Source organism: Girardinichthys multiradiatus, chromosome 2 (assembly GCF_021462225.1).
Source record: "Girardinichthys multiradiatus isolate DD_20200921_A chromosome 2, DD_fGirMul_XY1, whole genome shotgun sequence".
Classification (NCBI taxonomy): Eukaryota; Metazoa; Chordata; class Actinopteri; order Cyprinodontiformes; family Goodeidae; genus Girardinichthys; species Girardinichthys multiradiatus.
The window spans coordinates 1,718,248-1,862,426 of record NC_061795.1 but is presented as its reverse complement, the minus strand read 5'-3'; the positions used below and the strand labels follow the sequence as shown (position 1 = coordinate 1,862,426).

General features: G+C 40.1%; 2 protein-coding genes and 1 long non-coding RNA gene across 8 annotated transcripts; 2 read left to right on the top strand and 1 right to left on the bottom strand.

Moving 5' to 3' along the window:
* Positions 1-23,253: 23,253 nt before the first annotated feature.
* LOC124878970 (calcitonin gene-related peptide-like) lies at positions 23,254-28,554 on the top strand. 3 transcript variants are annotated; one of them, XM_047383215.1, is made up of 5 exons: positions 23,254-23,410; positions 24,277-24,368; positions 25,423-25,557; positions 27,420-27,606; positions 27,693-28,554. In XM_047383215.1, the coding sequence occupies exons 2-4, from the start codon at positions 24,283-24,285 to the stop codon at positions 27,577-27,579; spliced, it is 381 nt and encodes a 126-aa protein (XP_047239171.1). In that variant the 5' UTR covers positions 23,254-23,410; positions 24,277-24,282; the 3' UTR covers positions 27,580-27,606; positions 27,693-28,554. The 3 variants fall into 3 exon arrangements, with proteins under 3 accessions (XP_047239171.1, XP_047239165.1, XP_047239156.1); XM_047383209.1 differs by having other exon boundaries at positions 27,417-27,606; XM_047383200.1 differs by lacking the exons at positions 27,420-27,606; positions 27,693-28,554 and adding an exon at positions 26,553-27,137.
* An 11,273-nt stretch (positions 28,555-39,827) lies between these two features.
* On the top strand, positions 39,828-139,874 carry LOC124860839 (protein inscuteable homolog). 4 transcript variants are annotated; one of them, XM_047354437.1, is made up of 13 exons: positions 39,830-40,358; positions 79,353-79,444; positions 102,412-102,778; positions 105,274-105,326; positions 109,396-109,519; positions 110,358-110,471; positions 115,600-115,725; positions 124,372-124,543; positions 124,718-124,896; positions 125,024-125,090; positions 126,831-126,986; positions 132,785-132,861; positions 138,827-139,874. In XM_047354437.1, the coding sequence occupies exons 2-13, from the start codon at positions 79,371-79,373 to the stop codon at positions 138,953-138,955; spliced, it is 1,638 nt and encodes a 545-aa protein (XP_047210393.1). In that variant the 5' UTR covers positions 39,830-40,358; positions 79,353-79,370; the 3' UTR covers positions 138,956-139,874. The 4 variants fall into 4 exon arrangements, with proteins under 4 accessions (XP_047210407.1, XP_047210393.1, XP_047210402.1 ...); XM_047354442.1 differs by lacking the exon at positions 39,830-40,358 and adding an exon at positions 69,595-69,856; XM_047354446.1 differs by lacking the exon at positions 79,353-79,444.
* Positions 108,526-109,386, bottom strand: LOC124860862. Its single transcript, XR_007036471.1, has 2 exons — positions 108,662-109,386; positions 108,526-108,587 (listed from the first exon to the last, which is right to left on the bottom strand). It is a non-coding gene; the product is annotated as an uncharacterized LOC124860862 (long non-coding RNA).
* Positions 139,875-144,179: the final 4,305 nt, after the last annotated feature.

Below are 144,179 nucleotides of genomic sequence, written 5' to 3'. Positions count from 1 at the left end.
AGACAATGGATGGATATATAACAATTTTACAAAAACAGATGAAACCCCCGAAAAATGTTTGTAGAAGAAAAATGGACTTGGAATTGCTGAATAGCAATACAAAACTATGGCAAATAACACATAAAAAAATGACAGTTGGATGAAACTAGGACAGCTGTCTCATGTGAAATTATTGTGCACAAAGAATCCTTCACATGGATTGAAGGATGAATCTTCTTCCCACTTTGCAAACCGGTCAGGTTTTTTTTTTTTTGGCTCATGATGGTGCATACACTTCAAAGCCCATGTTCTGCATCTTTTGATGAAATTTGGCATATTGTAATTCAAAAAGACATTTTACTTGGTATTTATCTGTTTTTGATTTGAATATTTTTTTAATTTAATGATCACATTATTCCATAATACAATTAATTTTTTTCTAGTCACCAATTTTGATTTTCATTACCAACCGTAGCTGTACTCTCCATCCTTACAACAATCTTGGGATTTGGCGTCTATTTTAAGCCACCTGCTCCCATCCGCAGTAATCTCAAAACTCCTAATCCCAAAGCAGGGTTCGAGTTGTTGTCTCTGTAATAATTTGGTAAGTATAAAGAAGTAAGTGTGAAGAAAGGATAAAATTAGCACTGTCACTGAGAATTGCCTAGTAGGTAAACATTTAACACTTTTGTCAACAGGTTATGCTGTGCTTTGTCTTCAGTTTTCTCAAAGGCTAAAAATGATTCAGCACATGCCTCGGCTGTTTGTGCATCCAACCCTTGCATTTTATTAGAAAACAGTGGAAGGAATAAATGTTTTAAAGTATTGCCAAGATTGTGTTTACTATTGTCCCCTTGGCAAGCCTTCTGCATAGCACAAATCCAATTCTACCATATTTCTCTTGGTCAGGTCACTTCATTCATTCATGTGTAATGATGACAAAGTGCTACGAAAAGCACTTTTCAGAAGAACAAACTCTCCATAGTGTTTCTTTGGAAGTCCACAACATTTTTAAGTGTCTAAGTATTGATTGCTAAAAGGTCTGTTTTTCTTATTTGCTCCTTTGTCTTGAGTGAATGTGGAGTAAATACAAGCAAGGGTTCACATAAAGAGTCCATCACAGCCACAGGGCTAACATTCCTCCCACGCTAAAGGCTCCTGATTGATGTTGTTCAACAGTTTAATGTAATCCACCTAATTTCTGCTGATGAACAAAAGCAAACGCCTTGAAGCGCACCTCATCCTCCACAGCCGTCACACCCTTGACATTTTACATCCTTCCTAAATGAATGAACTGTCCCCAGAGGTTAGCGTGACTTCCCCTCAGCCACTTGCACTCACACTTTACCAAACAGAACATGACCGTGACTGTCAGCACCTGCTTAAATATCCCCCACTTTCACCTGTTCTGGCTAATTCAGATGAACACTCCGCTCCAGGTGTTTAAATACTCGCCCTGCTCTTCCTGAGTCAAAACCACAAAGTGACACCGGTTCCACCATTTGACTTGAACTTGCATTTAATCAGGTGGCGAGCTCCCTTTGTGGTGGTAAGCCACTGATTAGATTTGGAGATTGAGAGCCATTACAGGAGGCTGGAGTTAGTTAATGACTTAAGTGCTGTTTCATCTTCCTTTCTCCTCAGGAAGGAATTTATCTGGATGGGCCCGGCCTTAACTGACTGGGAAGTGCCCAACAGTGAGCAATGCCAGATAGATAGTATCAGTCTACAATGACCATTTCAGCAGTCTCAGTCTTACCATTGTGGTTCCTGAACATGGAAAGTATGAATACTCTGGCTATCTTTAAAGCTTGTTGCATGGAACCGTTTCTTTACATATTTTTCACTAATATCTTAATGCCCTAATGTCTGATGTCAGACTTTAGATTTTACGTTAAATTTATTCGAACGGCTGCAGGTGAATTCAAAAACAAACTGGGAAAATTATTGTTTTTAATTTTATGCAGAATCTTTGCAATAGGGAAGAATAAAAAAGACTACCTTTTGTGCTCTGCATTATTTTCATTTTAAGCGGACAAGATCAAACATAGGAGCAGGGTAACAACTAAATAAAGTTATATGGTAGTAATTATTTTGCCAGTGTTTAATAACTTCTGCCATCAGTTAAGCCTATAGATTAAAATAAATCATATCAATCCTAACAATTTACAGGACATATTGTATACAAAACAATGTTGTGTCTATAAATATGTAAATATTTGTAGACACAACAACCAAGTATTCTAAGAGGCCTAAACAGCTCCTTAATATATAAGAATAGCAAGCCCAAATATTGCACCATACAACATTCATCACTAACATGAAACTGAAGATGTTTCTACCAAACACACTCCGTACACTATTTACTGTTGTTGTACTGTACTGTTACTGTGATTAAAGGAAAATTAGCAAAATAGTGGAGACATCCTGATCAGGAATTTTAGATTATCCCTAGACAACTCATTTAAGAATAGACATTTGCTGATGTCGAGTCTTAGTCTGATACTTTGTTAAGATCAATGCCATGTACAAGTTAAACCCCAAATTATTCACATCGCTGACATATTTAGGTTTAATGTACTTGTTTAATTGTACCAATATGTTTTTTTTTTTCTCTGACTGGAAGTAATATTAACATTTTAGAGTGGCCTTGCCAAAGTCCAGATTTAATTATGGCCAAGAATGTGTGGCAGGAGCTAAAGATTAGGGTAATGGCAGGTAGGCCTTCCCGCCTCAACAACTTGGAGAGCATGAACAAAGTCATTTAAAGTCATCATAATACCAGTGGAAAAAATAACAAGCCGGTTATAGGAAACATTTTATTGCTGCCAATAAAAAAGTTTCCATTAATTATTGAGAAGGGTATAGATTTTTTTATTGATAATCATAGCTTCTTTTACTGTCTCTGGGAGATGCCTGCCTCATTTCCTATCGTAAAACACAAACTTTCTGGTTGGGTGAAAAAAAAAATCATTGTGAAATCCAATAGGACCACATTTTATAAAATCAGAATAATATTTTATCTGGTTCGCACGTGATTGTATCCCACTTAACTTACCCACCAATGATGTTATGGACACTGCATTTTTTTCAACCCCTTTTTCCTGACCAGTACAGTAGCTTGTTCCAACCAGAGTTTCTTCCGGTCAGCCTGCTCACAAATTAGGAAACTCAGAAAAGACAGCTATATATGTCTTGACACCTTGTCACCTAAGGAGTAGGATGTTCCAGGGCAGCTTTGCTCAACAAAAAGTATATCTGGAAATGATACCCTTATTGCTTGATTAACTTAATTAAAAACCGGTTAGATCTGGCATCAAAGTAAACAGGTGGTATTAGTATGCATAACCTTCAGCCTGGAGGCGACTGTGGCTCAGTGGGAAGAGCAGTCGTCTTGCAATCAGAAGGTTGTGGATTCCAGCTTCCTCCTGCCATATGTCGATGTGCCCCTGGGCAAGGCACTTAACCTCAAGTTGCCTTGCCACGGATCTGTGTATGAATACGTGAGCGGTAGTGAGTGCGTCTGGGTGAATGTGGCTCTTGTGTAAAGCGCTTTGAGTGGTCTGTATGACTGGAAAGGCACTATATAAGTTCAGCCCATTTACCATTTTGGGTTATTTGTACAAGTGTGTGACTATGAATGTGTGTTTGTAGAGTAGGTGTATGTGTGGGAGGGGGGACAGCTAGCCTCGGCTCCCAGAAGTTGCAGCCTTGTTCTGTTTAAAGGCTTTGATACATCTGAAAAAAACTCTGCATGGCTGAAGTCCATCAACACACTTCAGCACAACATGCCCAGCATTTGTTAAGTACGACACAGTATTAGGGCCAGGCTAAGAACTTTTTAATTTTTTTTTAAATTACGAGAATAAATTAGTAATATTAGGAGAATAAAGTCGGAATTTTACAAAAAAGGAAATTGTAATTTTTATGAGAACTCCTCCAAAATGTGTAATCTTTTATGCGTTAAAATGAGGAATGTTGAGCATCTGGTGAAGTTATACTTTAGTATTGGTTTCACAAATAAGGACATCTTATTTGCACATCAGCATCAAATTATCACCAGTATCAGGAAAGAACCACACAGAATATTACCTCTTTATTCTCGTCATAATACGACTTTATTCTCATAATATTAACCTACAACTTTGTTCTCCTAATGTTATGACTTTATTCTCGTAATTTAAAAACAAAATCTCTTAGCCTACCCCTTAATACTTTGTCGGGGTTAAGAGCACCAACTGACACGTGTTATTTCACAAGATGCACAGCAGCACTCCAGACATTCCCCTTAAGAACCTCTTTATTCTGCATCAAAAGACAAGTCAAGACATTTTTAAGTAAGATTCTGTGAGGTTATAATTAGTAATAGTTCCCTTACGAGTAGTGGAAATATTATCACAGTGAGTTTAGAAAAAAGAGAAGAGCGGTGGAAGCTGCTAAGAAGAACTCAAATTGAAAATTTTATAAATCTTTTCTTTGCTGAAAATCTGTGGTGAAATAACATTGCCTGAGACTGACAGTCATAACAATCCGCCCAGTAATCTGATCATGGGTCCTTTGGATAATTCACAAATAACTGCAACAGACCATGTTGAAAATGCCTTCTGCGATACTGGTGAACTAGTGCTGCAAAATCCAAATGTTAACTCCAATGTTAACTCCAATTTAGAGGGCCAACCAGAGGGGGGGACGATCACTGTGGAGCTAGGGTGATGTCTTGAGGTGCCATGGGGTTTCTCGTTACAAGTGACCATGTGTGGGAGTTTATGGATTTAAGCATCCATAAAGCTTCTGGTAAAATGTTGTGTTGGTGTATTATCAACATAGGTCCTGGTGTAGTTGCTGTCAGACTGTTTCTTATTTTACCAATTATGCTGTCGTATTGCAAAACGCTTGATATAAGGGTCTAAACGTGAGGAAATTAATGTTTTACGGAGCATCAAGTCCTGTCCTGTCTTGGAAGTATGTGTGTTGCTTTTGAGGAGCCTGTTTTGTACAGTGTGGGTATATTGGGATGAGGGGTGTAGAATATTTTTTTTTCCTCCATCCGTATGGGGTATATTACTTTTGCTGTAATGTTACAGTGTGATTTTTATTTAAATTTTTATATGGAGTAACTAACCATTTAAGACTTAAAGTTTATTGGTCTATAAATTGTAATCACACAGAACTTTGTGCCGCCGTCAGTGTAAGAATGTACTGTGGTGAGCTGAGTAAAACATCAGTGCCACATGTGTAGCGTTAGATTAAGTAATGTTATTATTGGGTTTTTGCTGTGAAATTTCCAATCTTGTGGAGCAGTTTCTGTAAATAACTTATTAGATACCTTTAAGCAGAGGTTTCCATTAGGCAGTTTTTAACATGGTAAATGGAGGTAAGAGGTGGTGAGACCCCACCTGCAAGCCACAGAGCATGTAAAGCATTTCCAGTCAAAGTATTTCTCCAAAATATGTGTGCAAAAAGTAAAAAAAAATATGGTACTGTGATTGAATGCCATTTTATAGATTTTTACACTGCCTTAGTTTCTGTTAGGTAATTACTCTGACAGGAAACACTTTACATATTTTATTTCTGTTCCTAACTCTATTTTCCGTGTAAATAATTGGCTTGTGTGTAAATGACAACTCACTGCAAATGTTGCACCGGTTTAAAGTTCATAAATAGTGTTTTCATAAACAACTCGGACTTATTTGAGATTTGTGTTTAGAAGGCAAAGGACCATTTCTGGTACTTGTCTTTTGGATTAGCCATTAGCTTCAGCCTCCAGGTCCAAATAACTCTGGTGTGTCTTTTACCCTGTTTGTCACTTTAAGTATTGAACTTGGGATTATAAATTGGCCTTTGCTTTCTAAGTATCCTAGATGTGTGCATTACTCTCCTTTAAATCACTTGCTTTACAAGATTATTGAAAGTGAAACAGCAACTAGATCCAATTGGCAATATAGTGCTAACTTCAACCGAAAGGTTATGTGTAGGTGGAGAGAGTACTAAGATTTCCTGTCAGCTGACAGCCATGCCTTAAACAAGCACATCTGACTGTGGTTAGCTAATAACAGTATATTGAGCTCACTGTTATTCACCTTGATGTTCCATTACAAGAACATGACATCAATATTTTTTTGTCTGGGCAATTAAAAATGATCAGATAATGTTTCTGTGGTTTATGTTGTTTTGTAAAGACTACAGTCGAACATATTCAGGTTACAGATTTTCATCCTGTGGGCTGGGTCCAATTAAAATGTTTATAAAAACACTGAGGTAGTATCGCACATGACAAATGCGTGCAAACCAGAGCTTGCATGCCTGTCTAAGTCTCAAACTACACGCAAAGGGTGATCGGGTCCTAAAATAGAATTAGAAAGCAAATAGTGTCTCTGAACAGTTTGTATACATTTCAGTGATGCATTATACATGCAATAAAAGGCAAAATATGCCCAGACGTATCTGTAATAATAGAATTTTTTGCTACAGCAAATAGGTTTAGAATTTCCCCTCATGTAGAGTGAAATAAATACATATGCTGAAGGCAGGTGGTAATTTTGACTATGGAGACTAAAAAAAACAAAACTGCTCCACTTCTTTCTTTACAGAAAACATGGACAGCGTCTGGTAATTTGGCTAATCAATACATTGGTGTAGAATTTAATTTATCCAGTACATGACAATCCTAAGTGCTTAAGTAGAAGGCAACTGACTTTGTCTTTATTCCTTGAAGATGTTGATAAGATGACCTCTTATCCAAAAGGCTTCTTCAGTTCTGAACACGGTTGGAAATAACAGGCTTATAAGTTGTAGTCAGAACAAATACACAATAGGGCTATTGATATCACATGGGGCAATTAGGACACATCAGTAACTGGCCCTACCCTGTATTAAGCTCAATGTTTGGCTTGTTGTTGCTTGATAACCAAACATCCCGTTCTTCTCCAAATAATAGTTCACTGGTCTTTATCTTTTATAACAGTGTTTAAGTTTAGTTAGAATAGTTACAGCCCATTGATGTTTTTGATTTGTGTTGGCGCATTTTTTTGTGAGCAGCTGTGACAGACTAATGATGTTTCTCTTGCAAGAACTAATGTTTCCATTCATTAAATTAACATAGAAAGTTTATTTTCTTTTTTTTGAAGTTTTTACTGGTTTTATAAATGAACATGAATCCTTTGTTTAATTAATCCAGACGATAAGAAGAGATTTAATAGATGGCTGCTATCCATCTGCTCCAGCCAGGATACGTTGCTGAGATCCATGTCCATGTACTGTTCAAAACTAACAAAAAATGACCGGCATTTATTATATTCATTCTAGACTACTACTGAACACGGATAGATGTGTTAGGTTGATATCCAAGCTAAATTTGACTGCAAAGAATACAGTACAAATTACAGTTTCAAAAATTGGTGTATTACTTAATAAATCATGCTTTATTTATGTTTGTGTTCTTTTAGAAAAATATTTCAGTGAGTCAAATCTAAAATGAATTCAGATTTAAAGGCAGACTAAGACAGGTGGATAACTTTAATCTATGGCTTTGATTTGTCAGGAGAGACAGGTGAGAGTGTGAGTACAGAGGTAAGAAGTATGCTCAAATCTTGTTTTGGATGTTTTTGTGCAGTGTGAACAATCAACATTCATTTAAACTAATTCATGCCATTTCAGTGAGTCACCACGGTTGTGCCCTGAGTCCCTGTTGCTTCAGATGATGTCACTCCCCATGGATTCACACACACAACCACATACATACACACACACATGTCACATTCAAGTCACCTACGTTTTAAATAAACACTTCCATTTTAATTCAATTTTGGTCTTCATTGTAACTGATGTGCAAGGGGGTAATGAGTGGTGGACCTCAGTATTTTATTAAAGTCTGGCTACGGCCCTGAGCGTATGTGTTAGAAAGATCAAATCTGAGGCCACCTCCCCTGTTTAGTGTAGTCTTTTTTAACATAGATGGCTTTCACTGTCTCTTAAGTTATCTTTCTTCCCTGTCTAAAATATGCACATTGATGTTTTCAACAAGTGTCTCTTGTCCATGAGATGTAAATAAACTTCTGATTCTTGACCCAATAACTTTCCTCTTCTTTGGTTTGTGTAGCTGCTGTTCAGTTTCTCCAATGTAGAGGTCTGAACATTCCTTGCTGCACTGGACTGCAAGTACCACAAAGCTGAGTGAATGAAAAGAATAGGATGGAAATGATCACAAGTTAGTCTTTTTTATTCAGACTAGAAAAGTATATATTTGTCGATATTAAGGGCCTGATCTACTATAGCAGGAATGTCCAAAGTGCCGCCCTGGGGCCATTTGCGACCCTTGATTTTGTGCGGCCCAATGACTGCAAGTCCAGACTTTTTATTATTAATTAAGGTAAAATATGCTTTTAATTCATTAATTGTGTGTTTTCAAAGAAAGAGTGACACAAATTCTGTTTTTCTGCTGAGAAAACGCTACATTTCTTTTTTTCAATTGAGCCCAAAAGAATTTGCAGACTGAATGCCTTTATTTTACTAAGGTAAACATACAAAAAAGCTTTTGATCTACAATGATTTATTCATACCTTTACAACAAATAAATCAGACTGCTTTATTTGTTTAACTAATACATTGCATGCTTAGTTTATTGTTGAGCAGGTAAAGAAACTCACAATGTTTATATTGTAATTTTAGTTTTTTTTTTATATTTTTTGGCCCATGATTACTGTTGACTTGATAATTTTGGCCCACGTGACAAAAAGTTTGGAGACCACTGTACTAAATGCGTGTATAAAAACACGTGCAAACTTGATAGCGTGGGCAAAGGTGATCTAGTATCCGGGTCCACCGAGGATTGCGTCAAATTAGCAAATCCATTCAGCATGTTTGCCTTCATGAATATGCAGAATATTTGCTGATTATCAGAACCTGCAAAATACTGGGAGGAGGATATGCATATGTCATTATTTAGCACCTGCAATGTGATTTATTAAACATGAAATGTAGTGCGGTCGCTGTTTTTGCATCTATATTTTCCCTGTTTGAAACACAGGTGCAAACTGGCACAGCATTATGAACAAAGGTCTGCGGTCATTGTGGCAAGAAGGAGGCATAAGTATAATCACAGACTACAGAGAGAGAAAAACTTCTGTGTGCATGTCGACATGTTTGGATTGTCAAAAATAAAAATAGTAAAGACATATCATCTATCCAGCAATGCCATTTTTGAGCATTTGGAGCCATTCACAAATTGAAGCCATGCCATATATCCTATGGAAATACTCATTGCAACACTGCATGTTCTTGCGTTTTCATCTTTCCAATGATCGTGATCAGGGAACTAAACGTTCAGCCAAATCAGATTGAAGAAAAACAACAGTAGAACTCAGGGGTATGTTTAATAGTGAAAATAAGATAATTAGCACATTCACAATGTGAAGGGAACTCAGGGACTGAACAGCTGTGTAGCCATAAGAAAACCACCGATCAGTAAGGCTAACTGGAAAATAAGGCTACAGTTTGCTGGAGGGCATAAAGATTAGACTCTGGAGGACTGGAAGAAGGTCATGTGGTCTGATGAATCCAGATTCACCCCGTTCCAGAATGATGGGCACATGAGGGTTAGAAGAGAGGCAGGTGAAGTGAAGCACCCATCATGCCTAGTGCCTACTGTACCAACCTGTGGGGGCAGTGCTATGATCTGGGGTTGCTGCAGTTGGTCTGGTCTAGTTTCATATACTGAATGAGCAAGTTATTCCATCAATGGATTTTTTTCTTCTCTAATGGCACGGGCATATTCCAAGATGACAATGTCAGGATTATTTGGGCTCAAATGTAAAAGAGTGGTTCAGGGAGCATGAGACATCATTCTCACACATGGATTGGCCACCACAGAGTCCAGATCTTAACCCCATTGAGAATCTTTGGGATGTACTGGAGAAGCCTAGTGGTCAGACCCTCCCATAGTCAATACAAAATCTTTGGGTAAAATTAATGCAACACTGGATGGAACTAAATCATGCAGAAGCTAATCTAAACCACAAACAAAACCACAGTGAATGTGTGATCTAATCAAAGCTAAAGGGTACAACAAAATATTAGTGTGTGAACTTTTTTTTTGGTGGGAACTTTTTTAGGCCAGGGAGTGTATGTACAAAACATGTGCAGAAATTGAGCAAACTGCATTGCTTTGTAAATTTCCCACAAAGGGTGCCAAGAGAGTATTCATAGGGATTCATAGAGATTTAAAAGGTATTTTGCATGTACAATTATCCCAAAGTAGCAAATCTACTTCCGAATGACAAAAAAATTAATAATCAAGGTCTCTCCACATAACAGTCAACGTTCAGACATCAACCTGGTTGAATTGTACTGCTAAGAAATCTGGTCATAGCATAAAATGCCTGCAATTCTCACCCATGTTAAGCAAGCTTGTATGATTGGATATGATTTCAGTCTCAGGCAATGTAACACAACAATGGAAGGGACCGATAAAGCCGCACACAAAACAACATTTAGTTATCGCTGCTAAAGGTTGTGCTCTAAGCTTGAATCATGTGGTGCGCTTAATTTTGTCCAACCGTACTTACAGTCCTGAAAATATTCTAAACAAATTTGAGCTCTCAATCTCTGTTACACCTACATTTCCCACTGAACTACCAAACTGATCCCTGGATTTAGTATGGCATGGCGTGTGACTTGCCTGTAAATAGTACATGTACATCAGTGTGTGCATTTCACAAACACACCTTCACTTTTACAATCTATCATTCATTTAAAGGGCCTCACCATTAGGTTTCAGTTTTCTTCCTTCAGTAATATCAATAGCATCATTCTTTGGTGTTACTGCAATTTCTGCAAGATTTCCATTTTTGTTACATTTCCACATGAAATCATTGATTAGTCCAACATAGGTGAGCCATGAACACTACATTTTGCAGGTTTGTCCACATCCAATAACACCACAGCAACTGGGGGGAGTTGTGCCCACAATAATGGCTGGGTGTGTTGATCCCAGCTGGGGGAGGTCCTGGTTTAAAGGTTACTTTATCGACTCAATGCTTAGAAGTTTTTCAGGAACTGAGAAGAAACTTTGCTGGAGTCGGGGTGGCTTGCGTATGTAGCTCCCAAGAGGGAAATGTGACGCCGATGAACCAAAAGAAACACCCACGCTAAAGGAGCGAGCACATATACGGAGGCAGGCACTGCAACAACACTCATCCACTCACAGGTGTACAATATTTGTCTAAGATACACAAATAGTGAGTGCTCCTATATGACATAGAATGAGCTCTCAATCTCTGTTACACCTACATTACATCAAATGCTGTAAACAAAGAATGCTTTCAGATATATAAATTATGCTTGTTTATTTGTATCAATTCACAAAATGCTGAGTGAGCGAACCCAAACATACAGCTAAAGTCATTAAGAACTATCTTCAGTGTAAAGAAGAACAAGACTTACTGGAAGTGATGGTCTGGCCCCACAGAGCCCTCATCTCAACATCATGGAGTGAGTCTGGGATGACATGAAGAGACAGAAGGATGTGAGAAAGCCTCCATCCATAGAAGATCTGTGGTTAGTTCTCCAAGATGTTTGGAACAACCTACCAGCCGAGTTCCTTCAAAAAATGTGTGCAAGTGGACCTAGAAGAAATGATGCTGTTTTGAAGGCAAAGGGTGGACACACAAAATATTGATTTGATTTAGATTTCTCTTTTGTTCATTCACTGCATTTTGTTGATTGATGAAATTAAATTATTAATACTTCAATTTTTGAAAGCATTCTTTGTTTACAGCCTTTTTTCACACCTGCCTAAAACTTTTGCACAGTTCACAGTGTAGCAAAAACATTAAAGGGCTTAGGAGTGTTAATACGATAGGTTGCAGGTTAATTCTGACCCCAAAAACATTTTCTAGAGTTTTGTAACTAAATAACTTCCAGCAATGATTTTGCACTATAATATTATGGTGCTCTAGTTATGTATACATCTGAGGTGATGGATGTTAAATGCATTACTGTCATTATGATCACCATTTAGTGAGATGTTGTCATAATTAGCCTGTAAATGCTTGACTTTGCCCTTTCACTACTAAAGGGTAAAGTTAATTAGAAGCTAAGTAAGTTTCACTGATCCATGGCTGAGCATTTTAAACCTAAAGATATTTAGAAGATGCAACCTGTACCAGAATGAGAAGGAAGAAGAATTATTTTTCTTTTGTTGAAGATACTTAGAAACTCTGCAGATAAATTAGACATCATACTGTATAATGAAAAATTAGGATTAGCTTAGAATGTCAACACCCTGTGGTTTGCTTTAATCTTCATCTGTTGTCCATTGAATTTTGTTGTTAATATTGGAATAAATGGTCCTAAAGTACTGGCGTTAACCTAGCAAGAGTATCAGAAATTCAGTGTTATATATATCACTGAAACATGGCTGTAGGAGCATATCTACAACTCCTGTCATGATGTAGGGTTGTTTGGTTTTTGGTTTTCGGATCTGGTTATGCTTCAGCTTCATGTTTTTCTAGTTTGTATATTAGAGTCTCTGTTTTTGCAGCAGCCACGTTTTGTTCTGTCTGTCAATTAAGTTTATTCGGCTCACCTGTCCAAGTTAATCTGTCCCCTTGCTCCACCTGGTTTTCACTCGATATATTCACACCTGCTCTGTTTGTCTTGGCGGAAACATCTTTCACTCTCATGTCTTGTTTTTTTTTATCATGCCATGCCTGTCTTGCCTGCCCGTTTGTTTTGTTCCTACCTCTGCTGAATGTGAGTTTTTGTTATTGAACCTTTTTTTTTCATTTACCATCACGCTGCCTGCTCGTCTGCATTCTGAGGTCCAATATCAAGTTAACCGTGACAGAACCTTGACAACTCCAACATCTTTCTGCATACTTTTCAGGTGATATCACCATACAAATATTTGACTAGAACAAAAATAAAGATAGTGGATTAGTGTTGGAAAAATCCATAAAAGTTATCATTGTTTAGTTTAAACAAGGTTTATGTTTTAAGTTCCTGTTTATGTTTTAATTACAAGTGTAATTAAAAAGGGAAGAGCTATAGATGACTAAAACTGTACAGGTGTGTTTATAAAACTGGGTAAGACAAACTAAGATTATAAGACATAATATGCTCTTCATTTTTGTGTTCATCAGTTTTATTAAGCCTTCTAAACTGATGAGGAGTGAGTTTTTTTTTAGAACTAATGAAACCTAAAGTAAACTCAGCATTATTAAAATAACAGCAACTAACAGAAATAGTGACCTCACTCTTTAATATAATGAGGACTTACTGCATTAAAAAAAAAAATTAGAATAGATGCATCTAAATAAAGCTAAATTAGAATAGATTATTCAGAGCTGTTATAATCTTGCTGATGAATAAAAAATGTGTTATTGGAACCAGATGATTAAAAAGAGAGCAATGTTATCATGGCCAAAGAGAAACATTTGCAGGAAAGATCAAATAAAATATTATTTAACCTTGTCTATCATTACACCATACAGGGTTTATTAACATCTTGGACAGCACATATTATGTATGGAAATAAATAAAAATAAAGGTATAATTGGTAGCACAATGGAAAAATGCAGAGTTATTACTGAAATTACTGGAAGCTGTGCTGTTACCAGCTAAATTAGTTGAGGATAAATGTGAAGGGATTACTAGATGCCCTGAAGGAAATCTTATATTACTTAAATCAATGTTTCAATGAATTGTGAGCCATGTGCAGAGCCATGTCTCAACAGGAGGGTAGTAGTTTACTACATATGGATTTAATAATTAATATTTACTACAAAAAGATTTGTGCATCTTGTTTGACATGTCTGAAACATTACCCCCAAGGAAGTTTTTCCTTGCAAAGGACCAGATGCTAGGATTTATAGTGATAATGGAAAATACATTTTTGTTAACAAAGTCATACAAGAACTTGCTAAATGTTTCAAGATTGACCTGAAAATATAATGTAGCTATCACCCCCAAAGTGCGGGGTTGGTAGAAAGAACAAATGGGACAGTTAAAAGGAAGCTTAGGAAGACAATGGAAGAAACAGAAAGAAATTAGGTTGAATGTTTAGATATAGTAAAACTTAAAATGAGGATAACCCCATCAGCTCAGGGTGGATTAAGACCTTTTGAAATAATACATGGCAGACCTTATTATATTCATGATCTCCAAAAAGACCTAAAAGGTCCACAAAAAGAGGCAACGTTAGCAGATTACATGATGAAGGCATTACAGTTTGAAAACATATAAAATGTTAATAATCTGCCAAATGATGTTTCTACAGGTCCCTGATGACGTGAAAGAAGGTGACTGGGTGCTGATTATCAGAATCAGAATCAGAATCAGCTTTATTGCCAAGTTCGTACATACAAACAAGCAATTTTACTCCGGTACACTTTGCTCTTTGGTTTTGGATTAATGGATTAAGACCATTAAGAAGAAAGCATGGTCTGATCCAAAGTGAGAGGGTCCATTCCAAGTGTTATTGACAACTCCTACCACTGTGAAAATCCAAGAGGGGGCTACTTATACAAAGTACACTGTAACAGGTGAGCCTGTCAGTCTTTCCACTCAAGCTGGAAATGATAAAGTCTGACTACAAAGAGGTTGTCGCCATCTAGTGGAGGCTTCGTCTCAAGGTCACTGAAGAAACCAACGATCTCTCCTAGCCTTTAGGGGTGAGAGAAAGACTGACAGGTAAATCTAGAGGGAACATGTTGTTGAAACATTTAGTTTTGCTTTTCATGTGTGTCCTGATTGTGTTAATAATATGCCAGATATTTCCACAATCTCGTAATCTCCAGAAATGAAAGAGGTGGATACATGAAGATTTCCATGGAATGTTTATACAAGATATAAATTACTTGTTTGAGACTAACAGCTGGTACCAATATTAAGTCCAGAAACATTTCTGGCTGTTATGTATGTCCTGAACTTCCTATCTCTTCCAGCCAGCCCAGGTCGACAGCTAGACCAGTACCAGCGCCAAGAGATGAGTGCATCAGAAATGGTGTTTCTGGTACCAGTACCAGTTTCCGCGTGGTAATGGGTAATGTAACATTTTACAACTGTGATGTTACAAAGTTTAAACAGTTAAATGTTACAACCACTGTGTCCAATTATGTGGAGCTTCTTGCAGGTTCCTATTTTTCTCATTGTGTTTTGGGCACCGGTTCCATCCCAGTAGGGACTATTCCAATGCACATGTGTGACACGACTTACTATTATCCTTCCCACCAAGCTGGACCAGGGGGGAAAATCCATGCTCTAAAAGGCACTTATGCAATAGATAGATTTCACTGGATGTGTGGAACTGCCATTTATTTGCAGTTACCTCCAAGTTGGAGTGATATTGATGCACCTGTTTATGTCACTGATCACACTTATGTCATTTCAGTTCAACCTTTCCTAAAGCGGGAACTCATCCGTGTGAAGCCACATGACGGTGTGTGGGGATCAGATGTTCCTGACGAATTTAAGCATAGATCAACAATAAATAAGATTTTGCTTAGTTTAGGAAAAAACATGCTTAGATTAGAAACTATAGATTATCGACTGGGACTGTTTGTTAATGCAACCACAAAAGCTTTTACAGGACTATCCACAGAAGTCACAGTTCTTCGAACCGTGGTGTTGCAGAATAGGATGGTGTTGGACCTGCTAACGGCTTCATTTGTGGGAGTTTGCGCTCTCCTAAACGAGACCTGCTGCACCTACATCCCTGATGTAACCAACGGCGACGATGGACACACAGTGAGCGATGCTATATTCAATTCAATTCAATTCAGTTTTATTTGTATAGCGCCAATTCACAACACATGTCGTCTCAAGGTTCTTCACAACAGTCAAGTTCATACATTCCAATTAATCGTAACCATTGAACAGTTCAGTCAGATTCAGTTATTTATTCAAATTGGATAAAAAGTTTTTCTATCTAAGGAAACCCAGCAGATTGCATCCAGTCAGTGACTTGCAGCATTCACTCCTCCTGGATGAGCATGTAGAGACAGTGGACAGTCACTGGTGTTGACTTTGCAGCAATCCCTCATACTGAGCATGCATGTAGCGACAGTGGAGAGGAAAAACTCCCTTTTAACAGGAAGAAACCTCCAGCAGAACCAGAACCAGGCCCAGTGTGAGCGGCCATCTGCCACGACCAACTGGAGGTTTGAGAGAACATATGCCAATTAAATGAAATTAAAAGCGGTATGCAGCAGGATGTCCATCCCAGCGGGGGAAGCTTTTTTTGTGGCTTACTTCTGGACCGTGGTGGCAACTGCTTTTGAAAATCATGACCCCTGTCATCGCTGTGTTATTGTTGTTTGCCTTTTTTACTCTGCGTGTTATTCCCTGTATCAGAGCATAATATTAAGGATGGTTGGAGGAATTGTTGATACAATGTTGTCCCAGGATTACCAACTTCTTGACAAGGACCAGAACTATGATGACACTTCGGAGGAGAAGTCACTAGACTTAACAATAGTTTAATGTTTAATGAGGTGTATGCATAAAGCTTTTGCAAGTGTATACATGAATGTGTTATTAAACTAATCAATAATAAACAGGAGGGAATTGTTGGAAAAATTCATAAAAGTTATCATTGTTTAGTTTTAAACAAGGTTTATGTTTTACGTTCTACACTAAGATGATTCCTGTGATTGTTTTTTAGTGTGTAAAAGGGAGTGGAGAGTTAAGGAATGCTGTCTGGAGTGGATCACTCTATGGACATGATATGCTCATACCATATATAGGAATGACAGCTTTTTATGTTTTAATCTCTGTAAGAATTGGCTGAACCAATTCCCGCTTTTTGCTTGTTGGAATGTGAGTTGTAAATAAAAGGCTGGTGCAAGGACTTACTCTTTGTGAGATAGAAGTTGCTGTTCTGCAGAGGACTGTCTCTCCCTAGCAAGTAAAACTTACTTGGTTCACATTGTGTCTTATTTTACACTTGTCTGTGTTTATCAGCTTTTTAACTCTAACAATTAGCAATGTTTGTAAACCACAGTGCAATCCCAGACATACTGTGAAATGTCATTTCTGCAGCCCAAATATTAAACTTTTATCACTAAGTTTTTCTCCCTATTACCTATTCTTAGCAGTATACATTTCAACATCAGCTGGTGTCAACTCAGCTCCGTCCCCACTAGAACAAAGAGCTGCCTTCCTAAACACAAACACTGAATCACCAGTGACCTGAAGGAGCAGCTTAACAAGAAAAAAAAGAGCATTTAGGAAAAAAGAGCATACAAAAGTGACTAATTGTCAAGATAAGGAACACAAAGGAGGCTTGGAAGAAAACGCTTTGAGAGTAAGCAACAGTAGAACAATATAGGAAATGTGTGGTTAGGGATGAGAAAAATCACAGGCTAAGGGCAAAAGAAGATGTCTGGAAAAAGCCAATAAACTGCATCTTTTCTTCAATAGGTTCATAATAGAGCGTGCTCAGGATTCTCCTCTTCTGCCCCCACCCAAACAAAATTCTATTTTGGGGTCTGTTCTGGAGCCTCTATAGATTCTACTGTGCAAAGAAAAGTGTTTCATAAAATTAAGAAAATCCCTTGGGACACCTAAGTGTCCTATGCAACTCAGGTCCTTGATGGCTGATGTCCTAAAACTTTTAGATGTGTGCTTGGTTCAACACATCTGCATCAAAAGGCTGAATTACCTCCTCAAAATGCAGTCAGGTTCTGCACAGGCCTGGTAATTAGCCGTACATTTGATTCAGGACGCAGAGACACATCTAAAAGTTGCAGGAGACCAGCCCACAAGGATTGAATTTGCCAACCTCTGACTCAGAAGCTTCTTCTTAGGTAGGCTTGGGCTTGTTGTTTGCTGTCAGGGTTCAGAGGCCGGGTGAAGGAGTGGGCCTTCTGGTTGGGGTCTGGGCTGGTGTTGGGGGTCGGGTCTTGGGGGTTGTTTGGAGTTGGAACTGGCATTTCGGCTCTCTCGGGATCGCAAGGATTTCTTTGGATTTCGGGCCCTGGGTTCGGGACCCAGTCCGTCGGCTGGGGGTGGGGGCGCCGGGGCACCGGGCTCCGACGGGGGGGGGTCTTGGCCGGGCAGTGTGCAGCGTTGATTGGGATGTGGCTTCGCTTTAGTGGAGGGGCTGGCCTGCTTGGTGCAGCGGGGTGCCCGGTCTTTGGCGTGCGGTGGTGGCCTTCCACCGATGCTTCCTTCATTGGCTCTGGCGCCTGGCCGGGCACAGGCTGGGTACTGGTGGGTGGGGCGGTGGAGCATGTCTTGTGCCTGCACTGGGTGGCTGGCGGGTTGTGCTTGGCCTGGAGCGGTGGCCTGCCAGGCCCAGTTACCCGACTGGAGCATGTTTCCCTCTCATGAACTGGCGGGCAGGGGCTGCTGGTGTTGGCCAGGCTTGGCGGTGTGCTGCTCCGCTGGCTGTCGTGTCCGAGGGGAATCAGGGCAGCATGCTGGAGGGTGACATGGAGGGGTTGCAGCATGTGGGGTGGGGGGGTTGTATCCTCTTTTTGGATGTGGGGTCAGCAGCATTTGAATTGGCTGAGCGGTGATGGTGGTGCTGAGTTAATGTTTCTCCCTGGGCTATCGTTGCGGTGTGGTGATATGGTGTGTTTGTGTGGTTGCGGGGGGCGTGGTTTGGGCCACCGGCCCCAGGAGCATGCCACTGCCGGGGACCTCTTGCCGGGTGGGTTTGTCCCATCTTAGTGTGGGGTAAGGGGTTCCATTGGTGCTCGGTGGTGTCTGCTCAGTTGCAGCTGCGGGTGGAGACTGGGGTGGCATGTGTTCGATATCTGTGTCCTGGTTGGGGGTGGCCCTGTCGGGAGATTCATGTTGGGATTCATGGGGTTGAGGGGCTCATGCGGTTAAGATTGGAATTCATTGGGGGGTTGGGACTGTTTCATCCTGGGCCGGCTCTGCTTGGCGGGCTTGTTTGGACCAGGTAGACCCGTCTTTTGTACATGGCCCCCTCTCCGGATGGGGATGGAGGTTGTTGGGAACTGGGGTTGGAGCGGGGCGTCGGGTCCGGGCCGGGGTCACTTGGGTTTGGGTGATGCCAGCACAACTCGACGCTGGTACCCCTGGGCTCTGTCGGGCCTCTGCTTGGGGAGTGATGTGTCCCGGGTCTTAGATCACTGGGTCCATGGCTACATCTGCTCCAGCTTAGACGGCTGCCGGCGGGGCCTGTGGGCTCGTTGCCGGAGCTCCCAGAGGCTTCTGCACTATGGCTGCTGAGTGGTTCCCTGGAACTTTCCCCTGCTTTTCTCTGGGGGGGTTGCGGTAGTCCTGGCGGTGGTTCTCCTGGGGTTCCCGTGCTCTGGGGGGACCTTTGGATGTCCGTGGCTCAGATCTCCTCCATGTCTGTCTCAGGTTCACGGGGGCAGGTCTGTGGGTTCTCACACTTGCTATTGCATATTTTTATGGAGAAACCTTGTATACACAAGCGAGCTTGCACTCTAACCCACAGGTGTTTAGGTTCAGGTGTTAACAAATATAGAAATTTTCTATATTGAGCCGCAGTTACCACTAAATACATCTTGCATTCATTAGTACTGTGCACTTTTTAGTAACAATGCTGTTATTATATGTCTCTGCAGGTGTAGAAGCAAGCAGGGTGTTATCTTGTATTCTCTTCATCCTTTTTTCTCTCCTCCATTATTTTCTCCTTCTCTCCCTTTTTCCATTGCAATTGAAATAATCTCAAGCCCATTTCTCCAGAAAGATTTGGCTTTTTTCCAAAATACCCCTTTTATAATCTTTCTTCGAAGATTATTTCAATAACTAAAGGCAGCTAATTAGACACCGATGTGAAATTGTCATCCAGAAGGTTGGTTTTATTCAGCAGATCATTCTTTAAAACATTATTTTATTAAAATAATATTTTATCTGATCTTTCATTGTGAATGGTTGTCTAAATGTTTGCTGATTATTGTCTAAGTTGGTTCCAAGACTAACTTCACTTCACTTCCAGATTCTTCAAGATAATCCTTGGTTCTCAAACATAAACATTGCATGGTAATGTTGCATCACTCTTTTGGTCGTGGTTTCCAATCATCTTTAATCAACTTGTTTATATTGTACATAGTCCATTAGTCTTCATTATTCTTTCATTCTGTTTGGTAGATTAGTTGGATTGTTTTAGCAAAGTAAAGAGTTTGTTGATTGAAATATGTTTGACTTTAAGTTGAATTATTTTTGTTAATAAATTCTTGTATTTTAAGAAATTGTGTGAATTTATTCCATATATGTGCAGAGTTTATGCTGTTCAATAATGTCAGAGCTTGGCTCACACCTTTCTATTTTGTCCTAATACCATCGCCTTACTGGGCTGGTATTCACAGGACAACCCTTAACAGACCCAAATATTATTTGATAAAATATTAATATATTAATATTAAATATTAATATGAAATATTAAACAATATTCTCAGATTCATATTTACAACAAATGCAACAGGCAGACACAAAATAGCACATAATTATGAAGTGGAAGAAAAATGATAGATTCTTTGAATTTATTTTCAAACTAATACCTGAAAAGTGTGTTATGCATTAGCATTCAGCACCCTTTACTCGAATACCCCTACATAAAATCAAATTCAACACACTGTAAACTGAAAAGTAATCAAATTAGTAAAAAGTCCATCTCTGTAAAACTTTATTTTATCATAATTTCTGCTGTCCTGTGAAGGCCTCAAAGTTTTTATAAAGAATAATCAGTAAATAAACAGCATCATGAATACCAAAAAAACCACCATTGCCATAGTAAAACATGGTGGTGGCAGAATTATGCTTTGAGGCTGTATTTCTTCAGCAAAGACAAAAAAGCTGGTCAGAGCTGATGGAACAATTGACTGAGCTAAATACAGGGCATTTTTGGACTAAAACATGTTAGAGGCTGCAAAAGACTTGGTTGGGGCTCAGCAACACCAACCCTAAACATTTAGTCAGAGCCAAAATAAAATTATTTTTACTTATCATTTATGTTTACTTACTTACCTTATTTCATTTGATCTTATTTTATTTTATTTCAGACACAATATACGGTCCATACAAAAACAGAAAACAACAAGAAAACAGAAAATTAAAAAGCTTTTCTTATAAGGCTCAAACACTAATGAGTCTATGAAGTGGAAAGGTGTTGCTCTGAGCTCAGTTCAGGGTTAGTGATGATGCAGTTTGCAGATTCAGACTACACTTGCACCTGTACACGAGGTTATGCAGTACTGCAGGGTAGGTAGGCACACCTGTGTCTACAAACGTGTGTCTCGCACAGGTGGGCCGTATAAATTGGAGTGCAGTAGGTTTTGAAGAGATCAAGCTTAATGGTTTTTGAAGAACATCTCAAACCTGCGGAACAGCGTATTAACTTGACCATGGAGCATACAACATTGTTAATATCTCTATCATCTGACAGGTCTGCAGTTACATAGTGCCCCAAATATTTACATACATCACTGACCTTCAACCTGTTGCTAGAGAAATTTGGGAGCATCAGCTTGGAGTTCTCTCTGCTTTGTACAATAATTATGGTGTGTAGGTCAAAGTATATTCTCTTAGAATGCCCCAGTTAAAGCCCAGATCCAAATCAATAATTTGCTACTTTGTGTTGGTCTATATACATTGTACACAGAAAATCTACATAAAATCCCCATAAAATATATTGACACAACGTTCAAATGCTCAAGGGGTATGAACACCTTTGGCTTGCTGTGATGGCATGAGATAGAAATGGATGTGAGATTAGAGCAGTGTGAGAGTGAAGGAAAGAGAAGACTTTTAGTAAGGTGGTGTCTACCTTGTCTTCATGAAGAAATTTTCCTCAGTGATAGTTCAGTATGTTACTATATGGTAGGGCTTATCTACTCCCATTCATTACACATTAAAAGTGTTCCATGATCCAAAGCTCTTCACTGAGAATATGCATAAAGATTTTAACAGCAGAAACTAAGTCTCAAATACAAAAACCTCATAAAAACGTCTTAGTTGTGTTCTTTGTTGTGAGAAAGTGCCTGCTGGAAGTTGTGTAGCAGCTCCAGATATGTACATTGCAAAGCGAATCCAAAGATGTGGCTTAAGGCCCGGCAGCTGCCTATTCAGCAGTGATTTAGCGGCTGACAAGGCTGAACCATGTGGCTCAATAGCACTAAAAGGCTCATCCTGTATAATGGGGTTCCTCTATGACGCAGACATAGAGGCAACCCCTCCCTTTCGTTTACTCTGACATATAGGCTTACACACACACACACACACACACACACCCATATACCTGCACCTGCTGGATGCCTAACCAATTTGTCCACCATGCAGTGGCATTAAGTAGACATAGAAAGATACACACATTTTCAATAGATGCCTGCTCATAAGAGATGGTTAAGAAATGAACACACACGTACACATGCCGCCCTACCCACTAATGAAAAGGCAGGGCATTGAGACAATTGTGCAGGGCAAACACTTGTGTAATTGCTTTTGAGAAAGGGCTCTTGTCGCAGGCTGTCATCGATTGGTCGTTTGCTCACTGTGTGGGAGGAGGCCTGAGCAGCTTTGGTCATTACTGGACTGACTGTGGTATCACTTTATTACCTTAATGTGGTTTGAGGTTTTACTCTGGAGAGATGGGACATTGCCACACTTTACTTTCACTTTACTGAAAATAAAGTACATGCAGGGCCTGCTGAGAGAGAGCAAAAATGTCAGAAAGTGACGGTATTTATACTTTAAAGAAACATTACATACTTTTTCTATTGCCCCAAATAATATAGGTTCCTGGCTAATTACGTGAAATCATTGCAGAGGTTATGTACAATGAAGTTGGAGCCATCCAGGCAGCATTATGAATGAAGTGCAGGAGTCCATAAGTGCGTCACTGTGTAGTACACATCCCTACCCAGCAGATGGCCCCACCTGCAAGTGCTTATACAGGAGGGAAGTGGTGACTTATGGGTGGGGGTGCCTTATTGATTTAGGAGTTTGAGATATAGCTGGAAACGTACATTTTGGGAAACTTTCTCAAATATTTAACGCTGGCGGTGCATCTGCAAAGACACAAGTTCGCTCTGCCTCTTATTTAATTAATGACATCAATGCAAACTGGGAATCGCAAATGGTCCAAACGACTGGTGAATTTTGTGAATGAAGCACTTAGTGACTGAGGAATGACGTCAGCACAAAGCCATTTCTCTCATCAGCGAGCCAAGTCTGAGCGAGGGAGCGTCCCATTGGCTTGCTGTAGCATTAGGGCCACATGATTGGCTGCCGGCAAATAATTAAACACCTACACAGTCAATGCACAAATCCGAGTGGTAGGATATATAGGCTGGTGGTTGGTGCTTCATGCAACAGAGTCAAGAGTTGTTCTGCAAGTTAAGTTGAGAGAAAGTCAACTTCTTGTGTTTTGCACAGAGATCCAGAGAGATATTTATATATTTATTTTATTTTTACTGCCGGGTGATTACCATTGAAGGTAAGTGCTGACTTCCATTATTGTTTTCAGTAGTGGGTTTCTAATTGTATTTTGACTCTTGGTTATGGGAGCTGATTAGAAGGGACACAGCTGTTGGACTGGGTTGATGTGAGTAAAATGTGGCTGGTTACCAGAACCAGAACATGTTGGGAAGGTACTATCTTTTGATTGGGCACCAAAGACTCAGTGAAGTAGGAAAATTAGGAAGGAAAGGTGGAAATAATTGGGAAGGAGAGCTCCTGAAAAAGCAAAAATCATTGAGGCAGAGTACATCATGAGAAAGAGGAAAATGGGCAGAAGCAACCAGCTTAGAAAGTGTGTGTGTGTTTCAGACAGATTGTGTGTGTGTTTGTTAGAGACTGCTGGAAGCTCATTACACTAATGCACTGGTCCCTTAGGGAGCTGGCAAGCTTGGAGTACCCCCCCCACCTCTCTTTTCACCCCTCCCCTTCCAGCAAGTGCTACCTATATTGCAGTCTAGGACCCTTGCCTACCTTCTTTCTCTCAAACGCACACACACACACACACACACACACAAACACACACACACTTTTATGTACACACAGTTACCTGCTGGCATGTCATGATCCAGTCCCTGCTGCGTGTGACATGAGAGAACTACATGTCCTGTGCTCGCTGCTGGATATTTTGGAACAGTGGTTTCGGTGAGCGAGTAGAGGGGGTTGTCATGTGTGCGAGGATAAGGAGACAGAGACATGGGTAGAACTAAGCTAAGTTTTCATGTAGGAACTCAAGGAGTCTCCGCGATCAGCTAGTGCATTTCCTGCACATGTTGCCTTGTAGATACATCAGTTCACAAGAAGCTGACAGAAGGTGGGGTGGGGGTCTCTTCCTTCCTGTTGCAGGGGACCATGGTTATGTTGAAGATCTCTGCTTTCCTCATTGCCTACGCCCTGGTCATCTGCCAGATGTACTGCTCACAAGCCGCCCCTGCCAGGTGAGACACAGCTTTCACATTCTACATTATATTCTGGTAGTTGTCATGAATTTGTAAGCAACTCTAAATTTCTGGATTTACATTTTTTAAAGGAATGCTTGGATGACAAACAACTGGTATTATATTTAAAACTATTTTAAGGATAAAAAGATGCAGTCTTGAAGTTTTTTTCAGGTCATGTTGTCATTTTTAGCTGCAGTGACATTAACGCAAATAGCAAAAGTCACTATAAGTAAATAGAAATAGTGAAAATGTTATGTTTTTTTATTAAATATATTGCACACTGTAAATTCAACTAAGAATCCATTCTGACATCTGACAAATTATATACTTGCAACAAACCTTAATTTTATATTTTTTCTCCTTCATGTAAATGGATTGAACATTTCTTTGTTGTAACTAAACACACTGTACACTATATTATAATTAATAAAAATGAACAAAATGTACAAACCACATTCCTATGAGTAACCTTATACAAAAAAAGATAAATCTAATGCTTCGTTTAGAATTTAAAAGATATGAAATTAGAAAAAGAAATAGGACAAATTTGAATTTAATGTATGATGAAGTTCTTGTTATTGCACATCAGTTCTATTGTTTATATAGTAATAATAAAAACCAAAAAAGGGGTTGTAATTCACTTCAGAGGGAGATAAATGAGACCTATATATCCATATGAAGCTCCATTCCAGCCACTCTCCCAAGCACTCCTATGAAACTATCGATTTTGTAATAAATCTAATGCTTGTTGGAAATCAGCCCCTTTCTCAAACGGAGCACTTTGCGCAGATTGTTTCTCCCCCATGTTGGCCGCTGGCCCTCCAACTCAGACGTCATTACTCTCGGAGGTGGTGACGTCTCCGCCTCCCCTTCCCATCCATCCTGCAGTCTTACCAGCACCCCCAGATTCCACTCCAACACCCCCAAAACATCCTGGCACCCCTGTAGGTGATAACATCTGCATGGGATTTACATTGACACTTACCACTTGTCTCTTTGTTGTCCCCTAAACCCCTCTGACCCCCTCCTCCGGATCACTTTCTCCTCACAGACCAGGTTTAGAGTCAATGTCAGACCGAGTCACGCTCACGGACTACGAGGCGCGAAGGTTATTGAACGCCATAGTCAAGGAGTTTGTACAGATGACAGCAGAGGAGCTGGAACAGCAGGCGACTGAGGGAAACAGGTACATCTGGCTCTTATTTATTAAGCTAAGCTTTAATATTTCCTTATAGCAGAAACAACCCCTGAGCAACTCAATTTCTAACAGAGTGATGTAGAACCTCCTCGATTAATTAATAATCAAGTTTATTTTATTTATTTATTTGACTGTCCTATTCTGACAGCTTAGGCAAAAGATATGGTGGGTCTGGTTACTATGTTCTAGAAAGGGGAAGAGGAGAACATTCCAAGTTTTGCATAATTGACCTAATTGAATTAAAGGTGCGATAAACAGCATGTTGTTCAGGCAACAAAATGAACATGTCTTGAACCTGCTTGCTTTTAATAGAAGTATAAAATTGAGAGAGCGTTTTTAGGGCTTTCATCCAAGATCAGCCCATGTTTCACACTCTGGTTTCATTTTAACACCACTGCTGATGCATCATCAGTCAGACCTAGAGAGGTATGTACTTCTGACAAAACCATAGGGAAAAAAAAGATTTTTCCACAAAGAAATGCTAAAGTTAATAAACACAAATCTGTATTCTCTGTCATGACCCTCTTCCTGCATGAAATAAGCCTGGTTTTGACTTTGTGTGAAGGGACTAACACTGCCTGCTGGGCATGTGAAAAGCGTATATTTGCTTATTCAACCAAAAAAAGTGAGCATGATGTCAGTAATGGGAAGTTGCATGACTGTGGGAAGCGAATGGTTTGTTTTGTGGGTGTAAGAGATGTGGGAATGAGGGAGGTGGGGTTGGAGCATGACAGGATGGATGACGAGTTCTTTGAATGTTTAAAAAGGGAGCTGGTGGCATGATCTTGTATGAGGTTTAAGATGTTTTTAGTCCACTTTTATTTAGCTGTGATGGCATGAGATGGAAATGCATGTGAGATTAGAGCAGTGTGTAAGCAAAGGAAAGAGAAGACCAAATGATGAAGAATGTGTTAGCTGCATGTGTTCCCTCATCTATGAGTCCTTTTCTCTGCATGTCTTTTTGTGTGTCCCCTCCCCAACAGCATGGACAGGCCCCTAACCAAGCGCTGTTCCAACCTCAGCACTTGTGTGCTTGGCAAACTGTCTCAGGAGCTGCACAAGTTGCAGACATTTCCCCGCACGAACGTGGGAGCGGGAACGCCCGGCAAGAAGCGCAGTGCTCCTGAGAGGGACAGCTATGCAAACTACGCCGACACGTTTGACAGCATCTAAACCCTTCTTCCTCCTTTTCCCTCTCTTTATTTCTCCTTTCTCCTTTCTTCTTACCTATCATCCTGTCATCTTCCTCTCTTTATCCCAGTTTCCTCCTTGTATTCTTCATATCGGCAAGTGCATGCTAACTTTACCGGCTTCGTTGACATGAGAAGAACCTGACCTTTTCTGTTTATACCTGTTTCCCGCCTTTTTTCCCTTCTCCTTATTTGGCAGAGAATAATTTATTTCTTCTATTTCAGATAATCAGACTTAATTTACACAACTGTAATTTCAGACATCCGTTTCTGTGTAGTGTTACTTGATGGCATCTGAAAGAGAGATCACCTAATGTAACAATTAATAAATAATCCACACATGCGACACCATTTTGTTGTTTAATAAACGTATTTTTCTACCAGGAAGCCTTAGTTCTTTTTCGTTTTTTAAGACACTATAAAAATGCTGGTAATGATCATACTAAGGTGGAATTAGGCAAACTTAAATGTAAATACGCATTAAGACGCCTTGAAATCTGTCTAAGAAGTCCTCAGCAATTCCGGAGGTAAGAAAATATATGTGCTATGCATGGGTGTTATTTTCTCTCACCAGTCTTGTGCTGTCAGTGTATTTTGGTCTCAATTCATATGATGTACATTGTGTCATAGCATTAACCTCTGTTTGATGTCCTGAAGCAGCGTTACAGCACAGAAGCGAGCCTGCAACACGGCCACGTGCGTGACCCATCGCCTGGCGGACTTCCTCAGCCGATCGGGGGGAATGGGCAACAGCAACTTTGTCCCCACCAACGTTGGTGCTAAGGCCTTCGGCAGGCGAAGGAGAAGCATCCAGATGTGAGCACTCTCCGAAATCTTCAGGAAAATGGTAAATACTAAAACAATAAAAGTTGATAACGGTTTGAGGGAACAGCTTTAAAATGCACTGAAATTCTCTTTTTTTCTGTCTTTCAGAGGCGGAAACCTGAAAAGAAAAAAACCTGTGAACAAAACTCAACAAACAAAACTACGCAGAAAAATGCTGAACTTGCCTTTCATCTTCTCTCTCACATTCTTACTGCAAAAGAAAGGACATTTGTCCCCATGATCCATCCTGTTATTGAAACCTTTTTTTCTTTGCTTTTGGCAAATAACAGAAAAAATTGACAAAAAAAGCACTTTACTTTATGTACATGAACAAAAGAACTTAAGAAAGTAAAAAAAAAATCATCAACATGGTTACTCCTTTTTATACATGAATATTATTGGAAAATAAAATGAAAACAGCAGTGGTTATCACTCTTTTTTCCCCACGTTTCACCTCATTTGAACACATTTCTAGCGTTGACCCCAGTCTGAGATTCAGATCTCGACATTACTCCCGCGCTGCCAGAGGGAGGCCATTAAAGATCAGCTTATCCAACCTTTCACTCCACACACAACGGCTGTTGTCTTGTGCCTTGATGTAGAACAATTTACATGAACGTGATTGTACAGCTTTGTTTCGAGATGGCAAAGAAGACCCGAGTGAGGAAGAGGAGAATGGTGATGGATTCATATTGTAAACAATATTGTGAAAACAAAATTTCAGCAAGATTAAAATGTATTTTAGATACACTTTGGTTTGAGGTAATTGTGTTGTTCTTCAAAGGTTTTTTTTCAAACAGATGTAGAGAGAGAGCAAATATTTCACCCGGCGCTTATATTTGCACTCATGATGCTGATATGCTGTCCATAAATTAGAGACAATGGGGAGAACCTAACAAGAATGGAATATTCTGTGATTTATTGTTTGCAAAATAAACAGTGCTTCCTGCTGACAAGATGAAAACTTTAACAGTTGAGTCAAATCCAGAGTCACCCACTTTATTGGTTGTACAAATGCAGACATAAACACATGTGTTTCATAGGGAGTAGTTATGACTCAGACCCACAGGGGCATGGATATGTTTGAATACGTGATACAAAAAAAAACGTGCATGGGGAATTGCTTAATAAAAGGCAGCCAAAAACTGCAGTCAGACTTGTTCTTTTTTAGATCCACAGATGGTTGACATATGCAGCGATATTTTAGGCAGAGCATAAAAAACACCACAGTGTTCAACTTCTCCGCAGGAAATCTAACATGAGGGACGACTGGACATTTTTGAGGCTTCACATGTTGTTACGGTAGCACTCCAATAGATGGCAATCTAATTATCCAGACAAAAAGCTTCTGTGCAGCTCTGTAGATTTGCTTCAAGTTAGGAAAACCTTCCTTTCTCCGACTGTGATAAAAGCAAAGACCTACTGCAACTTCTGAATGTTTTCACAGATGATGTTTCATGCGGTATAGAGTTAGGGTTACACAATCTTAATCTATAGATACCTTATTATGTGCAAACATTTTTAAGAGGCTTGGAAAAAAGGAAGGAAAAGCTAAGCATTTTTGGTAATACTTGATGCATCTATAAAGGTTCACAACACAAGGTAATGCAGTCCATGCAACTGTGAGCACTTCCCTATGGAGCAAACAAGCATTTCTGCTGTTATTCCAGACTATAGAACACCCTGTGCATCCTGCAAGTGGTTTGAAATAATTGGAGTGCAGCATTTAAGTAGAATTGAAAACAAAGAGATCAAAGGATGGATAAATAGATTTGGATCTGAAATACACAGCATATCTCCATTTATCTGTTTTGATAATCTACCCGAAAAGAAGAAACAATAAAGCATCAAAGTCACCAAAAAGATGCAGATTATTCATTACCCTTCTTCCATGGTACGCTTTATGATGGCATCTTGAAAAAAAAATGTCTAGAGTGTTCTTATGTGTTAAAAAAGACTAAATAAACATAATCTAAAGACATTTTCTATTTGTTTTTTGGAGGTTTTGGGATTTTGTTGTCTGTAGGTAATATTGCACAGTATTGGTGCATGAGTGAAAAAGAAAGTTGTTTAGTTTATTTCATAGATTTTTCAAATAATGAGTTAATTCATACAGTTATAATAGATGTCATTCTAAATGTGATAGCCCTATAAAAGCAACTCTTTGAAAGGGTTTCTTGTCTGAATGTTGCCTGTAGGTGACATTGTACCGTTGTGGAACAACACATTGAAATAAATGTATCAAAAGAGTTTTCAGCATAGTTTTCTATTATCGTTACGATTGTTTACGATTCTTGTAGTTTGTTATTTTTATCACTGCTTAATTCCAACTAATTTTCATTTCAACACGAACTATGATTTCTACCCTCAGAACCTTGTCTCAACATAAAGTTTGCAATTTATTTAGCTATGAAAAATTAAAGCTCACTTATTAATAAACAAGAAACTAACTAAATAAGAACTAGATCAATACATTACAAATATCAGCATAGGACCTGTGGGGTACTTCTTACATCCCATTGTAGAGGTTGGTTGCTGTAGAGCCCTCAAACAGGATTAAAACCAGCAACCATGAACAGGAACCAAAAGTTGAACAAAGGCAGCAACAGGCTTCAGCAATTAGTTAGTGCTCTTCAAAATAAAAGCATTACAAAACAAATTTCCTGTTAGTCAATGTAAGTGTGTGCTTCAGGTTAGTGAGGAAGGTGCTTTCCAGCTCCCTCACACCCACATTTTTCTAATTGTTCAAATTTTTGTGATTAAAGAAGACCTCTACCCTATAGTCTAATCTATAGAAACTCCTGCTGTACTCTCCTCTGTCTCAATTGCAGCATCTTCTGTCAGTTGAAATAATAACACTGCTGTTCATCTATTCATTCTGAAGCAGCATTAACATTCACGTAACTTTGGAGACTGTAGGGATAATGAGTATGTTCCAAATGGGAAAAAGTGCAAAACAGGAGAAAGTTGATCCTTTCATGCTGTACGGATGAATGCCAAGCTATGCAACTGAGCAAATAGGGGATATTTGTCACTATTTGCTTCATGCTCCAACACACACATGTTCTTGTTACACATCATACTTAAATAATACACAAGAAATCTGTGATGAAGGAAGCAAGTATTGACAGTAAAATGACAAATTGGTTGATTAAATAATTCCCAGATGAAGGATTTGTAGGACTAATATGAAAACTTGTATTCTTATAGTTTAAGCAGAGAGAGGAATTGTTTTCTATTCCCCCTCGAGCTTTAAAAATCCCTGATCTGTCACACTATCTGCTGCTCTGTCTGGTCGAGAGAGACGGAGCCCTGCTAAAATCCACATGGAAAGTTTTTCTGAAATGACTGAGGAGGAAAAAATAAAATGTCATTTCTATATTATGGATGATTGAGGGGGACAGGAGGTTGGGGGCTGCTTTGGTTTTAAGCTTCTCTCTCAGCCGCAGTCTAACAACCCCACTTTGCAAATGAGAATAGCAGTCCTAATTGTAGACAGCTGCTTTGAATGGGGCCCTTCCAGACAGGAATGAAACATTTCATATCGGAGAGAAACCAAGAAGTGAGCCCCCATCTTTAATTGAAAGACGTGCCTCTTGTCCTGTTCCCAGAATCCCACACCACAGGCCCATTTCCAAAACGGGGGTTCTGGACGATGCTTTCCTTTAAAGACTGATTTAATGGTAGGGAGAGATAGAAAGCTGAAGTCATGATGTTGCATCTGAATTGATTTATGTTCCAACAGATTCTGCAACTTAGCAAGTTGTAGGTTTTACTGAGAGGACCCTGCTTGGTTTCATGAATAAAGGACCAGCATTCCTTTTTTAACAGTGTACAGTTTTTAATACAATATTTCTACCTTGCCTTGTTTTTCTTGTGGAAATGATCAATATTCCTATCCCTCAAGTTGTGAAAATGGACGTGCAAGGAGCTTTTCTGAAAAGCAGAGCTATAGTAAAAAGAAAGGACAACCTCTTTGAATTTTACAGTTCTTTCTATAAGTACATATTAAAAATACAGGTTCATCAGGTTGTATAATGATTCAAATCTAACATTAAGTACAGAAAAGATCAGGCCAAAATGGGAAATCTGCAGGTGAAATAAATACACCTCAATAGCCTATAGCTTGCATAAAGTAGTCATTTTCTGAATGACTTTTTCAGTCTAACGTTGGGTAGAAATCTTCTTTATACATTACTTGATTGGTTGCACGACCCACTTAAGGCCAGCCTTCAGTTTTCAGACAGCTCACCTTTCCTGTAACTCTAGAATACTTTAGATTATGATTGGCTTATCAACTAAAAATAAACCTTACCTGCTAACCGAGGCCTTTAGGTTTTTTAGTTGTTTCTCTGAGGATTCTATTGCCTGACCAAGAATTTGTCAGCTTGTTGGACAGCTGGTTGAAATGTTTTCCTCTTGTGAATAATCTTTCTCACAGTACAATGATGGACTTGAAGTTGTTTGGAAATAACCTTATAATCCCTCCCAGATTGATGGACAGCAGTAATTGCTTCTCTAGGGTGATTGCTGATGTATTTTCTCCTTGAATTTTGTGTTAACAAACACCTCTGTGCTCCAGAACAGCAAAAACTTCTACATTTTTGCAGTCACTCTTGCTGTTGACTGGCTGCTGCTTTTTGTTCCTACTTTTCAATTTTACCTTTATTAAAGGTGTTTTTCAAGTAATTCAAGTAATTTTACAACCTGATGAAGAGCACATAATTTATCCCAACACATCAAAACGAGAACTGAATAAAAAGAAGAACTTTTTACCATGTCTGCCTGTGTTTTGGAATTTGGAGGACCAGTTTCTACAGTCTGCATTCCTATTATTTTTTCATACATAATTGCTGCTGATCAGTCTTTGGTTTACAGGTATCAGATTGTCTTTTATGTAAAAAGTCCTGATAATTAAATGATCTGCGCTGCAGGAAGTTCAGTTTCACCCATTTTCATTAAAACTGATATATTGTAATACTTACAGAATATGATATGAATTGAATTTGGCTAAGTCAGTAATATTCCTTAAAGTAGACAATCTCTTGATGACAGCACAGAGAATGCAACTTTAAAGCTAGTTAGGCAACATTAAATAGTTCCTTCATATATGGATACAACCAAGAACAATAAATTCCGATGACAGATTTTTTATTCTACACTGGAGAAAATAGTTGTTCTCTCTTTTATCTGGAGGACACAGAAGGTCACAGACTGGCTAATTAAGTTGAGCTCTTTAAGTTATACACTGTAAATGTAAATTAAGGGACCTTGGCTTTACTCCAATTCATTTTAACAACTTTTTTACCCTGTAAAAATAGATATGTCAATTCTGATAAATAAGAAGGTGCCTGACTGTTTAAACATTTAAAGTCCTAAAACCTTACAGGCAGCCAGTACAGAAAGGACAAAATGGAGCAATGTGTCCACATCTTATTTTACTGGTCAGCAGATAGGCAGCAGCAGCGCTTGGACCACCTGCAGGCGACAAACAAGAGAGTTGACCATCCCAGTATAAAGAGAGTTGCAGTAGTCCAGTCAAGAGAGAAGAAGTCAATCACCCTTTCAATGACAGTATGAGATATAGGGTTTGATTTTAGTGATCAACCTCAGATGGTAGAAGCTAGATGATACTACTGCACTGACCTGTTTATCAAATTTAAAACGTTATCAAACAGTACCCCAAGATTCCTGACAGCAGTACAACTAAGAGAGAATTTAAAGGACCAATTACACTGCTACACTCAGTTAACACGTCAGCTTTCCCAGAAAACTATCACCTCAATCTTATTTACATTCAAGTAAAGGAAGTTAAGCTCCATCCAAGTTTTAATGTCCTTTAAACAGTTTAACATGTTTCCTACTGAATAGCAGGAGATAGATTTGTACATCATCTGCAAAACAATGAAAAGACAAATTGTGCTGTCTGTCGAAAAAAGGACCCCAGAGGAGGCAGACAATGGGTCCTAAGATGTAGCCTTGAAGAACGCCACAAGAGACTTAGTGGAGGAAAGCTGACCCAGCTGGAAAGAGAAGCTTCTGACAGGTAGGAGAAAAACCAGTTCAGGGCAGTGCCCTTTAAACCAACTTACTGTTCCAGACATGATCTTAAAATATAATCAGTTAGATCAAGAAAATAAAAACAGCAGAGTCACTCAAGTCTGCAGCAAAACGCAGATCATTAGTAAGAGGGCGAGGACCCGACAGCGCAGCGTTTATCAACAAAAAAAGTTTAAAACATTTCACACAGTGGCGTAAAAGAAACCAGATAAGATGAATCACAAGAATTCAGAAAAGACTTAAGAGAGTCAAAAAGAACTTGAGACTCATCACTGTTTGCAGACACAAAATCAAAATAAAACCTAGTCTTAGCACTTTTAACAGCAGCCTGATAGTCTAGCTAAGCAGCTTCTCAAAAAACTCAAATAAGACAAGAAGTCTATCTTTCTTCCACTTTCTCTCCAGGCATTGGCAGGCATGTCTATGCATGTGAATGTGCTCACTGAGCCAGGACTCTTTAACTGGTTTACAGAATTAAGTCTTTAGAAGAGCCACCACATCTAAAATATTCATGCAAACAGTATTTAAATCATTAATGAGGTGATAAAAATCTTTATCATTGCAAAAAGGGAAGCCCGGAGTCTGTAAATGCAACCAAAACCTGCAATGCATTGATCAAGCAGTGGAGTGCGCAGTGGTGTGCAGGCCAAGAACAGAAGTTAAAAGATTAAGCTCAAATAAAAATGGCAGCGTCGCAGAACTGTGCACAGGCTGCCTGGGTGTTTCTCCTTCCCATTCTGTTACAGGGTGTAACTGACAGGGGCAGCCTCCTCATCTGCAGCTCATTTGGCTCCTCAGGAAGGTCTTCAAAAGGGAAGCTGGAGCAAGAGACAGACACCAGATTGTTTTCTCACATGAGAAATCAGGCTCACTCTCTCTTGCTTTCAGTTCTCTGATCCTGGACTGACTTCTTGGTGTCTTCTCTTTATTTCAGACAAAACTTGATCTTGTTTCCCCTGAGAACTCTGGCTCAGATTGGTTGGATCTTCCTCTGCTACCAAGCATCTGAACTTAACAATAGATCCTTTCCCTCACCTTTCTGAAGTAAGCTTACCTGAACGCCCATCTACCCTGCTGATCACCTGCCTGTCCACCCTCGCTCTCCCGGTTGCCCCTCCTGGAACCTTCTTCATCAATACACTCAGCACCTGTCAAACTCAGTTCTGTGGATTAACTTACCTTCTTCAAATGTTCATCTCGCTCATCGTAACATTAAGCTCAACTCCTCTCAAAGAAACATGTACTATCTCATCTTTATTTCCAACCACTGTAACAGTCGTCTCTTCCCCTAGTGGCTGCCCAGAGATTGTTCCTGGTTCCTGCTGAAGACCTTCAAATGCTATTGCTGGAAAAAATAAATAAATCACTGAAAAGAACTGCTGAATAAAACCAACCTTCTGGATGACCATTTCTCAACGGTGTCTAATTAGCTGCCTTTATTTATTGAAATAATGTTTGAAGAAATATTATTAACTCCTCCTTGAACCGCCACCTTAATGTGGTGGAGGGGTTTGAGTGCTCAAATGATCCTGGAGGCTATGTTGTCTGGGGCCTAAATGCCCATGGTAGGGTCTCCCATGGCAAACAGGCTCTAGGTGACGGGTCAGACAAAGAGCAGTCCAAGAATCCCTCATGAGGACAAAAATATCGAGGCACGTGACGTCGCCCGGTACGGCGGAGCCGGGGTCCCACCCTTGAGCCAGGCCTGGGGTCGGGACTCGCCGGAGAGCGCCTGGTGGCTGGGTTGCTCCTCACGGGACCCGGCTGGGCCAAGCCCGAACGAGAGACGCGAGGCCATCTCCCAGTGGGCCCACCATCTGCAGGGGGAACCGTGAGGAACCGGTGCAAAGAGGATTGGGTGGCGGACGAAGGTGGAGACCTCAGCGACCCGATCCCCGGATGCTTAGGCTGGCTCTAGGGATGTGGAATGTCACCTCGCTGGGGGGAAAGGAACCTGAGCTTGTGCGGGAGGTCGAGAGATATCGACTACACAGCCCACACAGCGTAGGCTCTGGAACCCATCTCCTTGAGAGGGGTTGGACTCTCTTCTACTCTGGAGTGGTGAAGAGAGGGGCTGAGCTGTCCACTGATCACCACCTGGTGGTGAGTTGGATCCGCTGGAGGAGGAGAAAGCTGGACAGACTTGGCAGGCCCAAGCGCATAGTAAGGGTCTGCTGGGAACGCCTGGCGGAGCCCTCGGCCAGGGATGTATTCAACTCTCACCTCCAGGAGAGCTTTGACCAGATTCCGAGGGATGTTGGAGACATAGAGTCCAAGTGGACCATGTTCTCCGCATGTATTGTCGATGCTGCTGCCCGTAGCTGCGGCCGTAAGGTCTGCGGTGCATGTCGCAGCAGCAATCCCAGAACCCGGTGGTGGACACCAGCAGTAAGGGGTACTGTTAAGCTGAAGAAGGAGTCCTATCGGCTGTGGTTGGCTTGTGGGAGTATTCTGGAAAAGAGCCAAATCTTTCTGGAGAAATGGGGCTTAATGGTGTTTACTTAGTTATCAAATCTAGTAAATGATGTTAAGGGACTATTAGTCACTAGCTTGAAAACTAACAACCTTTGTGTTAAATACTCTTTAGTAGCAAGCACGTGTTCTTACTGGTTAGCAGTTGGGCTAACAAAGAAGCTGCTAGCTTAGCAGCAGAAACAAATACATACCTTTAAAATACCATGGTTAATATAAGGGTTAAAATGCATAAGCATGGACGGCGCGTTATGATCACTGTTCTGTTTAAAATCACCCTTTAAATAAAGTTTGTCTTAACCTTAAAAACATACAAAGAACACAAACCGGCATGTGTGCTGCAGATAGCCCGCTAGCACTAAGATATCTGAGCTTCACAAAAACAAAACTTCATACATGAAAACGTTCAGATTATTTCGTCCTAACTGTTAATCTGCCCAAACCTAACCTCTGACCATGGTGAGGAAATGTTGTCCAAGGGGCGATGAAGTTTGAAGAAGGTATCCACAGTGAACAAAGGGTTAGCTTCCTCTAACCTCCTCAGCTTCTCACGATCAGAAGCAGCGTTCGTTCTGTGAGCAAAAGGGTTAGCTTTCAGCTAACCTGACCTCCGGAGCTGTGGCTTGAAAGACGGCTCGTTCTGTCCGTCAACCAGCTGTGCATACCGTAAACACGGTGGTGCAGGCCGTTGTCCTTCCTTCAGACTCGGCTTGTAGAAACAGCTTCTCTACTGGGGGTTTCTCTGCCACACAGTTTTGCTTCTGCGGGGTTTCGGAGAGAAAAGGTAAGCAACTCTTACACTTTCATTTCCCCGTTCATGAATGAAATCACCGGGTACACAAACTCCACTCATACTTATCTTGTGCATATGATCGCGTGATCTTATGACACTCTTGGATCCAGTTTGAAGAGTTTATGTCTTTTTGCCAGCAAAAGACATTAGCGCGCTTTGTTCCCCTCCTATCCCGTTGGTCACCGGTGTGGAAGAGGGCGGATGTAGCAACAGCTGTGCATTTATTTGGGTAATGGCGTCAGGAAGTCCGCAGTTATCCCCTTTCCTGGCTGTGCCGGAAGAAGGTTAATGCACTTTATTTTGAAAAGTTCCAGAAAAGTATGTACCGGATAGTAAGTAAGTTGGAGGAATAGGACAACCCAGGTAACCCTTTGATACACTATATTGCCAAAAGTATTGGGTCACACCACCAAATCAATGAATTCTGGTGTTCCAATCACTTCCTTGGTTGCAGGTGTATAAAGTTTGGTGTGAAGAAGCTTGACTGGCTTACACAGAGTCCGGACCTCAACCTTCTTGAACACTTTTGAGATGAAGGCTGCTATTCTGATTCTCATCTAACTATAAACACACTCCTAAACCTTGTGGAAGATGTTTACAGAATAGTTAAAGTTGCTATTACTGGCAACGGTGGGTCCATCACCAAGCTGAGCCTTATAGAATAGCAATAGCACATCCATAAACAAATCGCATTGGTTTCTGCACTTAGAACTGGTTGGATTGGGCTTGATGAAAAAATACCAGAACAGCGGGTCCAATACCAAGACAAGACTTTGGAAATGTGGTCTTGGGTTCAAGACTGGTACCACACCACAACGCCACGCCACAGTACTTACCTGGATTATTCTTCTTCGTAAGAGAAGATGCTAATCCTGCTTACCTGAAGTACTTCATCCACCTATCCACCTAGAAAAGCTGTGAGAGAGGACACAAATAAATACTACCCCACATCTACCCTCCTGTCTGCCCTTGATCTTAATATCTTCCTTTAAACCTACACCTACACAGCCAGTTCTAGATCCTCCATGCCATAAGTCAAGCCATTAAGCCATAATAAAGTAAAAAAAATAGCTATCCTCATCAACCACTGCACTCTGGAATAAGAAGACTCCGTGTTTCATCCTGTTTATTTTTTTTAACCGTGTCCTGTCCAGCAGAGTAATACTCAGAATTGTTCTCCGAGTGCCAAAAAGAAGCCCAACAGATTTACTTTCACAAGCATTCTAGCATTAGCTGTGATGCTTTGCTTGATAAAAGAAACTTAATTAGAAACTGCTTTGAGATTATTTCAATATTTTTGGACATGGTGAGGGGAAACGAAAAGGAAAAAATAAGAAGCAACAAAGAAAGAGAGGTGGGGCAAAAAGGAAAAAGGGAGAGAAGGAGAAAAGTGTGGAGGAGAGAAAGAAGGACGAATAAATTAGAAGATAACACCCTGCTTGCTTCTACACCTGCAGAAACATATATAATAACAGCATTGTTACTAAAAACTGCACTGTACTAAGGAATGCAAGATGTATTTAGTGGTAACTGCGGCTCATTTCATCGTGTTATTAATAAACCTTTAAAACCAATATTTTGGTCTGAAATGGTTTCACGGACTGGAGGGCCACCCCTTACCTTACCAAGCACCACAATGACTGATGATATCACAAATCTTTCCCATTTTTAAAGGCAATGTGAAGGATTAATGTGTAAAACATTAAAATGTGTCTGGTTTTGGCTGTATGTTGATCAAGTGGGCCTTATGTTTACACACTATGTTTACACTACATAAGAAAATTATGTATTATTCAGTTAAATTCAATTGAAAAAATACTTTATTAATCCCAAAGGGAAATTAAATGTTGTTGTAGCTCATATTATGAGGGAAGATTGTTGAACAATATGCAGTACTTGTCATGCATATTGTGTTTGCTGCACACAAGTACCTGTTTTGCTGTTACAATTCTGCAATCCTCTTTGGTGTGTCTGTAATGCTGTAGGATCATTGTGACATTTGCATTTTCTTTGTTTCTTAAAAGTGTTGTCCCACTCTTCCAAAGCCATATGAGCACCAATATGTCTGTTTTTAAGAAATACTCTGGAGTTAATTTTTTGTATATTCAAATATGTAATGGATATTTTAACTTTTTGCACCCTCTATCACCAAGTTTCCTGCAACAGAACAATTTGCTGGCTGTACCGTGTTTCAGCTAAGAAACTAAAGTATAACTAGAAGTGAAACTAGAACCTCTGATTTGTTTTCAGAAAGTCTAGCTTCTCATTACGGTCTTACAACATATGTGCTTTTTCGTTCTTTTTAAATGACCGCCTCCTCTCACATTTGCCAGGAAATTAGGTCAGATATGTGAGGAAATTAGGTGTTTACATTCACATTTTGGCTGGAGTTAATATTTATTGCCGCATTTACAGTGCACAAGGGTCTTATGTATGCAGGGAAAAGCATGTGAAGCCATCCGTGTCACATAATGGCATAATAATTATTCACTCAAGAATAAAACAATATAAGCTGCATCAACCCGACCCAGCGGGATCTTTGTTTAAATGGGAACCAGCCGTCTGCCGTTTATGCTTTTTTATTTTTCTTCCTCCATTTTTAAAGCCCCCCTAGCTTTTCCATAAGGTAGTCATTTTCAAGGCTGACGTGAAACCAGATAGCCATGAGCAGTCATGGTAAAGGTCCAGAAACAACACCAGGCTGGGACACACATCCTTTCACCTTTCTGTATCCCCCGTTCGATCTTCTATGACTGCTCCTGGGAAGGAAAACACCCTTTTACTGTGTCAGAACTGGGATTTCTTTCTGCTGCCATGGCAGGTTTTTTTCCCCATCTGGCTCTCTTTTCAGTCCCTCCCTTTTCTTCTTCTACTCCCCTCTCTTTCCTTTGCTGCCGCATCTGGAACCCAGCTCCTCGTGTATTTATGTGGTCTGTTTTGTTTCTTTTTCCCCCCAAAGTATTATTTAAAAGTTCTTTACCTTGTCTTGTTGGCAGTTTCTCTCCATCTGATGAGGTCTGCAATTACATGTCACTGTAACAGGTCACTTTGCAATTACATGCTCCACCAAAGAATCTTATCCCCTCCTCTGAACTGCACCACTGCTCGTATGGCGGACCGAAATAGAATAGTTTCATGTCTGTTTGGATGGCAGCCCAGCTAAAACTATGCTCCACTGTGACTGACAGTGGGATGTGGACTGTTTTAAGAAAAAAACTATAAGGCTAGTTGCGCTTAGACTCAGTTCACTTGTCCTCCAACAGGCTTTGGTTGCTGTTATCCCAGCTGGGCTCTAAAAGAGGAGACAAAGCTAAACAGAGTTTGAGTCAGAGTGGATAAAAGTGAGCAGAGGAACAGAAGGCCTGGGGAGCATACGGATAGAAGCACAAGCCCTGACTATGACCTCCAACGGGAGCACCTTAATGTTCAGTCTCTAACCAAGACAACGGGTAAGTTTACTGAACTTTCTTTTTTGGAGCTATTGGACTGATGCTGGGTAAAACTCTGAGCCTTGTCGTTAACTTGAGCAAAACATCTGGAGTATGCCTCAGAATATTCTTGAGGCAGGTGCTATGACAAACTGTGAAACATGACTGTCAGCGGTCTTGTTGATCTCAAACAAGTGTCCCTGGAACACAGATTTTTGTGCCAAAGAAATTTTGAGAACAATGAAAAAATAATGCTGGGAAATTGTTAAACATGCACACAAAAGACTAGTCACAACGTCTCTAAAAAGTATTTAATACTAATATAATAAAAAATTTTAGGGACACATTTCCCATTAGATTTACTTTGGATAAAAGAGAAATTGGTTTTAAAGCTTTTTAATTTAACAAAAAACAAAATACTTATCAATTGCTATTCTCTTGTGACGATGTCATCAAAGTAAAGTCTTCCTTTAGCTGTAGGAGAATGAAATTACTCTTCAACAGTAGCTGCAGCTGTCACATCTCTTAATGGCCAAGCAGCAGGTGGTCTTGCCCAAGAAATAAGAGTTCAATAATGTTTCCGCTCCAGTCTGAGTTCAGTATCCATGGTAACCGACTGTTCAACTGGCTGATGAGTGGTGGTATTCTCCACTACTTTTTAATTACTGTTTTGTTTTTTTTCACAGACACAGGCCATATGTTAAAGTGGCAGACCAAATAATTTCATCATATAGAGGGAACTATGTTACCTGGCAGCACCACTAATACATGCTGTTGGATTTATAAACTTTATTATGGAGATGTTAACAAACAAAAACACAGCACTGTTTTACTTGCAGGTGTACATGCACCATGTATGCTTTCAGCTCTCAATAATCTATCCAATGAAAGAATGATGCGGAATAACTGAATAAAGGTCAACTCTTAGCAGCGTGGCTAACCTCCACCTCCAAGCACACCAAATTTAGTGCGTCTACACTATGGGGAAACAGTTATTAGCATTGTTGCTCTTCAGCAAGAAGGTCCTGAGTTTGAATCCTGGCTGGGGCCTTTCTTGGTAAAGTTTGCATAATCTTCCTGTGTATATGTAGTTTTTCAACTGGTACTCCTGCTTCACCCACCATTTATAAACATCCCTGTTAAATTCATAATCGGGCACTCACATAAAGTTAGTTAACCCCCCCAGCAAATTAGGTTCATTGATGAAATATATAAACTAGTAGCTATTTTCAATAAACCAATCAAACAAGAACAACTTGGGGTTGGACAATGAAACTGAAACACCTGGTTTTAGACCACAATAATGTATTAGTATGGTGTAGGGCCTCCTTTTGCAGGCCAATGCAGCGTCAATTCGTCTTGGGAATGACATATACAAGTCCTGCACAGTGGTCAGAGGGATTTTAAGTCATTCTTCTTGCAGGATAGTGGCCAGGTCACTACGTGATACTGGTGGAGGAAAACGTTTCTTGACTCGCTCCTCCAAAACACCCCAAAGTGGCTCAATAATATTTAGATCTGGTGACTCTGCAGGCCATGGGAGATGTTCAACTTCACTTTCATGTTCATTGTAATGAATAGCTTCATTACGTATGCTGGAACATTTAAAATGCTGTTCTGAATATTGTTGAAAGAACAAATTACACTGTGAAAGAGATTGGAGTATTTTATTCTTAGTTTGTGGGTGTTTTAGGCAGCTTCTTCTCAGCTGGTACTGATGATGACCTGTCCTGGTAAACAAACATAACAAATAGATAAAATACCAGTATTGTGACTAATCTTTGGAATTAATTGTTTTCCAGTGTATTGTTAAACAAATGACTTACCTCTGTCTCTTCCTCTGTAGGGTGTTTGGGCTAAAAGATTCCCCGGGGGCCTGAGCACCTTTTAAAGGTTCTGGAAGAGACCATAATAAATTGAAGGGGAGGAGTAAACTGTGTGCATTTTAGTCTTTAGTGTTAACGACTTAAGCCTAGGTAGAGACTTGTTTTAGAGATGTTTAGTAATAATGTTTGTTAAATAAAGTGATGTTTTAGCTATGTTGTATGTATGTTAGTGTATATGTTTGTTTCGCCTGTCATGGTAGGTCTATTAATGGGAGGGGCTATAAAGGGCTGCCGGTTAACAAACTGAGGGTGGCTGTAGCTGTGACCATGTGTGACTTGTGTAACAGGGTCTTGTACCTGTATGTCTTCAGTGTTGGTGAATAAACACCCAGTGGGCCTGCACCTTTTCTCTGCCTCAAACCTCCTGCCCTAATCAGTTGCCAAGGGCCATTCTAACATTCATCAAACCAATCTTTCACCAGTCTTGCTGTGTGTATTGCTGCATTGTCATCCTGATACACGGCACCGCCTTCAGGATACAATGTTTGAACCATTGGATGCACATGGTCCTCAAGAATGGTTCGGTAGTCCTTGGCAGTGACGCGCCCATCTAGCACAAGTATTGGGCCAAGGGAATGCCATGATATGGCAGCCCAAACCATCACTGATCCACCCCCATGCTTCACTCTGGGCATCCAACAGTCTGGGTGGTACGCTTCTTTGGGGCTTCTCCACACCGTAACTCTCCCGGATGTGGGGAAAACAGTAAAGGTGGACTCATCAGAGAACAATACATGTTTCACATTGTCCACAGCCAAGATTTGCGCTCCTTGCACCATTGAAACCGACGTTTGGCATTGGCATGAGTGACCAAAGGTTTGGCTATAACAGCCCAGCTGTGTATATTGACCCTGTGGAGCTCCCGACGGACAGTTCTGGCGGAAACAGGAGAGTTGAGGTGCACATTTAATTCTGCCGTGATTTGGGCAGCCGTGGTTTTGAGTTTTTTGGATACAATCCGGGGTAGCACCCGAACATCCCTTTCAGACAGCTTCCTCTTGCGTCCACAGTTAATCCTGTTGGATGTGGTTCGTCCTTCTTGGTGGTATGCTGACATTACCCTGGATACCGTGGCTCTTGATACATCACAAAGACTTGCTGTCTTGGTCACAGATGCGCCAGCAAGACGTGCACCAACAATTTGTCCTCTTTTGAACTCTGGTATGTCACCCTTAATGTTGTGTGTATTTCAATATTTTGAGCAAAACTGTGCTCTTACCCTGCTAATTGAACCTTCACACTCTGCTCTTACTGGTGCAATGTGCAATCAATGAAGACTGGCTACCAGGCTGGTCCAATTTAGCCATGAAACCTCCCACACTAAAATGACAGGTGTTTCATTTTCATTGTCCAACCCCTGTAACTAGCTTAAAAGTGGTTTCCACAAACTGAACACAGACATCAGTTTCTGACCCATGGGCAGCAGAGTTTCAATAGAGTTTAAGTCAGGCAATTATGATGGACACTTTAGTATCTTGGACTTTGGGGTATGCCCTGGATCATTGTCCTGCTTAAAGGTCCAGTAACACAAATGCTTCAGCTTCCTCACAGACGACAAAACATTTTCTTCTAGGATTTTCTGACTGAATCCCGGTTTAACTTTAAACACTTTAGGTTTATACTGCCAGCTGAAGCGAAATGGCCCACAGCATCATGGATCAACTGCCATGCCTCACTAAAAGCAGGGTGTTATTTTCAAAACCTATTTGGCTTACTTATGTATTTGTGAGCACACGGGAAGTGAATTTTTTTGTGGTTTTGCATTAGCCGTGGTGTACGTCTTGGAGTTCAAGTAAGGAGCTCTCCGGTGTTTAATATTTTCCTTACTATGAAACTGCTACCTCAGTGGCTGCTGCCACCAAGTCTTGCTGCAGGTCTTTTGTAGTCAGTCATGTTTTTTTGACCACCTGTTGCCTCAGGGCTCTGGTGGCAGCTATTGATAGCTTCTTCTTTCTGCTGTGTCCAGGTGGCATAGCTGCTGTTCTTTTAACGTTGAACTTGTGAACTATGCTTTGAAACTGGATCTCTGGAAACATTTAGGACCCTGGCTCTTTGTTGTATATTAATCATTGATTGTGCAAGGTGATCCCCTTTTTCTGAACATTCTGGACAATCCTCTTGACGTACCCATGCTTATAACATGTAATGAAAAGTCCAGGTATTTAAATTGTGTTCTATCTCAATCACACTTGATGCAACTAATGAAGCCCTTTCAGATAGATGTTGATCAGCAGGTTAGCAGAGATTAAACTCATAGAAAATGGATGGATGTATTTGAATGCAGTTTTTGTTACTTCAGGTAGACATGGTCACATTATAAATAGCTAGTACAGAGAAAGACTGCTAATGTCCCTTTAGTGTTCCCTCTATTTGCCATTTGATGCTTTTAAATCACAGTATATAGTCCTCTCAAGATTTTGCACATCGCTCTCAAGTGGAAAATATTTTATGTTTTTGTTCTGAGTCATGTTGACTCTGAGCACTGCGGTTGCAAAAATAGTTTGGAAAGTGGCTGATTTGTTTTCTATAGGAGTGGTGAAAGTTGAGGTGGCACTAACAACAAGATTTCTGCAAGTCAAGTAATAATGGTGATCCAGCCCGCATGTGTCTTTACTACAGCCTGTTTGTATGGCATTTGGTGTGAGGAAAAGCTGTTTGTCCAATAGAGACAAATAAAAAGATCAAAAGGGGGAGTTGTTAGAAAAAGTTTCCAAATTTGAGATGTTTTTGTGTTTTTATAGTCTTTTAAATTCTCTTTTGCTTTTTCTCTTTCCCTTTTCTCCAATAAATAAGAGGGCAGTCAAAAGCACTGTGTACTGGGATCACAGACATCTTTGTGGTGCTACAAGTCATGTTGCCACTATGACTTTATGTGTCAAACAACAACACAAAGGACCAAACGGGGATGTATAAATAGGTCAAAAAAGACATGCAGATCATTTTTTGCCATTGTTTTCTGTTTTTTATCCTTGGATCCCACCGCGGGTGGCACAATGATCTGATTGGTAGTTCTGAAGCCACAGAAGATGGAGGTCCTGACTCAAAACTGAGCTTAGTCCTTTCATTTTGTTTTGCTTGTGTAAATGTTCTTTGGTTTCTTCTTAGAGTCCAGAGACATTTTCAGCTGATTCCAAATTGGTCGAACAGCAACAGTTGCATATATGGCCTCTGAACATTTTCACATTAAGTCACACTTCAACCACAAACTTCAACTATTGTATTGGGATTTTATGTAATAAACCAAATGATGTTAGACAAATTTTGTGAACAAACACTAAGAAACACGTCATACAACACATCAAACAGGTCATGAATAAAGCTGTGGAGAAATTTAAAGCAGTAAAACACTGTTGTGGCAACATCATGATATAGGTATATTTTTCTTTAGAAAAGCATTTCAGTTGATGGGAAGACTGATGGAGTTTAATACAAGGTAATGAGATTGAGCTCAGATTGAATTATTTTGTAAAAAAAAGAAAGGACAAAGTCTTCAATAGCTGGTACAGACATTTCCCAAAAGTCTTCCAGCTGTAATTGCAGTGAAAGGTGGTTGTGCAAAGTATTGTTTCATAGATGTTTAATACCAATGCACACCAGACGTTTCAGATTTTCATTTGCTAAGACTTTTGAAAATCATCCATCCTTCCTTCCACTTCATATTTATGCATGTTTTAGTGTTGTTCTATCATATCAAATTCTACAAATCTACATTAAAGTTTGTGGGTTGAGCCTGACAAATTTTTTAAAGGTTCAAAAGGTTTGAATGGTTTTACAAAGCACTGTGCAGGCATGCTGTCTTACTTAAATAACATAAAGTGTTTGGTAGTACAATTAAAAGTAATGCAATTTCTCTCCTACATTACCCCAGAACCGCCTAAAAGGCATGCCTTTTTCTACATCAGGGCTTTTTAAAAAACACTTTTCTTGACCAAAACTGCAAGTTCAACATTATGTATTGCTAGACAGCATTGCTTAAGATTACAGTTCAGTTAGCACAAGCAAATTACAGACTGCTATAATCCAAGTTTAGGACTTTTGTCTAATGATGCATGGTTGACCTTTGCTACATTCTCCTCTACGCCTCCTGATGAAGGGCTGAGGAGGGTGTGCCATGGTTAAGATGAACCACACATGCAGGTGGGGTCTTGACTGTGCAGACATGCTGTTTAATTAGGTTTTCTCTCTATGGGGTGGGGAACATTGGGGTTTCCGCTATAAAAACTCCTGCCTCTCCACAGTCTCACCCTCTCTCTCATTGTCCTGTGACGTTAAGAGAATAGCGAGTGCAGTCAATGATGTCCAATGGCTGTCACTAAGGGTGGGACTAAACTGTCTGGCCACAGTTAAAGCTGGAAACAGGAAGCAGATCTTGATTTTGCAAGTCGCAATTTGAGAAGTCAGTGGCAAAGTCTTATTTTACCAACCCTGGTATTGATAAATGGGTTTTATTGTGAAACAAGTTAATGTGTTTTATCCCTCACTCATTATTAAAACTTCTTAAACACATTTGTTTTTGTTTTAATGGTTTTATTGATGTTCTTAACAGCGATCTAATCCACCTCCAAGGCTCAGATTCTACATTTGGTTAGACTTAAACCTGAAGTGTAAGGATATTTCTTTTATTCATCTTTTGTCTATGCCCGCTTTTCCTTGCAGGGTGTGGGGGAGCTTCTCTATATCTCCAGCTATCATTGGATGACATGAGGTGCACAACCTGTAAAAGGTTCGCCTGTCCATCAAATGACAACACAGAGACAGACAGGATAAAAACAACTATGTACACACACAATCACTCCTGAGGGCAATTTAGTGTAACCAATTAACATAACATGCTTTTTGTAAGGAAGCAGTGCTAACAATAAATGGGGATGCAGGACATTGTCATACCTAAGGTCAATTTAGAGAAACCAGTTAACCTAACATGCACATTTTCTTTACTATGGGAGGAAGCCAGAGTAACCTCTCACACACAGGAAGAAAAATAAATAACCTACTGGGATATTAATAATCTCTCAGGTTTGGAGAGAAGACCCCGTGCCGGGGTGTGAACTCAGAACCTTCTTGGTGTAAGGCAACAGTTCTAATAACTGTACCTTCTTGTAGTTGTGATTGCTTGCCTCCACCACTAAAGTTTTACAAGAAACCAATTTGCACACTTTTTACTTTGATCACCAATAACATACTGATATTTACCATGCTTTATTTTCAGTTTTGAAATTTTAACAAAATGCATTTTTTAATACTTAATTAACAGTAGATTGATATCTAAAACACAACAGTTTATTTATTGAGAAAAACACGATTCATTTAATGTAATCTGTATACCTAGGGCTGGGGTTAAGTTTTCTGTTTCTCCCTCATTTAGCCACAGAGCACAGACAGGAAGGAAGACTTTGATTTGCTCATTTGAATGACTGGAAGCCATTCAACATAAAAATTATTGGAGTGGCACGTATGGTATGTAGACCTTAATACAGCAGGTCAGAGAAAGAAGACTTTTGAATTGATTCTACATATCTGTGTAACTCCACCTAATGGCTGAAACCCCGTTTGTTTAAAATAAAGCAGCACCAGAAAGTATTCATTCTCCATTTCTTACACAGTTTGTAACGTTACAGACTCACCCTAAAACTGATTTGTTTTTTTACCGATCATACTTGAGAACCTTCTGCGACTTGACTAGAGTCGTCCTGAGGTAAATCCAATTGAGTGAACATGATTAGCAGAAGAACACACTAAGAGACTCTCATACTGACAGTGTTTATCAGAGCGAGAAACCAAGCAATGAAATCATAGAACTGTCTGTAGACCTCCAAGACTGGATTGTGTCAAAGTGCTACTCTGAGGAAGAATTTCAGCATCATTGAATGTCCCAAAAAGCATTGTGTTCTCCATTATGTGAAAGTGGAAGAATTTTAGAACCATAAAGATCTTATGTAGATTTGGCCAACTAACCAAAAAGTGTTATAAGATGAGCCTTGGCCAGGCAGGTGACCAAGGGTCAGTACGTCTGAGCTTCAATGTTCCCTCGTGGAGGAAGGAGAAGCATCCAGAAGGCCAACCATTGCGAATCTACTCCAGATCCTTCTCAAAATATTAGCATATTGTGATAAAGTTCATTATTTTCCATAATGTAATGATGAAAATTTAACATTCATATATTTTAGATTCATTGCACACTAACTGAAATATTTCAGGTCTTTTATTGTCTTAATACGGATGATTTTGGCATACAGCTCATGAAAACCCAAAATTCCTATCTCACAAAATTAGCATGTCATTAAAAGGGTCTCTAAACGAGCTATGAACCTAATTATCTGAATCAACGAGTTAACTCTAAACACCTGCAAAAGATTCCTGAGGCCTTTAAAACTCCCAGCCTGGTTCATCACTCAAAACCCCAATCATGGGTAAGACTGCCGACCTGACTGCTGTCCAGAAGGCCACTATTGACACCCTCAAGCAAGAGGGTAAGACACAGAAAGACATTTCTGAACCAATAGGCTGTTCCCAGAGTGCTGTATCAAGGCACCTCAGTGGGAAGTCTGTGGGAAGGAAAAAGTGTGGCAGAAAACGCTGCACAACGAGAAGAGGTGACCGGACCCTGAGGAAGATTGTGGAGAAGGGCCGATTCCAGACCTTGGGGGACCTGCGGAAGCAGTGGACTGAGTCTGGAGTAGAAACATCCAGAGCCACCGTGCACAGGCGTGTGCAGGAAATGGGCTACAGGAGCCGCATTCCCCAGGTCAAGCCACTTTTGAACCAGAAACAGCGGCAGAAGCGCCTGACCTGGGCTACAGAGAAGCAGCACTGGACTGTTGCTCAGTGGTCCAAAGTACTTTTTTCGGATGAAAGCAAATTCTGCATGTCATTCGGAAATCAAGGTGCCAGAGTCTGGAGGAAGACTGGGGAGAAGGAAATGCCAGAAGTCCAGTGTCAAGTACCCACAGTCAGTGATGGTCTGGGGTGCCGTGTCAGCTGCTGGTGTTGGTCCACTGTGTTTTATCAAGGGCAGGGTCAATGCAGCTAGCCATCAGGAGATTTTGGAGCACTTCATGCTTCCATCTGCTGAAAAGCTTTATGGAGATGAAGATTTCATTTTTCAGCACGACCTGGCACCTGCTCACAGTGCCAAAACCACTGGTAAATGGTTTACTGACCATGGTATCACTGTGCTCAATTGGCCTGCCAACTCTCCTGACCTGAACCCCATAGAGAATCTGTGGGATATTGTGAAGAGAACGTTGAGAGACTCAAGACCCAACACTCTGGATGAGCTAAAGGCCGCAATCGAAGCATCCTGGGCCTCCATAAGACCTCAGCAGTGCCTCCATGCCACGCCGCATTGAAGCAGTCATTTCTGCCAAAGGATTCCCGACCAAGTATTGAGTGCATAACTGTACATGATTATTTGAAGGTTGACGTTTTTTGTATTAAAAACACTTTTCTTTTATTGGTCGGATGAAATATGCTAATTTTGTGAGATAGGAATTTTGGGTTTTCATGAGCTGTATGCCAAAATCATCCGTATTAAGACAATAAAAGACCTGAAATATTTAATTTAGTGTGCAATGAATCTAAAATATATGAATGTTAAATTTTCATCATGACATTATGGAAAATAATGAACTTCATCACAATATGCTAATATTTTGAGAAGGACCTGTATAACAATCAGATGAAAGCTAGTCATGATTCAGGGACATGTGACAGCGAGTTTGAATTTTGCACACAAGTAAAATCCTTAGAGATTTTAAAGACTAGGACAAAAAATTTAAGATATTATCATTTCAAAATAGAACACTAAACATAATGTCTGGAGAATTGCAGGCATTGCTCATCACCCCTGGCTAACACCATCCCTACTGCGATGCATGGTGGTAGCACCATCATGCAGTGGGGATGTGTTTTGGGAGACGGCATTGGGGGTCTAGTTGGCATAGATGGTGCAATGACAGCAGCCAAATATAAAGATTCTTCAAGAAATCTGCTCCAATGTCCTTTGGACCTCAGATTAAGGCAACAATTCATCTTCCAATTTCACAATAGCCCAAAGCACAGAGCGAAAATAATACAGAAGTAGCTTCAGGAGCAGGCTTATAATGTCCTTGAGAAACCTTGACAGACCTACAAATGGCCGTCTACCAACACTCCTCATCCAACCTGACAGAGCTTGAGAGGACCTCCAGAAAAGAATGAGAGAACATACCCCAAAATAGTTACTTGTTGAGAGATACTTAAGAAGGCTTGAGTCAATGATTTCTGCTAAAGGAACCCCAAAAATATATTAAACAATAGGTGTGAATGTCTATGCTCTTATTATGTTTAAAATTGTCATTCTTTAGATCAGCAGTACAAAAATGTAAGGTTTTTACCCGTTCTCCTGGAGGATTTTGGGTAGATTGTTTTGTGAAGCCCTAAAATGAGTTACATAATGAGTCTGTAATGTAAAAAAAGCGGAATAAGTGAAGGTATGTAAATGCTTTCAGGTGGCATTGTATATTACTAATTTTCTGGGGATTTAAGAGATTTTAAGTGTGGCATAGTTGTTGGTTCAAGGTGGGCAAGTTGGAGTATTTCAGAAACTTCTTATCTACTTAGGTATTTATACACAGTCATCCCTCAGATTTATAGAGAATGGTCAGAAAAAAGAAAACATCCTGTGGGTGGCAGTTTTTTAACAAAAATGTCTTGTTAATTTTAGAGGTCCGAGGAGAATGGGAAGACTGGTATGATTTCCTAGAAGACAAAGGCAGCTAAAACAACCACTTGTTACACCCAAAGTATACAGAGTACCATCTTTGAGCAACATCCAGAACCTTGAAACAGATGTGCTACAGCAGCAGAACACAATACTGGGTGCCACTCCTACCAACTAAAAAAAGGAAACTGAGCCACCAAGGCACAATAATAGATCGGAAAAACGGTTTCTTGGTACAAATAGACCCATCAGACCAAGATCATTTTATCAGATCAGATAATACAATGAAGCCACACATTTCCAAATTTATAAGAACGCCCTGCTGTCAACAATGCTGGACATACATCACATATACTGTGTATTTATTGGTGCTTTACTGTGGGTAATGGGGACTGTTGACACAACACAATGACGCCATATGTGACTCAGTGAGGACACTTCAAAGAAGGAACCCAATTAGAAAAGTACAGGTATAAATTTTTGTGTGGGTAGGACCAATATGGATGCCACCAAGGAGCTGGGAGATCAATCTATCTCAAACTTGTGGAATCACAATGTCAGACTAAAGCTTTTCTTTTGTTGACCTCTTTCTTTATTCTGTTCTTTTCTTCCTATCTGCATCAACTAATTGGCGGCAGGTCATGACTTATTGAGCTTCAGTCATCTTATCTGTCTTTTATGGGATTGCTATCAACTGTATTTACTCCCTAGGCCTCGTTATGGTACACTGGGAAGATTATGAGAGGAAATTGGAGCTTCAGTTCTTCTCGGCTTTTGTTTGTTGTGAGATTCCCCGAAGATTGAAAGGTCATCAACCCCCACTCCTTGTGAAAATATCCATTGAGGCACCTAAGGGAGTTTTTAAGAAGCTACTACTTCTGCTTCCTCCGTACTTTTCTCATCTAGTGTTGTTTTCTATTGGCTTAACCTTTCATTGTTTTTTTGACTGCGAGTCTCTTTTCCTCATAGCATCATCCAATATATATATAAAAAACTCTAAGTATGTAACTGAACACGTAAAAATTATTGTACTGTCTTTACCTAATATATAAAAAAGAAAAACTGTTATTTGCTTTAACTGCGAAGTAAAAAGTGGTCACTCTGTTGCCTCTCTGGATTCTTGTCTTACCCATTAACATTGGCTGTCCTTTTGTACATTCTGCAGATCATCTTCAAATGTCTAACAAACAACCACTCTTTTTGTTTGGTGTATTTAGAGGCACAAAATCTTTACCTTTGTCAACCTCTGCTTAGATCCGAAGCAGTGGTGCATCTCTGAGGCCATGTCCACTTGGTCATGGATATATATAGCAAAAAATTAATTTTCTGCTCTGTCCACACCTCTAGATTACAGGCAAATACTTGACAAGATAAACTGATTTTAGCGCTATTCTAGTTTATCGGAGTAGACTTTGCAAACACAATGTTTACAAAGCAGGCTTCTCTGCGCATGACGACTATTGCTTTTTCTGTAAGAAACTGCAACAACATTGAAATGGTCATAATGGATTTTCCAAATTTTTCTTCAATTGTTCTGATTCTGTTTCCACGTTTGAACGTTATGTCTTTGTTATATTTATTGCTATATTTGGTGCTTGGGTTTTGTTTTTTTTGTTTCTCTGTCATCCTCTCTCTGTTGTTTATTATGTTCTAAAAGGTTTAGCCATATAGTTAATTCTTTTAGGTTTAATTTCTTAGTTATTTCTTGTGTTCTGTTTCTTATCATATTGGGGTTTGGTAAAGGACCCAAATGGAAGGAGTGACATAAAATGAACGGAGTGATATTTAATAATAATACAAAAAAGGCTAACTTACAAAAACTCACAGCATGGCACGAAAAGATCTGGACATGGAGTATGGACATAGAAACCGGAGCAGCAAATAATAAAACAGGAAGAACCACAGGAAAAAAACAGGCCTGGAAACAGGCAAAACAGGAACAGAAACAGAAGAAGCCAGCAAAGAACAATGACCAACAGAGCTTATAAGGGTGATTGAACAAGACAAATTAACATGAATGGAGCTGAACAGAGATACAACAAACTACAAGAAACAGGGGAAAGACTGTAAATAGATCTAAATGTACAAAGAACATTAAAATAAACTAGGAAGCTAAACACAAAAGAATGAAGAAGGTCAGAACTAAAGAACATAAAAACAGGGTAATGATCAAAATACACTCAAACACCTCTGGATTATGACAGTTCCCTGTATATTCTAGTTTATTTCTCCTAGAACTCTGTATTTTCCCCTTGGTTAAGTGATTTCTATGTATCTTAGGTCAGCTCCCTCTGTGTTATTTACTGTTATTTTCTTTCCTTTTGCCTTTTTATGTCATTCTCCATATCTACCTCAGTATTTATGCTTACTGTTTTCATAGTTCATTGCTGGATTCTTCCGTTGCTCTGTTTCCCAGCTTGTTTCTCCCACGCCGGTCCTATGTCCTGTTCCCTTCTTGCAAATATTATAAGTCCTTATTGTTTCATTTTTAAAAACTCTTCACCTCTCTGCCTCTTGTGTCTACATTTAGCTCCAGCTAAAGATCAAACATGACAGTCTGAGAGAAAGTGGTGAACTGTGTTAAGAACAAGCAACAATTGTTTTTGGGAGAATCTTTTTGTTAGCCATAATTGAGCCATAATTGAGTCCATGTTTGTCCTTTGAATTCAGATGTGATGTGAATTTCAACCTTATTTGAACCCTTTTAAGTGTTTCAATTGGAATTTCAGATGCCATTTTGACACACATTTTTTTTTAGATTTCAAACAAAGTGAACAAGCTAAACAATTATCCTTAATAGAAACCTGAGCTTAAAAATACTTATCACTGTTTCTCAGTAATCAATTTTGATGTAACACTACTAGTTTAGTTTATCACAGCAAGCATGAAAACATGAGTTTCATTATGATTTTGTTTTCTTTATATGCTTACCTAGTTGCAACACAAAGACAATTTGAAAAAAGAAAAGTACTAATACAGTAGAGCTTTGGGAGGACAGTTTGGCTCTAGAACATAGGTATGTGTATTTCCTTTGCATCAAGTGTTAAAAATAAAAACCCTTCTTTGTTCTCCTACAGATGCCAGTTCATTATTCTTTGTTTGTTACCCAATAGCCAGTAAATGTAACCTAAAACTCCAAAATAACTACATTAAAAGACCCAATGTAAATGTAAGTCCTTCTAAGTATTAAACTTTATGTAAAGCCAAACACACCAAGTTATGTCTTTGAAAATGCTCTTTGAATATGCAATCCTAAATGAGACATGGCATACTGTTCGCCACCTCTAATTACCCGAAAAACTTTCGCCAGTGTTTGGTTTTTATAGCCAAAGAGGAATGAAAAGCACTGAAAGGCTTTTTGAAGCGCCACATGTGCGCTCGCCTTGCACGTACGGAACATTTCTTGCATACCGTGCGATTTTTGTGGCTGATATTACTTATCATGTTGAGCACATATGACTCCCATTACTTCTGCACCTTTAAATCAGTGGTCAGTCAGTAGGAAAAGTGCTGAAAAGTCCCACCCTGGAGGAAAGATCTGAGCAGGACGTATACCCTCCACCCATGATTTTTAGTCTTCCTTTTTCTTTGGCGTAAACCCACACAAAGACCCGGCCAACCTGATTTACTCCCAGCCCTTAATGTCAAACAGCTGTATAGTTGACCTGCAAGGAATGGCCCTGGTTGAAGAACCCAAGATCAGTTCATTCCAAAGAACATATCTGAAGCCACTCACCATCCACTCAAATTAATCTTACTTAACAATAATCTGTAAGTTAGATACAGGTTTATTACTTCTAATCATAGACACGCATGAGCAGTGACTTACAGACAGAGAGCAGGGTTTCTCTGATATGTCAGACTGTTCTATAAACGCAGCAATGGCACTCCATCTAATTGAAGAAACGTGCTGTGTAACAACCACCTTCAGACCACCTTACGTGTGACAGGTAGAGATCACGTCTACGTTGAGAGCTCCTCCTCCTGCCAGCAATGGTTTCAAAGCATAAATTTGGTCTGCCTGAAACCAAGGATCAAAGGTTGGGTAAAACTTAAAAGGTTTGCCCACATGATTCAAGGCAATTCCAGAAAACAAAATGCATCTGCTTAGCCTGCCAGTAATTGTAGTGCAATTCAATACTGCCAGTCTATATTAGTTTTACAACCCTTTTGCCAGCTATATAAATAAAACCGATGAGCACATTTTCATCTGAGTAATATATCATTTTATGTGTATGTTGCTTCAGCCTGGAGAAGCTGGACTTTTTTACTGACTCTGAAAACTGGTGGAACATAGTTGTTCAATAGCTGTTTTATGGAGTTTCCCCCTGTGTCTTGTGGTTTCATTGCGATCTTATGCTGAGTTTGAGTAGCTCCACTCAAACTGCTATGCAAGTTCAGCACACTTTCATGGTTCCTTGTATACACTGCTGTCACTGTCATTTCTCAACCCATCCACAGAGCCCTTTTGTCCTACTTTGATCTGAAAGTTGACTAAATCAAACCCCAGGGTGAGTTCAGCAAAGTGTTTGTACTTGCTGATTGCAATGGATGTGTGGTGTTTGGCATTATTATTTCTAGATTGTTTCTAAAAAGCAGCAAGCCCAGGCACAGGGTTTTCGCTCCACTGTGTTGTGTAATGTAATTATGATCATTTTTGGATACAAGGTTCTCTATAGTTTACACACTGTTGGCACCTTGTTTGTAATATTATATTTAAGTTGGCGTTTTCTCATTTTTTATTTTGTTACACTCCTTTCTGTTGCAGTGCCTTGCAGAAATATTAATATATTTAGAACATTTTCATATTTTACATTACAACCACTAATAGACCCACATAATCTACTGTAGAATTCTGAAGTTTAAGAAAAAAGGATACATGGCTTTCAAGGTTTCATACAAATAAAATTTTGTTGAATAATAATAAGTCCTCTAAGGTGTCTCTGCACAATGTTCATGCATCTAGAGAGTTCTTACAGAACAACTTTAGCTCAGCCTGATTGGATGTAACTCATCTGTGAATATTACTTTTAATTATTGACACAAATCTGATCTAAACCAAGGATAGTCTCCTCTTATCTAAGCCATTTCATTTCAGATCTGGCCGTATGTTTAAGGTTGCTGTCCAGCTGCAAGGTGGACCTCCACCCCAGTCTGAAGTCTTAATATCAAACAGGTTTTCTTCCAAGATTTCTTCATATTTAGCTCTGTCCATATTGCCAGTGCTGAAAAGCTTTCCTGTGCCAGCTGAAGAAAAACATTTCCACAGCATGATTCTGTCACCACCATGTTACACCAAGGTGTTCAGCTCTTGTTGATTACTGGATTACTGTGCAACTGTTGTAAGTTTCATTTATTTTCATTATTAGAGAACGCCTTTTCACTGTATTCTGCATTTCAGTGCTTCATAAAGCCACATTAGCACATGCTGACTGTGGACTGCAGACTTTTTTTATTTTATTTTGAAAACCATGTATCTTGTCACTTTACAATTGTACTCTACTTTACTATGACGATCTGTTATATAAATTCCCAATGAAGGACATTGTTTGAAGTTGTAATGTGACAAAACATGATCTTCTCAGCACTGTGCGGACTCTAATGCTGTTTCAGAAGAAAATCTCTTCTTTGGCATCTTGAAACTAACTGCTCTTCAGTATTGATTCGATTTTGGTCCCTTTCTTGCCTCGAGGAATGCTCTGTCACTGAAAGTATGTGTATGGGTTGGGTGTGGTTGGAGTCACACCCATCCATCTTGCCATTTTGCACACCACACAGCATTGTAATTTTTCTTCCAAAAAACCAGTCCCATCTGATATGAGTTTCTGATTTAGTATTGTACCACAACTTAGTGAAATGAAAGTTTTACAAAGTTTAGCTGAGTGTGTAAGGGGGCTGCATGAGAATGGCACACTATAAAGCTAGCAACATGTGTCAGGAGGCTTTGACTGATTATAGCTTCATACCCTGCTTTTACCTCACCACAATGTAAGCCTACCTCCAATTACATCTGTCTGACTCCCTGTTCACCATGTGGTGTGTGTGTGCGTGCGCGCGTGTGTGTGTGTGTGTGTGTGTTGTGCTTCTTTACCAGCTTAGCTTATTCATTATTTAGCAGCTCCTGATGTTTTGCTTGCTCACTGCTCAAGTGTCAGGTGCCTGCTCGATCTTCTTCACTGAATGAGACTGGGTTTGGATCCCGTTCTGCTCTGTTTGGACTGTTAGAGCTGCTCCCAGAGCTACAGACTCCTACTCTGAAACTCTCTAGTTAGTTCTAGGTGCTTGTTTTCTCACCTGGCATCCTCTTGTTGTTTATTCAGCTTACTGTAGATGAAACTAGAAAACTTCAAAACTGAATATTTCTCATGGTGCAAAATTGGAGACTTGAGGTAACAAAGCTACTATCTTCTTTTTCCTATTTGTCTTTTGGAAAATACAAATTATGAGTACTTTTATAGTTTGCTATAAAAAAACAAGAATATGGTGTGTTCATATTAGCAGACTTGTGGTAGGGCTGTAAAGTTATTTGTGTAGCTGAATGTAATCTTTACGGGGCTGAGGGTTCTTTAAGTGCCTTGGGAGCTGCTGTGATTATTCTTGTTTTAAAGTGATACAAAGATCACATTTATTAGTGCGACATTTTGTGGCGTAGCTAAATCCTAGACCATGTATGAAGCTGTAGGTCTCTACGCAAGTGTGTGTGTGTGTGTGCGCACGCAACTTGACCCCTTGTGATCTCATCTGCATCCACTGGTTGCCTAGAGACACTATGAAGGCATACTATTTAACTTTCATATTATGCAAAAGGAAGGAATGCTAGCTGACCCAAACAGACAGCACGGGTTTGGTTTTGGCCTTACAAGGATGTTAGTGCAGCCAGGAATTTTTCTAAAAGGAACAAGTTGAGGTTTTTAGAAATTTCAATACTCATGCATGTAGAAACTTTAGAAAGTAATTATGACATGCTGCACAAAAATGGTCCAATGTCTGGTAAAGTCTTTTAGAATGCTTTTATTATAATAACTTTATAAGTATCTGATGTCATCTTGGATAAAGGACCCATGCTTTTCCCCACAAATTACACAAAATTACTTTTCCAGTTGTTTTCTAAATATACTAAAATCCTATTGCTCGGCATATTTCTTCTTCATAAACTTGATAACAATATTTTTTTGGATCAGCTTAAGATCCCAGCTAATATCTGATAGGAAAAGCATGTGAGACACAAATGGAAAGAGCAAAACTGTGGCTGTGCTGTCAAGTACTTGGCTTTGGGAGCATTTTATTTGCCAATCAACTCTAATGTGTCTTTGGAGGCTGGGGAGAGATGGTGAATGATATTCAGCTTCTTCATACTCTAAAATGAGCTTTAGTCAGTCAAACCGACTTGTATCATCCATTAGGGGACTCTTGAATATTTCCTCAGTACATTTACCCAAAACTATGAGTAAAAGATTGTTTTTGCTTGTGCACCCTTCTGCAAACGTTTGATAACCCTTGACAGTCACATTTTTCATGGAAACTGGCTAAAAGAAACTTGGAAGATGGCAACAATGTCTTTTATAGGGACTGAAAGGCCAACACATTCTCTTTTTTGCTTTGTTTTTAGCATTTTGTCTATTTTACTTAAGCTTTTACCTCAGGTACTGTCATGCTTCTACAAAACTTATAATTGTTCTTGATGATGACTTAGAGCATATGAAGTTCAATAGTTAACAAACTTTTTTTTACCTGGGGTCACTAAATAAAAACGTTGTGACAGCCGGCATTCAAGCTCTCGTCCACACCATTATCCATATGTCAATGAGCACAAAATGCTCAGTACTATAACATATACAGGTCCTTCTCAAAAAATTAGCATATTGTGATAAAGTTCATTATTTTCCATAATGTCATGATGAAAATTTAACATTCATATATTTTAGATTCATTGCACACTAACTGAAATATTTCAGGTCTTTTATTGTCTTAATACGGATGATTTTGGCATACAGCTCATGAAAACCCAAAATTCCTATCTCACAAAATTAGCATATCATTAAAAGGGTCTCTAAACGAGCTATGAACCTAATCATCTGAATCAACGAGTTAACTCTAAACACCTGCAAAAGGTTCCTGGGGCCTTTAAAACTCCCAGCCTGGTTCATCACTCAAAACCCCAATCATGGGTAAGATTGCCGACCTGACTGCTGTCCAGAAGGCCACTATTGACACCCTCAAGCAAGAGGGCAAGACACAGAAAGAAATTTCTGAACCAATAGGCTGTTCCCAGAGTGCTGTATCAAGGCACCTCAGTGGGAAGTCTGTGGGAAGGAAAAAGTGTGGCAGAAAACGCTGCACAACGAGAAGAGGTGACCGGACCCTGAGGAAGATTGTGGAGAAGGGCCGATTCCAGACCTTGGGGGACCTGCGGAAGCAGTGGACTGAGTCTGGAGTAGAAACATCCAGAGCCACCGTGCACAGGCGTGTGCAGGAAATGGGCTACAGGTGCCGCATTCCCCAGGTCAAGCCACTTTTGAACCAGAAACAGCGGCAGAAGCGCCTGACCTGGGCTACAGAGAAGCAGCACTGGACTGTTGCTCAGTGGTCCAAAGTACTTTTTTCGGATGAAAGCAAATTCTGCATGTCATTCGGAAATCAAGGTGCCAGAGTCTGGAGGAAGACTGGGGAGAAGGAAATGCCAAAATGCCAGAAGTCCAGTGTCAAGTACCCACAGTCAGTGATGGTCTGGGGTGCCGTGTCAGCTGCTGGTGTTGGTCCACTGTGTTTTATCAAGGGCAGGGTCAATGCAGCTAGCTATCAGGAGATTTTGGAGCACTTCATGCTTCCATCTGCTGAAAAGCTTTATGGAGATGAAGATTTCATTTTTCTGCACGACCTGGCACCTGCTCACAGTGCCAAAACCACTGGTAAATGGTTTACTGACCATGGTATCACTGTGCTCAATTGGCCTGCCAACTCTCCTGACCTGAACCCCATAGAGAATCTGTGGGATATTGTGAAGAGAACGTTGAGAGACTCAAGACCCAACACTCTGGATGAGCTAAAGGCCGCTATCGAAGCATCCTGGGCCTCCATAAGACCTCAGCAGTGCCACAGGCTGATTGCCTCCATGCCACGCCGCATTGAAGCAGTCATTTCTGCCAAAGGATTCCCGACCAAGTATTGAGTTCATAACTGTACATGATTATTTGAAGGTTGACGTTTTTTGTATTAAAAACACTTTTCTTTTATTGGTCGGATGAAATATGCTAATTATGTGAGATAGGAATTTTGGGTTTTCATGAGCTGTATGCCAAAATCATCCATATTAAGACAATAAAAGACCTGAAATATTTCAGTTAGTGTGCAATGAATCTAAAATATATGAATGTTCAATTTTCATCATGACATTATGGAAAATAATGAACTTTATCACAATATGCTAATTATTTGAGAAGGACCTGTACATAGAACAGAAAGGGGGAAGCTTGTCCCATGGCAATGTAAAACCCTTTTCAGTATAAGCTTAAAATATTGCCTCACTCTAAATCAGTTTCAGACCAGGAGAGTTCATCAGAGCTGATGTATGTTCTGTCTTGTATGATAATAAAGTAAAAACCCTGGACTTGGATTCCTTTGATTATTAGGTAATGTGTATTTACTGGTAAAACGAGACTGTATTTCCTCCTGTACCATTGTACACATCAGTGCAGAAGAAGCAGAATACACAGAGGACTGAGACATTTTTGCCGTGTTGCTCCTGAAATGATATTTTTCAAACTCTATGATCCAGTTTGTAAATAAGATTTGATTTAGTTCTCTGCAACTGCTTGTTGGTCTCATTGTATAGAGTGAATTTGTCCAAAGGGATTGCAGCGTCAATACATGTTTGTATCTACAACTTAGTTATATTTGCTATTTTTAAAGCATATGCTATAGTTTTAGAACCACTCTTGTTAGAAGCTGAAATTGATAGTCATTTAATGTGTAATTATCTTGAGTATAAGCATAGTTTTTTGCCACTGGGAAGCAGATCCCAACTTTAGGGTCCTTAGCAGCTAATGGTTAGCCAGACGTGGTATTCTTACAGTGCTTCACATCTTTTTCTTTTCTTCACTCATTCAGAGTTTGTTTGTTCTACTGGACACCCAAAATGCTTCCACACAAACAATTTTAAGTGGTTCAGGCTCCTTTAATGCTACAGCAACTAAACCCCGACAATGGGTCTTCATTAGCCAATTCCATGAACTCAAGAACTACATCCTTTATCACTTTATATAAAAGTTTTGAACACAAAGGCAGCGTGTCAATCTTAAAACACACTTTCATATCTCAGGCCTAAAATATCGAGCTCAAAATATTGACCTTATTTACTTCACAGTAAACAAGGTCATCCCCCAGTGGGCCCACCACCTGCAGGGGGAACCGTGAGGGACCGGTGCAAAGAGGATTGGGTGGCGGACGAAGGTGGAGACCTCAGCGGCCCGATCCCCGGATGCTTAGTCTGGCTCTAGGGACGTGGAATGTCACCTCGCTGGGGGGGAAGGAGCCTGAGCTTGTGCGGGAGGTCGAGAGATATCGACTAGAAATAGTCGGGCTCGCCTCCACGCACAGCGTGGGCTCTGGAACCCATCTCCTTGAGAGGGGCTGGACTCTCTTCTACTCTGGAGTGGCCCGCGGGGAGAGGCAGCGGGCTGGTGTGGGTTTGCTTGTTGCCCCCCAGCTCAGCCGTCTCGTGTTGGGGTTTACCCCAGTGGATGAGAGGGTCGTATCCCTGCGCCTTCGGGTTGGGGAGAGGTCTCTGACTATCATTTCAGCCTACGGGCCGAGTGGCAGTGCAGAGTACCCGGCCTTCTTGGCGTCCCTGTCGGGGGTGCTGGATAGTGCCCCTCCCGGGGACTCCATTATTCTGCTGGGGGACTTCAACGCCTACCTGGGGAACAACAGTGACACCTGGAGAGGCGTGATCGGGAGGAATGGCCTCCCCGATCTGAATCCGAGTGGTGTTTTGTTATTGGACTTCTGTGCTAGGCACGGATTGTCCATAACGAACACCATGTTCAAACATAAGGGTGTCCATCAGTGGACGTGGCACCAGGACACCCTAGGCAGGAGGTCGATGATCAACTTTGTTGTCGTATCATCAGACCTTCGGCCGCATGTTTTGGACACTCGGGTGAAGAGAGGGGCTGAGCTGTCCACTGATCATCACTTGGTGGTGAGTTGGATCCACTGGAGGAGAAAGCCGGACAGACTTGGCAGGCCCAATCGCATAGTGAGGGTCTGCTGGGAACGCCTGGCAGAGCCCTCGGCCAGGGATGTATTCAACTCCCACCTCCGGGAGAGCTTCGACCAGATCCCGGGGGATGTTGGAGACATAGAGTCCGAGTGGACCATGTTCTCCGCATCTATTGTCGATGCTGCTGCCCGTAGCTGTGGCCGTAAGGTCTGCGGTGCCTGTCGCGGTGGCAATCCCAGAACCCGGTGGTGGACACCGGCAGTAAGGGATGCTGTCAAGCTGAAGAAGGAGTCCTATCGGCTGTGGTTGGCTTGTGGGACTCCTGAGGCGGCTGACGGGTACCATGAGGCCAAGCGTGCAGCGGCCCGGGCTGTGGCAGAGGCAAAACCTCGGACCTGGGAGGAGTTCGGTGAGGTCATGGAGAAGGACTACCGGTTGGCCTCGAAGCGATTCTGGCAAACCGTCCGTCGCCTCAGGAGGGGGAAGCAGTGCTTCGCCAACACTGTTTATAGTGGGGGCGGGAGACTGCTGACCTCGACTGAGGACATTATCGGGCGGTGGAAGGAGTACTTCGAGGATCTCCTCAATCCTGCCATCACGCATTCCATGGTGGAAACAGAGGCTGGGGACTCGGGGTTGAACTCTTTCATCACCCAGGCTGAAGTCACCGAGGTGGTTAAAAAGCTCCGTGGTGGCAAGGCTTCGGGGGCGGATGAGATCCGCCCTGAGTACCTCAAGTCTCTGGATGTTGTAGGGCTGTCATGGTTGACACGTCTCTTCAACATTGCGTGGCGGTCGGGGACAGTGCCTCTGGACTGGCAGACTGGGGTGGTGGTCCAAGAAGGGGGACCGGAGGGTGTGTTCCAACTACAGGGGGATCACACTCCTCAGCCTCCCTGGTAAGGCCTACGCCAGGGTATTGGAGAGGAGAGTCCGACCGATAGTCGAACCTCAGCTTCAGGAGGAGCAGTGTGGTTTTCGTCCCGGCCGTAGAACACTGGACCAGCTCTATACCCTCTACAGGGTGCTCGAGGGTTCATGGGAGTTTGCCCAACCGGCTCACATGTGTTTTGTGGACCTGGAGAAGGCATTTGACTGTGTCCCTCGTGATGCTCCAGGAGTATGGAATCGGGGGCCCTTTACTAGGGGCCATCCGGTCCCTGTACGAGTGGAGCAGGAGTTTGGTCCGCATTGCCGGCACTAAGTCGGACCTGTTTCCAGTGCATGTTGGACTCCGGCAGGGCTGCCCTTTGTCACCGGTCCTGTTCATAACTTTTATGGACAGGATTTCTAGACGCAGCCAAGGGCCGAAGGGGGTCGGGTTTGGGGACGTGGTCCTGCTGGCCCCCTCTAGCCAAGACCTACAGCATGCGCTGTGGCGGTTCGCAGCCGAGTGTGAAGCGGCTGGGATGAGGATCAGCTCCTCCAAGTCCAAGGCCATGGTACTCGACCGGAAAAGGGTGGCTTGTCCTCTTCAGGTTGGAGGGGAGTTCCTGCCTCAAGTGGAGGAGTTTAAGTATCTCGGGGTCTTGTTCACGAGTGAGGGAAGAATGGAGCGGGAGATCGACAGACGGATCGGTGCGGCTACCACAGTAATGGGGGCGCTGTGCCGGTCCGTTGTGGTGAAGAGAGAGCTGAGCCGAAAAGCAAAGCTCTCAATTTACTGGTCGGTCTACGTTCCTACCCTCACCTATGGCCATGAACTTTGGGTCATGACCGAAAGAACGAGATCCCGGATACAAGCGGCTGAAATGAGTTTCCGCCGTAGGGTGGCCGGGCACTCCCTTAGAGATAGGGTGAGGAGCTCGGCCATCCGGGAGGGGCTCGGAGTAGAGCCGCTGCTCCTCCACATCGAGAGGAGCCAGTTGAGGTGGCTCGGGCATCTATACTGGATGCCTCCTGGACGCCTTCCTCGGGAGGTGTTCCAGGCACGTCCCACCGGGAGGAGGCCCAGGGGACGGCCCAGGACACGCTGGAGGGACTATGTCTCTCGGCTGGCCTGGGAACTCCTTGGGCTCCCCCTGGAGGAACTGGAGGAGGTGTCTGGAGAGAGGGACGTCTGGGCGTCTCTGTTGAGTCTGCTGCCCCCGCGACCCGGTCCCGGATAAGCGGAAGACGACGAGTACGAGTACGAGTAAACAAGGTCATGCTGACAGCAACAGGTTAGCGCTTGATCCCCAAGATCTCGTTCTGTCCCTACCAAGCACTATTGATTGAATTGTATGAGCAGATCAATTAAAACTAGGAGGTGTCCAGAAAATATGTCCCTAAATAATAATAAGAAAAAGACAGACCTAAAGTCTGGTTTGTGTAATGCCTCATTCAAAATTTCTAATAAATATTTGGCAACTTTTTGATATTCGTAGAGGGACCAATCAAGAATATAGGTGGGTTCTAACCTTAGCTTAAACCTGGGACTGTTACGTTAATGGCATCTTGACAGCTTAGTAAAATATATTTGATGGACAGTTCTGTCCAATAATCCAGCCCAAGCATCAGCAGACATTAATCAGACACAACATTATGACCACTGACAGGTGAAATGTTTATCTCTTCCACACAGACATACAGTATATTAGGTATTGAGAAAAGATTTTGTCTTCACTGAAGATGTGTTAAAAACTGGCAAGAACCTACGGATTTAAGCAGGGGTTTGACTAGTTTGACACATTTGTGATGGCTAGATTGAATGGTTTAGAGCATCACCAAAACTGAAGCTCTTGCAGGTGATCCTGGTCTGATGCGGTCAGTATCTATCAAAAAGGTTCCAAGGACGGAACAAAGTCAAACTGGCAACAGGATCAAAGTCAAACTGGCAACAGGATCAATGAGCCCTGGCAGAGGCCAGGGCTCATTGATCCACAGAGCAAAAGATATCTGATGAATTCTGATACAGCAGATAAACTACTGTAGCTTGAATTACTTGATAAGTTAATACTCGTAAAGATATAGATGTGTTAGAATAGACATTGCACTGTAGTTTGTTGCGCAAGGGGTTACATCGCCCCACACCAGTCTGGGAACCTCATATTGTTATGCCTGATCAGTGTATACTAGAATGTACCAGAAGCTTAAAAAGATTATTTCACCTCACATGAGCTGATTAAAAATAGACTCTTTTAAAATTCTTACCAAACTCTAAAATCTATGGAATTTCTGGAATCAAAGACAATTTTATCATGAAACTTTTTCAAAACTTCACATTCAGAAGAACTGTAAGTGACAAGAATGTTTGTGTGGATCTGTTTCATAAATCCACAGTCCATCTGTCGGTGTCATCTTCTCAAGATTTCCACTTCCTTTAACTTTTTTCCCACTTTCCTTTCCAAACTCAGCCTTTTATTGTTTTAAAAATACATAGGAAAAAGGAAGAATGCATCTTCTCTATCCTCCCACACATTTATTCCAGACATCAAAGTGTGCCATATTCAAACCTGTGACGCTACTGAAACCCATCATCCTCCCTGAGACATGTCAGGATGTTGACATTGGTTTTCTATCATTAGCCACCGAACTACAGTGCAGATTCAGTAGAATATTCTGTTGTGCGTCTGGAGGACTGCAAATATACAGGTCCTTCTTAAAATATTAGCATATTGTGATTAAGTTCATTATTTTCCATAATGTCATGATGAAAATTTAACATTCATGTGATGAACCAGGCTGGGAGTTTTAAAGGCCTCAGGAATCTTTTGCAGGTGTTTAGAGTTAACTCGTTGATTCAGATGATTAGGTTCATAGCTCGTTTAGAGACCCTTTTAATGATATGCTAATTTTGTGAGATAGGAATTTTGGGTTTTCATGAGCTGTATGCCAAAATCATCCGTATTAAGACAATAAAATACCTGAAATATTTTAGTTAGTGTGCAATGAATCTAAAATATATGAATGTTAAATTTTCATCATGACATTATGGAAAATAATGAACTTTATCACAATATGCTAATATTTTGAGAAGGACCTATATGTTCTATCCAAGATGCTGTGGACAGAGATTGGGAACTGCATGGGTTTTCATTAGGAGAAGACGGGAAGAACTGTGGAAGCTGTCATTTTGTACAGGTGGTATCACAAATGAAGGTTTTGCCAGATCCCAGAATGGACTAATACAGATTGCACCTATTGTCCCCCTAGTTGTATGAGATGAATATCTTTGCAAAGCCAGATGTTTTTCTATAGGTGCTGAATATGTATACTGAATAAAAAAATTAATGGTCTCTATACATTACTTTGAGAAAAACACTTTTTGGTTCAGTTTAGCTTAAAAAGGTTTTACAGTGCTACATTTTCAAAGCAAAACCTCCAAAAATGTTGTATTTCATTTCTTAATGTTGGGAAGACTCACAGCTCAGCACAGTCTGTTGAAACCTCTGGGATTTCAGGAAACCGAGAACACATAAAATGCTGGGTGGCAACAGTTGTTAGCACTATTGCCTCACAGCATGAAGGTTCAAATCTAGGCTGAGGCTCTTCTGTGTCTAATTTACGTGTCACCCTCCCCTCAGTATATAGACTTACTGGTTTTTAAATTTATCAGCATGTGTTTTGAAAAAGCTGGGCAAAATGCTAAAGATGAATAAAGATTCTGAGACGGTGATTAATTTAGCAACAAACTTTTAAAGGGGTACTTAGAATTTTTTGAAGACAAATTAATCTAAAAATATTCAGACCTGCAGACATAGGACTATACATTGTAAGTTTATCGCTGTTGTTGTCAATCAAGAACTTTGATGCTGTTGCACAAATGACAACCTGTAGCAAAATCTGAAAAAGGCTGGGAGGAAAGCCATTTAATTTCATCTTGCATGTCAATGACATGACTTTAAAACCTACTGACATTCTGCCCAAAACACCTCGAAAATGCCTGAAAAATGCACATGCAGAAGCTTTAAAGGTAACACTAATATTTCACCTGAGTAGTCAAACCTAAAACAGTAAGTATTTTGTAGAGACTGAAGTTAGATTACAATAAAATGTAACTTTTTTCTCTCATCTGGATTTTGTTGTTTGTTTTTATGTAACTCTACATGGAGGGTTAAAAATATTGAGTCATAAATCAAATGAAGAATGAGATACAAGTGTTACCTAATATAAATTAATTTCTATACCGCTTCATCCATAGTGGGTTGCAGGGAACTGGTGCCTATCTCCAGCAGTCTGTGTTTGAGAGGCAGGGTACACCCTGGACAGGCCGCCAGTCCATCGCAGGGCAACATACAAACACCCAAACATTCACACATTCATACACCTAAGGGCAATTTAGAGAGACCAATTAACCTAACAGGCATGTCTTTGGACTGTGGGAGGAAGCTGGAGTACCCAGAGAGAACCCAGGCATGCACAGGGAGAACATGCAAACTCCATGCAGAATGACCCCTGGCCAGGAATTGAACCCAGAACCTTCTTGATGCAAGGCAGCAGCGCCACCCACTATTCCACCATGCAGCCCTAATATAAATTCAAATTTGATAATAATAGCAAAAAATATATACTCTTCGGGACAGGCTTTTCTGTGGGTATGTCATTGCGATTTTCAAACTGGCCATTTGCCGTTTGGAGTTTCCAAATGTTAACTATAGAAAACACCTCTCTATATATTTGAATTACACAAGGGTGTAATTCCTGAATCCTTCAACACATGGTCATATAGCAAACTAAAAGTCCAAAAGGTGGTAAAAGAAGGGTTTGTACAACTTCACAGAGGTAAAACAAAGCACCTCTCCATTCCCCCATTCAAACACTCTCACACACACACACGCAGGCAAACACAAAAACTCCCCACAGTGCACTCAGAGACGTATTTATTTGCTTGAAAATAAATACCATTTTAAATTTGTATTTTCCAGCGGAACAACATATGAACAAACCATAGCTGTGCATACAAGTTTACACTTACTGTCAGGGATAAAAGCCTCTCCTTTGAATTCTTCCTCCGCCCAGTCGGCAAACAATGAGAGTACGGTTCGGTTTAGTCCTCCTCTGAAAAGTTGCTCTTCCTTTTCTTCCTGCCTCATCTGGAGTTTAGCTGCTTTAAACAAAATGCTTTGTCATGATTTTATTGGTAAAACACTCTGAAAGTCATCAAATAATGCTTTAGCTACAGTTACGCACCTAGGGCGCAGAAAAAAAAACACAGTTTACCCTTGTGTGTTTCAAAGAAGGCTTTGAGTTTGGCTCCCTTTCCTGTATATTTCTATTAGAGGAATGTCATTGACCACTCGCCTGTGGCTGCAGAATCAGCATCAGAGTTGACAGACCCGAGTTGTATGCATGAGAGTTGGTCGGACTTGTATGACATTAGACGACTTCCGGTGGATACGATTGGATCTGGAGAGACCATAGGTTGAAATGGTGTCAATCCAAAGAAGAGAAACTGGCAGCCAATTTCGCTCAATGGTGTTACGAATTCTAGCTTATGTATTAAATGACAATGTTCTCATAGCAGACATGTACTTTTGGACCCAGTGTAGGCCACAGACCCAGAAGGGGTTTTAAACTCTAGGAATATTGTGACAGAAAATGAGAAAATTTAGTTTTTGAACTGTAACTTTTAAAAACATTGGTATACCTTGATACCGGAAACATGCTCGATTTACACAAGGTTTGGCTGGTCAACCTTTAAAAGGAGGGGTTTGTTCCAAATTAAAAGTTCATCACAGGGCAAACTATGAGACAAACAATTAACACTCCCTCAAACCACCAGCTGTCACTTAAAATAGGTTATCCATGCCAGCGTTATCTAAGGAATGTTCTGCATTTAGCTTTATTGAGATAGTGGCAAGGTTGTTGTGTCTGGACACAAACCATGTACTTTAAATGTTTCATAGTAGCAATATATGTTCTTTGTACAGTACACCTCTTAGTGAAGGAGCAGCAAACGTTTTTCAAAGCTGGGGCCTGTTTCGTATTTTTGATTAAGCTAAGTGCATATTAGCTGACAATATTTTATTTTTCATTTTCTTAGCTTACTTGAGCCATTGAATTCATCCAGCTTACTTTGTTTTCACTTTAAATCCTTTTTAAGACTTTTTATATTAGATCTTGAATATTAGGAAATATTTTGTTAAAGAGAAAGTGATTTAGTTGGATGTAATGTAAACATCAACTCTGCAGTTTTTCAGTTTTGTGATATATGAGGGGGGAATTATGTTGACTCACTAAGTATTAAAGCCTTACCAGGCATTGCCATTATATGCTGCCATGTGTGGTTTTCTCTGAGCAAGCACAAGTGCTCACTTTGAGCTTACCCACTTCATGTGTGGGATAGGAATGCTGACTTCAAGGCTCAGCACAACCATCTTCCAGCTTGTTCCCACCCAGGCAATCATACAGTACTGTTCTTGCCCTCTTTTTGTCCCCACATGACAGCTCTGTGGTGAGACTGCAACCACTGTCTTCCCCTGTGACTCCAGACTTCAGCTCAATGAGAAGAGGAGAGCATTATTGAGACACCAGTCCACAGGGTGTCTGCCTTCTATAAAACTCAGCACCCAAAGGCAACACAGAGGCTTACTTAATCTAAGGTGTCAAGAAAACAGTGGGAGACGTAGCATTTTTAAACAAAGGCTCTTTCAACGTAAATACAAACTATGTGAAACATAAGAAGAACCTATGAAGACTCAAGAATTTTAAAGTTGGAGCACATTGCCTCACTCACTTCATCTTGAACTGCATCACACTTATTCAACCTAGTGCTGGCCTCTAAGAAATGGTGAGTGGTTTGTTTGTTCCTCCTGCTTCTCAATGTTTGATTTCTTTGTTTGAGTCAAACACAAACCCATAAGTTTTGGCACGAAAGTGAAGCCAGATCCAAATACTGTGGTATTTTGTTTTCTGCAACTCAGTTTTTGGATCCATTTGGTGGCTGTAACCAGAGGCATTCTGTTTTACCACAGGATATTATAAAAAAGACTTTGAAAAGTTTTTTTTCCTTAAAGTGATGCAGCAAGTCTTGTAGAACAGAGTGGTTATATAAAATATAACCAAAAGGTTTAAAATGCAAATACAAATCAGGATAAAAACATAAAACAATTAGAGCCAAACAAAAATACATTTAAAACGTAAAGCTAGTGATCTTCTTCAAAAAGCTGATTTCATTTTCATTTAAAATGTCAATCAGTGTTTAGTTTTATAGGTAAGGAGTTCCACATGTTAACCCCTCGTACAAATGTTTGTTCCACAGTAGTTTATTGTAAAGTCGTCTTATAATGCCCACTGGATGCTCCATAAGTTACGCAACCAGTAGGTCTTGAGAGGTTTGAAATTCAATCAAATTCAGTCTCTTTAAAAGTATGGTAATAGTGTGATCTAACAGCTTTTCTAACCAAGCTCTTAATTATCTTATTTATTATCTTCAGTGGCTTGATTATTGTAGATGCTGCTTGTGACCAAGATGCTGAACAGTAATTTAAATGAGAAAAAACAGAAAATTTGTAATGTTTGCACCATGAAATGGTACAGTCTCTAATTAATCATGTTTGCTTTTGTAACTCTGCTCACCATCTTGGCATGTCTGTGAAATTGTAAATTTGTATCCAGGATGACACCAAGATATTTTACTTGTGAGACCCGTTTGATCATCTGCAGATTGATCTTCAGATTTAAATCATTTGTGCTAATCAGTTATCAGGCCCTCGATGAATAAGACAAGGACAGAGTTGTTTTTTACATTTAACATGAGGCATGACTTATTGACTGACTGTAACAGAGTCATAACATTGAGAAAGTTGTGTTGAAACAGATAAAGTGTCCTTATCAGCTACATATAAAAGAGTGTCATCAGCACCAGGACATGAAGATGGCAAATAATGTATTAGAAACAACCTAAAATAAAAAAGAAGTAAGCCTTGGGTACTCTTGTATAATTTTGAAAACCATGATATTTTGGTATTTAAGGACATGTATTGTTCATTATTTAGAAGATACAATTTAAACTCTTTACCTATCTTAGATGTAAAATGTTTGATCATTTTTAAATAAGAATGCCATGGTTTAAAGCATGGGTCTCACACTCCTGTTTTCAAATGCAGATGTCCTGCAACTTTTAGATGCACCTCTGGTTCAACGCACATGATATGGCTAAATCACCTCCTCAGTATACAGCCAGTGTCCTACTAATGGCCTAATTATTTGATTCAGGTGTTTTCATCAAAACAAATGTAAAAGTTCCAAGATACATCACCGATAAACTGAAAGTGACAGAAACAGGGATACACCAACATTTCAATCCCCTCAACACATATGCAGAGCTAAAACATATATTCAGTAAATTTTAGTATATGCCCTAGTGATTCTTCCTACATTTAAGTCTGAGTGGTTGCTATTTTACTCGGCATGTGACATGTGGCGTAGACAGAGGTGTCTTTTGTTTGACTTGCCTACAAACCACATGGTCACCAAGGCAACCTAGGGGGGAAACCCCCTGGGCAATCTCAGGTTTCAGCCAGGACATGAAAAGAAATGTCCACGACGTAAAGAAAATTACTACTTTGTTAGCTGACCATATGGTCAGGAAACTTTCTGTAACACTTGCAGCTCTGGTGAATGAGAGCAGAGGGTGCATCGTAGGCTGTCTGTGCTCAGATCTTGAAGGTGGAACTTTAGGTTTTCTATGTAACATTATAATTTTTGGTTCGAAGGCTTACATGTATTCATCACGGGCATAAACTAAATCAGTTTGGGGCTTTTATTGATTTGAAAAGTTCTTTCTTTAGGGTAACATGAATATACAAAACGCTGGACTAGATGCACAAAGTAGAATTATTATTCAGACCCCTCATTAAGATTGGTCAAAGTTAAGGATATAGGCTCAAACATATACCATAGATGAACAACGTAAGGGTCTTTAAATGTCTGTATTATAGTCATCTACAAGCTTCTGGTATTCTTCTGGTGGAATATTTGACAGAATTGTTACAGTTAATTGTGAAGTGGTTGGTCTTCTTTCACGGACCCTGCTTTCAAGTATAGTCTATAAATTTTTAATTGGGTTGGGGCTTTGAAAAGGCATTTCCAGAGGCCTAATGTTAATTTGCTTTAGCTGAATTTAATTTTTCCAAAACCAGTTTTTATGTGTGTTTGGGATGTTTGGGGTGTTTGATGTGTGTTCTTGTGACACATTCAACTGTGTCCAAGTTTCTAACTGCTGATTTGAGGGTGATTTGAAGGGAGTCCTCCTTCTTCATTACTCCATGCACCTATATCAATTGCAATAAAACAGTCCCACAGCACCATGCAACCACCTCCTTGCTTGACAGTTAGTAGAGTGTTCTTAGGCTTGGAAGCCTTCAGGCATCCTTTCTGCCACTATGGTCAGATAGCTCATATTTTGTTTTGTTCCACCATAAAAGGTTCAAAGACATTTGGCTTTTCCATTTGGGCAGCTGCTGTCAGTGTTGGAGCAGAAGCATCTTTCCTGTGTCACAATCTGTTTGTTTTGCTTTGTGTGATCTTCCTGTTTTCCCCGAGGAGCTCTGCAGATGGGCGTGGTGTGCAGACTGCTCCTACACACCTGTAATCAATCTGTGGCTGGAGTGCTTTTAAGGAACTGCGGGACAAGCATTCTTCGCCTGATGCTACACGTTGAGCGGTAACTCAAGCCTCCGAGAACCTAGTCTCCTGGTTTGTTTTTTGTCTGAAAGTTTTGAACCACTCTTGTTAACCTTGAGCTAACCGAGCTCGCTTTCTCTGCTACTCTCAGGTTATGTGGATCACGGCCTTGGATTCTCAACCCATCATCTTCGGACAGCTATTTCAGGACCTCCATTAACCGGCCGCCTCTGCAGTCTCCTACCGCGTCCTCCAGCCTGCCCGCTCTCCATCAGGCCAGTTTGACCCAGCAGAATCGCCCGCAGGGGCCTCCTCTGAACTGTCCCAAATATCCTCCCAGCAAGATTCCCATTTAAATTTACTCTTTGAGCAACAGAATTACACCCTGCAACGATTAGAAAGGGTCACCGCCTCGTTTCGGGGTTTGTCTAACCACCTCCTCTCCTCTGTTCAGCCTCCTCCTACAGCCGGAGCAACTGTCGGTCCATCTGCATCTCCACCCCAGGCTCCTCGTCTGAGGGAGGTGCCGTCACCTCCTCCCGAGCATTACTCTGGAGAGATCGGAAAATGCGGAGGTTTTTTACTACAATGCACTTTAGTTTTCTGTAGATCTCCTCATTCATTTCCAGATCATGCCTCTAAGATTTCATATGTCGTGGGACTACTCCAGGGAAGAGCACTCAGATGGGCAGAAGCAAGATTTAATTCACAGACACTCCTGAACCAGACGTACGAGGAATTTGAAGCAGAGTTTAGACAAACTTTCGGATATTCTGAGTCCGGCCCAGATATAACCCGTAAACTCTGGGGGCAGAATCAAGGGAATCGAACTGCTTTGGTGTTCTCTATAGACTTCCGTACCTTAGCAGCCATGTCTGGCTGGAATAACCAAGCACTTAAAGGAGCACTTCATCACGCTCTGAACAAATTTTCTTCCCAGCCAAAAGGGGGAGCCCGCCAATGAAGATGGGAGTCTTGGCGGGTGATCAGAACACACAAACCTTCCGATTAACTCTCCCCGCATCAGTTATTCTGGACAAAGACTCTTTTCCGGTTCAAGCTCTTGTGGACTCAGGTTGTGAGCAGAACCAGATTGATGAGAACTTAGTTCGACAACTCAACATACCCACCAAGACACTGCCCAAGCCTATTGGGGTGGCTGCTCTGGACGGTAAATCCCTCACCCACAAGACTGAGTTCATTGAACTAGTTATTTATGGCAATCATCATGAGAGAATAATTTTATATGTTTTTCCTTCCCCGCAGTCTCCCATAGTGTTGGGGTACCCCTGGTTGTCCTTACACAATCCTCAGTTTAACTGGACCTAGGCTCGCATTGAGTCTTGGACCACCTCTTGTCATTCGTCCTGTTTACTGGGATGTGTGTGCATCCCACACACAGCAAAAGCATCAAGGTGGAAGAGACCCCCGATTTGACCAATGTGCCTTTGGATTACCACGATTTAAAGTAGGTTTTTAGTAAACCTAAAGCCCTGTCGTTACCCCCACACCGACCTTACGACTGCGCCATAAACCTGTTTCCAGGAGCCTCACTCCCCTCCAGCAGACTATACAACATTTCTAACCCGGAGAGAGAATGCATGGAGAAGTATATTAATGAGTCTTTGGCCACTGGAATAATCCATCCATCCACTTCTCCACTAGGGGCAGGATTTTTATTTGTCTCTATGAAAGACTACACTCTCAGGCCTTGCATCGACTACACGGGGTTAAACAAAATATTTAGAATAAGTACCCTCTACCACTCTTAACCTCAGCCTTTGAGCCTGTTCAGGAAGCTACTATTTTCTCTAAACTCGATCTGAGAAATACCTACCATCTGGTCAGAATCAAAGAAGTAGATGAGTGGAAAACTGCCTTTAAGACCCCCATTGGTCATTTTGAGTATTTGGTCATGCCCTTTGGATTAACAAACGCACCTGCAGTTTTCCAGTCACTCATAAATTATGTATTAAGAGACTGTTTGTTTTTGTGTACCTGGATGACATTTTGATATTTCATTTGATATATCCAGAATCCTTGACGAGCACAGGAAACACGTATGAATGGTGCTCCAGGGACTCCTTGAGAACCAAATATTTGTAAAAGCGGAGAAGTGTGAGTTTCACGTTACTACCTAGAGAGCGGGAAGGTGAAGTTGGATCCCGAAAATATACAAGCGGTGCTGGAATAGCCCGTTCCTTTCACCTGAAAACAGCTGCAACGTTTTTTGGGGTTCGCTAACTTCTACCGCCGCTTCATAAGAAATTACAGCCAAGTTGTGCTTCCCCTCACCCGTCTGACTTCTACTAAGAGACCATTCTGCTGGACGCCCGAAGCAGCATTTAAAGAAATAAAACAGAGGTTCTCAGATGCACCTATCCTCTCTATGCCAGATCCTACTAAGCAGTTCATCTTAGAAGTCGATGCTTCAGATGTAGGAGTAGGAGCAGTTCTCTCTCAAAGGTCAGGGTCAGATGATAGGACCCATCCCTGTGCCTTCTTTTCCCGCCGATTAAACCCGGCTGAACGAAATTATGATGTAGGGGACAGAGAGCTTCTAGCTATTAAACTAGCTTTTGAGGAGTGGCATCACTGCTTAGAGGAGGCAGTTTATCCAGTTGTGGTCTGGACGGACCACAAAAATTTAGCTTACCTTCAGGAAGCCAAACGCCTCAATCCTAGACAGTCCCGTTGGTCATAATTTTTCACCCGGTTCAACTTCGTTATTTCTTATAGGCCAGGGTCTAAGAACACTAAGCCAGATGGTTTATCAAGACAATTCTCTGCAGATGAGGAGGCCCCAGTTAATACTATTATTCCACTTTCCTGTATTATTGGTGCCCTATCCTGGGACATAGAGGACAAGTCATTCGAGTCCAAGAGGCCGAACCGGACCCTGGTTCGGGTCTCCCTAACAGGGTCTATGTCCCCAATTCGGTAAGAGCCCGCCTCATAAAGTGGGCCCGTTCAGCTAGTTTCTCCTGTTACCCCGGTGTGAGCCACACTGTAGCGCTCATTAGGCGTTCTGGTAGCCCTCCCTCTTCGAGGACGTTAGAACATACGTCCAAACCTGCCATACCTGCGCTCGTAGTAAATCACACAACCAGCCTCACACTGACTTACTACAGCCCTTACCTGTCCCAGGTCGCCCCTGGTCTAACATAGCCTTGGATTTTGTCACTGGCCTTCCCCCTTCCAGGGGTTTCACCACTATTCTTACCATTGTAGACCGCTTTTCTAAGGCATGTCATCTAGTCCAATCCTCCCATGAGACGGCTCGACTACTGATAAAATATGTTTTTTGTTTGCCGGGATACCCAAGGAGATCCTATCGGATCGGGGGCCCCAGTTTATCTGCAAAGTTTGGAGAGGACTTTGCTCAGCCATAGGGGCCAAGCCTTAACATCGGGTTTTCATCCCCAAACCAGTGGTCAGGTAGAGAGGATGAATCAAGAGCTCGAGGCTACACTTCGTTGTGTGTGCTCATCCAACCCATCCTCCTGGTCCTCACATTTGCCCTGGATTGAGTATGCGTACAATAGTCGTGTCCTCAGATACGGGCTTATCCCCATTTGAAATTTCTTTGGGTTACCAACCACCTCTTCTGCCTAGGGAAGAACAGGCTATTGCCGTTCTCTCTGTACAACACCACATTCGAAGATGTAAAGGAGTGTGGAAGCAGACTGTTGCGACTCTTAACCGCACATGCGCCAGAAACCAGAGGTTAGCCAACCGGCATCGAGTTCCTGCACCCACTTACCTCCTGGGTCAGCAGGTATGGTTGTCCACTCAGGACATTAATCTCAAGAGTTCTGCGAATAAACTTTCACCCAGGTTCATAGGTCCTTACACTGTGAAGTCAGTACTCGGTCCCACCTCTGTCCTCCTGAACATCCCCTCTAGTTTAAAGATCCACCCTATTTTTCATGTTTTTTTGCTGAAGCCGGTCCTTTCTAGCCCAGACTAGATGCTCCATGTTGAGAACCTAGTCTCCTAGTTTGTTTTTCGTCTGAACGTTTTGAACCATTCTTGTTAACCTTGAATTAACCAAGCTTGTTTTCTCTGCTACTCTCAGGTCATGTGGATCACAGCCTTGGATTCTCAACCCATCATCTTCGGACAACTAACTCAGGACCTCCATTAACCGGCCGCCTCTGAAAGTTCCTACCGCTTCCTCTAGCCTGCCCGCTCTCCAACAAATTGCTGAGACATCACCTTCGGACGCTCTGGACCCCTGGATCTCAGACACAGATTGTGCCCGAAACCCTCCCAAGATCTCTGCCGCCAGGAGACACTAAACCTGAGGACCGAACTCCGACGACCTGAACCAGTCATCTTTTGAGATTATTAAACATTTGATCTTACCTGTGTTTTTGAGTGATTCTGCATGTGGGTCAAGAAACTCTCAGTTAATATGACATCCTGCTATGTATCATCTCTGACTATGTCAATGCACTGAAGTTCCAGCAGTTTCCAGTTCATGGCATCCTTGAACCTTGGTGGTTCCTACCGAATTCATCAATTAAATGAGGGTAACAGTTTTGATCCAACTGAAACTTGGAAAACAACTAGTGTTATAGCATGGCAATGGCTTCATCATCCAAACATCCTTCAAACCAGTCTTTTGATTGAATCATGCAGTCAAACATTAAGTTTCTGGAATAGGCTTCCCAAAGGTTGACCTGCCAGGAAGCCAACCAGTTTATATGAACCTCTGGCAATTCTGCCTAGTGGAGTAGTAAACCATCTAAACTAAAATTATACAGAAAGCTTGTTGATGGCAACAAAATGTAGCTGAGGTGCATCTTTTCAGGGGGGTATACATATACATTTTTGCTGGTATGTATATTTTTGACAAATTTTGACAAAACTAAATTTGTGACCCCATTTCTTGTTTTTACAATGTATTTATCATTCCAACCCTAATAAAGAATGGTACGAATAAATGACTGAGGTCTAAAATTCATATGACATTCATGACCTTTATAAATGTATGTAAACTTCTGACTGGATGCATGAATATCTGAGCGGAACTCTGTGACAAAGACTGACGGTGCCAAATTGAAATGGCTATAAGACAACTAGAATCAAAACACACTGTGTGGTGGCCTGTGATAGAAAGGAAAGTGATCACTTTCAGTGTAATGGTCCTTAACACAGCACTTAGTGACACACTGTAAGTGCCCAGAATTTGAATTGCTTGATTGAACAACTCATCTTCATTTATAGGGTAATCCTCAGAAGAGTGCTGTAATGAGCTGGAGGCACATGTAATGGAATCTGCTGCAACTTTGACTTGATAGCTTTGACCCCTTCCACAATTATAGGACCAGTATAATTCATCCAGACTTTTATTGCAACAGTTGTAACAGGGAAATTAAACTGCATCCATTGGTTGTTCTAAGTATCGTATTCTGTTCTATTATCACTAAACCAAACGTCATGGATGCTGTGTTTTTTCATCCCTTAAACACAAAGTGCCTCAGTGTGCTAGTCCTCCATGGTGCTGGCAAGGCACTGGTATCATTTCTGAATTACTGTGATGCTTTCTCTGAAAATGGCCTTGGAGGAGCTATGCCAAGACTGCAGATAAAAGATCTCCGCCCATTCCTTTTGCTTCCTTGCATCTCTGTGTGTATACTTTGAGTCGATCTGATCCATACGGGTATTGAATCAACACAATCACTGATTCATTTTTTCCCTTGTTGTTCATAATTATGTTACCCCAGCAGTTTTAGCACAATCAACACAAATACCGCATCACGAGCAGGGACTCCTATAACAGGTGCCTTCATCAAAGTTTCAAAACCTTTACAAACCAATCAGCTGTTGTGTCATTTGTGACATATGTGATGTTTTTGCCACTGAAGCATTCAAGAAGCTGCTGATAAGGGATTGAATGAGTGACTTGTTTAATTCCTTTCTCATCCCACTTGTTTTAGTTGCTTTTCTATTACTAAATTTATTGGCAACAGGAAGCTTTGTCAGAAAAACACTGGGAAATATTTTTAACTGAGTTTTTGATGACATAGGTTACATGGATTTACATGGTACACATAAAATCTGTAACCACACCTCTGGAGGATATCATTAACTAAAAGGAATAGACTACAGTTAAGAAAGGGGGCATCTGTGGCTTTTCCTGATTGAAGATGGACTAATCTACAGTGATGGGATACTTCAATAAAACTGTGGAATAAAGTTGCGGGCACTCAGGAGCGTCAGCCTCCTTGCTCAGGCTCAAAAATGGCAAAGAGATTCACTGGCTGGCAGCTAGCCGATAAATTAGAAGATAAGAAATATTATTCCACTGGCACACCAGTGACTTGCTGCTTTTTAAAACAGGGGGGTTTATTGATAATTAAATTACTTGGAGGGAAAAAAGCTATATGACAAGAATAGAATGCTTGGATGTAGATCAATAAGGAGATATTGTAGTGGACAACAGTGCAGAGGCAAGAACACAGCTCAGAGGATGCAGGATGTGTTTACAGACAGTATGTGTGTGACACTATGCTCCTTTCAAAGGATTCAGAACAATGCCGAGCACTGATGCAAACATAAACGGAAAAGAAAATACATTTGTTTAAAAAAAGGGAAGGATCCTTCTTACATCGTGCAAAATTTGTGATTATGATGCATGTGTTGCATTTCAGATGCGGAAGTGAAGAAAGATGGCCTCAGAAAGAACGTCGACCCCTCAGAGCAGCTCGAGACAGAGCAGCTCACTCTCGTCGTCACCGATGAGGCAAGTGGCAGAACGACCTGTTCTCTGGATCTCTGCACCTCACTTTTGTCATGTATTCGTGTATCCTCTCAAAGGTTTTGCTTGAAGGAACACCCAGTCACAGCGGTTTAAAGGTATAGTTCAGGATTCTTTGATAGTTCAGGATTTTTCGAGGCCAAAGCAGGCTTTTACCATTTCAAAACAACTCCACTTTTTAATTTACAAGAGCATCGTAACCATACAGGTTCACATGCACATTCAGGCATTGCTCACAATCTGTAGTCATTTATCTATCAGAAAGTCCAAAGATTGCCTTTAAATAAAAAAGCAACTTGGTCTTACATATTTGTGTGCAGAGATGAGTTGACAGGGCATCTTAACCCAAAATAAAGGCTTTTTATTATCCTTCCAAGGTCCAGGAGGTCTTTAACAGTCACAAATGTATAGAAAATAACCTAAATCATAGTGTTTGTCTTGCCTGAGTGCAGCAGTGTAATCGTAGATAATCCAAACCTTTTTGCTTGTGTTTTTAAAATGTTTCTTCAACATTAAATCAAAGGTTAGCTTCTCATAGATATTCTGAACCTCCAGTGTAGAAGTCCACCTACTCGTGATACCTTTATAGGATTGCGCCCCCACTGATGAGTCTCTTAGACATTTTTGGAGATCTGTTTGTTGACGCTGTTGTCTGTGAAGCCCCTGTCTTGTCGCTCCTACAATGTACAGTAAAGTATGTAAGGATCTCTTTTGCTTGATTTCTCAGATTTTTCTCAAATTATTTCCGAAGTTCTCTATCACATTTAATGTAAACAGACATGTTTTGTTACTCCAATGATTGTGAGTTTCATCTTCCAGGACATTGCTAAATATACTAAATGAAGATGCCAAAATGTCAGTTGAAAAATCTTAAAACATCATTTTAAAGTGTGGTATGTTAGAAAAGGAAAAAAAAAAATGAAATTCTTTACAAGGCAAGCATCTGACATTCTCTGCTGTTGCCAAGAAAAGGCTTCAAGATAATATTAATCTTGTCTGTAAATGTTTACATTGAGCTGTTTATTGTATTTTGATATTTCATCGTGACATCCCAGATGGTAGAGGAATAAGAGGCTGATGTAGCCTACATCAGGTTCTGCTTAGTGAGCTAACATTGTAATTCTGTAGATTTTGGTCATCATCATGTTTAATGATGATGACCCCCCCACCCACACACACACACAACTTTGAGGCCCATTTCATTCTAAAAATTCATAAATAAATGTCTGCCAGTGGACTGAATTGAAAGCACTAATCTGGCTGACACCATAACTAATTACGAGCAAAGTTGACACTTCAGTGCCAACACACTCAAACTTTATAATGGCCTTCAGTAAGCATGTCGGGACCAATATGTGGACTCTGAAGAAGGCTGGATACTTTCTCTCCTGGTTCTTTCTCTTCTATTAGGTGGGTTACAGTAGCTGTGGTGTTTGAGATGTTGGTATACTGGCAACTCTCAACTGTTCCAAGTCTTCAGACAGGCTGTTATCATTTGTTTAAATGAAGAAATATTTTTAGTAAGCAAATTAAACCTAGATAGATACACCACAAACCGTAATACATCAGTCTATACTATCAATTTGTGACTTACTTTTAGTGTTTGTAATGGTTCCTGTGGAATTTTGATGTCTCCTGATCACATTCATATTTATATTACAATATCTCCTTCTGTGCATGCAGGTCAGTTTGGGGCCGTGAACCGTTCAGACTGAAGTCTGATGGCAGTCGCAATTAAATTATAATGTGAATTACCATGAAAAAAAAAGTTGGATTTCAGCTAAAAATCTGAATTGAGCTTAAAGACCTGCTGTGTGAACGTAGCCATAGTTCTATAATTTCTTTCTAAAACTATATTTGAGTCAAAACATAGAGCTACATCTTAGTAGGTGCTTCTTACAGCATTTGTTTACTGCTGTTTTATAACATCCAAAGCATGAACCGAAGTGATAAGCTAATATTAGTATGCTACCTTTGTTTTGATAAGACTCAATCATTTGGATTGTAAAATATTTCGATATGGTTCCAGTTAATCGTGTGCAGACAAAACCTACTGAAAACTCTGGTCCCCGGTTTCAGAAATCTTTTTAAAACGTGGGGTTGCAGCTTAGGGAAACACAAATAAGAAACCAATGACTAGTATCGGGAGTTAAATTCTGTCAGGGACTCCCATAATTAATGTAATTTGAAGCATTTATTTTTTCCAGCAATATGCAGATTATCTAGATGAACAGATTGGAATTTTAAATTGGGTTAGGTGTTTGGGTTAGGTTTATACCAGCAATTCATCTTCTACAAAACGTTTAGGTACAGCAAAGCTATTTTTACCTCACATTCGAAGTCAGTAAGTTAGAGATTTAAAGCTAAAATTACAAACAATCTGCCAGACACATGGCCAACAGGCAAAAACACCAAGGACTCCTTACATACTAAACAATCAAAACCTGAAGGAACAGCAGAGCTTCCATGCTGATGAGCAGTCACATATATTTGAAGACCTACTGGACTCTACAATACTAACCAACACAAACTTTAGCTGGAGGTCTTTTGATTGTTAAATCAGTCATTTATGCCTTTTATTCAGCTCATTCTTTTCTCAGAAACTGAGATCCAAAGAAAGCTAAGGCAATCCCGACCCACCCCTGAACATTTCTTATAGAAACATTTTGCTTCAAAACTCGTATCACATATCGGGAAGTAACATGGGCTGTAATTGTGTAAGTCTAAAAAACAGATACTGATACTTTTTGGGAAAAGGTGTCTGCTTCTAGTCTTAAGTATGTCTCCTGCATCTAATGTTGCTCCCTATTGCTGAGTGAATTTTAGGAGAAAAACATGAGAAAATATACAAGCTAGAAAGAGACTGAAGTGAGAATCACATCTTTGTTTCCTGCACTTCAGAAAAGATACCAGTGAGCAGGACATTTTCCTCTGGGAAGGTCCTCCATAAGCCCCAGTTGCTGACAAATTTAAGTCATTATAAATCTGAATATATAATTTTGGACAGTTTTGCATTTACAAATTCTCAAATCACATTGTTTATATACACTGACTAAACATAGATCTGAGATCATGTGTGCTGTCATGGTCCACATAGGCAACTAGGTGCATAAACAAGGAAGTGATTTAAATGACTTCCTTGCCTTTATCTCATGTGCCCACTCAAACATAAATGCCATTTGTGCTACGCACGGCTCACAAACAGTCAATAAATCAAGTGCTGAAAGGCACCAAATGGCTTAATCGTGTTAAAATGAATTGCAAACACAGATGGAAAACATGTATGCTGTCACCATCTGTGTCTCATGCATGTCTCTGACATCAGAATCGGCTCACGTCGGTCTTTCTGACTAATTTATAATTCAGCTTACAATCAGGAAAAGTCTGGCAATTAATTACATTGCAAACAAGTTTTCTATTGCGTCATTCTTATATGTGTTTTCACGGTATGTTGGGCATTTGTTTACAGTGTACTTGACAGAGTGAATCTATGGAAGTGTGTAGGTCTGCATTTATATGCCTTTTGGTGCATCTAACATAACATCCATAGCTGAGCCAAAAAAGTTTCATTGGGGTGGCCAGACTGAGACCATTGCTCACTGAGGGGTGGCCAAAAACTGATTTCAGGCTTCTTTTTGCGGCACTAGTGGCCTTTATTTTTATTGTTATTTAAAAGTAGGGTAAAGAGAGGGGGAAGAGATGCAGCACAGGTCGCCGGGATTGGGACTCAAACCAGGGACAGCTGCATCAGTGACTGAAGCCTCTGTATATGTATGGCACACTCTACCGCTACGCCCCATGCCATGCCCTTCTTTTTGTGGATTGTGCAGTGGTGGTTGCTCTCTCTTGCAGACACATGGCTGGCATTGTCTTCTCCCCCACAATTGATTAAAAAAAACACACAAAAACTAGTTCCAACAAGTCATCTTTCATGTTAGTGTATCATGAATGTTGATAATTCACCTTAATTCAACTTATAGTAACAAAACTGTATTTTTTTCTCCTAAACAGCATGAATACATGACACCATGAAATTATTTACGGCTTTTATGGAAAACATCTTAAATAAAAAAATAATAATGTAGCACAGAACTTGGGCACATTATTTCTCTTTCAAACGAAAAAGGAGAGAAAAGAGGTCCCTTCCACTTATGCTCGTTCAGAGACTGTTTATGAGCTAACAAGCACACACACGTAACACATTGCCCTTTCACAATTGCATTCATGTGTGGTGCACATTACACGTTAGTGAACTCTGTCTCATTTTCTTTTCTCTTTCACAGGAAACCAGCCATTTTTATTTAAATGTTTTTTTAATTAAGATAGGAAACTTTTCAAAGTAAATAAAAGTTGTTGCCTTTTAACTTAATTCAGAGTCTGACCTTTTCTGCAGCAGAGGTAGATGATGGGAAAATTGCCCCACCAAGTCTTCTGTAGTTGCTGCCTTTAATGATCTTGTGAAGGTGAACCACAACCACTTCTTCTATTATAATTGTGTTAGTTTTTGAGAGCATTACTACTGCCATCTGTTTCGGAGGAGAACTGCTTGGTCTGGAGGTACGCTCTACTGTTGAATTATGTTCCCATAGAAACAACAAATCACTTGGAGTTTCTGCAGGGGTGGTCAAAGATTGGTTTATGGTGGCCATCGCCACCCCTGGCCACCCCCTGGCTCCGCGCCTGTGTAACATGCCAAAAAGTGATTCAGTTAAGTTTGAGGTTAGAGGTAGACTGAGACAAAGAGACAGACAAATGGGAGAAACAGAGTCAGTGTGTTTTGTCTTTGTCGTATTTGGCCTTGGCTGAACATTAAAGTTGTTAAAAACATCTGGAAGTCAGATGTCTGCCATGGCCGCCAGGATTTAACTGTATCAGTCAGAGGCCAAAATGATCTACCAATGTGCTGCTTTTCCATGGTATGCACATGACTGACCTCTGTCTAGAAAACCAAGACCTGCCTTGTGTATTTAAAAGTACTATTTGCTTGATCTTTTTCCCATTTTGGATGTGATTGTATGTGATAGTTTATCTATCACATCCAATCAGAGTGAAGTTTTATGGCTTGGTTGAAGCTCTAATTCTTTTCTAAGAGAGAGAGACAGAACTTTGTTTAACATTAATTGGTCTTTTGCTGAGCAGAATTAAATTTTCATCCCTAAATGTCCTTGTCATTAATTCTTTCTGTGACATTATTTCTACTTCCAGCTAAACCCAAAGCCACACTCATTGTCCTCAAAATCTTGGCGCTCATTTTGCCCACATTTCCATTCCGTCTGCCCAAATGGTCTGTGGTTTTGTGGTAGAGTTTAGAAAAGCTTCCCATTTGTTCTATCCCTTCCCCAGGCATTGGACAGTGATAATAATGCTCCACAGACATTAGACTCCTTGCTTTCAGTATGTGTTTATTAAATTCTATATTGGCTGACTGAGACAAAAGTCTCCGAATTAGATGCAGTGAGACGTAAAACAGATTGTAACATAAATAAATTCATGCTTTTATGTTATTTTTGAAATATCATTCTAAAATAGAAAATATGACATCAAGAAGCAAATGAATGATGCTTTAAACCAGGTAGTAAGAGGATTAAAATCTAAAAGATTCATAAAGATACCATAAAATAAACAGAAAATTGAACTGAAAGTATACCTGAAACCATAGCTTGATTGACCCTAATGACTTTATTATCGATAAAGCCTAACGCCAAAACTCTGAACCAATTTTTCATTTATGTGATATACAGGTACATCTCAGTAAATTGAAATATGCATTCTGATGAGGCTCATTTGTCATATTAAAACTTTTGAAAATAACAATGTTTAAGCAAGCATTAAAGTATGGTTACATTTATTATATATGGTTACATATGGTTATATGGTTACATTTATTATAAGGGAGTAAAATGGTAACAATGGAAAAATTCATAACAATATGAAGCAATGGAAAAAAAAGGGATCATTTAGGTCTTTCACATCATGTAAGCTGATTCGTTGAGATCATGGATCCTGAGTAAAGCATAAGTGATGTGGGGGGTTTCACCAACAAGAAACATCCAAAGTGTTGAGCTCAATGCCATGATCCAAAGCCATTTCAATTCAGTTTTATTTATATAGCGCCAATTCACAACACATGTCGTCTCAAGGCTCTTCACAACAGTCAGGTTCATACATTCCAATTAATCCTAACAATTAAACAGTGCAGTCGGAGTTAGCTGTTTATTCAAATTGGATAAAAAGTTTTTCTATCTAAGGAAACCCAGCAGATTGCATCCAGTCAGTGACTTGCAGCATTCCCTCCTCCTGTATGACCATGTAGAGACAGTGGACAGTCACTGGCGTTGACTTTGCAGCAATCCCTCATACTGAGCATGCATGTAGCAACAGTTGAGAGGAAAAACTCCCTTTTAACAGGAAGAAACCTCCAGCAGAACCAGGCTCAGTGTGAGCGGCCATCTGCCACGACCGACTGGGGGTTTGAGAGAACAGAGCAGAGACACAAAGAGAACAAAGAAGCACTGATCCAGGAGTACTTTCTATGGGAAGGAAAAGTAAATGTTAATGGATGTAGCTCCTTTAGTCGTTTCATCTAGAAAGAAAGAACAGAAAAACTCTGAGCCAGTTTTTAAGGTTAGAGTCTGAAAGAGAGCACATAGAGTTAGTCACAGTTAAGCTCAGTCCGTAGCCATGTCTAGGAGAGAGAAAGGGTTAAACACTAAAAGACAGGGCCATGTGGATCATCTGTAGAAGGTGAGCATTAAGTTGTTGCCAGCAGAAGCTTGGACGATTCCCCTCTCCAGAAAGGTGTCACAGGTAGACACAGAGTCAGGCCAGGTGTAGCTTCTAGGAAGAGAAAAGAGAACAAAGTTAAAAGCTGAAATAACAGCAAATAATGCAAAATTGGAGAGTAGTGTGAGAATGTAGCGAAGAGGGTGAAAGTGGTTGTTATGTCCTCCAGCAGCCTAAGTCTATAGCAGCATAACTACAGAGATAGTTTCAGTTCAGAATGTTTAGTTAAACGGCGCTTATTTACAACAATGTCGTCTCAAGGAACCTCACAATGGGTCCCACTGATGGTCATTGTTATACTAAAAACCACAATGATTGGGATACCTCCCTCTGTCAGACTGATTATAACCATTGGAAAAGAGAAGGGGTCATACAGGTAGCAGAAATGGAGGGTGTATTTGCACCTCAACCATAACTGAGCTGGTTTAGGCTAAACCTGACTCCCCCTTATTCCAACCAACAGGGAGGGAAGAAGACGGTGGTAAAAAATGAGAAAGATAGCTCAGGATAAACTAAGCCACTCTAACTATAAGCTTTATCAAAAAGGAAGGTTTTAAGCCTAGCCTTAAAAGTAGACAGGGTGTCTGCCTCACGGACTAAAACTGGGAGCTGGTTCCACAGGAGAGGAGCCTGGGACTTGGAGACGTCTTCACCCCTGACAAAAATATTATGTGTAAAGCCACTTAAAGAAAGAGAAGTTCACCCTTATGTTAAAAAATAAAACTATTAATGTTTTGTTAAAGCTTGATATAGGGTTCTAAGTTGACCATAAGGTCAAACATCAAATACGATTTAAGAAAGCTTTAAAATAACAAACAAATAAGTAAACTAATCTAAAATAAAATACAATGAAATAAATACTTTGGGTCACTTTTCTGGTCCCAAGTCTGGATAAAACCTATGGTAAAACCCATGTGAGGTGTGGACCCATAATTTTAGATTTTCTGGAGCTATGAGGCCAATGAAAACTTGTCAGCAGCCACTTTCAAATGCATATACAAACTGATTTTATCAAATAAATCTCTTTTATTTATTTAAGCCATGATAATGTGAATACATATGAATTCAAACAAGGTTTTGTTAAAGAATTGCAAGTTGAAATTACATGTACCTTCAGTTAGCCTATGTTATGTGGGCTGAGTGCTTGCAATTGAACTGTTAGCTTGCTACAATGGAACATGTAGTGCTAATTTGATTGTTTCTCCTTTGGTAGATTTGACTTTCTCCTATTTGGGACTATATGTGGCTCAAAGCCCTTTTTGTTTAGTTAATTGACATTTCTTATCCAATGGATCAATTTAGAATTATCAAAATATATATTACAACTTGGTCGTGTAACTTCTAGCTTGAATGATTAATGGAACAAAAAATAGTCTCAGATTATATATTTATCATTTAATCAGGTTTGTGCCAAAGTTGAACCAAATAAAACCTTCCCATCTGTATAAATTTCCACATCCATAAAATCTAAAACAGTGTGAAGCACATTATAAGTTTTCCTGCCCACAGCCATCAGCATCAACGACTCTTTTGAGGAAACCCTCATAATGAGCTACAACAACATTTAATTTCCCTTTGGAATTAATGAAGTATTTTTGAATTGAATTGAATTGAAGTTTACAGTGTACTTTGCCCTCTTAATCTGTATTTGGGACCTGTTATTATCCTGTTGCAGGCTTTTTTGTCAACAGCGTGGCTTATTGTAAGACCATGGATCAAATGGGATGAAGTAGACGTAACTCTGTCTGTATTAATCATCTATGAGGTGTAATGTATAGCAGCTGAATCATATAAAGCCTGAATTGCTAGAACAACCTGCTCCTCTAATCCCTTAAGAGAAAATCCCGTGACAACCATGTTTTAAAGTAGCCCTACTCCACTGTTTGGTTTCACACCTGTCAATCTGATGTGAGCACTACACCACCGTCTGACCTCCTGCAGTATATATGCTGACGTAAAAAAAGTTGTGACTCATTGTTGTTTGAAGCACATTTATGCTGTCATTTACGGTTACTATCTTTATTATGGAATTTGGCTCAGACAGAACATAGTTAGAGATTAAGGCTGAAAGTGTGTTTTTATGTGGGTATTTTTCTTTTTAGCCCTAAACAAACTTGACTAACTCCCTGTGATGTGGAGACAGTCAAGCAAGTATTGCTTCTGTCTGAAATTTTTCTGTGCTTGGTGGGCATTTCCTCAGTCTATATGACCGACATCTTTCTCTAATTAGAACATGCAAGAAAAACATTTTAAAACTAATGCTGGCAGTTATTTTTTTGAAATTATTAATAAGACCATTCACAGAGGACAAAATTAGGACTAAAATACAATGGAAAAGTATGTAGACTAGAAGTTATAATAATTATTATTATAGACTTAAAGATAAAGCATATTCTAAGAAGAAATTATTTGTTTAAAGAAGTTTAGGAAGAAAGTTTCACAGCTGTTAGAAGAGCAGTTGCTCAGGATGTCTGAATGGCTCCAGAGATTGTTAGTTTATAAGTCACACATTTACGTAGAGTGTACAGAGAAGCTGTAATTTGATGACCTGCTGTAATGGGACTCATTACTGTGTTGTGAAACAACAAATATTGCACTGTATTATATATGAAATATTAAGTTCACGTTATTTTACGTGTCCTGTCCGGCAGAGTAGCACAAGAAGTGCCAGAAAGATGTCCAACAGATTTACTTTCACAAGTGAACCATTATGGCCTTGCTATGATGCTCCGCTTTATGTATTTAAAAACGTTTATTAGAAATTGCTTTGGAGCTTTTTCAAACGCATTGGACATGGAGATGGAAACAAAAGGGGTGAACAAAAGCAATAAAGAGAGAGAGCTGGGGCAAAAAGGTAAAAGAATGAGATAAGAATAGAGGTAGAGAAAGAAGGACAAGTAGAGTACAAGATAACACCAAAGAGGTCTACTTCTGCAGAAAGAGAGAGAATATATACTATATAATATGCATTCAAAGTACCTGCAGGCATGAAACAGAAAAAAATTCAAACAACTAGCACTACTTGGAGTGTATAGCATTTTGATATGTTAGTAGTCCCCACATAACTATACAAAATAGACAGCATACAAAGTTGGCTTGCCAAATTCCTAGATTCGGGGTCAACATATTTTTTCTTTCCTTGTTTTAAGCTGCTGTTGGACTGTTTTTTGTTTTTTACTTATACAGTCATATTCAACAAATTATTATATGCGTTCTGATGAGGCTCATTGAAAAAAAAACAAAAAAAAAAACATTTAAGCAGGTATTAAGTATACTTTTTATTAAGCCCACATTTCTGTATTATTTTTTTATTGTTCTGTGTAAACCTTCATTGATGCAGACTGAGCATCTGCATAGCATAGCATGAGAATAATAGATATTATTATTGTGTCAGTGCTCCCACATTTGCCAGACATTTATGTAGGTTCCTGAGCAGTGGCACGTTTGTCCATGAGTTGCAATACAAAATGTGAGGCAGCCTTACTGGAGATCAAATTCTATATGCTACAATATCAGTTATGTAACAAAGCCATGCTGGATCATGCCATACTCCATTCAAATGCAAGCCAGATAGAGAATATTGTGATGGGGATATTACTGTAGTTTATATATGTAAGCTAGTCTTGCTTTTTAGTGTATAAGACATGAATAAAAAGGATCTGCATCAAATATATTTTAATATATGCCTTTTTAGATTATATAAAAAATATTATTAAACTGCTGAAAGTTTTTTTTTTCTTTTTAATAAAAGTCCATAATGACATAGTGTAAGTGACAGTCAGTCATAATTACCTCCAGACCCTCTGTCTCTCACCCAATTAATAAACTTAAATTATTTCCTGCCCTGCTTTTTAAGTCTATATAAAAACAGCTCATTTTTCACTTGGACAAATGAAGCAGCTGTTTTTAGTAGCCATGAGTTCTTGATTTGTGGCAAATTGTATCAGAAGGGTTTATTTTGCTATTACCTTGCTATTGACCTAGAAAATGGCTTTTAAAACTTTAAAATAGACTAGGAATACGCACATACGCACACACACGCAAAGACTTTCTCTGTAGTTGAAAAGTAACAAGCCCTCTTATTGTTTCTTACATCGAGAGTTAGCTCATCATCTCTTGGCTCAGTGTTCACATTAAGGAGCTCTCTTTCAGAACTCCATGTGCCTGAAGTACATTCGGTATCCACTCTGTGCTTGAGTTCATTAAAAATTAAAAAGTGACTCATCCAAAAGTCATGAAGTCATAATTAACAGCTCAGAGGGACTGACTAATAATGTTGATCCAATTTATTGAAGAAATTTGTTATCCTGTCTAAACCTGTACAGGATGTGTTTTATTTAATATTTATCCTTTCTTGTTGCTTGTCAGCTGGTAAGATTGTCTTAGATTTTAAAAGCATACATTTATTTTATTTTTCAGAAGTTTACCTTTATTTCCTTAGTATCTACAGGGGTTGGACAATGAAACCGAAACACCTGGTTTTAGACCACAATAATTTATTAGTGTGGTGTAAGGCCTCCTTTTGCAGCCAATACAGCATCAATTCGTCTTGGGAATGACATATACAAGTCCTGCACAGTGGTCAGAGGGATTTTAAGCCATTCTTCTTGCAGGATAGTGGCCAGGTCACTACGTGATACTGGTGGAGGAAAACGTTTCCTGACTCGCTCCTCCAAAACACCCCAAAGTGGCTCAGTAATATTTAGATCTGGTGACTGTGCAGGCCATGGGAGATGTTCAACTTCACTTTCATGTTCATCAAACCAATCTTTCACCAGTCTTGTTGTGTGTATTGGTGCATTGTCATCCTGATACACGGCACCGCCTTCAGGATACAATGTTTGAACCATTGGATGCACATGGTCCTCAAGAATGGTTCGGTAGTACTTGACAGTGACGCGCCCATCTAGCACAAGTATTGGGCCAAGGGAATGCCATGATATGGCAGCCCAAACCATCACTGATCCACCCCCATGTTTCACTCTGGGCATGCAACAGTCTGGGTGGTACGCTTCTTTGGGGCTTCTCCACACCGTAACTCTCCCGGATGTGGGGAAAACAGTAAAGGTGGACTCATCAGAGAACAATACATGTTTCACATTGTCCACAGCCCAAGATTTGCGCTCCTTGCACCATTGAAACCGATGTTTGGCATTGGCATGAGTGACCAAAGGTTTGGCTATAGCAGCCCGGCCCTGTATATTGACCCTGTGGAGCTCCTGATGGACAGTTCTGGTGGAAACAGGAGAGTTGAGGTGCACATTTAATTCTGCCGTGATTTGGGCAGCCGTGGTTTTATGTTTTTTGGATACAATCCGGGTTAGCACCCGAACATCCCTTTCAGACAGCTTCCTCTTGCGTCCACAGTTAATCCTGTTGGATGTGGTTCGTCCTTCTTGGTGGTATGCTGACATTACCCTGGATACCGTGGCTCTTGATACATCACAAAGACTTGCTGTCTTGGTCACAGATGCGCCAGCAAGACATGCACCAAAAATTTTTTCTCTTTTGAACTCTGGTATGTCACCCATAATGTTGTGTGCATTTCAATATTTTGAGCAAAACTGTGCTCTTACCCTGCTAATTGAACCTTCACACTCTGCTCTTACTGGTGCAATGTGCAATCAATGAAGACTGGCTACCAGGCTGGTCCAATTTAGCCATGAAACCTCCCACACTAAAATGACAAGTGTTTCAGTTTCATTGTCCAACCCCTGTAGTAGTTTTGTCTTGTAAACTGTATGATTTGGGCTAAACATTTAAGGTAACCTACCACAAGCTTCTAAGCTCTGGAGGAATTTTCATCTATTTCTCCTGAGAAACTGGGGTAACTGCATCACATTTGGAGGTCGCCTTCCCAACAAACACCTTTCATTCTACTGAACTGAGATCAGGGCTTTTTGATGGGCAATGCAAAACATTAAATGTGTTGTCCTTAAGCCAATTTGATGGTACTCTTAGGGTCATTGTCCATTTGGAAGAACTATTTGTCCCAAGCTTTAATGTCCACATGCAGGTCCATCTCAATAATTTTGAATATTATTGACGCACAGACTCATGTTTTTAAGCCTTTCCATTATGTTAATTATGATCATTTTCCACCTACAGCTAACAAAAACACAACATTTAAGACATTTAGACCAAAAAAAAATCTATTTTAATACAGAAATGTGGGCTTGATGACATGTATGTTGAAAGTTGAATACCTGATAAAAGGTTATTTTGCTTTTAATCTGATAAATAAGCCTCATTGGAACTCATTAAAATTTTCTGAGATTAACTAGTAATATTCTCATGATGGCATCTTTTTTGTTAAGTACACCAGTCTCTCCTGCAGCAAAAGCCCCTAAACACAATGCTGCCTTGCCCATACTTCACAGTTGGAAGGGTGTTCTCTCTTGCAAGCTTCCTCATTTCCCTGAATGGTCATTATCAGCAAATACGTCAGTGGTAAATAAGCTATAAGACTTTTTTCGGTAGCTTAAACCGTTAACCTGGATGTTAAGTTATCACGCCCATCATCAGGAAGGTCAAATACTTATATCCAGTTTGTTACCATTTTGTGAGTGTCAGCCCATCCAAAATCATCCACTGAGGGCTAACACCAGTGCTCAAATTCCCTCTTACATCTATTGTTCCATTATACCACACCACATCGGGGTGGTATTCATGAGACAATACTTAAAAGACCAAAAGTTATTTGGCTAATGATTCCTGATCAGGTTGAGCCCTAATTTATTAGTCTGACTGGAAATTTATTAGCCTAACTTCATTAATAATTTTGTTAATAATTGTTCATTATTAATTACAATTATGAATAGTTGCTAACAGCCAAGAAATCACAATTGCACAACAATTAAGACATGATAATATCATAACAATAAATAAAAATAAAACATATTCAAACAAGGCCATATTACCCAATTTTGAACCATTTCTTCCACCACTGTCACTGACTAGCTACCTGCAGAAGTGAGAATGATGCTTCATGCCCACAGGGTCCTGCTCTAGGAGATAATAGAGCCGTTGTCGCAGGACCCTGCATTTGCCCTGCATATAAATATTTGTCATTCCCTCCTGGCTGTAATGCATTGCTTCCCCTCCTTTGGAAAACAAACCTATTATTATCATGTTTTTTCCTGCCTGTGGTGAGTGTAATGTTTTGTGGCTTGTTGGGGGGTGTAAATCAGGACGGCTTCATCCTTGTGTGAGCCTATTTTATAACAGAGAGATGGCATGAAATGGTCACATTTGGCTTGATATGAACAATGAGATTCTTTATACCGTTGCCTATATCCCCCTTCTTGAGACAAGTTTTTTTTGTTTTTATTAATTCTTAGAATCAAGGTTACAGAGTAGGAAAAATTGTTTAAATGTCTTTTTCCCCCCGGACAAACCCAGCTTTTAACCGTAGTCCATAAATCCTCAATTGAGTTGAGGCTGTCGCTTTGGGAAGTGTTTCGGATTCCTGTCCTATTAGAACAGCCATTTTCAGCCATCTTAGCAAGGCTGTCACCCTCAGAAGAAACTATTGAATTTGGTACTACTTTTCATTGCCACAATGAAAATTACTTTGGAGAACTCTCTTAAACCAAAAAGTATTCTTGCTGATTCAATCAGGATTATCCACTCTCTACTGCTTTTAAACTGTTATCCTCAGGCAGAAGATACTGCTACCCAGTCCTTTCAAAATATAGACCTAAATTGTCCTTTGTAGCAAAAGCAATTAGTTTCTTAAAAATATGTTGAAGCAACAGGTGTTTATAATTTGTTCCTTTAGTCAGCAGGTCAGAACTGTGATGAGGTCTATGTTTCTTTTATGACACATTTTTTTTTAATGATTATGTTGTACTCGTACTCGTCGTTGTCCTCTTCCGCTTATCCGGGACCGGGTCGCGGGGGCAGCAGAGACGCCCAGACGTCCCTCTCCCCAGACACCTCCTCCAGCTCCTCCAGGGGGAGCCCAAGGCGTTCCCAGGCCAGCCGAGAGACATAGTCCCTCCAGCGTGTCCTGGGCCTCCTCCCGGTGGGACGTGCCTGGAACACCTCCCGAGGAAGGCGTCCAGGAGACATCCGGTATAGATGCCCGAGCCACCTCAACTGGCTCCTCTCGATGTGGAGGAGCAGCAGCTCTACTCCGAGCTCCTCCTGGATGGCCGAGCTCCTCACCCTATCTCTAAGGGAGTGCCCGGCCACCCTACGGAAGAAGCTCATTTCAGCCGCTTGTATCCGGGATTTCGTTCTTTCCGTCATGACCCAACATTTATGGCCATAGGTGAGGGTAGGAACGTAGACCGACCGTTAAATCAAGAGCTTTGCTTTTCGGCTCAGCTCTCTCTTCACCACAACGGACCGGCACAGCCTCCCCATTACTGCGGCAGCCGCACCGATCCGTCTGTCGATCTCCCGCTCCATTCTTCCCTCACTCATGAACAAGACCCCGAGATACTTAAACTCCTCCACTTGAGGCAGGAACTTCCCTCCAACCTGAAGAGGACAAGCCACACGGATCGGTGCGGCTGCCACAGTAATGGGCCCGAGATACATAAATAGATATGTTGTATCTTCAGAAATTGGAAAACTGGGCACAATTTGGTGTTTAAACCGCACAAACCCAAACCCACATTTAAACTGGGATTAGAACAGACAAATCACACTGCATCTAAAATGAAATTCCCAACGCCCTGACATAACCCTGCAGTAAATTTATTAACTTTGCTTCAAAGCTGGGTAAGTGCCAGGAGACCGACCAATTAAAATAAACCCCACCTAATCTGAAGAGAGGAGAAATATCTAGTGGTGGGGGGCTTACAGCCGTTTCTGGGGCAATTACCCCAAAATGCTTTTTGGATTGTTAATTATCAAAGAACCATGTTTTTTGGACAAACTTCACTCAGACCATCTCAGCTCAAGTTTGGAATTGGTGCCCTCCATGCTAAGAGGTGATAGTCCTAACCATTAGACCATGATCCTCAACCCAGAAGAAATCCCTTAAATCCATAAAATCAATAGAGGGTGCATCTCAAACAGGTATGTTTAAAGCATGGAAATTGTTTTGATGTTTTGCACAAAGGCAAGGATAGAGATCAGGAAAGAGCAACAGATCTAGGACAATTTAAAACACACCAACAAGAACTCCTAGGAAGCGAAATCTCAGAAACTACTTTAATCCGTAACAGCGCTTAATTAGATACTTTTGAGGAGACCTAAAAATGGCCATACACGGCCACTCACCCTCCAGCCTAATTGAGTTTGATCACTTCTGCCAAGAAGAAGGGAAATGCTTTAAGAGGAAAACTGTGGCTGGGGCTCAGTTTTACTTTATAACAGAGGATCATTTAGGGAGAAATAACTTTGTTCAGTCAGGAAGAAAAGAGTGAGTCTCATTCATTCTCAGGGGCTTCGATTATCAATGTGAGGTCATTTACCCCACTTAGTATAACAAGCTACTTATAAATGGCCGTTATTCCTCATAACACTGTGTCATTGTTTATTTAACTGTACATTCACAGCTTATTGGATCTTTATCTCCTTTCAGGTATTACACAGATTCATTGAGAATGTTGTGCACCAGTGAACTTCCTGTTTTCTAAAACGTATAGATTTGGTCACTTTGATGGTGCTATTCTACACTCTAAGGAAGGAAAATGCACTGGCTCAGTTAACAAAACATATTATGGAACTTTTTTAGGTACTTCCCGCTTAATAAATTAATATTTGTTTATGATCAAGTAAAATCAACTTGATTAGGTATAATGACTACAGGCTTAATCACAGTGAACCAACTTGGTTTTATAACTAACATTTCTATGCAAATTGTTGCATCATTTTTATTTTTACTTCAACAATTTATCACATTGCCTCAAATGAATTAATTTGCTACTTTGACAATTTATTATTATCTGGTAGTAAAATAAACGCATACAGTTTTTATAAATAGTTTTGTAGTAAAGTCATATAAATAAAAATGTAGCCCTATAGTCTTGAAAGATTTCTGTTATCTCAATCTGGATTCTAGCTTCAGCTGGTTCAGATGTTGAGGTTCCTCTATAGCTAACTCTTGGACAGTTGATGGTCTTGACTTTTTGGGTACAAAATGGTGCCATCTACTGCAGGACATCTTGTATAGACCACGTCTTGATTCCTACTTGTCCGGGGAACAACCGATGACTTAAAATATTTTTCTTAGCTATACCTTTAAGATAGTTATCAAGTCAATAACGTGTTACATGTTGATCCTTATTTTAGGTTATACCCTTTAACCCTTTGAATCTTTTGTTTGAAAGTAACCAGATAATTGCAGTCCTTTGCATGCCACACTCAATATTTCTCCTAAATTACATACTTTATCACACAACAACCCCTCATAGAAATGTGAAAAAGGATTCCGTGTTCAAGTAGTGGATTTTTGATGATTTATTCTCTTGCCGCCAAGTTTTGGTGTTTAATGACACATTTCCATAAAAAAGCCAATGTTCAACATAGCATTATCCAAACTACACAGAAAGAGCCCAGTGAGCACAGGCAGCAAATATCCATCTTCATTAGAGACCTGTCTCTGTTGAGTCAAAGCAGGGGTGGCTGCTGTAGATATCGATCCACTTTCTTCCAGGAAGCCTTGGGTTTGGTATTGCCCTCTAAAGCCTCTGTTCATTAGGGTCAGGGCTGGGAGAGATCGAAGAGGGTGGAGTGTTTACCTGGTACAGCCAGCTGATAGAGCTGCTGTTTCACTGAGGGGTTAAACTAACAAGAACAACAATTAGCAATTATTGATAGAATTGACCTGTAATATACATTATTGGTTACTGCAGTTTTCATGGCCCATTTATGGTCCTGCTTTTAAAAGAGTCACGGGGATCGAGCTGTTTGTATTAGGCCACATACTCAAACAATGTCAGATAAAACCAGTTATAGTTTGTGTGCTTGCCCTTTTCCTGTACAGTTTTACAGTTTTCTTTTCAGTGAAATAATTAGATCACTTCCTTTTATTAAATTTGCTTCCAACTTATGCAAAAGAAATGTCACTTTTATGCCTACAATAGTTTGTGACCCTAAACTGCTTACATTTTTGACAGTAGATATATAACTGATTTCATGACATTTCAACTTAGAATTATTTAAGTTAAATATTTTTCATGCCTCAATCAAAAGGTGCATTTAAACACAAGAACAAGACAATACATAAAGTGAACTTAAAGTGCAACAAGACGCTTTAACCTTAAAACCCAGAACAGTTATAATACACAGCAACACACTCTCTGCCTTCAATGAGCTGCCTAAACAAAGGGCTTTAAAATAGTTTCAACTTCTATTTGAATGTTTCTCAAATTCTTTGATTTACATTTTTTTTATTTACGGAATTTAGTCTAAAAAACTATGTAATGATGTAGTTCTTGTATAAAATTAAAATATTTAGAAAGAAAAAATTGTTTATGTAAACCTCTTTAAACTAACAGTTAGTTATCAATATTTGTGCAACAAAATGTTGCATGTGTTATGTAGAAATAAAGAGTCCCTTTTGTAAAATAAAATTTCCTGTTGGGTTTTAGGAAGCTGGTATAATGTTCTGACAGGACTTCACTTAAACAATGTGTGACTTAATTTTTTTTCCCATCTGACTCAGCACAAATACTCTTCATTAAACATGCATCTTGCTCTGCTAAGGAACCTTGCAGAAGGAGTTGTTTGCTTAGGTTCTAGACTGAGATTAGCTTGCCACGTTTTGATAGGACTTGATAATTTGACTCATTTGTTTTTTTTTTTCATTTTTGGTAAATCAAATGTGGACAAAACTTACAGATAGCATTTCTCTGTTTCAAATATCTGATTTGAGCATAGTAACTGTAAATGGCTAGTGTGAAATTAACGACCAGCTATATATTTCAATTTACATTCAGTTTACTTTACTAACAGTTGCAAAGATGCCCAGTTTTACATTTGTGAAACATTTACAGGAGTAAGACAACAGAAGGCAGGCAACAGTATTTTGATTTTCTGTTTGTGATTTCAGTTCTTTTCTGCAGAGACAGCAAATTCTAGAAAAAGTAGTTGGCAGATTTATTATACTAAACTTTTACAATACAGACGAGCATCGTAAAATAAAAGTACATCCTCTTTTACCAGTTAAAAGAGGAAGGACCTTTTGGGCAGGGGCCTGGGGTAACATATCAGGTCAGAAAAACATTGATCCTCACCAAGTTCTTTAATAAATTACATCATTTCAAGTGTATAAAAACACATAAACAAACTGTAACTGATTATTGAACAAAAAAAAAAAAAACAACAAAATGGAAAATCTGTGTAAAAAAACAAGTAGACCTTTGCTGCTTTCCATTGTATTTATAAAAGAAATTTGCTGGTGCTAATAATCCTCACCAGTGTAACCACTTGTATTAAAGTGAGGATTTTGGCAGTTTGCTGATCTGAAACATACAGATCAGACCTAACAGAATGCCAAGACTGGAAGACATCAGCAATGACCTTATAGTGGCAATTATTGCTGCTAATCAGTATGGGAATGGAAGATAGCTCACAAGTGAACATCTTCCCAGAAGTGGACATTCCAGCAAATATACTCCAGGTTCCAACTGTGTAATGCTTAGAGCAGCTGCAAAAACAACCGAACCTCATCTACACATCTTTGACTCTATAGGCCTCAGTTGCCATTTTAAAGTTCATGCCTGTACAACTGGAAAAAGAGTTAACAAAGATGGCTTCTTTAAAATATTTGCAAAAAGAAAGCCTGTTATTTTCTTAAAGCAACACAAAAGGACAGCTTATGTGAGCAAAGCTGCGGTTGAATAAAGACTTCACCATAGTACCAGATGACACCATAGTACAGCTGTTTGGCTGTAATTCATTTAAAGCCAAAGACCTAATTCCAGCTGTCAAGCACAGATGTGGAGGAGTGAACATTTGTTGTTGTTTTTTTCAGCCACAGGACTTTGGGCACCCTGCAGGCCCTCCATCAGCTATTGAATCAATGGGTCTAGCTAGTTTTTGTATTTAAAGCTTCTCTATTTTGGCTTCCTCTTAGTTTAATAAATAATGACATTATAAAATTTGTCTGCTTTTTTACATTTGAGGTTACATTTAGATAATTTTAGAACCTGCTAATAAACAGTTCATTTATTTCCTGTTACATAAAACTCAAGAATCAAAAACAGGTGTACTTTCTTTTATCCCATAATTTAAATAGTTAAAACACTGCTAAATAGGTTTTGTTTTGTTCTATTAAACACTAGGGTATTCCTAAGAAAATATGATTAAGGGAAAGGAAGGAGGATGTAGAAAGTGAAGCATAACCAAGGTAAATGATCTGTCAGTTACTATACACCCACTTTGGATTCATGGTTATAACATTCCTCAACTGATTTTCAACTGATTAACCATGTTTTTTGTGTGTATGTGTGTGTTTTTTCTTTTTTGCTTGTTTAAACGCTGATAAGTATCCCCGTCGCTGCTTAAGAAAAGCATTTCCACAGCATGATGTCGCCGCCACCATGTCTCACAGTGGAGATGGTGTGTTCAGGGTTGATGTGCATTGTTAGTTTTCTCTGACAAGAGGATTTTCTTCCACATATTCACTATGTCCATACATGGCTTATAGAACATTGCAAATGAGACATTTTTATATAGTTTATTTTCAACAATGACTTTTATTTGGAAACTCTGCCATGAAAGACAAGATTTGTTAAACATATCAGTTGTCATGTTCTCCTACCTGAACTATGAATCTCTGCAGCTTCTCCAGAGTTACCATGGGCCTCATGGTTGTTTCTCTGGTTTAGGTTCTGCTTGCCTGTCAGTTTAGGAAAACAGTTGGGTATGGTTGGTTTGTAGTTAGGCCATACTGTTCATGTTTTTGGAAGATGGATTAAGCCCCGCTCACAGAGGGCTTGTTTTGTAGCCCAACACTGCTTTAAACATCTCCATGTTGTTCTCCCTGACTTCTCTGGCATGTTTCTTGGTTTTCGTGATGCTTTTTTTTTGCTAATGTAGACAGTGGTGTGCACACACATTTTGAGGGGCAGGTGCTCAAGTGGAAAAAGCTGGAGCTGTCGGCTGCCTTTGTAGAGTGAGATTTATTACAGGGACAGCTTGAACATCGTGTATATATACAAATTTTAAATTAATAACCAAATGCTGTCTGAGGCAGATGTTTATTAATGTTAAACACAACAGATTGGTTTCTCAAACAATCAAACTGGCAACACCAGAACAAACAGACTAGTTCAAAGACAAGAGACTTGACTTAGACTGTCTTTTGCTCTTAAGTGTGCTTAAGTGCTGTTAGGACTTAAGTGTAGTGAGTATCATTTTTCTCTTTCTCCTGGTTTAAAGGCACATCCTCCTTAATGCCATGTCTAACCAGTGACTATTCTACAGTATAAATCAACTATACCCCAAAAACAAAAGAGTTATAAAATCTTTATTGTCAAAATGAAACCAACAGCAGAGAATATGGTGAAAAGAAGAATCATCTTCTGCATGTAGCCAAAAATAGAAAATACAATTTAGCCTACATGGTCCACATTTACTGAACTTTTTTAAAGGAATCTTTAGTAGTGTTTAAAAGCATGAGTCAAATAGAAGTCATCTGGACCATAACAGAAAATGTAATAACTCCATCTATAAACATTTGAATTTATTTACTTCTTCTAATTTAGAAGAACTGAATTGTTGTCAGGCAAAATTACAAAAACGTGGGGCACTGGTATTATAGACCTTTAAATTTAGAAATGTTTCCTTGGGCCACTCACTGTACGCTGTAAAAAAGAAGAAAAAAAAAAAATGATTTCAAGAGGGCAGGTGCTGTAGCTCCACCTAGTGTCTACTGTTCACGTCTCAGAATGTAGATCTCGCAAATCTTTGAAGCCTTCACAGAACAGCGGTGACTGGATGAAGAGGTTGACTTTACAATTTCACTTTACTAACAGTATATACTAATTAGGCTATTTCTGAATTCAACTGTTTGCTCTGGATTTCAATCATGCATATTAGAGTTAAAGGGACTGAATACGAATGCATGCCACACTTCTCAGACGTTAAACATATGGAATCCATCAGGAGGTGACTCTTAGAGTAGGATCTAAATCTAGACAAGCAGGCAGCATCAGAATGCTATGTTGAAAAAAAATAAAAATAAAAAGCAAAAACTTACAATAAGGTATGAAGCAGACGAGGACGAGGAAAGATGCGGCAGGGGCAAAACAGTCGTGGACAGGCTTGGCATGGCAAGCAGTACTCTCCAGCAAGGAGTAGACAGAACAGAAGAGTATATATGGAGCATGACACAAGTGAAAGCAGGGAGTCTGATAGGCATGAAGCAGGTGGAGCGAGTGAAGCTGATTAAGATGGCAGTGGCTGAGAATGGAAGAAAACATGAAAAAAACAGAGATACAAAGACGTAATAAAACCAGTTCTTATAGAAGTCACAGAACTAAAATGCACCATAAACAGAATGAAAGAGAAACTAATCCAAAAAGAAATTAACTTATAACATATAACATACCACCTGGAGAGCATAAGCAATATCAATCAGAAGCAAGACCCAAAACAAACTTCAAACATCTACAAATCATGACAGAAATCCATATTTAGGCTTATCATTGTCATCATTAAAAGATGTAATTGTGATTATATTGTTAAAAACTGGGATGTCAATCACGAGTAACTCACTGACACTTTTCTTTCTTAACATTAAACAATCACACGCCTTTGAGGTGCAGGCAGTAAGACAGTTAGTCTATCAAATCTGCCAAATACAATATCAATACATAGGGTTTGAATTCCTAACAACTGAAGCATTGCATCTTTTGAAATATTGCATCAAAGTATTCCCTTGTGATTGTAATATTGCACACATTGATATTGCGACGTGAATTACAATTTGATGTATTGTGCAACTCTACTGTTCATACTGTATTTTTGATCCCCTTCTTTCATCACCTAATGTTAATCTATCACTTAACATTCCCAAAAATACAAGGTTGTACAAGTTTTTGGTTGTAACAGGTTTACAACCAAATCTTGAAATTGTTTTTCGATATTTGGTTCATACTGAAATGACCTGTAATTGTGCCTTCCACTCCAAATTTCAATTAAAAGTCAACAATGCCTGACTATAATTTGATATTTTGTTAATTTTTTCTTATTATTTCCCACAGTACCCGTATGCAGACTCTGCAGGTGGACTCAGTCCAGCGGTGGATGGAGGACCTCCGCCACATGACAGAGGTGGAGTGCATGTGTGTCCTTCAGGCCAAACCCATCGGGGTGGATGAAGATTCACACCAGGGGGAACTTATAGTGACCTCTGGCATCACTGCAGGGGACCACGTGGCCAGAAACAACCTGCAGACGCTGCTTCGCCGTGCGCTAGTGGTCAGCACAGAGCTGGGGAAGATGTTCCAGCGGCTAGAGAAAGGTCGCTGGCAGAGGGTCCACAGCACAGCTGTACGTGCAAACTGCCATGTGCGTTCGCTTGTACTTGAGTACAGCGCTGCTCGGAGCACGCCTCCTGAAATGCAGAAGGTGATGGTTGGCTTTGAGAATTTCAAAGTGGTTTTTCACAGCTAACTTGCTAGGCTAAATGTAAAATAAGTATTAGCCTTTGAAGACACATTCTGCAAAAAAAAAAAAAGAAAAACATTTTTGGGTTATAGAGTACCTCGCAAAAGGTATTCACACTCATTGAACTTTTGCTCATTTTGTTACTTTACAACCAGAAACTGTATTTTATCCTGATTTATGTCACTGACCAACACAAAGTAGTGAAAGCAGACAAATGACACATGGTTTTCAAATGTTTTTTATAAATAATAATCTGAAAAGTGTGGCCTTCATTTGTATTCAGCCCCATTAAGTCAATACTTGGTAGAAATACCTTTTGCTGCAGACACAACTGTAATTCACTGTGTGTCTCTACTGGCTTTGCATATGTAGAAAGTGAACTTTTGATCCACAGCATTATGCTGCCACTACCATGTGTCATTGGGATCGTGTTCAGTTAGTTATTTTCCACCGCACATGGTGTTTTACATGAAGGCTGAACATTTTAGTTTTTGTCAAACTACAAACAGGATTTCTTCAATAATGGATTTCTTCTTGCCACTTTTCCGATAGTTGTCCTGTTTGGGACATTGTTTCACAGCCTAACCCTGTCTGCTGTGGTCCTTGCTCTTCATGGTCATGTATTTTCACTAATGTTCTCAAACTGACCTCTGAGGCCTTCAGCGGTTTATACTGAGATTAAATTACAAAGGTGGACTCTATAACTTAATTAGGTGACCTTTGAAAGTAATTCGTTGCACAGGAATGTTTTAGGGTTAACAGAGTAAAGGGGGATGAAAACAATTGCAAGCCCTTCTTTTCAGATTTTTCTTGACACAAAAATTTCTGTTGGGGGTTATGATTATTGATTGATTAATCTTGATCAATAATTATAATTACAAATCATAATCTGACAAAATCAATTTCTTAACCAAAATCCTCATTTATGAATCGAGACCAGAGATGTTTCTGGTGTTGTAATTGTGGCTCAACGCCTTTGACAATTACAACCGTTAAATACTCTGTAATAATTAATAACTATTGCCGGAGATGTCACTGTTTAATCGACCGTTTCTGCCAAAACGTGTGGAACGTTAACCTTATCTTGACTGACGAATTTCTTTTTGCACACAATGAACACAAAACGCTCTCTCTTTATCTATGTGAATATTTATTAATCTTCACCTACTCAACATGCAAAATTCTACATAACAAGGGTAACACATCTAACTAAGCAAAAATAAAGAAAACAGCAGTGGGTGTTGAATCAACCAGCATTTATGGCACAATTGAGAAAATGACGAAAAGGTGTGGTGGTGAGTGGAGAGTGGGGGGAGGCGCCACTCCGACTGTATTCAGTGATGTTCTGCTCATAAAACTTCCCCCAACTCTTGAGCACACAAAGAGTTATAAAGCTTTTGGCGGTAAGCTAGCAAGCAGTGAGGTTGAAGACAAAAGGGAAATGGAGAATTTCACCATGAGGTCGTTTTAACAGTCCAGTCTTGCAACGCACCCGCGTTGACTCTCAGATAGTAAAACACAAGCAGCTCGAGGACTGCGGCGGATCCCGATATCAACATAACACATCAAAGTTTCAATAGGCAAGGTTACATGCACATATCATTCAGAACACATGAGATCCTAACTAGCGATTCTGATCGCTCTACACCTCTGACCCTGCCCAGGCCTCCTAATAAAGAAATAAAAGATTAAATAAAAGATGGGTTTTACTTGGTGAAGTTTCTTCTGGGTCAGCGAGTGAGAGGGAAAACGGGGGTGTTTGAAGCATTGTGCGCGTCCGCAGTTACACTCCAAGAGAGCGGTCAGTCCCGTCCTTTGGTCTTCTTGACGAAAAGGAAAAAATAGGATCTGACCATCAGCAGTCGACTAGGGATGAAACACGATGGCGATTCGTTTCCTCGAACTCCGTGTTTTTAGTTACGTGTTAAACTCACGTCTTCGATCGGCAAAGTTAAATTTCTGGCCTTCCTAGTCCAGAAACCTCAGTTATGAATTGTTCGTTGGCCAACGAGAGAGAGAAATAACTGAAGACTTCACGTGGGATCTCTTCTTCTCCAGAGGATGGTCCAGTTGCGTGGTAACCGTGTCAAGATTTCCAGCTGAAAGCGAGTTTTTGAAATGTCCGCCTTCCTATATAGCATCTTGTGACGTCAGACTTGGGACGCCCCGTCATAACAGTCGTGATGCTTGACGGGATATGGAGGAGCGGACTGTCCTGGATACAAAATGGCCGAAAGCATCAGGAGGCCTGGTGTCTGTGCAAGTAGTCCAATATTCAGCAACAAGTGGTCCAACATATCAAAGCTCTTGCATGATGTTTCTTCCACTTTACAATTATCCGCTATTTTCCTTAGTCTTAGTCTTGAAATCTAAAACAATACAGTTTGTTAGTTATATACTGTATTTATATTTTATTCTCATGGATATTGTTTGTTTTTTCCTCTTCTTTTTTGCAGTATGAGAAATCACTGCTGGAAAAGTGCATGGAGCTAACTAACATCACAGAGAGGTAACAGACATTTACCACACACAAATACATGTATATAAGTCAAAATAGAAATACCCACATACAGTAAATAAGGGAAATGTAATCCTAAATAAACACCTGACAAATACAAATCTAATGTGTGTTTAACAATTAAAGATACAAAATAGAGATAGAACCTTTATTCATTCCTTATAGAACTACATGAAACTGGAGCCCATCATTGACCAAGATAAGATGGATTTGTTCAGTCTTTTCTGATTAAATTGTCATAAAATGTTTCCACTTTTGAAGAATCCTTCTACTTTGAAACTCCAAGTAGAAATAGAGTTGCGCCTAAAATAAGGAAAATTAAGTTATTTGGCAAAATATAAACACCTGCATCTGTTTGCAATTAACAAATCAAACAATGACAGTTTAAATAGCTCATCACGGGTAATATTATAATTGTTTTCTTCAGATTCAGTACAAAATACCACTTTTAATGGATACTGCAGTTTCTTTAGTGGGACACATTTTTACTGTAATGACCTGCTTTAAACTTGATCCATAGCTTGACACAAGCTTCTGGCAGCGTTCCTGGGAAATCTTAGCACTCCCATCATGGGCAAAGAAAGGCCTTTAGTTCACTAATAGTGTTGGGTTTATGTGTGGCAACCACCTTTTCTAAATCCCACCCGAGGGGATCATTAGAGTACAAGTCAATCAATTATAATGGCCACTCTATTATCTTACAGATGTTGTTGTGAAAACAAGCTTTGGCGAACTTTGAGGTATGCTACAGATCAGTGTCCTGGTGTCCTTCCAGGGGAAGTAAAGTAGCTCCACATTAACAAGGAGCTGCTCCTATGCTTCACTGTAGGCATGGTGTTCTTTTTACCCTACGCTAGAAATGTCAGTTTGGATCCATAATTTTACAGAACATAATCCCAAAACCTCTTTTGTTTAACTGGAGTAGACTTTTCTTGTGTGTTTAGCTAAGTAATGTCTGTTATGTACGTCTCTTGCTTTGGAAACTAAAACCTCAGAGGCTGCTGCCACCAAGTCTTGCTGCAGGATTTTTGACCACTTCAATCCTTAGAGTTGGCAGTGGTGGCAGCCATTGATAGCTTCATTATTTTGCTACATCCAGGCAGAGAAGTCACTGTTCCTTTATCTCCAAATTTACAAACTATGCTCCCACTTGATCTCTTGACTTAACCATAAATCTAACATTTAGGAAAGTTCGAACAACAGTCTGGATATTTGAGGTGTCCTATCTTAAATACAACGGATGCAACTAATTCACCCCAGAAAACACAACAGTTTTGTAAATATGTGCTCTTATGAAGGATTATATTCAGGTTGTTGAATTTGGTAAGTAGACCTAGTGTGTTGTTGGCCCTGGATAATTTTAGGTGCAATTGTAATCTTAAAATCCATCCCAGGCAGCACTGATTACTTTTCTAAAATCGTGGCTGAGGACCAGAAAACTTCTTTTTGGAGATGCTTTACACTTGCTGATGATGACTTAAACATAAGGGTCAGTTCACATACAGGTCCTTCTCAAAATATTAGCATATTGTGATAAAGTTCATTATTTTCCATAATGTAATGATGAAAATTTAACATTCATATATTTTAGATTCATTGCACACTAACTGAAATATTTCAGGTCTTTTATTGTCTTAATACGGATGATTTTGGCATACAGCTCATGAAAACCCAAAATTCTTATCTCACAAAATTAGCATATTTCATCCGACCAATAAAAGAAAAGTGTTTTTAATACAAAAAACGTCAACCTTCAAATAATCATGTACAGTTATGCACTCAATACTTGGTCAGGAATCCTTTTGCAGAAATGACTGCTTCAATGCGGCGTGGCATGGAGGCAATCAGCCTGTGGCACTGCTGAGGTCTTATGGAGGCCCAGGATGCTTCGATAGCGGCCTTTAGCTCATCCAGAGTGTTGGGTCTTGAGTCTCTCAACGTTCTCTTCACAATATCCCACAGATTCTCTATGGGGTTCAGGTCAGGAGAGTTGGCAGGCCAATTGAGCACAGTGATACCATGGTCAGTAAACCATTTACCAGTGGTTTTGGCACTGTGAGCAGGTGCCAGGTCGTGCTGAAAAATGAAATCTTCATCTCCATAAAGCTTTTCAGCAGATGGAAGCATGAAGTGCTCCAAAATCTCCTGATAGCTAGCTGCATTGACCCTGCCCTTGATAAAACACAGTGGACCAACACCAGCAGCTGACACGGCACCCCAGACCATCACTGACTGTGGGTACTTGACACTGGACTTCTGGCATTTTGGCATTTCCTTCTCCCCAGTCTTCCTCCAGACTCTGGCACCTTGATTTCCGAATGACATGCAGAATTTGCTTTCATCCGAAAAAAGTACTTTGGACCACTGAGCAACAGTCCAGTGCTGCTTCTCTGTAGCCCAGGTCAGGTGCTTCTGCCGCTGTTTCTGGTTCAAAAGTGGCTTGACCTGGGGAATGCGGCACCTGTAGCCCATTTCCTGCACACACCTGTACACGGTGGCTCTGGATGTTTCTACTCCAGACTCAGTCCACTGCTTCCGCAGGTCCCCCAAGGTCTGGAATCGGCTCTTCTCCACAATCTTCCTCAGGGTCCAGTCACCTCTTCTCGTTGTGCAGCGTTTTCTGCCACACTTTTTCCTTCCCACAGACTTCCTACTGAGGTGCCTTGATACAGCACTCTGGGAACAGCCTATTTGTTCAGAAATGTCTTTCTGTGTCTTACCCTCTTGCTTGAGGGTGTCAATAGTGGCCTTCTGGACAGCAGTCTTACCCATGATTGGGGTTTTGAGTGATGAACCAGGCTGGGAGTTTTAAAGGCCTCAGGAATCTTTTGCAGGTGTTTAGAGTTAACTCGTTGATTCAGATGATTAGGTTCATAGCTCGTTTAGAGACCCTTTTAATGATATGCTAATTTTGTGAGATATGAATTTTGGGTTTTCATGAGCTGTATGCCAAAATCATCCGTATTAAGACAATAAAAGACCTGAAATATTTCAGTTAGTGTGCAATGAATCTAAAATATATGAATGTTAAATTTTCATCATGACATTATGGAAAATAATAAACTTTATCACAATATGCTAATATTTTGAGAAAGACCTGTAGTTTCTATTTAATTTCTATGGTCTACTTGTCATATTGAGTTTAAAGGATTTGACCCACATGCAGAAAACAATTCAGGAGACGGTATTATTCGGTAAAGTGTCTATTTACAACTGGGTGAATAATGCAGGGAACTGGAACCAGGATGCAAACTGTAGAAATAAACAAGAAGGTAAGTAGGGATAACTCTGGGGCTGAACTCATGAAAATAATAAATCTGTCTTACAAAGAATGGTGGAGGGATCCGCCAGAGGGGGAGTGGAGAAACCAAGTGGTTGTTTGCCGGTGAGACTGAAGTTGGTGGATATGGTAAGCCAGGAGAGTTTGTAATCCATGAGGTGCGATGGAGGGAGGAGGGTGGACAGGGTTCGCAGATGGAGGTCCGAGGTACGCAGGAATCAGGAGGCTGCCAGCTGGCGTGATCTAACGAAGTCATGAGAGACTTGAGTCTTTGTTCATGGAACTGGATTGCTTCCTTCCAGAAGACGGTTTATCCAGGCAGGATTCAATGCAAGGCAAAATCAGGTTCAGGAAACCTGCAGGATACAAAGACAAAGTTACTTGGTGTACAAGGCAAGGTCAAAGGCAAAGGTAACGTAGCTGAGTTAGTACCACTAAGGGCAACACTCTGGCAGTGAGTTGCTGGCAGCCTCCTCCTTAAATAGTCCTCTGCAGAATAATCAGGGGAATAGCGAACACCTGTCACCTCTCCTCCAGATTCCACGCCATCTAGGTGCTGAGCACCAACAGACACACAAAGCACAGATCCTGACACTACTTAGGTTTTAATGCATGTCATATCCATCTTAGAGAAACATGCACTGATGTTTAATCTTCATCTGAGGCTGTGTAAAATACAGAAATATTAAGAAGATCTTGTAATGTTGTTCGGAATTAAATACTACCTACTTTATTTTTCCCATGAGCCTTTGTGAAGATATTCTAACCCCTTATCTACAGGTGCCTTCACACAGATAATGAATTCTTCCTTAAATCGATGAGGGAGGCTATCCATGAGATCCTCACAGATGTCAGTGATTCCTTCAGCAACATGATTGACATGGCGTTAGCCAATGAGATCCGGGTAGGTCACTGTATTTATCTTTGGTCTTTTTTGTGTGCTCCAGAGCTTTATGTGCTTTCTCAGCATCATGCTGAATTTGATATTTTAAGCCACGCATATAGTCCTGTAAAAGTGTTTGATTTTCTTTTTCTTGTTAAATCTACAAAGACTAACACATTTCGATGAGGTTTTATGTGACAGGCCAACACAAACCAGTGCACATTTGTGAAATGGAAGAAAAATTTGAAAGTTTGAGGATTTTACACAATTAAAAATCTGAAATGGGCGGTTTGCGTTTATATTCAGCTCCCTTTACTCTAAAATTCCTTCATAAAATTTGTCACCTAATTGTTACCTAATTGGCAAATGAAGCCTGCCTGTGTGTGATTTAGTCTGACCTCAAATACAGTTGTACCTACAAGACACTCTGTGTGGCAGAAAACTAACACTGTGCATCACCCTGAACCTGATTCACAACAGTGAAACATTGTGATAGCAGCATCATGCAGGGAAAAGGGTCAGAGTTCATGGGAAGGGGAATACTAAGATCTAAAAACAGATAAATCTGGGAAGAAAACAGGTTTAGTTTCAGCAAAATACTTTGGATTGAGGTTCACCGTCCACCAGGATAATGACCCCAAACTTGTACAACCAGAGCACCACTGCAATGGTTTAGATGAAGGATTTATGTGTTAGGATAGCCCAATAAAAATCCAGACATAAATCCATTTGAGAATTTGTGACAAGACTTGAAAATTGTTTATATGAAATCATCCCCTGCTTGGCGAAAATTCTTTCGAATGAGTTTTTGTCTTTTGTTAATAATAACAAATGAATTCAGGTCTCATCTTCCTTGTAGGTGCTGATCAAACAGATTGAGTCATCAGACTGCGTTCAAACTATTGGCTGTGCCATTAGCAACTTGCTGTCACTCACCCAGGATGGACCCCAGCTCTGCAGCATCATTGCCAAGGTAGACTGGATACACCAGTGGAGCTGATTGGCTGACCTGTTTGAAGGGTTTTTTTCTGTACAAGCTGGGGTTTGTTGTAGTACTAGGATCATGCCTCTGTAGGGACTCGCATTTGGCAAGTAGCCACCACTCAGACCAGTAGAGCTGCATATATACACACAATACTGCCTTACCATTTCAGTGCAAGATGAGACAAGACAGACCAGACAGCAAGTCTCAACTGGCCATTAATTACCCTGCCGCTTCTGTGATTCTCTAGATAATACTCATCCTGGTGTCCTACACATGCATACACATACACACACACACGGATACATGTACGCTTCCTTTACAGCCAGATTGCGAGATCAATACTGTCAGCTCCCATTAGTGATGGACATTGATCCCAAATGCAGGTTGCACACATGCCTTTACTTCCCATCCACTCATACTTAACTCCCTGTATAGCGCCACTGACCGAACAATCCGGGGCCAAACCAGCCCGCCAAACCAGCCCGCCACTGGCTGCCAATGAATACCCAGTACAAAACACTTCTGCCTGCCATCTGAGGTAATTAACTTCTTGCTGTCTGTCACACGTCCTCACAAATAATTCCTCTCAGTGGTACAGGTCAAATGGCTCATATCAAATTTATTCTTCATGTTCTAATTTTCCCTCTGACGTCACTCACCTACTTGTTTTGAGCTCGTTGATTGAGAGGGACCAGAGTGTTTCTACCTTCGGTGGCGACAGTGGCAGGGGTTTGTCCTGTAACCGGTGGGCGGCTGGTTCAAACCCCTGCTCTCTCTGTCTTAGTCGTTGTGTCCTTGAGCAAGACACTTTGCCCTCCTTGCTTGCTGATGGTGATCAGAGGGCTTGGTGGTGCTGATTGTATGGCAGCCTCACTTCTGTCATTCTGCCCCAGGGCAGCTGTGGCTACAATGTAGCTCACCACTGTCAGTGTATGAATGGGTGGATGACTGATTGTGGTGTAAAGCGCTTTGGGGTTTCTGGGGACTTGATAAAGCGCTATACAACTGCAGCCCATTCTCCATCTATACCAGATAGTGGGGTTAAAACTCAGGTCCAGTAAATTTGACCAGTTACAGTTGTGAGGAATAATGTCAGTTTAGAAGAACAATTTGACAAACCTATGTGATCAGCTAATAAGAATTAAACTTTTATCCTTCAATTTACTTTTGGTCCACTGACTTATTGTTCTTAGAAACAGAATTTCTTTTTTAAAGCCACTTCAGCAGATCAAAGCAAATAATGTGAATAAACAAATTAAGAAATGCGGAGAATTCCACAAAGATGTCAAACTGATCATCTTTGATTTATTAGAAGACAAGTCAAGGCTTTATCACTCTTTGACTAGATTTTTCTGACAACATAAATCATGCTGGTCCACCATGAGGTCCTTGTTTCAAACAAGCCGTTTGTTGAATGTTTCATCATTTCATTGAAAATGATTTAAACTCTTACTGACAAGGTTTCAGTTTGTAAATCTCATTTTACATCACCTCCTTCCCTGTTAGCGAGTACAATGGAGCAGAGACAATGATTCATAAAACAAATTACACGCTGTGTGGCTCCATAGCTGGAAAGAAACATGGATGGAGAAGCATGGAGTGTGAGCGTAACAGTCCTCTGAGGGCACTATTTAGGGAATGAGGGTGAAATCAGTGGAAGAGATTGTTTGACAGAGACAGGGAAGCGGCGAATGACAAGCCTAACAATCTGTGAAAAGTAGGAGATGCTCTGTAAGGGTAAGAGAAAAATATATATATTTTGACAAAAACCAGCCATCATCAAGCTTTATAATAGCAGAAATTCCCCTTTCACCTCAGATTATTTTAACTTAATTAGAAAAGGACAGTGAAAGGAAGATGGAACAAAAAGAACAAGAGTCAGAGCTAAACTGGCAGGAACCCAAATCATAAACTGCAAGGTAAATAGGATTTACAGCTCCAGTCACAAGTTTACACACACTCATCATTGGCATAAATATCTTAATAATAACTTCACGATAACAGCAGTGCTCTTAAAAAGTGAGTGGAGTTCAAAATTCTTTTAATAGCTTTTATTTCCATGAACACAAATGCACTGGGAATAATGCTTGTATAAACTGAAAAAATGCTGGAAGATCTGGGTTTCCTGTGAATCACTAATTTAGTTGTATAACCAGAGTTTGTGAGAAGGGCTTAAATCTGTGTTGCATGGAGTTTACTGAATTCTGGCACCTGTGATCAGGTGTTCCAGCTCAGGACACAACATGACAAAATTCATTTGAATTTCCTTGTTTTGCCTCAGCAGCATATTGAATGCAGAAACGGCATTAGATGCCACCCCACAGGTTTTCTACTGGACTAAGGTCCAGGTATCCACAATCCTTCACAGTGTACACTGACTTGGTTTCAGTGATTTGGGGACATAGGGTAAACTGTCCAGATCACATCAGTCTGGCTTTCATCAGTTCATAAAGTGCTCTGCGATTACTCTTTAGTACAATTGATACATTATTTGCCAAATTTGTCAATACAAATTTTTTTTTTTTCTGCAATAGCTTGTTTAGGCACGAACTAATTGTTACAGAACTCACAGGTAATTGTAGACCACTGTTTGTATTTGGAAACGGTGTCTGAAATAATCCATTTTACTCCGATTTTCCAAGAGGATTTCCCTTTAACCTGGAGGCAGAATTTATGCTGCCTTCGTCTTTAAAACAGGGAGACCTGTTTGGACACCTAGTGTTTCACACAATAAATGACCTCACTGATTGAACTCCACACTGCTATTATTTCATTTTTAACACATTGTTTAAAATAAATTATTCAGTTACACAAAATCACCTTCATACATGCAACGACTGTTCAGTCTGTTGTTTTTCTACTACTCTGCTACAGCTATTACCACTAACATTTTGGTAAATTTCCCTTTAGCAAGTCATTTCTTAACCACATGGGTTTTCTAACAATCCACATGACTCTGGTATAGTTCTGGCTGACATGTGACTGCTCTTCTTGGTAGAAATGGTTCCTTTCATTTTGGCTGCTTTCCTGGCGAAGACCAAGCAAAGCCCAAACAATTTCAGAACTGTTTAGGGAGACCGTTCTGCACCCTCCTGTTAGAATCTTCAATTTTGTCCAGCTTTCAACAATCTAATCCAAATTACCACCCTCAGAAACTTGAAGCTTTTAACAGCAACAAACCAAACCTTGGATCATTGGACCTTGTTTGGATTAGAGAAAATCCAGGATATACCCAAATTTGAGCAACTAATTCTTGTTTTCACAAGTCATCGGTTGGATGTTACATAATTAGTCCATTTCAATTGAATCATTAAAGGGATAAAATTCATGTCCCAAGTGTAATAGGCAAAAGATTGAATACATTTCTTCAAAGTGCTTGAAAAGCTGTAGTTCTCCTTTTATAATGCTTAAACTTCCTTCTAATTAAATAGCTTGAGTCCTTTTGAGATCCATTTAGAATATTTCTTTTTCTCAAATGACGTCTGCCTTAATAGTGAAACAACATGATCCAACAACTTCCTGTCACTACCTGAGCAGCCTAAATCAGAAGTGCGAGGTATACTGAAGACTGTCTGACGGCACAGACAATTCTTCCAGGTATTGCAGAGCAGTATTGCATAGGCAGTGAACAGGAAGGAGCAGTCAGGCTAGAGGGCAGGATGATTAACCACTCCAAGCCTCAGCAGCCTGGCCTTAGCACAATATGAGACATGCCAGTCCAGTATAATGGCCTTATTAGGATAATGGTGGCAGTTACAAGCTACGTCTTCCTCCAGGTAATTCTAGCTGTATGCACAGGGAATACTATTCCGTTGCTCCTAGTGATTTTGGTGAGAGGGATGCTTTTGCACGGACATGGGATGAGTGAAGAAGCTATTTTTGTTTGTTTACACCAGGCAAAAGAGGAAAATGTCCTCTATTATGGACTGCAAATAATCAATTTTTGTCCGTTCACAGTTTTCCATTTGTGAGATATGCATATTTTGACTTGTTTCAGCTGACATCATTGATTGCAGGAGGAATTTGAGAGGTTCTGTGGCTGGCAGCCTTGCTGAATAAAGCTGGCTAAATCCATCGGTCATCTCAGGTCCCTTGGACTCTAAAACCAACGCAATGCTGCTGCGCAGCTCATTGGCTCTCCCAGCACAATCTATATAGCAAAGAGAAATTTGACATGTCATTTTGCCCAATTATGCACCTTCCTAAGATAAAAGCGGACGGTGATGTATGGTGTAAAATTTTGTTAAAAGAAGCTTATTGTCAACTCTGGCAGGAGTCTTTTGCAGACCAGTGAGTTTGAGAATGAAAGTGTTCTCCAACTTACAGCCCTTCTTATGAAACACCTCTCCCTGCTCTTATTTTACTTTATTTGCTTAAGGTTTATTTTAGTAGCAAATACCACCCACCACCCCAAGAACCCCATACCTGAAGCATCATGAAAAGTCACAGCCTGAATGTAGCACAATAGATTGTATGTTCTGTACATCCTCTTACACTAGATCAGCAGACAGTTTTGCAGAAAAGATAATGGGAACTTCACCCAAAGGCAGAATACACAAAGATGATAGAGCTCAATGAAGCAGTGAGTTTTCCATTTAGACAGAACATTATTGCTCATACTAAACAAAATATTATACATTTTTAACACTGGTCTACCATGTGACGGACTGTTAAGGATGAAAACGAAGGGGCAGTAGATGCCCTCAGCACAACTTAATGACCTTTGTTAATCACTGTGTACCAGTCAAACTGCAGCACAAGATTAGCATTAGCTGACACAGCAGCAGATTGATTTTTAATGAGGATTTTTGCTTTTTGATGATTTAATTTTAGTGCTTCTATAAAGTTGTTTTTAACGTCAACTTTCTCAAGTTATTCTGTACTGTTCTGAAACTGAAATATTCAAACAGAAAAGTTGCAGCACATTTGGATCCAGTAACCATTTGGACATTAAACAACAATTGTTGAATGTAATCGATTTCCGGAGCTGATAATCAATAACCTCATTCCTCATGCAGGCTCAATTTCATTAAGCATTTCTAGAAACGACCCTGAGCCTTTCTGAGGAAGTCTTTCTTCATGGCTACAAGTGAAAAGCTGTTTTCCATTTGCACAGGAAGGTGCTGTGGTGGCCCTGTTTAAGATCTGCAGGCAGGACCGCTTCAGAGACCTGTACGCTCACGCTCTGAGAACGGTGGCCTCCATCTGCTGTGTGGAAGAGGGCATCAACCAACTGGACAAGGTCAATCATTCACACCCACAAACAAACACAGTTTTCTTTATCCACTTGTGAGGGACATCTTGTCATATTGTTTTGAACAGATTTGACCCACATGCAGAAAGCAATTCAGGAGACTGAGTTTAACGGTAATGAGTTTATTTACAGTGTAATGAAATGTGCAGGAAACTAGAACCGGGATACCAACTGTAAAATAAATAGAACTGTACGCAAGGGATAACTCTGGATCTACATTCTTAATAATTCTGCCTTACTGGATTGATGGAGAGATCCACCAGAGGGGGGTGGAGAGACCAAGGGGCTGTTTACCCGTGAGACAGGATATGGTGAATACTGGTGTGCCAGGATGTTTAGTAGGTCCAAGAGTTTCTGAAGTTGGTGCAGTGGATGGAGGAGGGTGGACAGGGTTCGTAGAAGGAGATCCGAGGAACGAAGGAATCAGGAGGCTGCCAGCCGGTGTGATCCAACGAAGTAATAAGAGGCTTGAGTCTTTGTTCGTGGAGCTGGATAGCTTCTTTCCAGAAGATGGTAATCCAGGCAGGGTTCAACGCAGAAGGCAAAGTCAGGTTCAGGTAAACCTGCAAGGTAACAAATACAAAATTACCAAAAGTACAAGGCAAGGTCAAGACAAAGGTAATTTGGCTTGAGCTGTACCACCAAAGGCAACGCTCTGGCAGTGAGTTGCTGGCAGCCTCCTCCTTAAATACTCCTCAGCAGGTAATCAGGGGGACAGAGAACACCTGTCACCTCTCCTCCAGGTTCCACGCCATCTAGAGGCTAAGCACAGTAAAAGCACCAAACAAACGATCCTGACACATCTTCTCTATCTGATTGTTTTGCTCACTTTCGAGGTTTGAATTGTTTCTGAGTCCATGTGCACCGAGCCACTAAAACTTTGCTGAAGTGTTATGGATCTACAGTTTCACACTCCATTCTCATAGGTGTGTTCAAAAGAATGGAGTCTGAGTGACTTTGTACCCAAATGTGTTGTAATCTGTGTGTTCTTGAAGTTCCTGATAAGTTGTGCATACTTGGAATATGCAAATATGCTCATAGAGAATGTTTTTAAAAACAAATACACATTGTACTTTTCTTCTTCTGGTCATGGTGGTACCTTCAAACGCTTTCGTTGTAATTTTGTTACAGATTCAGATATGTGTGTTTTATTATCATGCAAACGGTCTGTGGTGTTACAAAACTCTGAACTGGTAGGTCTTCAGAGGGACCTGATAAACCCTCACTGACTGGGTTAAGTAAACTGTTGAGCATGAATTACCGTTGACATGGATAATTCCAGCCATCGGTCAATCTGTCTATTGTCTTCCACTTATCCTAGATAGGATTATGCGGGAAACAGGTCCAGATAGGTAACCTAGACATCTCTCTCCTAAGCAAGACTCTCCATTTTCGTGGGGTATTTCCAAGCAAGGTGGGATAGATAGAGCCTCCAGTGAAATCTAGATCTGTGGAACATGCCAAGAAATCCTCCAAAAGAGTGCTCAGTAGTGTTCCTGATCAGATGTCTGAACTACCTCAAATGGCTCCTTTCAATATGGAGGAGCAGCAAATCTAATTGGACCTCCGTTGGGTTGATGGAGCTCCTCACCTTATCTCCAAGACTGGATGCATCCACCTTATGTAGAAACCTTATTTCAAGTGCTTGAATTCAGGATCTTGTTCTTTTGGTTGTGATGTATCTCTCATGAACATAGGTAAGGGTAGGTTAGATTTTTTGCTCGGCTCTTTCTTTGGCACTGCCTGCTTTATAAAGCACCACCAATACATCTATCCATCTCCTGCTACCTTCAACCACCACTTCTGAATGTTACCCCAAAATACTTAAACTCCCCAGCTTGACACAGAAACTGTTTACCGACCTGGAGGAAGCAGTTTATGTTTTTCAGGTTGAGACCCATGGTCTTTGACTTAGAGGAGCTTGCTATCATCACAGCCACTACACATGTGGCAACAGGTGATATCATTGCTTTAGTCTTTCTGAAGACAAATATGATGGCATCATCCCTTTGAGGAAGGCCTCTCTACAGTACTTTTATATTTGCAGTCCTTTGACTTACTGTTACTGACTCTACCTAAGGTTAGTATAATCAGGTCTGAGAAGGTTTCATGGAACTGCTGTGTAATTTCCAGACTAAGAGAAAGCCATATTGTGACTAAATGAAGTGAATGTCTGTTTACATGACTCCCAGTCAGGCTCTGCAGGACTTATAAATGAGATCATTAGTTGGACCTCCTGATTGCTCAGCTGACAGGTTAAACACCAAGACCTTACTGACCTGAATTTTCCAAGCCTGTGGGTGTGTTTGTGTGTGTAAAGCAAAGAGGGCGTGGCAGGCAGAGAGAAACCTAATGACACATCCCTCAATGTTTGTCCTCCTTCATTCTCTGTGGAGAATACAACCAAAATAAACAGCAGGAGCACCTGTGCTGAGCTGGAAAGACAAATGCAACAAGATCCTAACAAATAATGATGCCACAGCGGTGTCTGTTCACATAAACAGCAGCTGGGATGGCAGGAGTCACTTGACTGTGAAAACGCTTCAACGGGAAGCAAAGTCTGCCCCAGATTAGCAGCACAGTCCCAAAGGGGGAGCCGTCAGGCGGGTCTGAGCTATGGAGCGCTCTCTGCCGATCGCTCAGGCTTGAGAAAGACACCTGTCTGTGCTGATCTTGAAAAGAAGCAGGTGTGGAGAAAACTCCTCCACTTTATCCCCAATTGGCACTTAATGCTGTAGTAATTATGTCACATTGTAGTAAGCTGCTCATTGATGAGTGATGAGGTAGGAAAAAAGAAAGGTCCCTATGTAGGGACCTGGAGTTTAGCAGCTGTTTTACTAGGGGTCACATTGTATCGCAGCGGGGTCTGGTTTACCGACACAAACATTTTCTATCAAACTGTTGCTATTGTTTACAATCCTCTTAATGAGATGCCAGAGAAAGTGTCAGAGTGACTGCAGTTTTCTCCAGCTGTACAGAGGATACAGTAATGCATCACTGCCTCTCCCCCGCCTATCGTAACGTTGTGCACTATTAGTCAGCTGGCAGAAGATGGTTACTAGGCTTACAAGAAAGAAAAATACGGCTCATTGACAATATTTCTAGTTGACAGAGAGTCATGGTGTGGAAACCAAAGGAGTGCCACCCATGACTTTAATTAAGGTAATGCTGATTTAAAGCTACAGTTGGAAAACTATTAACAGCATGTCTGTTAAGCAGCTGTTTGGAGGCTAGCTACTAAGGAAACATGTGTTACTCCAGGACCAGAAAAGCAAAAAGTTATATTTTTGTGTTCAATAACCATTTGAAAAGTACTGCAAAATGTTGTGGCTGATTAGGCTGCATTTCTCCATAGGTCTATGTATCAAAACCTAAATAATAACAAATGTATGTTATAGATAGTCTTATTATGAGTTTACCAATCAGTATGTTTGATTATTTTAGCAGCAGCAGGAATAAATGTTGCTTTTCTGTTTTAACTAAAAGGTATTATGTCATTATCTTCCGCTTATCTGGGACAGGGTTGCGGGGGCAGCAGTCTTAGTAGAGGGACCCAGAGTTCTCTCTCCCAAGACACCTCTTCAAGCTCCTCTATGGGACGCCCGAGGCATTCCAAACCATAGCATTTTTACTTATGTCTATCAAGTTGCCTGAAACTGGCAAATTTCTACACACAACAAAACAGTGCAAACATAAATCGTGGGTGCACCAGTTAGGCTGATACCAATTTTTGGTTTTCCTAAAAGTATGATCTACCAGTTCCAGTTTTCTTTCTGAGGGCCTCAACACAAAAGAAAACTCAGATGAGTAAACTTTGCTTTGTTTCAACAAATAATTACATTACAAAACCCTTTAGGAAAAGCAAATGAATGCATTTCAACATAATCCCCATTTATGAATCAAAGCTTACATCCCTAAACTTTTTACTAAAAACCTGATCAAATTGGAAATTGACTTTTCAGTTTTGATGATTTAATGATACGAAAAATGATCAGCATTTGACCTGGCTGTGACCAGTCAGAGCTGATCACGGTAAACTTGGCCATTTTCAGTCTCTGGTGGAATGATTGGTGTTTCTCTACTTTGAACTCATTAAAATCAGAGAAATATAATTAAAAAGTAAGGTATACAATAATGGAATTAGAATGCCATCTAAATGTTGAAGGTTACCGTTTATTATCAGCTTATAATAATGTTGTTTTTTTGCTGCTCCCATGCTCTTAATATATCTCTTTTAACTTGGAACAATAACAAGACAATGTGAGTCTGTTGACAAGCTGAAATGATGATTATCCATTTGTTTTACAATCTATAAGACGTGTTGTGTATCACTAATAAAAGAACTGAGAAGTACAGCTCATGTCCCCTGATTTACATCCACAACATCAGGACAGACGTGTTGCTACAGGAACTTCTAGAAACGGCGTCTAGTGTAGAAACAGTAGATCCTGAGCAGTGATCGGAATCAGTCATTAACAAAAACTCTTAGAACTGCTGGTAAAATACGAGTAATTACTTGTTTTAACTAACTGGTGATGCATTTCGTCAACCCTTTTGAGAAACTACAATTAAAAGCTTTTGTTGTAGAAAGTTGATTAAATTGATTCTCGTTAAGTTAAAAAATGTTGCCTTAATTTTCATGTTTTGTGTTACTGCTTTATTGCTACAGTTTATTCTGGCAGACAGGACACAGAATCCTAGAAGAACCTTTCTAGCATTTATCTGATCAGTTCTTGTATACTAGGGAGCCTTTTTTGTTACTGACAAAGACCTTTAGCTATTACACGAACTGTTTATAAGATGATAATGTTAAAATATGAAAATATGTGTTGTTTATTGTTATTTGCTAGTGTTGAGCTTTCATGATTGTTTTCGCTTGTGAGGGCCAACTTTGCAACTTTCCAACTTCTCTGGCACATCTGACAGTTATATAAAGACAGCTGAGTGAACAGATTAATGCAGATACATTTACTGTCTTGTAAATGAGGAGCTGGGGAACATCCTGTTTTACGAAGGAGGAGGAAGGGGAGGAAGTGGAGGTCCGGGTGGGGAAGAAGAGGGAGAGGATGAAACTGTAGATAAACGTGGGCGTGGAGAGTGGATGGTTCCACGTCAGTGGGTCGCTGTCGCGCAGTGCTGCTGACGTCCACAGAGACAAAAATAGGAAGTTGTCCTGTGAAGCTCGGTGGGTTGATGCTCGTCTGCAGATAAGACTGACAGGTGTGGAAGGCTGAGAGCTGACAGTTTGCTCCACTAGAGATGTTTGTTGGTAAACTTTTATTTTCAGCAATATCTGGCAGAAGTTGTGCTCCCAGACGCATTGGTTTAACCTATTCCCATATAATAAATATGACTACTGTGGCCAAATGAGTGAAACAATGTAAGTAATATTTAAAACTAAATAGATTTTTAACCTGAGTAGGTTAATCCCAAAATGAAATGCATCTTTAATCATTCTATAATGTGTTTTACAATGTGTATTCATTCCAAAAGTTACATTCATGAAAAAAACCAGTTTATTGAGAAGTGACTAATCCAGGTGCAGATTATCAGGCTGCAGCTGTTTGTTGGTAAATTTAAACTGAACAACACTGCCCCCAAGTGGATGAAGGTTTGTTCTAAATCTCTCACATCCAGGGGAATCTGAATCACTCGTTCTTGTAAACATGATGGTAAATACAAAACTATGCAAACATATTTTGTTAACCTTTACACATTTTGTCTCATTACAGCCACAACCTTCAGTGTATTTCAAAGGATTTTATATGACTGACCAATAGAATATAATACAGTATAATTGTGAAGAAGAAGAAACTATACAAGATTTTCAAAGTTCTTTACAAAAAAAATCTAAATGTTGTGGCATGCATTTTCATTTACACGTTCTGAGTCTGAGTCAATACAATTGTAAGTATTTGGATAATGTCTCTACCAGCTTGGCAAATCCAGAGAAATATTTGCGTATTTTTCTTTGCAAAACAGCCCGAGCTCAGTCAGATTGGATGGAGAGAACCTGAGAGCATCAATTTTCAAATCGTGCAAAGATTCTCAATTGGGTTTACATCTGGACTTTGACTGGGCCATTCTAACACACGAAAGGCTTTGATCAACGACATTCCATTGTAGCTTTGGCTGCTGGAAGGTGAACCTCTGCCCCAGTCTAAAGTCTTTTTCAGCCTGAGTCCGATACACCAGGATTTAGCTCCATCCCTCTTCCAGTCAAATCTAAACAGCTTCACTGTCCCTGTTCAAGAAAAGCCTTAACCCACATAGCGTTTTGCATGAGGGCCAAAAGTTCATATTTTTAAACTTGAATGAAGAGAAAAGCACCTGGAAAGTAAACAAACAGAACGCAGACAGGTCCTGACAGTGAGATGTTTTATACCTCTTTATCCCTAACCTGTCTGTCTGTCTTCATGACTCACGTTCTTTAGAAGATCTCTGCCCAGCACTAATTCCAAGACGTCTTAGGTTGGATTTTATTAATAGGATCAGATGAAAGTGGACTGGATACATATGAATGCCTCCCTTTTTCGATTTTTACTTGTGAAAATTTTGAAAACCATGTATATTTTTGTCTGCTATTCACTAGTTTGTGTTGGTCTCTCACATAAAATCCTAGTTTAATACTCTTAAATGTTTTGGTCATGTTTTGAAGTAATCTGGAACTGTTCAATGGGAGTAAATATATTTGCAAAGCACTATGCTAGCACAAAGATTCAGTCGGTGTTTTGACCTCATACACTAAAGCAAATCTTCTGTTCGGGTCCCCTCTAAAAGCTGATGATACACACCACCTGGGCGGATGCCAGTCACGAATACAAGACTGTCTCAGTGCTATGTTCACTCTGGAGTTGCTCGTTAATTAGAAAGGACTGTCTTCACCACATCAGCTTTACAAGCTGCAGGTTGTAGCCAAGCTGACACCTGGGACCATTCACTCTTCCTCTGTGTTCAGTTGAGGAAGAGTGAATCTGGTGTTCTGTAAGGTGATCCAAAATCATTTACGTATAAATAATGACATTTTACTGTGTATATCATTTTTGATATTCCTGCAAGAAAGACACATGCTCTAGTGAATGGGGTTTGTAACCATAGGGACGTAATTGGTCACAGAGAGAGTTTTAATGTTGAGAATCTTCTCTAATGTAATGAATAGGCGCTAAAAATGGTCAACATTATGCTGCCATCTATTTCAAACCCTGATGTATGAAAGTCACACATTTAGTTCAAAAGACATGCATTTAAATACAATATTGATTTATTGAAGCACATTGAAGCTGCTGTCATAATGTTTGGAAGTCTGAATGTTTCTGATGCTCAGAACCTCTTTTTTCCTCACAATGTTGGGAATTGCGATCACACAGTCAAGTCTTCAGTTGAAAAGTTGTCTAGCCTTTTTGATTGACAATTGTTCAGATGGCTTTCTACAAATTAACAGTTGGCTTTCATTTGGATTTCTACAAATATGTGCTTGTTGTCCAAAACCTCTGTAAAGAAAGGCCTTCATTGGTGAAGGGTTGAAGTATTGCTTGTTTTAAGGTTTTCTCATTTCCACAAAGCAGATCTGTATCTTCTTCTTAGCGACTGTCGTCACTTTAAAGTTTTGTTTTAGACCAACAGACTGTAATGTTAAATAGTCAGTCAGTCATTTTCTACCACTTATTCCATAGTGGGTCACGGGGGAGCTGGTGCCTATCTCCAGCAGTCTATGGGCGAGAGGCGGGGTACACCCTGGACAGGTCACCAGTCCATCGAAGAGCAACACACAAACAACCATGCACTCACTCATTTATACACCTAAGGGCAATTTAGAGTGACCAATTAACCTAACAGTCAAGTCTTTGGACTGTGGGAGGAAGCCAGAGTACCTGGTGAGAACCCATGCATGCACGGGGAGAACATCCAAACTCCATACAGAAAGACCCCAGGTCAGGAATCGAACCCAGGACCTTCTTGCTGCAAGGCAACAGTGCTACCGACTGCGCCACCATGCAGCCACTGTAATGTTAAATAGTCTTTTGAAAAAAAAACATGGCCTTTTCTTTTGGTGTATGTTCTCTTTTAAACTCAAGCAGAAATTAAACACTATATTAGCTCAGAAAAGAAAATGCTATTTATAACCCCTTACCTATGATCTACTCTGACAAAAAACAACAAAAATACCAAGACATGAGCATTCATCTAAACTGACACTCAGGGCAAGGACAGTGTTAATCAAAGCAGCAGCAAGAGGTCCATGGTAACTCTGGAGGAGCTGCAGATATCCACAGCTTAGGTGAGAGAATCTGTCAACAGGAAACTTTTCAGTTGTCTTCACAAATCTGACCTTCATGGATGAGGGGCAAGACAAAAGGCACTGTTGAAAAAAAGCCAGAACATATCCTGTTTACAGTTTTCCACAAGCCATGTAGGGTAGCAAGAAAATATGCTATAGTCAGATGAGCAGTGGCAGAGCTAAAGTCTGCATGTTCCTTACATAAGATCCTAATAAAATCTATTGATGTAGCAAAACATGAAAACATTCCGGCAGTATTGATACTTTTGCAAGGCACTGTATCTTTACATACTTGTTAAAATCTTGTGTTGCCAAAGACCCTGTGACATAATTTTATCTTTATGCCCGACCCGCAGGTGGATGGGATCCTGTGCCTGGCAGACATCTTGACGGATGAAAGCAGCGTGGAAGCAGCCAGGGCCGAGGCTGCAGCAGTCGTGGCCCAGATCACTTCACCCCACCACACATCCACTCAGCACCTCGCCAGCTTCCTGGAGAGCATGCACGACATCGTTACAGCTCTGATCAGTGAGTGCTGGTGATGGCAAGCTAACCTTTGATTAAGCTGATTAAAAAAATGCATATCAAAAAAACTTTCTCTAAAAGCATTACCTGTAACTTTCTTACCTTTGTAAACATTTTGTTGCATCAGATGTTGTCTTGTTAAGAGTATATTTAATAGGATGCACCTTATTACCTTAGAGCTGTGTGAGAGCGCCTCCTGTGGTGAAGTGTTTCTCCTGGCTTCTGCAGCGTTGGCCAACATCACTTTCTTTGACAGCATGGCCTGTGAGATTCTCCTGCAGCTGAACGCCATCCACATCCTGCTGGAGGCCTGCAAGGACCGCCAGAGGGTGGACACGCCCTACTCCAAAGACCAGGTATCAAACACAGCAGAAATGCGCTTTAGTACAAGCATACAGGCCTTATCTTAGAATGGGCTGTTTGGTTTCTTTAAACCAATGGGCTATTGTTTTCTAATCTTTTTATGTATCATTTAAATCTCAGGTGGTGACAATTTTGGCAAATCTTTCTGTTTTGGAGCCATGTGCTTCTGAAGTCTTACAAGAGCAAGGTAATTCGATTTACTGCTATATTTTCTCATTTAGGTTTATCGTATTATTTTGTTTTGTCCCAACAAGTATTTAAATCTAAAAAAAAAAGACCGAAATAGCCATTGACATTCACTTGCTGAGTTAAAGTTTTGTATAATTGAGGCTGACGCTGCTTCAGGCAGTCATCTGTAGTTGTGCTGCTTCTTCACACAACCTCCTTTTGACATTGATCCAGATTTGTTGGCACCTCTTGACAAATGTCTTAACATATTTTAATCCCTTATTGCAGTAGCATAATCTTAGATTGAAACATTTAGTTTAAGAACATTTGATTAGTGGGGAAAAAAAATTCCCACATTAACAAATATTTATTTTGAACAAAAGCATCCTTGCCACAGATATTGGACATCCTAATGATGCCTTTTTAATAAATGCAACTGAAACATTAATTTAGTTCATACTTTATACATTCAAATTGCTCTTTCTTTATGAATTTATAATTATTAAACCATGTATTTCTGTTTCCCTGGGGAATAAATATAACACAGACTTCTATTTCTTTTAGCTACCAGCCAGTAACCTTTTCTGTCCTACCGTCACAATCGTAAACATGGGGTGAAGTTTGCTGAACTCCGCAGGGATTTTAACTGAAAAAGTGTGCTTTGCTTAGATGAGAATAAACTTAAGTTTTTCTACTACAAACAGACACACATGGGTATGGTGTAATGCTGAGGATACGGTTGTGGAAGAACAACTCTTGCCCTCTGTTAAAAAAGGCGGTGGAGCTGTGGTGCTGTGGGCCTGTTTCCCATCCAAAGGACCTAGGAACCTTGTTGGAGTGCATGATATCATAAAGCTTTAGAAGTACAATTTAAATAAATATTTTGGGGACTATGCCAAAAAATGTAAAATGAGTCACCATTAGGTCTTTCAACAGGATATTGATCCCTCTAAATAAATACATTTTTCCTCTGAAGAAATATTCTAAAATCAAAAGTAATTGTTTTAAAATTAACAGTGTGAGGTTGCACTGCTGTAATAAATGGAGGTTTTCCTCGGAATTCTTTGCACACACCTTTGCTCTTTCTGCTAATATATTTGCCTCAAACATCCCTCAACAGATTGGATGATCTACTGCACAACCTTTTCTTTCACCCTGCATATCAAACCCTGTTGCTGCTGCTACCAACCTGTTTATTTTCATCTTCTCCAGCAGACCAGCATCCACCGGTGGGCTCTGAGGTCAGATGCTGACCTTACTCTCAGGCTTGCTGGGAGACATGTTCAGGAAGCAGGGTGTAGTCATCATTTGAGGCATGTTGAGCACCATGGGCATGGAGGGATGAGATCAGAGCCAAACTTATACTGTAATCTTCAATAAAGATGTGTTCTCAAACTTTTACACAAGTTGACCGAATAAAATGTAATTCCTTTTTATTTCACAAGAGGGCAGCATTAGGTCATCTTTGGGAAGGAGGTTGCCTAACAGATTTTGAGTGCTAGTTATTAATTTATTATATTATTCTATTAATTTTGCTCATAAATTATTTATAAATAATAAAAAAGCAACATTAATTTAAGTCATTTCTAACATTTCTGTCAGGAAATTTCAAGACTGATTGCCAAAATGCTTTTTATGTGTATCATTTTTAAGGTCCTACTGCTAAGTACATGTGATGCTTTTGTGCTTTCAAAATGAACCATTTATTGTCCACTTTTTTTGAATCATCCATCCCTGTTTGTTATTCTGTTCCTGTTAGGAGTAGAAAGACTGCTCCTGCTGCTGGGAGAAAACCCATCCTCCCCTAACCCATCAGAGGTTGCCGCCTGCGAGCGAGTCCAGCAGAAAGCTGCTGTCACGCTGGCCCGCCTGAGCAGAGAACCTGATGTGGCACAGACTGCCATCCAGCTAAAAGGTAACATCACACTATTTTATTCCTACTTTTCCTAAAAATAATAAGAAAAAAACTATTTTAAAAAGCAGAATGAAAAGTGGCTACTGGCTTCTAAGTCTGGGACAAATGATGAGTTTGGATACTTTAAAAAAAAAAAAAAAAAGGAACAAAGAATGAAACAAACAAATATAAAACTGTACAAATGGTTAAGGATTCTTTTAAAGTGTCCCTTTTAAATTGTTTTTTTTCTCTGACACATCTTAACCAGTTATTATGCTCCATTTGTGATGACAAGAAGCTGATGCATTGATAAATCTCTCATCTCAAAGTTAACTAATGTTTAGAATAAATTTAAAGTAAAAAAAATGTCAAGTGGCTTACAAAATATTTTTAGCCACTGTTAAAAGAACCAGACCTTCAGCTATATAATCCCTAACTATTTTCCTCAGAGGAAAAGAACTAAGTTAGAACTAGAAAAATTTGCATTTCCTACGAAAATGCAGTGTGAATGCTGTAAGCTGAATTTTGTAGCTGAAAGTTGGCAGAAACAAACTTAAATTAAATTGACTAAAGATAATCTGCTGAAATTTAATGAATTAGAAGAAAACAGAAATGCTAAACTCTTGTTGAAAGCTGGCAGAAAGTGGCTAAGGTTGACAGCAGAATATCAGCTGAAAAACCTTCAAAGCAAAGAAACAGTTAAGAAAAACTGTCATCTGATCTGTTTAAGCAGGAAGACTATTATCTGAAAAACAACGTAACAAGGTGATGTTACCTCAAAACTACTTGTTGAAATAGTTGTTGAAATGCAAAAACTGACAAAAACTTTAATAAAGCAGGAAAGAGCTGCTCATAGATGAGCTGAAAAGGCATAGACTGAAGCAAAAAGATAGACTAAGAAGTTGAATTCAGTACTAAAATATATTTTAAAAAAGTGGCAGAAAATTCTGAAAATAGTGAGCTAACAACAAATACCTGAAAAAACACAAAAACAAACAGGTAATATCATAAAAAAGGCAATGTGTTCATCAGCTAAGAGAGAAGAGAGGATAAAGAGAAGCTAAAATGCTAACATTAGCATATTGGCTATCACTAGCATCAAGGCTGATATTAATTTACCCCATCTACTATTCAAAAACAATGTATAAGCTAGCTAAAATGCTAATACTTACTATATTTAAAAATCTATGAAATTGCCCTTTAAAAATATTCACTCTTGTTCAGGTGTTGGAACAGCAGTAGAATCTGTTTAAGTAGCTGACATCAAATGATCGCTGTTTTTATGCTCCACTGGGACCTATGAAGATAGTCTTATCATCATAAGTCACAGAGTAGTGGTTTCATTCTGGTTCTGATAGAGTTTCTGATTGGGGTTTTGTTCCTGATTATGATAGAGAGTTCTTCCTAGATCTGATCAAGATTTGTACCTGGTTCTGATAGGGTTAGGACCTGTTTCTAATGGATGCTTGTACATGGTTCTGGTTTAGATTTGTTCAAGGTTCTTATGGAGCTTTTTGCCAGGTTCTGAATGAGTTTGGACCTGGTTCTGATAGAAGGTTCCTCCTGGTTCTGAAGGTGATTTGGACTCGGTTCTGGTTGAGGGTCCCTAACTGGTTCTGATGGAGTTTGGGTCCAGTTCTGGTGGAGATTCATTCCAGGTTCTGAAGCTTCTTGGAACTGGTTCTGATAGAGGTTTCTTTCTGGTTCTGACTGAGTTTGGACCTGGTTCTTATAGTGCGTGAATAACTGGTCCTGATGGAGAATTCCTCCTGGTTCTGATGGAGTTTGGGTCCGGTTCTGATGTAGATATTTTCCTGGTTCTAATGGAGTTTGGATCTGGTTCTGATGGAGGGTTCCTAACTGGTTCTGATGGAGTTTCCGTCCAGTTCTGATGGAGATTTTCTCCAGGTTCTGATGGATTTCTGAACTGGTTCTGATAGAGGTTCCTTTCTGGTTCTGATTGAGTTTGGACCTGGTTCTGATAGTGGGTGCCTAACTGGTCCAGATGGAGAATTCCTCTTGGTTCTGATGGAGTTTGGGTCCGGTTCTGATGTAGATATTTTCTTGGTTCTGATGGAGTTTGGATCTGGTTCTGATGGAGGGTTCCTAACTGGTTCTGATGGAGTTTCCGTCCAGTTCTGATGGAGATTTTCTCCAGGTTCTGATGGATTTCTTTCTGGTTCTGATTGAGTTTGGACCAGCTTCTGATAGTGGGTGTCTAACTGGTGCTGATGGAGAATTCCTCCTGGTTCTGATGGAGTTTGGGTCTGGTTTTGATCGAAATTTGTTCCTGGTTCTGATGGAGTTTGGGTCTGGTTCTGATGGAGGGCTCCTAGCTGGTTCTGATGAAGAATTCCTCCGGGTTCTGATTGAGTTTGGGTCTGGTTCTGAGGAATGTTGGACCATGGTTCTGATAGAAGGGAACTCCTGATTCTGAAGGAGATTTGGACCTGGCTCTGGCGAAGTTTTCTTTCTGGTTCTGATAGGTTTGACCTGGTTCTGATGGAGTTTTATACATGGTTCGGATGAAGATTTGTACCAGGTTCTGATGGAGTTTGGACCTGGTTCTGATGAATGTTTCTCCTTGGCTCTTATAGAATTTGGACCTATTTCAGATGGAGGTTTGTACATGGTTCTGATGAAGATTTGTACCTGGTTCTGATAGAGTTTCCATCTGATTCTGATGGATTTTGGATGAGGTTCTGATGGAGTTTGGGTCTGGTTCTGATGGAGGGTTCCTAACTGGTTCTGATGAAGAATACCTCCTGGTTCTGATGGAGTTTGGGTCTGGTTCTGATAAAGACTTGTTCCAAGTTCCGATAGATATTGGACCTGGTTCTGATGGAAGGTTCCTAACTGGTTCTGATGGAGATTTCCTCTTGGTTCTGATGGAGTTTGGGTCTGGTTCTGATGGAGACTTGTTCCAGGTTCTGATGCGCTAACAGCCTATATACAAAAGTCTATGAAATTGCCTTTTAAATTTAATCACTGTTGTCCAGCTGTTAGAACAGCAGTACATGCTGTTTAAGTACTCAACACAAAATGGCCGCCAGTAGTTGCCTCCTATGAAGATGGTCAAAGGGTTAGGGGGTCGGGTCAGGTTTAGGCCATAGAAACGAATGAAAATGAATGGAAGTCAATGAAAAGTCCTCACAAAGATAGTAATCCATGAATGTGTGTGTGGGTGTGTCCGAGTATCAGACACGGAGTGAATGGAGGCAGAAACAGACAGAATCATATACAGACATAGACAGTAGGAGATACACAGAGCTATAAATAGAACAGTGAGGAATGAATCAGCCAATCAGCAAAGAGTGTCAGTGTAACTTGACACCTGCAGCATTTCTAATGCAGCACCTCACTATTGTCTCCCCCTGGCCTGGGCTTTTAACATGGAGGCGCATGCTCCCGAACCACCGCCCATAACTCGGAAACCGTAAGGGCTATCAACGTCATTCTTGGACCGTTTTTCTCAGAACGGACAGGGGAATGAGAATGTGAACACGTTTTTGCTGAAAATATAATATTAAAGGCACAACACTAGGTGAAAAGAAAGGGAAAAATGGAGAAAAACACAAAAATGCCTGAACATGATCTCAAACAACGTCTAATACCTTGGAAACTTTAAGGGCTATCAATGTGATTCATGCACCGTATTAATCATCAGGCCCTGGTGAACAATCATGGAGCTTCTCAATTTTCTACAAAAATCTGTCTGGGAAGTGTGACCCTGTGAAAAAGTGGATAATTTTGACCATTTTTAACCAGAGTGAAGGTGAATTTTTCTCTCTCAAACAAACCTACTTCACGAGGAAACGATAAAAGGTATCCAAATAATTTTTGGACCGTAGGTATCAGCAGGGATCGGTGAACAATCCGGTATATTTTCATGTGTCTACATAAATTAGTGTAGGAGATGTGACAGTGTAGAAAAGTGGATAATTTTGAAATTTTCAAATTTCATGCGATTTTGGGAAGGACAGTTTTGGTACTCCTAAACAAACCTTTTTTATGACAAAATGATAAAATGTATCAAAATAATTCCTTCACTGATTGTGCCAGCAAGGTCTGAAGATTAATTGGTGCAAAGCTCATGTCTCTAACTTGAACGGTTTAGGAGTGGCGGCGATTCAAAAACAAGTGAGTTTAAGGATTTTTTGCTCTGATTTTTTTCTGAAATTCCTATAGGTTTCCATTCAGGGTGTGTTGACTTTGCGTTGCTCCCGGGCGTCTTGCATGAAATCTGTTAGTCCCACATCAATGAGGGTAACATTTTCTGAATCGCAAAAGAGCATCCTACATGTTGATACCTAATTTGTGCCAGTAGAGTGAAAATTGAGCGAGTGAGGAGAGTTTGTTTGTTCTTTCTCAGGTTATTCAAAAACCTAGAGCGTACACTCTACCAACTGGCGAATTCCGCCATAGGATTACATTATAAAATGAAAAACGTCAAAAATCTTGCCTAAAATTTGAATCGCAATTGTAGAAGAACCGTAATAGATATCAAAAAGCTGAATCATTTGAAGATAGCTTAATGTCTTGTGAACATTTTAAAAGTTGAATGGTGTTTCTAGCTGAAAGTATGCAGAAGTAGTAAGCTGTGAAAAAGCACAAAGTTTTAGCTGAATTTTGCGGAATTTTTATGATTTTTCATTCATTTCAATGGGCCAAAAATCGGCACAAAAAGCTGAATATTTAAAAAAGTATAAAAAGTATTAATACCAAAGTCATAGCCGTAATGTCCTAAATGAGCTGAACATTTTAAAAGTTGAATGGCTGAAATAGCACAAAGTATGAAGGAGGAGATAGGTGCCAAAAAAAGTGTTAGATATAGATAATAATAAAGAGAAACAGGATCTCTATAATGTGAATGGAGGGGCAGAATATTTCAGCTGAATAGGTCAGCCATCGGAAGTATTGTCTTTAATTTTATTCCCGTGTCCGGAGCGACACAGGGAGAACAGATCTTTGCAGGAGAACACACAAAACCCACTTCCTCTTCATCTTGTTGTTTAACGGGGGTTGGCCAACAACATTCAGGTACATTACAGTCTTCAACTGGTAAGGAGTGTAACAGCTTCATCAGGGGTTTTGGATTCATACTTGTTAATTTTGGGACTTGTTTCTGCCCTGCGATGGACTGGCGACTTGTCCAGGGTGTACCCCGCCTCTCGCCCTTAGTCTGCTGGACATAGGCACCAGCTTCCCTGCGACCCATTATGGATGAAGCGGTAGAAAATGACTGACTGACTACTTGTATTGTTGCAAAGTTGTAACTTTGTAACTTGTATTCGTTACTTCTAAACTTGTATTCTAACAGATGAAACATCTCATGTTACATGTTATACATGTTATAAGTTGAAAATAAGGCGGAAATACAAATCTTAAATTTATTCATGTTTATTTACTTAAATTTACAAATGTAGACACCTATGCTGCATTTTTCTTACCCCATACTTCTACTACTTTGTAAAGCTATAATTTTGACCTTGTTTAAATAAGAGAAAATTCACGACTAATTCAAACTTGTACACCCACTTCTTGTTTTTAAAAATCATTGAATATGTCTGTTGTATTATAATTCCATCTTTTAAAAGGAATTGCTCAAATGTACCTTTTAAAGCCCAGAATTAATACTCATGCCACATGACGAGTGAATAGAGGCTTCTCACCAGTACTGTGTACGTGATTTAATTATAATCATGTATATTAGAAATGATAAAAGACAAAATAAGCATCTCTAATTTACAACAGTGTTTTATTATATTTTAAGGAGCTACATGCTTGTAAGTGAATGTGTGCCCTTCTGCTGTGTTTAGCTGTCCCTCGTCTCATTGAGCTGTGCCGCTCCCCCACTGAGAGAAATAACAGTGACTCTGTTCTGGTTGCCTGCCTGGTAGGTGTAACCGATGGATGTTTTTATACGTGTCTGTCTTTCTGTGTGTTCTTTCAGAACTCTGAGTAGGTTTCAATGACCCTGTGTCCTCAAGACAAAAATGTCTTTCAAAACATTCAAATTGTCTAATCCATTTAAATGTGCATAATGTTAGACATTTTCCTCTGTAGCCATAGAAGATCTCCATAGCATAGTAATTGAATTATTTCATATACGGTACAGACCAAAAGTTTGGACACACCTTCTCATTCAAAGAGTTTTCTTTATTTTCATGACTATGAATATTGTAGCTTCACCTCAAAGGCATCAAAACTATGAATTAACACATGTGGAATTATATACTGAACAAAAAAGTGTGAAACAACTGAAAATATGTCTTATATTCTAGGTTCTTCAAAGTAGCCACCTTTTGCTTTGATTACTGCTCCGCACACTCTTGGTATTCTGTTGATGAGCTTCAAGAGGTCATCACCTGAAATGGTTTTCCAACAGTCTTGAAGGAGTTCCCAGAGATGCTTAGCTCTTGTTGGCCCTTTTGCCTTCACTCTGCAGTCCAGCTCACCCTAAACCATCTCGATTGGGTTCAGGTCCAGTGACTGTGGAGGCCAGGTCATCAGGCGCAGCACCCCATCACTCTCCTTCTTGGTCAAATAGCCCTTACACAGCCTGGAGGTGTGTTTGGGGTCATTGTCCTGTTGAAAAATAAATGATGGTCCAACTAAATGAAAACCGGATGGAATAGCATGCCGCTGCAAGATGCTGTGGTAGCTGGTTCAGTATGCCTTCAATTTTGAATAAATCAAAAACAGTGTCACCAGCAAAGCACCCCCACACCATCACACCTCCTCCTCCATGCTTCACAGTGGGAACCAGGCATGTAGAGTCCATCCATTCACCTCTTCTGCGCTGCACAAAGACACGGTGGTTGGAACCAAAGATCTCAAACTTGGACTCATCAGACCAAATCACAGATTTCCACTGGGCTAATGTCCATTCCTTGTGTTCTTCAGCCCAAACAAGTCTCTTCTGCTTGTTGCCTGTCCTCAGCAGCGGTTTCCTAGCAGCTATTTTACCATGAAGGCCTGATTCACATAGTCTCCTCTTAACAGTTGTTCTAGAGATGTGTCTGCTGCTAGAACTCTGTGTGGCATTGACCTGTTCTCTAATCTGAGCTGCTGTTAACCTGCGATTTCTGAGGCTGGTGACTCGGATGAACTTATCGTCCACAGCAGAGGGGACTCTTGGTCTTCCTTTCCTGAGACGGTCCTCATGTGAGCCAGTTTCATTGTAGCGCTTCATGGTTTTTGTGACTGCACTTGGGGACACTTTCAAAGTTTTCCTAATTGTTCGGATTGACTGACCTTCATTTCTTAAAGTAATGATGGCCACTCGTTTTTCTTCACTTAGCTGCTTTTTTCTTGCCATAATACAAATTCTAACAGTCTATTCAGTAGGACTATCAGCTGTGTACTGTATCCACCTCCTGCACAACACAACTGATGGTCCCAACCCAATTTAAAAGGCTTGAAATCCCACTTATTAAACCTGACAGGGCACACCTGTGAAGTGAAAACCATTTCAGGTGACTACCTCTTGAAGCTCATCAACAGAATGCCAAGAGTGTGCGGAGCAGTAATCAAAGCAAAAGGTGGCTACTTTGAAGAACCTAGAATATAAGACATATTTTCAGTTGTTTCACACTTTTTTGTTCAGTATATAATTCCACATGTGTTAATTCATAGTTTTGATGCCTTTGAGGTGAAGCTACAATATTCATAGTCATGAAAATAAAGGAAACTCTTTGAATGAGAAGGTGTGTCCAAACCTTTGGTCTGTACTGTACGTGTTTAAGATCAGTGAAAAGAGCCACGCTCCAGTTTCATTACTTACTTAATTACTTACTATGAAGCAGTGTTTGAGGCCAGGGGTCTGGCGGTGCAAGCGTAACATTTATGTCTGCCTTCAAAGGTGGACTCATCAGAGAACAATATATGTTTCACATTGTCCACATCCCAAGATTTGCGCTCCTTGCACCATTGAAACTGACGTTTGGCATTGGCATGAGTGACCAAAGGTTTGGCTATAGCAGCCCGGCCGTGTATATTGACCCTGTGGAGCTCCCGACGGACAGTTCTGGTGGAAACTGGAGAATTGAGGAGCACATTTAATTCTGCCGTGATTTGGGCAGCCGTGGTTTTATGTTTTTTGGATACAATCCGGGTTAGCACCCGAACATCCCTTTCAGACAGCTTCCTCTTGCGTCCACAGTTAATCCTGTTGGATGTGGTTCGTCCTTCTTGGTGGTATGGTGACATTACCCTGAATACCGTGGCTCTTGATACATCACAAAGACTTGCTGTCTTGGTCACAGATGCGCCAGCAAGACGTGCACCAACAATTTGTCCTCTTTTGAACTCTGGTATGTCACCCATAATGTTGTGTGCATTTCAATATTTTGAGCAAAACTGTGCTCTTACCCTGCTAATTGAACCTTCACACTCTGCTCTTACTGGTGCAATGTGCAATCATTGAAGACTGACTACCAGGCTGGTCCAATTTAGCCATGAAACCTCCCACACTAACATGACAGGTGTTTCAGTTTCATTGTCCAACCCCTGTATATTTGCCCCTTTAATAATGAAGCCCCTAAAAAGTTCTGGTGCAACCAATTACCTTCAAAGGTCACATAAATAGTGAAAGAGGTCCACCTGTGTGCAATCGAAGTGTCACATGGTCTCTCAATATAAACACACCTTTTCTGAAAGGCCCCAGAGGCTGAAACACCACTAAGCAAGAGGCATCACACCATGAAGACCAAGGAGCTCTCCAGACAAGTCAGGGTTTCTGAGAAGTAAAATTCAGGGTGGGGTTATGAAGACATATCCATATCTTTGATTTTTCATCAGAGCACCATCAAATCATTCATCTTCAAATGGAAAGCACATGGTACCACAAACCTGCCAAGAGAGGGCCGCCCACCAAAACTCAGAACCAGAGATAAACCAAAGAGCCAGCATAGAGACCAGAGGGGACCCTGAAGAAGTTGCAGATTTCCACAGCAGAGGCAGGAGTATCTGTCCATAGGACCACAATAAGCTGCACACTCCATAGAGTTGGACTTTATGGAAGAGCAGCCAAAAAAAAGCCCAAACGTATGGAGGAAGGTGCTCTGGTTAGATAAGACTAAAATTTAACTTTTCAGCCACCAAGGAAAACACTACAGGTCCTTCTCAAAATATTAGCATATTGTGATAAAGTTAATTATTTTCCATAATGTCATGATGAAAATTTAACATTCATATATTTTAGATTCATTGCACACTAACTGAAATATTTCAGGTCTTTTATTGTCTTAATACGGATGATTGTGGCATACAGCTCATGAAAACCCAAAATTCCTATCTCACAAAATTAGCATATTTCATCCGACCAATAAAAGAAAAGTGTTTTTAATACAAAAAACGTCAACCTTCAAATAATCATGTACAGTTATGCACTCAATACTTGGTCGGGAATCCTTTGGCAGAAATGACTGCTTCAATGCGGCGTGGCATGGAGGCAATCAGCCTGTGGCACTGCTGAGGTCTTATGGAGGCCCAGGATGCTTCGATAGCGACCTTTAGCTCATCCAGAGTGTTGGGTCTTGAGTCTCTCAACGTTCTCTTCACAATATCCCACAGATTCTCTATGGGGTTCAGGTCGGGAGAGTTGGCAAGCCAATTGAGCACAGTGATACCATGGTCAGTAAACCATTTACCAGTGGTTTTGGCACTGTGAGCAGGTGCCAGGTCGTGCTGAAAAATGAAATCTTCATCTCCATAAAGCTTTTCAGCAGATGGATGCATTAAGTGCTCCAAAATCTCCTGATAGCTAGCTGCATTGACCCTGCCCTTGATAAAACACAGTGGACCAACACCAACAGCTGACACGGCACCCCAGACCATCACTGACTGTGGGTACTTGACACTGGACTTCTGGCATTTTGGCATTTCCTTCTCCCCAGTCTTCCTCCAGACTCTGGCACCTTGATTTCCGAATGACATGCAGAATTTGCTTTCATCCGAAAAAAGTACTTTGGACCACTGAGCAACAGTCCAGTGCTGCTTCTCTGTAGCCCAGGTCAGGCGCTTCTGCCGCTGTTTCTGGTTCAAAAGTGGCTTGACCTGGGGAATGCGGCACCTGTAGCCCATTTCCTGCACACGCCTGTACACGGTGACTCTGGATGTTTCTACTCCAGACTCAGTCCACTGCTTCCGCAGGTCCCCCAAGGTCTGGAATCGGCCCTTCTCCACAATCTTCCTCAGGGTCCGGTCACCTCTTCTCGTTGTGCAGCGTTTTCTGCCACACTTTTTCCTTCCCACAGACTTCCCACTGAGGTGCCTTGATACAGCACTCTGGGAACAGCCTATTCGTTCAGAAATTTCTTTCTGTGTCTTACCCTCTTGCTTGAGGGTGTCAATAGTGGCCTTCTGGACAGCAGTCAGGTCGGCAGTCTTACCCATGATTGGGGTTTTGAGTGATGAACCAGGCTGGGAGTTTTAAAGGCCTCAGGAATCTTTTGCAGGTGTTTAGAGTTAACTCGTTGATTCAGATGATTAGGTTCATAGCTCGTTTAGAGACCCTTTTAATGATATGCTAATTTTGTGAGATAGGAATTTTGGGTTTTCATGAGCTGTATGCCAAAATCATCCGTATTAAGTCAATAAAATACCTGAAATATTTTAGTTAGTGTGCAATGAATCTAAAATATATGAATGTTAAATTTTCATCATGACATTATGGAAAATAATGAACTTTATCACAATATGCTAATATTTTGAGAAAGACCTGTATGTCTGGCACAAACCCAACACATCCTATCACCCCAAGAACACCATCCTCACAGTGAAACATGGTGGTTGCAGCATCATTCTGTGGGGATGTTGTTCAGCAGCAGAGACTGAGAAACTGGTTTGAGTTGAGGGAAAAAAAAGGATGGTTTCTAAATACAGGGATATTCTTGAGCAAAACCTGTGTCAGTCTGTGATTTGAGATTGGGATGGAGGTCCACCTTCCAGCAGGACAGTATCCCGAAGCATAGTGCTAAAGCAACACTCAAGTGCTTCAAGGGGAAATATTTAAAGGTGTTGGAATGGCCTAGTCAAAGTCCAAACCTCAATCCAATTTATAATCTGTGGTTAGACTTGAAGATTGGTGTTGACAAGCGAAAACCATCTAACATGAAGGAGACGTTTTGCCTTGAGAAATGGGCAAAAATTCCAGTGGCAAGATGTGACAGGCTCATTGAGACTTCTCCAACTTGCAGATGTAATTGCCACAAAAGGTGGCTCTATAAAGTATTAACATTAGGAGGCCTGAACAGTTATGCACGTCAAAGTTTTCTGCTATTTTGTCCTATTTGTTGTATTCTTCACAATAAAAAAAAAAATACATATTTAAAGTTGTAGACATGTTCTGTAAATGAAATGGAGCAATCTCAATCCATTTTAATTCCAGATTGTGAGGCAACTAAACATGTAAAATGAATACTTTTGCAAGTCACTGTATCCACACTGAAAAAACTGCAGATCTGGCCTGACAGTAGTTCTTTAAAACAAGCTTCCTCACAGATTTTCTTCTTCTGCACATGATCTAAAAACTACATGCCACAGTTTTCAGATTTTTTTTGTTAAACATTTTGAAAACCATGTATCATTTTCCTTCCACGCACAATTAAATCTTACTTTGTGATAGTTTATATCACAGGAAATCAAGTTAAAATAGATTTAAGCCAGTGGTTCCAACACAAAAAGCTCAAAAGATTTCAATTCTTTAGCAAGACACAATGCAGTCCAAGTTATACTTCTCAGTTTTCCTAATGTAATGACAAATTATGTCCATGTTGCTGCAAACCACAGAACAGCAAGATTGCAATGAATGCTAATGCATATGTGTTGTTTCTGCACATGTGTACATGTTTCACCAGGCTGCTTTGAGGAGGCTGGCAGCAGGCTGCCCAGACAGCATCGAGGCAGCTGACCACCAGCAGCTGATCAAACCACGGCTAGTCGACTCTTTCCTGCTGTGCTCCAACATGGAGGAGAGCTTTGTTTGATGGCCTGCACAGTCGTACTCGGAGCATCAGTCTTTCAAATGAAGTTTTGTTTGCTGCTTTTCATCCTGAGAACATGTCAGAAATTTCATCCTGGATTTGGCTAAATGGAGTCAAACTGCACGGTGTCCAAATGAATTAATGTAGAATACATAATCATATGCATGCATAAAGATGAATGTATGGCTTAATACAACCACAGTCATTGTAAATTGTTTACAGTGGTTAAAAAGAGCTTATTAGATCATTTTATTCCACAGGAAATTTGAAATGCTAGGAATAATTTTGAATAGGTGCAAATTCTGGATATTTTCTTTCACAGTGCAGTTTCTTTTTGTTCTTCTCTATCAAGAGTGTTTCAAACCAAAGAAAGGAAATCTCATTGTTATCAGTGTGTTTTGCGATGAGTGAATGAGTGTTTGAATCAGTACTATGAAATGATTGTCTTGATAAAAAGAAAATGCAATGGCACATTATGTTATTTCCTTGAACTTATTTGCCATTAATCTCAAATATTACAGTTGCAGCTGAAAAAAAGTCTTAAATTAAAAATGATTCTTATTTATATAGATTTACCAATGTAGTATCCAACGCATTTAATAAAGATATGTATTGTATTGTCAAGAGTTTCTCTGTACTGTCCACTATGTCCAGATTTTATGTTGTAAATGGTTTTGTTAGAGTCTGTACATAAAAATGCAACAGCAGCTCTTGTAATAGCAGCATATCAGTGTATCAGTGTGTTTGTAGCCTAACCAGGAAAATGCGAAATGAGATCCCTGTATGCAGAAATGACAAAGAAAGTCTCATCTCAGCATGCATAAAACGTCTGGAACAGAGAGCTTTTTTCTACAAGAACAAGTATTTTTGACTGTATGCTCTTTTCTGCTATGGTTTTTATTTAAACATTTTGTCTCATAAACAAGTTGTAAGCACCATTTTCTTATAAAACAATACATTCTCCTTTATCTGTGTTGACTTTCACAGCACAATCTTTAACCCAATATAATATGTATTAATAATATTTACAATTATAACAGGTAGATAAATAATTTATAATGAAATCTAAGGACTCTTATTACTCTTGTTTAAAGGAGTATAAAGGTCACTTAAAGGACATTTTTTTTCATATTTTTGTTTTAATATTTGCAGAATAAAGTTAAAATATTGAGAATAAAGTCAAAATGGTGATGATACGGTCCATAAAGTGGCTCAAAGTACACATAACACAAAGTACAGACCACTTGCATCGGTTGAACTGAGGTTTAATGTAAATTATGTTCACAATCAAACCAAGAGGGAGTCCCAGCCAAAACGAACAAATGGATGAAGAAGCCTCGGAGCAGCCAGGCAGTTGACCGACGAATCCGGTCTTCTTCCCTGCCTATCCAAATATTAACAACCAAAACCCAAAAAACAGGACAACTGGTTACCTCTAACTTAACCAAAAATAAACTAAAGACTACAAACGATGAGTTGAAAAAGCAGCTTTGCGGTTGTGAGAAGGAGATGGCAGGGCACCCTGACTGTATATATATATAGTCAGGATGCTGCTGTTTAACCTGTACAGGTCTGTGTGTCCCTCCATGGAAATGCCTCCCCAGACCAACACTGACCCATTACCAAACCAGTCATACTGAACAATGTTGCAGGCAGCATAATGTTCACCGAAGCTTCTCCAGACCCTTTCACGTCAATCACATAAGCTCAGAGTGAACCTGCTCTCATCTATGAGAAGAACAGGCGCCATTGCCAAACTTGCCAGTACCAGTGTTTTCTGACAAATGCCAGTTGAGCTCCATGGTGCCAGGTAATGAGCACCAGGCCTAGTAGATGACATCAGGCCCTCAGGCTCCCCTCATGAAGTCTGATTCCAATGGTTTTGTCAGAGACATTCACACCAGTGGCCTACTGAAAGTCACTATGTAGGGCTCTGGCAGTACTCATCCTATTCCTCCGTGCTCAAAGGAGCAGATACCGGTTCCTACTGATGGGTTCCGGACCTCCGATGACCCTGTCCAGCTCTCCTAAAGTAACTGCCTGTCACCTGGAATCTCCTCCATGCTCTTGAGACTGTGCTGAGAGATGAAGCAAACCTTCGGGCAATGGCACCTATTGATGTACCATCCTGGTGGAGTTGGACTGCCTATGCAACCTCTGTAGGTTCTAGGTATCTCCTCAGGCTACCAGTAGTGACACTGACCCTGGTCAAATGCAAAAGTACAGAAAGCAGTCAAAAATGAGGAGGGAAAAACCAGTTGTCAATTGCATTAACACCAAAACAGCTGGGACTGATTCAAAATTGATGCTCCTTTTAAAATACATACATACATACATACATACATACATACATACATATGTTTACAATGCCTGCCAAAGAGCTCACAATAAATGTGCCAGAAATGTATGGGGTCACCAGAAGAGGGCAGTGAAGAACAGATGTCCTCATTGTCTGACGATTTGGAAAAGTTCTACATGGGACAGCAGACAAATGTTGACAGAATGATGGATTCATTTTAAGGGTGTATATAGATGGCAACTAGGTTATTACTCTTGTTATTGTTTTTACTTCTAACAATTTGTTCTTGAGCAGAATGGAATAAATCTCACATTATTTCTACAACGTTTTATTTGATTGATTTATCAGGGTCTCATTTTAAATGATAAAATCTTGGTAATTTTACAGATAGTTGTTTATGTTTGAGGAGCCACTTTTAAAACATATTTTATGTTGAAATCACTCTTTCAAACAGTTACATCAAAGACCCTGCAACAATGCTCTCAATAAAGCTCCAGTCTCCCAACAATTCTCCTAACATCTCTGAAGAATACAAGTCTGAGTGGAGACTTATAGGACAAAGTGAGGCTGCATCAGTTTCCTTTCCACCATGTTTTCAAGTAACCTTGGGAAAGACATTTTCAATCCCACTCTGCTCCATATAAGTTCCTCCATTTTGGGTTGCTTTGTGTAAAGGTATCAGGTGAACAAAAAGCTTCTTCTGTTCTTCCTCTGCATGCAGATCAGGAAAAATGAATATGCTTAAAAAGATGTTGAACTCAGGACAAGCTGAACTACCCAGTCTCCTCTCAACAAACCGAGCACTGCACCGATTCATTAAAAAAAAACAACCTTTAAACTCACGAATCATCTTGGACATGATGCAGAAAGTAGCAGCAAAGAGGCTATGTGAAAAACTTGCGCTTTGTATTGTCATATCTTTAATTCTTTTTCTTCCTCAGAAGGCTTCCTCTCCTCAGAGAGACAATTGAGGGTCCTCTCACTTTTCTTTTTCTCACCTAAGGGCATAAGCATAGCCTGGACTTGTTATACTCCAACCATGTATGGAGACAATTCAGCTGCTTCATGTGTGTGTGTGTGTGTGTGTGTGTGTGTGTGAACATGTGTATGTGTGTGTGTGCTGTCCAGTGTACATGTGGGACTGCATTCAGAGGCTTTTGTGATAGAATATACTCCTGCCTTGCTTTGTTGAAAACCAATGAAATATGTATTGACGCAGAGGAGGACTAAACAGACAGCCTAAAAACACAGGTTCCTTTGATATTGTTTGATATTTTTTTATATTGCTTTTTTCTAATCTCTGTCTTGCAGTTATTAATTGGCAAAACTAAAAAATTGATCAGGCGAAGTGGAATTCCTTTGCCTGAGAAACTAAAAGTAATGCAACACCCTGTTTCCACCGATCGCTGTTCTAAGCCCTATTTAGTCAATTGAGTTTACAAAATTCGGACCCCTCCTAATCAATCCATTACTCTGGGACACCTTCTAAATAAATATTTATTAGAATCAACTCATTTTCCACATTTAAACGGTCTTTTGGAGTATGTGTCCACAAGCTTTGCACTTTGAGCAACTGTGAACGTCTGTGAACATCAATTTTCCAAATCTGGGCACAAATCAGATTTAGTTGTACATTTTGACTGGGCCGTTCTAACACACAAATATGCATTGATCTGAAAAATGTATTGTAGAGCTGCCTGGATGTTTAATATAGTCCTGTTGGAAGGTGAACCTATGCTTCAGTCCCACGCCTGTTTCAACTTTTAATCAGTTTGCTTTCAGTGGTGTCCCACATTTAGTTCCATTCTTCTCCCCATTGACTCTCATCATCTTACCTATCCCTGCTGAAGAATAACAACCCCACAAGCATGATGCTGCCACCACCAAATTACAGGGGCATGAAGAGTATGGCGTCTATGCATTTATATTCATTAAATTAGAATATTTGTTCTGAAAAAAGTTCCTTTATCAGATTAAATATACCTTTAGAAAATAACAACCATTAAGCAGGTATTAAACATACCTCTCCTTAAGCCCACATTTCTGATGTGGTATTCTAATCTTAAATGTTGAGTTTTTGTTAACTGTAAGCAAAAAATCACCATAACTAACAGAAGCAAAAGCTTACAAAACATCAGTCTTTGTGTAATTAATCTATAAAATGTATGTCACTTAGTGAATTAAGTTAGTCAAATAAATAAACTTTTCATTAGTATCCTAGTTTATTAAATATGACTGTATACTTGAAAATAGCTGCAAATGCAGACCCAGCATTTGAAAACCTGTATGTGTGCGGCATGATTTTTATGATAGAACATTTATTGTTTGTTTGTTTGCCACATTTAGCCAATTCTGGTTGCCTCTTGTCAAGAAAATTATCAGTGAAACCAATGATCAAAATGACCTCCTTTTTACTCTTGTTGTTTGTGGTTGTAATGACCTCATGCTTTGAATGATATCTAGGTTATTTTTTGTGTGTGTAGATTTTGTATTTTTGTGTTGTTTCTAGCTACTACTACTACTACTACAACTTCATTCCAGGTAAAAAAGGAACTGGACTATTAAAAAAAGTTAACGTTAATGTCTGTTTTGTTTACCAGGTTTTTACCTTACCTTAGTTTTTAATTGTTTTGTTTTCTCTCTGAGTTAGACACTTTGACAAATCAAGAAAAAAAGACAATACTAGTAATACTTATTCTTAATCTGCTGATTGTGAAAGTGTCTGTTTCCGCCGAGGTCAGATTACTGAAAAAAAGCAACAGTGCTGTTTTAAAGGTTGCTGCTCCTTTTTGAATTTCAGAAATTTAGAATTGTTCAAATAGAAGCACCCACAGTAAACACAAACAGGACACAGAGTGTCTGAGTAAAATCTCTGGATATCTGCATGCACCCTATGGCTTTTGTTGGAGTTGTTCCCCAGAACTCCTG

Coding starts and splice junctions, on each gene's coding strand:
- LOC124860839 (XM_047354437.1), top strand. CDS start 79,371: ATGGCCTCAGAAAGAACGTCGACCCCTCAGAGCAGCTCGAGACAGAGC. Junction 79,445..102,411: donor CTCTCGTCGTCACCGATGAG/GCAAGTGGCAGA, acceptor TATTTCCCACAG/TACCCGTATGCAGACTCTGC. Junction 126,987..132,784: donor GACTGCCATCCAGCTAAAAG/GTAACATCACAC, acceptor TGCTGTGTTTAG/CTGTCCCTCGTCTCATTGAG.
- LOC124878970 (XM_047383200.1), top strand. CDS start 24,283: ATGGTTATGTTGAAGATCTCTGCTTTCCTCATTGCCTACGCCCTGGTC. Junction 24,369..25,422: donor TCACAAGCCGCCCCTGCCAG/GTGAGACACAGC, acceptor TTCTCCTCACAG/ACCAGGTTTAGAGTCAATGT. Junction 25,558..26,552: donor CAGGCGACTGAGGGAAACAG/GTACATCTGGCT, acceptor CCTCCCCAACAG/CATGGACAGGCCCCTAACCA.